Below are 111,694 nucleotides of genomic sequence, written 5' to 3' on the forward strand. Positions count from 1 at the left end.
GGTGGGAAGACGGCAATATGACCCTGTACTCTGCTGCTGACATTTGGCTCCTGCCTTCCCACTCATTCTTGGCTTTTTTTTTCTACCTCACTTTTTCTGGAAGTCATGAAACATGCTATTACTGCATGATTGAGCCCACATTTGGCCAACGTTTCATATATTTATTTATGTGGTCGTATTGTTAATTAATGCCTCCAAAATTGAATTTTATTCTAAATCATTTGTGCTTCTTTGCTTCAGCAAAAAGTTGCAACTGATGTTTGACGACACCAAGATCATCAAACAATAATTTATATAACTACTTATTTTATATGTCACTTTATCTGTTGTCAGACATGAATACTAAAATAATGTAATAATGCCTTGAGGACCAAAAGTAAGTAAGTAAAAAGTATAAAAAAATGAACTACAAATTGAAATAATGTTAAACAAATACAAACAATGTGTCTGTACTTACTACAAAGACTGCATTGAACGTGATAAAGACACGTTTGAGGCCTACATTAATTTTTCCCATCTTCAGTTTTCAGTTATCGGCTCTCGGGAGTGAGGTACCACAGTGTGTATAATGATGTCCCACCGTGTGTGATGTGATACTACAAGCAGAATGAATGACTGAGGTCGAACCCAGAGCTGTGACACACAGATCTAATCTGTAGCCAATCACCACAATCTACATACTGCACCACCTCACGGGACACCTGATGCAGTCAAGGAAACGTACAGTAAGTTTCATTTTTATTGAAACTGTAAAAGAACCAGTGTTCAAGTCTGTCTCCTTCTTCATTTTCTGACATATCTGTGGGCCTCAGCCCTTAGATGATCTTTTTGGCATCTCTTTGGCAATTAATAATTATTTAATTGGAGAATCGATTCATCACACAGACTCCAAGGGATACTAATATCACATGCACTAGCAATGACAGTACAATTACTATTCTCTATATTTCATATGAGGATGGTGTTTTGAAAGTCTGCTTTAGGAAATTTAGACTGTAGCCTGTCAAAGCTGCTCTGACAGGGCGGCAGAGCTGAGACAGGACAACTAGAGTTAGTTCATTTAGTTTTTTCTTTGCTTGCAAATAGAGTAAACGGGTCTTACTGATACTCTGAACCGTCTGCTTCTCTCCATGGTTTTCACAAAGTTTTGGTTTTTCTAAGTCAAATCAGCTTGTATGTCACTTGGCATATAAACATTATCCTGGTATGGTAACTTGTGGGTTGCAAAAATACTCAAAATGAAATGCATGTGAATTAACAATCAAAAGCAAGATAACTCCACAGACTGGTATTTGTCTTGAAGGCATTTAAAAGCTAATAAGTGAATTCCGATGGTTTGATCACTCTGTCATTTATTGAGCTCTTGCATACATTGTTACTATATGGTCTGCCACCGTTTTAGAGCAGATTTTATTTCTTCTATTCTTTAAAGATTTGGGTAAATAGTGTTTCATCCTCTAGGAAGTCCCAACAAATAATTTCACTGATCTTTCGTACATTTTGCTCGGCTGCACAATTTAAAATATAACAACAGTGGAAAATATAACACAAACTACTTTTTCTCTTAAAGGCTGCTGTACAAGAAAAGGTCCACGATTACTACTGACCATAGTGGTAGTGTAGCAAGCTGCCTGAAAGCAGTGCTGACGTGAAGTTGCTTTAGTGAACATCAGAGTTCACTGTGAAGTTTTTCACCACCAAGCCATAGCCACTAATCATATAACTTTAAGGTATCTTTAATAATTATTATTTTAATGTTTTGTTTTGTAGCCCTAACCTTCCTGTAACTTAGCTGAGTCTAATCTGAGAACAACGTACACATATTATACAGTAATCGCATGCCATGCTATGGCATACATGAAGAACACCCCCTCGACACTACAGTGCAGATTTTGATAGCAAAAAAGCGAGATGTTAGCTCCCCCAGCCACAGATTAGTGGCTCTAGAGAATGTCATGAGGATTAGGTTCTGACATTGTCAGGAGTCGGTGTACGTTGCTATAGACACTTGGTAAAAGTATCACTACGCCCCCACCAGAGCTTTGTCTAGAGCAAGAGCTGGCATGAATTGCGACAGAGGTGGCCACCTCAAAATTCTCTGTACGGAAAGAGCCCTGAGGTTGTCAATGTGTGTGTTCTGTGGTTTTGAAGGAGAAGCGTAAATAAAGTTTACCTCAACCGTTTGAGACACAATTGTTTGACAATCATCCTGGTACTTCTGCATTTCACTGACTGAATCCTCAATAGCCGCACAAATAAGAAATATAAGGTTTCCCTATTGTACAATTACAGAACAAACGTTAACTGCAATTGTAATTTTGCATACTTACACTTCACACATGCTTGTAACTTCTTTTTTTTTGAGCCGTTAATCTTTCCACAACAATGATATTTAGTTTCCTTCCATGTGCTTACAAATGCTTTTAGTGATGGAAATTCATTTTATTTTCTGCAAGTACACAATAGTAGTACTGTATATAAACGTTTTATGAATATACTTGTCATTTGTTGTGAATGATTTTCTATTGGACTAGTTGTATTTAAACATGTGAAATCAGATAAAAAAAACAATACATTTCATAAATATGTATTAAGTATGGCAATGAGGAAATCAAAGTGGGGATTATTATGGATGAGTGGCTGGCATGATGGCTTTTCATAGAGAATTTTTAAAACATTTTTTTTTTTTACGTAGAGAAGTTGATGTCATGCCCTGTAAAATTTGTAATTATGTGCCACGTTGGGAAAACCTGCTGCCTTCTAAGTGTTGAGTTGGAGGCTGTTTTTGATTGTCTGTTATCAGCAGAGACACAGCATGCACAACTAGAGAATGACCTTTTACATCTTCCATCTGTTTTGAAGGATTTAAACAATCTTTTACCTAAACACAATGAACCTGGGTGTTTTCTTTGCTGACAGGAGGTAATGGAGAAGTAACAAGAAACTTTTTACATTTATTTGGTTTACGGCACAATGGAAAACACTAATTCCAATTAGAAAGTGAGAAAATATGCATCCTTACTTATAGAATTAACTAGCAAAACACATGCTGATTATTATTCTAATAAGAATATTAATATTTTCTAGTGTGTGTACAACAAAACATCTCAGGAAGGTTATTAGAGATTCTCATTATAAACTAATGAGAACATTACCAAAGAGTTGTATGCGTTTTTGTGAAATGTAGTCTTCCACCTGAAACCATGAGTAATGTTGAGCGTGGGAACGTGTGAGTACCTGGTTTGAGCAGTGATTACTGAAATGAGGTCGTGAGGTGTCGCCTCGTACTTTGTCTCTGCTGAGTGATAGACCCGTGTCTTTGGCAGACATGGACAGCTGTAAATATACTTAGGTGGTCTACCCAAGTCTGTTTTGTGGCTGGGAAACATTGTAATAAGGTGTTGTCAATCAACAGCCAACAATTGACAGAACTACATTTTTGGCCCCTTGAAAGCAGAAAAGCTTTGCTTGTTTCTATTCACCTGTGTCTCAAAATAGAAAGCGAAACGATAAACGTTACTTGCACAGAACGGTGGCATTATTTGCACACGACACATCCAGACTTGCAGCAAAATAAGTCTCCTTTTACAGCATGAGGTCTTGCCCTTGTTTGTAAACATACAAAAACATATGTCTGCCTCACTTTCTTAATTTCACATAGATTCATCGGAAGTTACCATTTCTGCACTTTTTGTGTTTTGTGTATTTTTGAACAAGGGAAGTTTTACTAATCAGTTTTCTCTGTCTCAAGGTTGTGTTACACTTACTTAACTTTGTCTTGTAGGAGCTTTTTAAGTCTTTAATATTTTATAACTAAACAACTCTATCTCCTAAATATTACATTTGTATCCAAGTGACCAGTTGTTGAGTTGTTGTCCCCCACATTCTGACATTGGACATCCTTTCTCTGTTATCATTAGATTGTAAACCTCATTCCCTTCTGGACAGTCATGTTTATCTGCTAAGTGTCACAAATGTTTATTTGATATCAGTTTTATTGTGCAGTTTACTATTACCAAAATAATTATGTTCCTAATTTTTATTATAACTGCGCTATCATAACTTTTAATGTGGTTCTTTCCTTCCCTTTTCTTCTGGAGCAGAGGGCAGCTGTTACAAAGCAAAGCAATCTGACCCGTGATGAATGTGTGGTTTGTTTGTTTGTTTTTTTTAATATTGAGTCTCTCAAACAACTGATTATATTTTTCTGTACCTTTCAAACTGTTGTTGGTAGTTGGGATGAATTTTTTTCTCTAGTTTTGTCCTAAGTGGACCCATCATTAGCCTTTTTTTCACAAGTTTTACATTAGGAATGTAATGTGTGAATGACCTTTCTGTAGCTGACGCTCTAGTCAAGGTGCCTACGCGACAGTATGTGTAGGAATGTCGGTTTTGTAAATGATGAACAATATTTTACGTTAGAAAAATCAATGAATGTCAACATTAAAAACCTGAACACATTCCCAACAGACAAATATTCAAATAGTTTCATATTTGGGTCCAGCCTTAGTTGTTATCAACTGTAAATTGAAATATTTGTTCCCAGAATTGTAGCTGTCAAAAATGCGCCATTGTATTTACCAGCGACAGGGTGGTGATATTTTGCATGTAATCTACATAAAGTCCTGCATCTTTGTACAGCGATGATACATTGAAATATGGAGGATTCAAAGATACTCCAGGATAGAAAATCTGTAACATGGCGATGATAAAATTATACAGACGGTGATATTTAGTGTATGTTTGAATTTCTCTACTGAATGTTATTAAAATTAGGGTTAAGACACATACAGCTTTAACAAACAAAGTGGAACTTGAGTAAGAAAAACAATTAATGAGCAAATCACTGCTGGTAATGTGCTGGTTTACTATCAACATGACAGAATTTAGCTGCCACCTTTCAATATATAAATTAACTGCTCCGCTATGCCTGAAAGCTACTTTGTTGTACCTGTGAGATCAACAAAAGATAAGAGAGCTCATTGAAGGCAGCCCGGCCTGTTATCTAAATCAAACTGACAGATTGTTATGACCTGCAGATTTACTGCAAAAGTCATTTGAGAAGCAGATGGCTAGAAAGGTTTGACACATAACAGGGTAAAACAAATAGACCTGAATTGGAGGCTGTTGGTTGGGCCTTTCTAATCCAGGGGAAACAGCAGCTAATAATCACCAGACCTGTTTGGAATTACTGGGGGAAAAAAATCAAACCAACTGTGGGTGTGAGTCAGAGGTTTGGCACCACACCAGAAGTGGTAAATGAAAAAGGAAATAAAGTATTCATGGTCCAAATAAATAGTGGAATAAGATGCTTACACAAACACAAACAAAGAGACTAGTTACTTCAATAAAAGTCACACTTTGTTACTTTTATTAGGAAAAGCCCTGAGTAGGTTGTCTCGTTGTTGATTCATTAAACTGCCTTTTGTGGTTGTGTTCACACATTAATGTCGTGGACATATCTGGACTTGGAGTAATCATGCAGCACTGTCACATCAAAGTACCTGGAATTTTGAATGTAATTGGTATTAGAAGGACCTACGTGTACTCATCTGTGAAACTAGAACCTGATTTTAGCTTTACTCATTTTATGCCACAAATCTTCATTTATCTCCTTTGGTCATCTCCATTAGCACGTGGAGGTGTTTGTACTTAAGTACATTGCTGCTATTTTTCATATTACCCAGCCGAACTAAATCAGATTCATTATTGACAAAGGTTACAGTTAGAATGGGTGGTTGATGCAACTCGCTGTATTACTTCTTCACATAATTTGATTTTGAGTGCGTATGAGTTTGGCCTTAAATAATGCATCCACAGTCCAGTGGCTTCTTGTGCCAGTCCCTCGTCTGGATAAATGCAGAGGGGTTTTTAAGTAAGAACATAAAACACATGCCCATTCATATATGCAAATCATGACTTCCACACCGAGTCTGACTTCATACGGGTCTGTCGTAGCCCAGATTAACAACCGGGGGCCCAATGACCTATAGAGGACTGAAGAGAGTAGACAGGAGTACAGGGAGATGCAGTGTAAGGTGAAGGTAGAGGACATGAGCTTTCCCTCTGATGTCCTCATTCCTGACTGTCTTTTTCTCATCAAACTAGAATGTGTCCCCTTTCCAGTGACACCAAGCTCATTAGTGTTGCCCTAACTATTAAGGAATTATTATTATTATTATTATTATTATTATTATTATTATTTCAACCTTGTGCTTTACTGTGCACAAAAAGTAGGTTGCTAACTTAAGCAGCTGTAAAAGAGGTGGTTTATTTTACCAAAGGTGAAAAAAATGTACCAGTTAAGTAGAAACTTTTCAAGTGGTTGTGAAAAAGGGGGAGGAAAAACTGCTTCTCAGAAAAGTTGGTGATCTCATTTTCACTTACTGTTCATGGGGACCTGAACAAACAATTCAAACCACTGAAAGATCTACTGCTAAAATCCCATCACCCTGACACATGTACTGCCACAAATTCCTTTAGCAACAGATAAAAACCTTTCTTCGGGTCATTCTCAAAGGTTCCTATATGACATATGGTCATATAGTGACCGGTATCAACAACAGTTTCACTTTTAAATATTCATTAAGTTAAGGGTTTATTTCCACCAGGTATGTACATATGGCCTGTTTCTGGGTGACCTACTTTGTGTTGGTTTTACTGGCAGTTTGAGGCAGCAACACAGAACCTTCCATTTATCACAGTCGCCTACATTTTTTTTTTTTTTTTTTTGCTTGTTCAGTGTTATCACCTAATAAACCTGCTTGCGATCCAATCACAAGCCACCACCATATGTGGTCTAGTGTTTTTAATGCCAGTCTACTTTTTTTGCATTATTCTTTTATACATACTGGCATCATCATGCCATCTTCCTAATGCAGATGCCTCCTAGAAATTAAATATATTTACCACTACTTTGCAACAACAAATCAATTTTAAATATGAGTAAAAATATTAATTCATATGGATTGGAAAATCTAGAAATATACCTTGTAAATGTCATAGATTCAAACTAACTTGGTCAAAATTGGTCTAAATCAAGAGCACTGTGGCCTGTTACTGTTTTTTTTTTTTTTTTTTTTTTTTTTCTTCAAATAAAACTCTCGCTAGTGCACAATGGCACTTCTGCCTATTCTCTATACCCCTCATTCCACTATAAACCCCCTCAGCCCCCACTTAGCCCTTTGATAGCCCCACCTTCTCTTCAGGCTCTCAAGGGGCTTCCTTTAGGACCTAAAACTGCTTGGTTTAATTTAACGGGCAGATCATATCCAAATAAAAAGAAGGTAAGAATTTATGGAAAAGTTTATTATGAAATGAATACATAGTACAAAATAGACCCAGAGTAACATAAAACACTCGTGTGAGAGGAGGTTTTCTTGTAAAGTAACACTGGTATATCTATTCAGTATTTGATTACATTTTTGGTCAGTGCTTTATCTGCTTCCAACTAAATAAAAACTTACATTGATTTTGAAATTGCCAGGTCCTGTTTGGTATTGAATCATATAGAACAGTGCCTTTTTGATGAATGGGATGATAGAAGACCCGTGAATCATTCTACTTTTACATGACTGTTGCTTGTGCTGTTGTATACATACACAGAGTTTGGAAAATCAGATCATTTGCACTTCTGGCCATTTTAACCCAAGTAGGTTTAAATTTTTCTTTTTTAGGAATTTGTCCATAATATTGACCATGTAAACAAAAATAATCAGTGCTTTCACTTTTGACAGAAATATAATGTTTTAACTTTTTAAAAATATGACACTAGATATGAATAGAATCATAGTATGTTACTGCTTCTTGCTATTACCATGAAGGCTAAAAGTAATTGAGTTTTTGTGAGTGCAGGTTAGATTGGGTTACATCATTACTAATCTTGTACAATATAAAAATTATTCTAAACTTATCTATTTTTACAGTCAGAGTAGAAAACTGGGTTAACAGAGCTTCAGTCAGATATGGAAAAGCTTTTGCTCAGAAATGATATGACAAGGATAAGGATATGACAATATTGCATATCATGAAACTACAAAAGATATATAATTCACAAAAAATAAAGGCTATTTATCAAATACTGAGTTCAATAGAAAGACAAAAATGACAAGTGGCAGGACTTTTTCCTAGATAAAATCTTGTAACATCGCTGTCTTCAGCCTTCCCTTTTGCTCTTTAAAAAAAAAATGTATCATGGTCATGTATCGACCACTAAATCCTCCTTTTACAGTGCAGAGGTTATAGGTTAGAGGCCAGTGGTGGAGCGTTCCCTTTAGTAGCCCTTCATAGCCATGGATGCTCCTGCCATGTCAGCATTTTTGACCTGATGGATCATCAGGAGGGAGATCAGCAGGCCCAGCAGCTAGATACAAGAAGACAGACAGATGGTGGTAGTGAAATAAATCTGTGAATGAATTTATAAAACTAGTGGACATGACAGAAGTTTGAACTTTGTCTTTTAAGAGCCATAAACATTGGTTAAAATTAGCTATTATCTATTGAGCTTCATTATGTGTCGTGGATGTGTGAACAACAGTTGTTTGCATGTGTTGCATCATGATTTTTAACCCTTAAAATTGCACTGGTCAACACTTAGCCAAGTTTCAAGTTATGTCTAAAAATGCCAAATGAAGATTTGAAAGAAGAGTTTAGGATTTTTTTAATCTGACTACACTAAAGAAGTGAGCGATACCAGTTTACAGCCCTTGTTCTGTCTAAAAAATGCACATCAAAGTTCACCTGAGAGTCTTTAAACTGCAGCATTAGCACTGGGCTCAATTCTGAGTGTATTCAAATAGCAGCAAGTTCACCATTTTATGATCTGCCAGCCTTTTGCTAGTGGTTACAGAGTGAATCATAAACGCACTACTAGTTGTATTGGTCTTTGAAATTTAGGTGCATTTGACAACGTGACAAAGCACAAATTTATGTAGTACATGGATGAAAACAGCAGAATAAGGGCAAATTAATACAGACACAATTGCTTAACCAGTATGCCAAGAGAACATTTGTTACTGCAAAGCTATGAGAGGGTCAAAGCTGACTAATCGGTGACCGATCAACTGGTCAACACCTGACTTCACGTTACTCCCACTCCCAAGTAACTCAGTTCATTATGCAGAGAGATTCTCGGTCATCAGGTCGTTGTTATGCTATAGGTGCAATTCAGTGGCATTTGAACTTGTTTGAGATTCCTTAAGGGAGACAATGTTCATCAAACTAGAATTACCTGGGATTGAACCTAACACAGTCGGTGCAGTCTGACTTTGACTCATCCTAAAGACATGCGATGGTTGGCTAAGATACGATCCACATGTCGCCTCAACAGGCCTTAAAGCTTGAACTGTCTTTAAAGAAAAAGTGTAGTTACTGATCATGGTAAGTAACAACAAAGGAGAACTTACTGCAGTGACAGCAAATCCAAAGCACATGCCCATGGCAATGCTAAAAATGGTGTCAAACAGCCCGTAGATAAACTCACTGCAGGTCTGCGGAAGAAGAAACGGAGACGGGGTAATTAGCTTACGACCTTGCCCTTTGGAAAATTGGCTAGTAAATGAATTGGTTGCTTAGTAATTGAATACCTGGGCATATATTTGCTCTGGACCACTGGCTCCCTGCAAGAAAACAAAGGCAACATATAGTTACCACAATTAACAAGGAAAAGCAGTTCAATGGTCACCTTGTGGAAAATACTAGAAAATACAATACTACACAAAGGAGTATTACTAGATGGAAATTATAAAAAAAAAAAAAGATTATAAAAAAAACCCCATCAAATTGAAACTCAATTTTTGGTACATTTAGTGATGAAGTGGTATTTATTTATAGTTGTATATGATTGGGATCAGTTAATTTATTACTTAATCACATTGTAGTTTGACAATTCAAAAAAAATAAAAACCGACCTGAGGTTTGGGTTTACATCCACTTGTAAAACTTCCACGGGTTGACCTGCATTCACAGGACTCAGGGATGCTGTTACCCCAGTCCTCAGCACTGCTAATTCCACAGCATTGGAGCTACAACAACAACAAAGAGCAAGTTTTTACCAATGAAAATTGTTCTTTCATGATGTGGTATGAATAATAAGAAGTAACAAGAGAACTGAAGAAAATGTAAGAAATAATTGCAGCCAAGTATTGATATCACATCATAATCTTTCTAAAATGTTTGCATTACTAAGTAACTACATAGCAAGTTTCATATTTTAAAACAGTGAGATGATTTGGTAAAGGTTTTATTTTCTATTATGCCTTAAAAAAATAAAAACAGAATCTTTGTGATTACTTTAATCTTCTCTATGTAATAAACAGACAGCCCCATATCCCCCGGTAAACATTCAGCCTAGAAAAGCCTGCAAGGAGTATGTGTTTAGCTAGACTACATTTAAAGGCTCTAATTGTACAGAGAACAACATACACTGCTCTGTAGCCCATCAAGCAGAAGCCTTGTTTCGTCATCTTTCATGAAGTTCTGTGCTACTTCACTGGTGGAGTCCTGAAATCCATCTCTGACCTGCAATTAAAGAGGGTCATGTTGGCATCAAGGAAGAGAGAAACAGAGGAAGCGTAAACACTGAGACAGAAATCAATACGGATGATAAATGGTAGTTAAACAAGGAACATCAACATTAGCATGAAGACAGTCTGAGAAGAAGAATATTAGAATTAAATGAGTAAAAAATGGCATTGAGATAAGGACCCTTGTTTTCCATCAAGTTAGACAAATAATGAACATATCTAGAGAGAAGAAAGTTAACATTCGCTTAAGGTACTAACTGGCTCGAGCAAACATTATTATTTTCATATATTATAAGCAAATGTAGAGGTCGACAGAAAAGAATACCCACATTAAGATTAGTATTAGATTATAAAAACTAAAGAACATCAGCATGAGAGCACTTTATTACGCTGAGATATACAGAGTGTAAGAGAAGGAGTTTAAAATCAAGAGATGAAAGTTTGCGAACAGATTGGTTGGTATGAAGATGGATGGACAATAGATGACCTTATTTCTTGAGACAGCGACAACGATGCCAAAGATCAGCATGATGATCATTCCAAACCCCATAAAACCTGCAAACTGTAAATGAAACAGTATAAATAATTACGAATCATCATCATCATAATCAAGATCTCATGTCTTAGTGCTTTGTTGCTGTTTAAGTGGCTTGGCTGCCCAACACAATACAGACAGTTCAGAATTTGATTATTTTTACTTCTGCCCATTGTTTGGCATTGTACGTACAATTTTAATGATGACAGGTTTTTCGGAGCAGACTGCGTAGATTCCCAGAGTGGACACCCCTAGTATGCCAATGGCAAACACCCAACTCCAGCCCAGGTTCACGCCCCCAACTGTAGACATCTGCACAACACAACACAGACAGGGACTTAATGCAGTCCTCCAAACAGGTGGGTAAATAATATGGCTGACATTATTCTGCATCTGTAGAGTTGTCACCACAACCCTCGAAAAAGCAAAAATGCTTGACTTTACACCTCTTGATACTTTGACCTACTCAAAGCTGTAGATCCTGTAGAGTCAGTGACATGTTGAAAATACAGTCAAAATGCATTAAATAGCAATAATCTATATGTATTAAACCATATTTATTTCACTTTCAATAGACACAAGTTACTTTAGTGTAATGTTTACTGCTACAGAAGAGAAATTGATCTCTTGTTCCTCTTTGCATCTCTCTGCCAACATTGAGAACAGCTGGTTAGCCAGGGTAAACTTAATTTAAAATTAAAAAAAAAAAAAAAAAAAAAGTGGTAGCAGCTGGAGCTCAATTGGCAGTGAACCACATGGTTGATGGTTTGAATCTAGCTTCTTCAAAACCTTACTACATGTCAAAGTGTTGCCAGACAGTAAACCACAAGCGGCCCTTGGTGTTTGATATCTGCTCGTAAGCCACTTTGGAAACATCTAAATGGTAAAGTAGGTCTCCGTCCACAAGTCAGAGCCACAGTTAAAAAAATAAATAAATAATAATAATACCATCAAAACTAAAAATGATGGGCTGTAAATGTGTATTAAAATAATTAATTATTTGTGCCCATTATCATCTTGGCTAATGCCAAACAAGCCTATATGCATATCGATTATAAGCTCATTAACAAGTTGAAGTCCGACGTCTTTGAAAATGAATCTCAACATGCAGGAAATCTAAAACCTATTTGTCTTCTGAAAACTGTTGAACAGAAATGGAGTAAATAAAAGTACATTTGATTTGGTTAAAATGCTGTGTTCCAGGAAGACAGATCTTGTTTAGCCCTCAGGATTTCTGATCTAATACTATTGTCAGACCCTTGCTGTTTTTCTGAGACTGACAAAGCTGACTGGAATGGAAACCTTTGAGCTGCATCTGTTCGGCATTAAAGAAATCAGAGCCTCTACTACATCTGTGTAGCTACTCGCCCCTTTATAAACACACAGTCCCTCACCCCATATTTTTAACATTTCAAAACATACAATATGCATTTTCAGATGTACACTCTATGCAGGATTACATTGAATTTTAACAAACACACAACCAGCTTTTTGTTTTAATTCTGACCATTACAGTAGATCACATTCTCGGGTTAATCATTTTCTGCTATAACCATAACTCAAATCCTTCTACTCTGGTGGTGGTTATAGTATATACATTTTTAAATGTAAGCATGAAATAGAACCTCTGCATGATTGTTTTTTTTTTTTTCCTTTTTTATTGATATGCTTCCTGGAAAAGGTTCAAACACCTGTTTTATTTTTTGTCTATGTCTGACTCTTTCACTGTTGCATGAGTCAATGCAGTAAATCGGCTGCTCATTCTGACAAGTCACATTCTTTTTAGAGAGGCTGTGTTGCCACTGATCTGACAAAGTAAGACAAAGAAAAAAAACACTGTAAAACATTGAACTTTGCAGTTGTATTTGTTTACCTGGGTGCTGTAGGCTGTGCTTCTCACCGCTCCGAGTATCATCAGGCATCCTAAGAGCTAAGGACACATCACAACAGTTGTGACACAGAAGAACTGCTTTTCTCAAAAGGAAAAGTCTAAATTAAAGGGTGTAAAGCCAGGACACACAATTAACAAAACATTGCAACTAAATTAATAATTAATCGTTCACTTGTAAACCCTGTAAGATGATGTAATGTAACATTACATACTTACATGTTGTTTGGAAAAGCAATGACCAGATTAACTCAGTTTTATTTAAATTCTAGTGAAGATTCTAATATTTCTGAATATGCCATGAATCAGGATTATTTGTGAAACTAGTATGAAATGGTGCACAAGGGTTTCGGAAATTTTCTATTTGACTACATAATGCTGGCAAAAAACCCGATGTGCTAGTTGTATATTTCAGTTAAATGTAATGCAGCCGTATCGAACAAAGTGATTCATAATATAAATAAAACTGAGTGGCACCAAATAGTAGGGCATTGCAAAGGGATCACTGCTTAAAGTTTAAAGTAAAAATCTGGCCATTAATTCAGGCAATAAATTTAAATCGGATTGAAATTTTGTTTTTCTCTCAACCCATTTGTCCAGTAGTAGAGCTTCTATCATTTCTGTACTCGGATACTAGATGGAGACAAAGACCAAAGAATTGACCACTGCTTATTTCTTAAACCTGATAATTTCATCTGTTGACTAGTGCAAACGATTGCATAGAAAATTAATGCCTTAACCTGGACACATTTCAATCTTCCTAAATGTTAGAATCTTCAAACTTTATCTAACAAGAGTTAAAAAGATTCTCAAACACACGAGCCTCTTCAAATTTCAGTTTTCCTGTCAATGTTCAAAGGGTAAAAACTCCAGCTAAAAGAGAAGTAATAACCATAAGTGACAGGAAAAGGGAGTTGGTGGGCAAACTGAAATATGATCCCTTTCTCTGCTGCCGAGATTTGTATCTGGGTACCCTCTCCCCCCGCCTTTTTGTTGTTTTCTTTTTTTCTTTTTTTTTTTTTCTTTTTAGGGTAGGAGGTCTTTTACTGGAAGCCAGAAGTTTACAGGATATGCCCTATGGATTAAAACATTTAAAACTGCTTTGTTGTCCTAGTTCAAAATTAGAACATGATCCTTTGCACATTTAGTTTCATGATTTTTGCTCTTACTCTACATATTGGTATATGCAGGTATAATAGCAGTTAATGGGTTATTGGTAATAAACTAAACTTTTTTTTTTTTTTTTAAAGTTTTGTGATTAAATGCATGTGTTTTGTGTTATTTTCAAAAAATGTCCTCTAGTCTAAAGTCTAAAAGCCTTTGGTATTTGTTAAACATGAAAGTGTAATGAATACATTTAAGAAAGAAGGTTGCTTCAAACACAAATGCTAAACTAATTAAATGATGTACAGAGGACTAAACAAAATACGTAAATATAAACTTAAAAACAAAGTCTGGAATAAAAAAAGGTTTGTACTTACTGCAAACAGCACATTGAAGAAAATAAAGATACATTTGAGGCATCCATTAATTTTTCCCATGTTCACTTTTTAGTTATTTGCTCTCTAGAGATGAAGAAGTGAAGAGTTTGGGCTGTACTACTACAGTGTGTTCAGCTTGCTGTGTAGGATGTGATAAAATATGATGTTGTGAATGAGTGGGGGTGGGGTGGGGTGGGGTGGGGTGGGGAGGGGGAAACCCAGAGCTGTGGAAGGTGGATCTAATCTGCAGCCAAACACATGCAATCAAGAAAATGAAATTTATCATAACCAACTGCATTGAGTGTTCTGGCTGAATTACAAAAACATTCTCTGTAAATTGAAATCTATATTAAGAGATCTGCCCGTAAATGTAGGTATATGAACACGTACGTTAAGCTTTCACTTTTACGGCAATAAAATTTGACTATACAGGCCTTAAAGACAGAATGAGGATTATTTAAAATATGCATTGTTAAACATGTTTTTGGTTTTTAATGTAGTTGACATGAGCTGCAGTAAAAGTAGAAAAATGTGTATAATAAAGCACTGCAACGAAGTCTGTTTGAATGTACAGGTTACCAAAAAGTGTTTGATTAAACACATTTACTATACAAGTTGTAGGACACAGTTGTCTTCCGCAACAAGGTGGAGCTGTTTATACTCGAAATTATTTGCTATATTGATTTGTAATTTTGGCCTACAACAGCTTTTAAATTTGCATTGTGGGCATTGCATTTCTGTGCTTTCTAACTGCTCTAGATCTATGAAGTGTTTACACGAGGACTGAAGTAGGAAGCCACGCCCCTTCTGTAGGTCCCCATGTAATAGATCCATCCTGCCTGCTTACCTCACAGAGCAAAAATGCACAGGAGCAGTGCCCATTGTCACAAATACGGAGTTTTGTGGGCTGTTTTTAGGCTGTAAAACATTGTCCAAATCAAAGCATGAGATCCAGAGTAATGGGGAAATAAAGAGAAGAATGGCTTCTCCACCAAACCGCTGAGTGACGTGAAGTAGACACAGGACATCTGTTTTTGATTTTCTACCTGCTTTTTCTCTTAAAGGAAAAAAAAACACATCTTGTTCTGTGTCCCTGTGATCATATAGATTCATAAATTATCTCTGTGACTTTAGCAACTGTCCATCAAACACAAGACATGTCATCCTGATGGGTGGCTGTCAATTAATTACATCGTCCCCAAGCATCTGCTAAACAAGTTTTTGCAATGCGTCCTGCACCATTGGCACTTGTCTTAAATTAGCAGCTTTTCAGTAAATGCCTGCATGAGAACACATAAAACCAGAGGTTTAACGGCTGAGTCCCAGGGGTATGTCCAGAGAGAATTAACATCCGCACTGATAGTCTTGCAAGCTTTTAATGCTGTCCTAACCCTCCAGTCAGCTCAAGCTGTTTGTGAAAGGTCAGTTTGTCATTATCATTTACAAGAGAGAGTTTGATTTGTGTTTTCTGTTTTGGAAGTGAAAACATTTTCATAACTAAAAAAGTAGTATTTTACCATGGTCCTATTATCACTGATACTTGTTTATGTTGCAGGCAGGACAGTAAGACACAGAATTGCCATTTCATGCTACCAAAAACTTGGAGCGAATGAAATGGAATAATTCAGCTTTTTGATTTAACTTCATTCTGTAAAGTGCCTTGAGATGACTTTGTAGTGAATTGGTGCTATAGAAATAAAGTCAAGACTGAAAAGTTGTATAGAGAAAACCCAACAAATCCCCCTGGAGAAAGCCAGAGGCAACAGTGGAGAGGACAAACTCCCTTTAACGGAAGAAACCCCCAGCTGAACCAGGCTCAGGGTGGACGTCCATCTGCTTTGACCGGTTGAACATGTATGTTTCAATGCCATTTGTAAGGAGCAGGTCTAATGTGTGACTAAAACAGTGAGTGGGTTTATTCACGAGTGAATTAAACAAAGTGCTGAGACAGTTACTGTCAGCATCTACATGAATGTTAAAGTCTCCCACTATAATGACTTTATCTGTACTAAGCACTAAATTGGATAAAAATTTAGAAAATTCAATCAAAAACTCTGAATAAGGGACTGGAGGACGGTGCACGATAACAAATAATAGTGGAAGATTGCTGCTACTCCTCCACCTCAGCCTGTGCTTCTAGGAACATGATCATTAATATGACTCATTTAAACTGACATATTCTTCCTGCTGCAACCAGGTTTCAGTGAGACAAAATAAATCGAATTGATGATCATTTATCAAGTCATTTACTAACCGAGATTAAGAAGAGAGAGATTTGATATTTAATATTCCACATTTGTTTTGGGGTTGTCATTGTTATCCTGACTAACTCCTTGTGGTCCTTTTTGGTTTATCTAATTTAGTTGGTTGCGAAACAAACACCGTCAATATGTATGTGGGAGTTGTGGGGGGGTGATGATTGTAAGGACACTGCAGAGGCGTGTAGGACTGGATCTCTGCGGGGTCTTAGTGACTTAACCCTTCACCCAAACTCAGCCAACTCCACCGAGCTCTTCCTTGTTCAACTCATTTATTGAAAGCAGCAACAGAGCAGACACAAGTGGGCCTTCATATGGTTGGACACTTTATGCATAATCATCACTTTACAATACTTCTCGTTTAGATAAAAATAAGTTGTTGTTAAGCAGATAGAGAGCTCTGAACAGATACACAACACCAGATACAGTTAAGTCAGTTAAGGATGTATGCAAAGAAGAACGTGTTACAACATTCTGTCCTAGCTATGACATAAACACACTTTTCACAACGTTGGTAAAATGAGTACAGGACAATGTGAAATGCAATTCATCACATAATGATAATATAATGCAAAAATATAACAAACCCTAACAACCAGCAAAAAGTTTGTTTGCATCAAGCTTGCGAACAAGTGAAACCCAAGTGTCTAACAGTCGAAAACTTAATTTAAGAAACAGCTCAGCTTTGACTAGAAAGCCACTGTAACGACTGCTTATCAACACAAGTAAAGCTTGTACATAATTCTCTAAACGGAAGTCAAGAATGGTGGAGCTCTTAGAGAGCTCTTTCTGTGCACGCTGTGTTTGGCACGACGCTGCTAAAGCTTCTGATTCGAAATGTGAGGAAATGTGTGATTGTACACATACAGAATATACAAAACAGATGAAAAGATGTGGAGTGAGGGAGTCAGCTGTCTGCTGTCAGGAGAGGTCAGGATGCACATAATCTTGTGATGGTGTGTGTGAGAGTGGAAATGTGATTAACCGAATTTTATTGGAATGTTGTGCATTAACTAATGTGCGACTGTGAAATATTGTAATAGTGAAAACATGAAAATGATTGATTTCTAAAATGGTTTCATCTCTTCAGTGGAACGTTCAGTAAACACAAGTTACCGCTTCATGTACAGAAAGTAATGAGTAATTAGCAAGTATGTTCGTCATATAACAACTTCATTGTTAAATGGTCATATTAAAAAGTTGTTTACACAACCTGCAAGTGTTGCTGATGGCCTGTTCTTTTCACTGTCCCCACGTCTGCGCAGCTTGACGGCAGGTGGAATTGTGCAAGAGGTAGTTTCTGCTCAAAGGAAAGTGGAAAGCACCTCTGCATCCAACCTCATGTGCGTGAGAACATGAGAGTAAGTCAAACATCACAGTTTTACACTTTAACGAGCATAATTGTGCACAATTTCAAGCAGACTGAAATGCTGTGACGCGCTCCTCTACTTTATGTCCTACTGTTTTTGTCAAAACTTTTTCTTTTCTATTTCTGTAACAAACAATGCATTAGAAACTTGCGTAGCTTTGAGATTAGTCTTTCTTTGTGTACACTTTGTGGCTCTGGGACCGCAAGGTTTGTTATGTTAGAGAGTAGCTGCTGGCCATCTGTTTAATGTGTTATGTGTTATCTCTTAGGCTGACTGTAGATGACCAATATCTAAAAATTACATTAGTAGTTATTTACTGTGGCTTCTCCTTTGCTTTACAGCTGCATCTGTATCCACCTAAACAGTTGTGTGGAGAATACCTGATGCTTAAGCCTTTACAGTTGCCAGCTGTTTGAACATGTACACGAGATTTTGAAGTGGCTTTTTTAAACGAGCTCTTCTGCACCGTCAGGCTCACACACTCCCGTTCTTTTTCTTTTTTTCTTTTTCTGTACCTGTTTTACTGTGTGAAGCCAATTAACTGGGCAGTAAACAAACAAAAGTTTAAAGTATCAATAAGTTTTGACTTATTACAGCTGCCACTGTCGCCGATTATGTTGCTTGTTTATGATCTTGTGACTCGTTCATCTTCTGTGGTTGGTGGTTGGTTAAATGTGTGCGTTGGTTGGCTGTGAGTAGCTACTGAATTTATTCAGTGATGTGTGTGGGTGAGGATTTGGTGAAAGTAAGAAAACTTGCTAAAAACTAAAAATCCAACCTTGCAATAAAAAACCTATCCACAGGATGAGTTTTCAGTGTGAAATGTTAACACTCCTCTGAGCCTTCAATGATTTACTCATCTTCTTTTGCCTTTCTTTTTATACAAATACAATATTTTGTCCTCCATTTCTGAGCCCAATCCCCTGTAAAATCACGCAATATTAGCACTTTTTTTGGTCAATAATGAAAAGATGATCATTTCTGCGGTGGCATCGTGTGCATATGCCAAAATGGGTTCTTGTTATTGACCTTAATATCTGCCCAAGCATGTTTGTGTTGCCCTATCACTGAAGTTAAGTTTTATTTCAATAGAATACGAGTTTCATGCAAAACTGAAACCAAATTACTTTTGTTTCAGAAGAAGTGACAGTGATGTTTTGGCTCTGGATTTATCTACAGATTATTTTAAAGTTCAATAGTCCACACGGTAGAGCTATTTACTTTTTTTTTTACCCTGTGGAACTGGTAAAAACTGATGGAAAACCAGGCGAGACATTCAAGATTCAAAGATTCAAAGTGTTTGTCATATGCGCAGACAGAAAGCATGTTTCCCTGCACAATGAAATTCTTACTTTGCCGTCCACACTAAATGTCACACAGTAAAGTAAAATAAAAGTTAAAATAAAATAAAAAAATAAGAGCAATAAAGGCAAGAAAGGTGAGGTAGTGCAGTTCTTAATAAAGGCAATAAAAGGTGAGTTTGTGGAGGACGACCGTGTTGAAGGCGGAGCTGTAGTCTATGAAGAGTATCCTTAGGTATGAGCCTTATTTTCCAGATGAGAGAGGGAGTAGTGGATGGTGATCTGAGGTGGACCTGTTGGGCCGGTCGGCATACTGCAGGGGGTCTGAACGTGGGCCAGCACCGCTCTCTCGAAACACTTCATAATGTTTGTTTCAGTCTTTGCCTGTAAGCAGGGTACAGGAACAAAGAGATGGGGGCTGCAGCCCTGTATGCACCGCGTATGTTGCTGTAAACATGATCCAGAGTGTTGGTATCACGGGGGGGGGAATGTCCACATGCTGGTGGTATTTGGGGAATACAGTCCGTAAACTACACTGGTTGAAGTGGCCAGCAACAATAAAAACAGCGTCAGGATGAACCGTTTCTAACGCGCTGATGACGTCATGGAGTTTGCTGAGTGCTGCCGTGGACGTAGCTCGCGGGGGGATGTAAACATCAGCCAAAGACACAGCAGTAAATTCCCTCGGTAGATAATAAGGACGGAACTTCAGCAGTAGAAACTCCACTTCATTTACAGTAGATCGCACTGACTGAATACATATTTCAGTGTTGCAGTCACATCAATAGTTTACACATGTGTAACATCTTACAATACTAAATTTGTTTTTATAGTCTACAACTTAAAATATTTAAGACCTCGTAAATGAAACACATCAGGGATCAGTGCTTTTTAGGAAATGCAGTATGTACACTCCCCTTTCAAAGTATTGGAACAGTGAGGCAGACTCTTATTTTTGCTGTAGACTAAAAACATTTGGCTTTGACCATAAAAGATAAATATGAGAAAAGAAACCAACATTTCAGCTTTGATTTCCAGCTATTTACAAATTGTCCTGATACACAATTTAGAAGATGGCACCTTTAGTTTGAACCCACCCATTTTTCATGTGAGCAAAAGTATTGGAAGTACTCACTCATAAAAACCAAGTATGTTGGTTGTGTGTGTAGTGTTTTGTTGCCCAGGTGTCATATGACATTAATTATTCAAATATTAAATAGCACTCAGTTAGCCCTGTTCAGGGTGCATTTATAGTTAAGAGGTGTAACCAACGTGAAAACCAGAGAGCTGTCTATGGCTATGGGGCTTAAAATACGTACAAACAAATCTACTAAATTAAAAGAAAAACTGTCATATATGTTTTTACATTTGTCTTTTAGAAAGTTTAGGCTGTGCCACTTGCTGGTGGGTTGGGATTCCTGCCCTTTTCTTTGTTGCAAGTTTTCGAAAGTGTCCATTGTGGCTTTCAGTTCATGTTTTGCTTGGTTGCAACTCACACATCTTTCCCTCTTTGTCCTTCCTTGAGCTGGATTGTGATATTTTTTACACAGAAATGAAAAATAAATCTTACTATTGCCAGATCTGTGTTGTGAGATAGTTTATAAGCAATAGTCTGCGAGGTTACAATATCTGCTGTTCAAAATAAGTGAACCTGAAATAGGCAGAGAGTGAAAGCTAAAACATGCATCAGGTGGTTGGACAATTCCGTAGTTTCAAAAAGAACCATGACTAATGTTTACATGTAAAGCATCAGGTTAGTGCTTCATTCCCCCCCTGGTATTAACATGTGATCTGTTACTGGATAATGACATCTCTACATATCTCTGTTAGACACAGCCATCTTACAGCTGAGACTTGCAAACTCAAACAACCATTTTCAAAGCATTTTTTATTATGATGCAAGTTATGCCTCTGCTTTTTAGCTGTGATTGTAATTTTCTGTATTAAATTGATCACAGTCAGACATGCATCAACATTAATATTTGTAAATCATGAGCCATTTTGTTAGATCCACCTAGACCTTACAATGCTGGAACACAAACTTGTAGTGTAGTGGAGGTTACATCCAGACATTTGAATAAATGTCACTGTAGGGCCGAAAGGTGTTACACCCACCCACCAACTTTTATTTTGGGTTGGTGTTTTTTCCAGCGTGGCAAAGCCTCCGTGAATAGCAATGTTTAACATAACAGTAATGTGCCAGCAGTTTGGGGATGGCCCTTTCATCTTTAATTATGACATGTTTGTAAGAAGGCATCGCAGGTTTGTTTTGACGTGTTTGGCAGAAGCTGAGTATAGGCCCAGTCGATTGAAGAGTTTTACTGTTCTGGTGGCGCTTCACAAGAACATGCCATCAGAATGCTAAGTTTGGTAAATAGCAAGCCCATTATGAATAAGAGCGAAACGTGGCATTTTTAACTTGTCTAATGTCGGGGCATCATTCACATCTTATTGTGACTAATTGGAACAACAGCAATAACAATTGTTTCACATTGGACTCCAACTACGTTTCTGTTTGTAGTGTGAAAGTTAAAAACAAAATTTAGTAATAGTTTTACAGTTACACCCTCCAAAAACAACTTGTGGACGATCAAAGTTTCTACATTCAGCAGCTGGAAATATTGGAAAATGGTAAATTGTTCTCTTTTAAAGTGCTTTTTAGTGTCTTGGCCAAAGACACTTCGACACATAGCCACGAGGGACTGGGAATCTAACCACTGACTCTGTGGTTTGAGATGAATGCCTTAACAACTGGTCTACAGCCACCCAATATTCCCATTACATTGATTTTGTCAGAACATAAGATGTTAAGAACAAGCTAATCGGTTAAAACTATCGTTGATAGCAACCAACAAAGAGCTAATGAAGCTTGTGGCTGCATATGTGATGGAGGATATGTTGCACAAAGGGTCAAAAAACTTATTGAAAAATAATTAAAGTTATACCTTTGCAAAAGTTTGCATAACCCTTAAATTAAATTTAAATAAATTATTCAAAATGTAAGAAATTAACTATAGAGATCCGACAGCATTACATAAACATTAGTACCTTAGAATCTATTCTGAGATGATATAATATAAAGCTATGATGTGATCTATAGTCAGTGACGGGCACCAAGAATCAGTGTAACATGTTAACTTCAGCGTCTTGGACTAATTTGACTCTTGATGGCAGTGAGTGGGAGGGCTTAGAGTAAAATGTGCGAATTGACAGAAATCAGTCGCATCTTGCAGAACTATGAGCCAGATTTTATCGGCTTTTTTATCAGGGCTTTTTCCTTTTTATGGATCAAATTTGTTATTTTTCTCAAACAATGTGAAAGAAATTGAGCTCTGGTGCATCTTGTGTCCACTGATCATCCTTGAGATGTTTCTACAACTTCAAGTCAAGTCAAGTGGCTTTTATTGTCATTTCTACTATACACAGTGGTTCACAGTAGAAATGACCTGTAGACTTGATGTGAGTCCACCTGTGGACATGATTTGGAAAAGCATACACCTGTGTACATCAGGTCCCACAGGTAACAGTGCATGTCAGAGCACAGACAAAGACATAAGGTCCAAGGAATTGTGTGTAGACCTCTGATCTGGGGAAGGATCCAGAAACATTTCTGCAGCATTGAAGGTCCCAACGAGCACAGTGGCCTCCATCATCTGTAAAAGGAAGAAGTTTCACTAGGACTCAGCATCAAGAAGGGGCTTAGTCAGGGAGGTGACCAAGAACCTGATGGTCACTCTGAAAAAGCCCCAGCATTTCTATGTGGACAGAGGAGAACCTTCTAGAAGAACAACCACCAATCAGGCCTGTACTGTAGAGTGGTCAGACAGAATCCACTCCTCAGTAAAAGACACATGAAAGCCCACCTGAAGGACCCTGAGACCATGAGAAACTGAAGAAACAAAGACTCTTTGACCTGAAGCCCAAGTGTCACGTCTGGAGGAAACCAGGCCCCGCTCACCACCTGACAAACAACATCCCTACAGTAAAGCATGGTGGTGGCAGCATCAGGCTGTGGGGATGTTTTTCAGAGGCAGGAACTGGGAGACTAGTCAGGATGGAGGGAAAGATGAATGCAGCAATGTACAGAGGCGTCCTTGATGAAAACCTGTTCCAGAGCGACGGTTCATCTTTTAACAGGACAATGACCCGAAGCACACAGCCATGCTTCTCTAAACGTGTGTGTGTGTGTGTGTGTGTGTGTGTTGGTGGTTTTATTTAAATAATTGCTCAAAGTCAAAAGAGGTAGAAAAAACCCCAAAGATTATGAATAAGTCAATGTGTTTTAGCCTAGAAATGGCCTGTGCTCTTCGTCACATTACAGCCATCTGGTGGCTGCTAGAGGAAGCTACAAGATTACACACCTTACAAATCCAAGCTTTTGAGTAAAGGGGAGTAAACGGTCAAAGATGAGGTCAGAAACAGCAGCTTTTGCAACTAGTTTTGTCTCGTCAGTCTGTTTGGCACTGAAATCACATAAATATGACAACTGCATGAAGCTTTAATACATCTGTTCAAAAGCAGATATTACAAGTCTCTGAAGCTGAGCCTGAAAGTCAGGAGGTGTGTTACACATCATCTTAAATATCTTCTCATTTTGAAGTATTTTTTTCAAGTTCCTGAAAACCTGGGCGATTAAGTTTTTGTGAATTCATCTGATCATCAGAGCACTATGGATCAATGATAATGAGGGGTCAGAGGTCAGGTTAGGCTGGGTTTGGGTTCATATGTCACTCTGTTGAAGTCATCAACTGTAGTTTCTACTGGAGGCGTCCGCCAATATGCCTCCAGGCCCAACACCAGACACAGAGCAATGGCCGCCATCTGCAAAAAACACACCATTTTCAGTCCGTTCTCTAAATCCATCAACTTCTGGAAACTTCTTTGATAATTATCTAAGTGAGAATCCCGCCTGAAACTTTTAACACTTCTGCAAACTCCTGCTTTTCAATAACCTTGTAACAACCCAAACTTACACAAAGTCTACATTTACCTGCAAAACATACACATACTTGTAGGCAAGTTAAACTAATGGAGCAATTTTTCCATGTATGGCATGTGAGCGTGCTGTATGGATGGGCTCATGCATATAAAACGCTGTTCTCTCGAAATGTCCGGGCGTGTTGATGAGGTTTTTCTTTTTTTTGTGTTGTAAAGAAAACGGTTTCCCACAGCTTAACTATTCTGTCCTGTCTATCATGGACGCTTCTCACTGGGACGATCTCCCGCTGTGTGTTACGTGTGTGAAACACTACTGTAGACCACGTCCGAGTTTGGATGTGAAACAGGCTTAGATCATAGTATGTCATCCTGAAAACTTACCTAAAGTCCCACCTAGAAGCAACTAAGTTCTTTCTTATAAACTTTCTATTTCCTGAACTCAAGGTGCTCTTGTTACTCTTGTACTATAAAAGTTACATCTTCTCAATCTTTAACATTGTCCTAAGAATTCACATCAGCCCTGAGCAACAACCAGTTAATCTGAGATTGTAATAATTCAATAAAGCTGCAGTAAAGAGAAAACGTCACACGAAAGAGAAAACAGGAAGGAAGACAGTGTGTTCACCGTAATAGTGGCGAAGGCTGAAATGATTCCTATCCTGAGTTTAATGGGGAAGCTCAGGTAGCTCTTCAGGATGGGGCCGCAGGGCTGCAGCACAGAGGCATCACAGGTTTGTGCACATTTAAAAAGAGGATGAGTATCTCTTGACAGGTAGAAGGACTCGTCAGAACAAATAAAACAAAAAACAATAAGAATAAGACTGGGAAGTTACCTTGGTGTGAACCCATAATTTATCTGTAACCTGGGGCTTTGCAGAGGTGAGGACATTGTCCACCGACACACAGGAACCCTCTGAGTTAGAGTTACTAGACTGAGAGCTGTGAGACAGAAAAAAGGATTCATCTGTCAAAGGAAAATGTAACCTCTTCAAAAAGTTAAAGAGAAAAATATTCAAGAATTGTGTTAAATGCAGCTCCATTCATGTAAAACAAAAACCGAAAAAATTCTGATAATCCAGAAACACTGTTTCACCAAGAGGTGAACTTTAAGGCTGAACAAGGTCAAAATGTCAGTATTGTCTAACTGGGTGAGGACTTGATTGGTGCAGCTATAAAAAGGTGATGACGGTTCCTTTTTTAAAAACGGGATGTTCATACTTTCAACGTAATCTGATCCAGCATGTAATGTCTGAGTACAGTGTTTTTAAACTGTCTGGGGCTTCTGTCTACACTCTGACAGCACTGATTCGAGGTTAGAGAAAGACTGGGGTCTTACTTGGGGGTCTTTTAACTTTCTTCTCTAAACTTTGGAATGAAACTCTCAACTCCTACCATCCCATCTCTTTTAAATTGTGAATGTCTTACATCAGCTGCAGGTCAGAGGCATTATTACAGAGACAAGAGACAGGAAGTTGATTCTCCCAGTCCTCAAATCTCCTCAAACCACAACATGAGTCCTGAAATACAGGAAGACGGTTGATGTTATCTTTGATGTACTGTGGACCTCTCAAGACTTATCAATAATTCAGCAAATATTATTTTGACGTATTAAACTTAAGTCAGTCTTAACCTTTTAAAAGTGGACATTGACTTAAACAATTTAATTTCATTAACACAGAGCTATACCGTATAATTGGGGTTAAATTTTTTTCTAGCTTCTTAAATTTGCAGCTTAGTGTGTTCATGATATTTTCCCACTTGTTAATGAAACTGTTGTAGAAATTAGTAAAAATGTCTGGACAAATGTTATCTGCGTATTCAATAGAGCTAATTTGAATGATATTTTTGATTCCTTATTTGTCAGTGTTACTTACTGAGGCCTGGAGTTTCTTTAGTTCACTTTGGATGTACGGCTCAGCTCTGTGGAGGGGAGTCACGTTCAGAAACACCTCATCCACTTCACTGTCCATCTGTAGAACACAAAACATTTATAAACTATACATTTACAGTTTTATTAACGTTTATACAGACATAACTCCTGCAGGTTACTAATGATTTTCATGTTGTGTTTACCATTGCAGCATCTAGGGGGAGTGATGGCTCATGGAAGGAGCATTTTACAGTCCTGTGGAGGACAGACTCATGGACAGTTGGACTTACCTGAGCTTGAACCTGAACCAGCGGGGAGGCAACAACCATCACAGCCACAAACTCCACGAATATCAAAACCGAAAACTGGAAAAGATGGTCACAGGTTAGTTGTGTGTGTGTGTGTGTGTGTGTGTGTGTGTGTCCATCCTCCCCATCATTACACACCCAAGAACCGTTGGTCATGTGTTAAAACATGTTCTACTTACGTCCAGACTGAATACTAAAGGAACCAGTTCCTGTTTTTTTTATTTTTATTTTTTTCAACAAATGATTTAAATGCACAACTTTAGTGATAAATAAATCTAATCTCATAAATAATTCTGGGATCAACCAAGAAGTCCTCCAAGTCTTATGCCGCCCACCTGGTTTGTGGACATAGAGAGGGAGGTGTCTGTTAAAACTGTACCCTTTGGCAGTTTTCACACTTGTTTTTGCTCTAAATACTCAGAAACGTGCAAAAACGTCAGGGTTAGTTTGGTCTGTGCTTTGAAGTCACGTGAAGAGTGTGTTGTAGTGAAGAATGTTTGAGTAACACTAGACCAACGTTACACGAACATGTTAATGTGTTTATGCTAATCACTAGCTGGCAAATTCACGGGCTAAATGATTGAGAGGCGCCGTGTGTGTTTTTCTCATGTCTTGGTTCAGTTAGTCCTTCATTTTAAATACCACGGCCGAAACATTAGAACTATGGCTTAATATAATTCACCCCAGTTTGACTCCACTACCAGCTACGTACCAGCTCAGTAATAAACGCATAGTAAAATTAATATCTGACATTTTCAACATAAAAGAACAATCAATTCTGCTGGTCATGATGTTATGCCTGATTGGTGTATAATGCTATTTTATTTCTCAAATCAAGTTTTGCTTTGATTTGCAAAATACAAAAATACATCCTCTTCATTTTTACATTGTTCAATAATGAATTTATTGAAAGTTATTTGTCAAGTGAATCTTATTTTTCCTTGGACCACATTATTTATCCACTTGTGCAAATGGCTAATTTACAGTCCCACGTCTGTGCTGGAAACGCTTGGAAATGTACCTTGAGGTGTGTAAACCCTGAGTTGTGTCTTTTAGCCACTTTGCTACTAGCAATACTAATAAAGGCAACAGCAATTGTTTTTAGAATGTGTTGAAGCATTTGAAATTTAAAAACAATAAGTTTAACGATAACAATATTATCCAAGTTTTGAACACATGAAATGAGTATTTTTTTCTTCTCTTTTTTCAAAAGTCCCCTGCTAAAGAGTTTCTGTGTGTGTTGTAGCTCACCACCAGCAGCAGAGGCTTGAGATCTAAAGATGCCGCACAGATGCCGACAACAGACAAAACCACTGTGATGGGACCAAACACCTGCAGGACCAGTAAACCATCGCTACTGGACAACTGGTCAAACAGCTGAGACAGAGAGAGACACAGGTAAATTCCTCTGAACTTTAATTTTGGCACCTAGTTTGAATTTAATTTTACTCTTTTAACAAATCAACAATTTAATCTTTAAAAAAAAATTTCCCACAAATACAAGTACATTTTTCCCGCCTTTCTATCCTAAATGTGTAGTATTCATATCTAAACAATGTGAGTGCACAGCTGTATTTGGAGCATGGTGGCTAAGAACATACTTTTATAGGAGGCAGGTTTGGCTCGATAGGAGAAGATGTAACATATTTAGCTACATATTTATATGTATTGTTGATGATGACACTTTACAGTACGAGGAATATGTCTTGGTGACAGGATCATACACAGAATCTAAAATATAAAGTTAAAATACAAACGTGTGACAAAACATATATGAAATATGTAAACAACAGAAGAAGTAAGTGTGCGTCCGGAAACTAATGTGTAATTCTGATAGCAATGCACAGATGTCTGACTGAAGGTAACGTTACCACTACACCCATTTTACATTTTAGAAGTCTTGCTGTTCTGCTGCATTTTGACTGTCTCAGCTGTTTTTACCCCCTTGTTCAATTGTCATTGTGCGGTGGCTTTCATTGGACATTACTGTAAGACCATCCTGATTATGAGACATAATGAAATCTGAAACCAAGAGCAATATACTCATGTTTCAACATGTCCATAACACAGCTGTTCCACGTGCTGTTTGTTTTGATGTCTCTCACCCGTTTCATCATTGTGAATTGTGTCAACCGTACTGCATGAGAGCCTCAGTCAGCTCATTCCCCTTCACGGTGAAGGTCAGTAAATGACCGTACGAGAACAAAGACAACATTGTGTACTTTTCCCGCGAAGCCTTACGTAAAAGTAGCCATTACACAACACTTGGGACTAAGTGTTTCAGTCAAAAACGAGATTGTAAAAAGTGTATACAAATTTCAAGCTGTTCTGTGAAGTTGTGTGGTTTAAGCCTCAGACTGCACAGTGTGTGTTCTCCATCATGTTGTTGTAGCACAAACAGCAATGGTTTTATCGGCTTTGAACTGGTTTGGCTTTTGTTAACAGGCACCGTCTTTTGTTTAAAATGCATAGAGGCCGAACGTTCGACAAAGAACATAATAATGTAATGATCTCAGCTTGGTAGCTGTAACTCCTGAGTAAGTTGGATCATTGTTGTAGCAGCTGTAGATGGAGAGTGTGGAGCCGCCTTTACCATCAGCCCTGCCTGATGCAACTTTGGACAGTAAAGTCAAATGTGAATGTTATTTTTGCCTATAAACAGCGGGAATTAGATTTATTTATTTTTTTTCATTGCAGAGTGATTCTTTTGATAAAAAATTAGCAATTAAACAGCATAAACTAGTTTAACGAGACTTTAATTTTATCTTGTGAATTACTATGCAACAGGTGCAGCAGCTCCTCAGAAAATATAAATCCACCAATTCACTCAGTAATTTCTGCCTCTGTTGTTGTACAGCAGAAATGTCCTTGTGAAAGGATGATGGAAGCATGTTGACCCTCAGCGAAACAGTTTCTTTCTTCTAATATAAGACAACGCTCATATTTAGAAAAATTTTTTTTATCCAGTTTTCAAAAAATACAGTATTTCTGTTCACAGAGTGGTGCTATGTCATTTAGTGTGGGTTCAGAATCAACTGATGTTTGAAAATAATTTTTAAAACAGTATAAAGTAAATATTACTAATTTTGTGTAAATGTCCACACTGCATCCCAGGATATATTACTTTAAATCAGTTTATTAATATGGCCCCTTTAAAATCAAGTGTTAAGAAATAAATACAAATGAATTAATAAGTACTGCGATATGATTTCATAAGGTTATAAAGGACATAGATCTTAGTTTATTGCTTATTCAGCTTTTTTATTGTCAGTTTTTTTGTGGAGAGATTAAAATGGTCCATTGATATTTTATCAATATCAGGTTCCTGTCAGGTAATGTAATTGTCACATAGATTGTCGTCTTTTAAAAGAAACATTCTCAGATTAACTAACTAGCAGCAGGGGACAATAAAAGACCCTTAGATGGACACAGTCACCTCAGCAACTAGTATGTTGCCATCAATGGTAGAAAATCCAACACCGATCATCACAACGCCAGACACCTGAGGAGACATGATGATGGGAAACATTAGAAGGAAGCTTGTGGGGTTTCACAGAGAAGGAAGTCTTTAGCAGCAGCAACATTCCTCTGAAAGTGTCGTTCCCTCGAGAGATGGTCATCAGACATCAGCTAAACTCTGAAGGCTGCTTAAAATCTTCTGCTGCACAGAAAAAGCCCCTCTTTAATTCTGCCATTTGAATATTTCCTGCAGTTTTAGCAAACGTGTACAAACTTGGAAGCTTTGTCTTAATCTGACATATCGAGCTTTTAGCTGCTGTACTGATGTGACCTTCCTTTACTATATGCTTTCAAACAAGTTGCTTATAAAGCAAATGATGAGGATAAAATATGGTGAAAACAAGGACTGATTGCATTATTGATATTGGAAATTTTGAAATAATGTTTTCTAGTATGATAACACACATTATGATGAGGAATTAAACCTTTCTGTTGAATGAGTTAATTATGCCTGCACCTCAGGTCTGTGCACGTTCTCAGCAGGATATCACAAAAATGCCTTGAAGGAAGCTCTTCAGATTTGATATAAAACTCCCCTTAAACCAAAACGTAAACCTGGCTGGTAGGGACGCAACCACGAGGCAGCTTTTATAAATTCTAAGATTATAAAATAGATTATAAAAACAATAAAGAAAAGGTAGAAGCCCAAGCGAGTCATTTGAGGATTTGATATGAATCTACTTTTTGTTTGTTTTAATCTGGTCCTTAAGCCCAAAACTGCAAAGGTTCAGCTAATAAATTAATATCATAATGTTATGATTTTAGATGAGAACATGCAGGTTAGGAAGAAATAATTGCTTTATTAATTCATAATTTTATTTATCTATCTTTAATATAAATAATTATTCATTTGATGGTTTATTCCCTGTACTTTAGCGTAGGACACGATAAAATAGGAAATCGAATAAATGCACAAAAAAAGGAAAAACCAGACAATGTGAACTAAAAGATTTTAAAAGACCAATGGAAACAACACTTCAGACAAAGTCAAGGACTAAGGGGTTTAATTTAGTAAAGGATATAAGGTGTTAGGATTTATTTCTATTCCACTTTGAACCGATATTAGGAGACTGAGGTTGGACTTGTTTTTGAAATTGGGCTGAAAAGCTCTGTGGCACTGGTATGTTTTGTTTTGGACTGAAGAGAGAAAGTGAGGAGAGGAAACGGTGGGAGGAGACAGGAGATGAGAAAATGAAGAGGAAAAGAACCACAAACGAAGCACATTATGTAACACTGGCACTATAAAAATAAACTTGTCATTACTCTATGTAATAGCACCACAATTTCTAAAGAACAACAAACATATTTTTAACCCTTTGTACTGCAGTTTTTTACTAGTTGGCATATGTGTCAATACAGATCCCAAATAGTCAAACTTAATTTTTCAATAACACAGAGCTTTGATGGATAATGACAAAACAGTTGGGATTAATCAACATGAAGCAGAAATAAATGAAACATTTTAAAAACATTAAAAATAAGATTGATGAAGCAAAAAAAAAACAAAAACATAGATAATAATGCAGTGGTATGAATTTACAGTAAACATTTAGACAGAACTGCATTGTTTCTTGTTTAGCTGTATCTTTGATAAGGTGAATAATAAGTAAAAGCAAACTACATTTTAAAACTGATCAATTTTTATTGCATTTAAATCTACAGTATAGTTACTTGTTGCTGTGCAAATACATAAAATGTAATACATTAAGATTAAAGGCAATAAAAACATTTTAACCAAAAAGAAAAACAAATAATGATGAGCAGTTAACTATTTAATCAAAAGCCACGTTAAAGTGGCTGCTTTATACAGTGTTTTTTAAGCTTTCAACATGTTCTGCACCACAACTACATAAAGCCTTGTGTCATCAGCATAGAAATGGAAACAGATGCCATAATGCCAACAATGTATTGTGTATATACTAATATAGGCCCTAAAATTATTCCTTAAGGAGCCTCAAGGCTTATCCTAGAATATTGTCACTTGAGATGGAGAGACAGAGGACATCTAAACTCAGAAGTCTTTTAAAAAGTTAAAATTTGTTCAAATATTAACAATATTCAAATGTCAAAACTAAATTAATGAAAATTGTCAATTGTTTTAAAACCACTTTTTTCTAAAAGTTTGTATTAGAATATTTACAAATAACACAAACTCAAAAGTGGTCATAAAGAAACCACATTCATCTTTATAATAATTAGATTGAGTTGATGTAACTGATTTCTATCAGCATATAATTTGTTCATTTATTTAAAAATGCCACAGAATGTTATTCAAGCTACATGGAAAGTAAAAGTTAGGGTTTAAACTGAAATTTTCAGGACTTGCAAAAATCTCATTACCAAACTGTTATCATCACATCCATCATAACTGAACACAAACAAGCTGTTAGAAGTTAGCATTTAGCAGTTAGCTCACCAGTAGCAGCACAGTGACACAGAGCGCGAGTCCTTGTAAATAACTCCTGCAGCGAGCCATGACCAGTGTCTGAGAGAGACGAGCTAAAATAGAAACGGAGTAAAGAGAGGAGCTGACGCTGTGTGTGTGTGTGTGTGAGAGAGAGAGAGAGAGAGAGAGATGGATGGATGTTGTTTAAAGCTCAAGTGTTTGGCTGCAGAACGAAGAACATGACCAAGTTAGGAAGATCAGCTGGAGAGGAGAAAACTAGAGGAGGGAAGAAACAGGATAGGAGAGGAAACAAGGAGAGGAATAAATGAACAGTGTGGAGGAACCAAGGAGAGGAGGGGAGAACACATAGGATGAGAGGAAGGAAAAAGAGGAGATGAGGAACTAAGAGGAAAGGTCGCAACCAAAGGAGGAAGTGCAGAGAAAAGAAGAAGAAACTGAGGAGGAGCAGAGAGAAAATGAGGAAAGGAGATAAGGAGATGAGATAAGGAAACAAGGGGGGTGGGTAGGAAACAGGAAAGAAAAGCAAGGAGGAAACAAGCGCAGGAATAAGACAATAGCAGAGGAACCAGGTGCAGAGGAACCAAGCAGTGAGGAGCAAAGGAAACCAGAGGAGAAGAGCACATTTAATTAAGAGGAAAGGAAGAAGGAGAGAGTGATGGAGGAGGAGATGTGAGGAGAAGCCAGGAAAACAGGAAGGGACCTGAATAAAAAGGGTGAAGGTTAATGAAGATGAACTAAGAAAGGACAGGAAAGCAGAGAACCTGTGTGTGTGTGTGGGGGGGGGCTTTAATAGTACAAGTAGTGTATTTATACACGACTGGGTCTGCAGATGCTCAACACAAAGTAACACAGTGCCCTTTGTCCCAAAGTACTTCCCCTGCTTTTCCTGGTCCCCCTCCCAGTTCCTGGAAAACTCTGAACAGGTTCCCAGCAGTCAGGCCTATGCTGAGCAGCTTCTGCTGTCTGAGCGTCCTCACCTTGTCCTCGGACGTCAGCACAGACACTCGAAAGAAGCGCAGAGCTTCCAGTAAAACTCCCACATCACTGCTCATGACGTTTTGTTTAGAAAGAAATCCTGCTCCCGCACAGTCCAGGCTGCAGAATGTGGTTCGATGTGGCTGAAATCAGAAAAGTCTTGGGTGGGTGGCAGCACATGTTGTTGCAAACCCTGCCGGTGTGGACGTCACCCTGCTGTGAGCATTATTGCCCAAATAATGGAATTGCAGTGTGTCAGATGCTCCCTCTCATGTTTGGCTCACACTTTTCACTAGTCCTGTGCCCATGCAGTGATTTCCACCCCAGAATCATGTCTGTTTTGACGGCAGTGGCCCCTGAGGCCCCAGAGATCATGGTCACTCAGTAGTAGCTCCCAGCCTTTTGCAGCCTTCTCTTGTGAAAGCGGTGGATGCTGCTTGGGAGCTGAAGTCATTTCTCTCTCCTGGTACGTTGCCACGGCAGCGCAGCCTGATTTACACTAAACTAAACAAAAGGCAGCAGTGATCATTTAACACAGCTGCTGGGATCCCAGTGGTGGAGGCGTGAAATTCACATGACAACCAGTGTGATGTGAAGCACATGCGTTGGTGTTGATGAGCTTTTAACGGTGGAAGCAAGCTGAAAATATAAGGAAATAAAATAATTATGTTTATAGTAGATTTTAGCAAAAGCACAGGGACAAGATGTTGGATTCTAACAGAAGCGAGAAGCAAGCAGTTGTTAGTTTTGTTGTTGTTGCCGTTCTACACACTGCTCATATCAACAGATGACATGTGACGCGTGTGAAGCCTGTTAAACAGAATAAAGCAGAATGGAATTCAGTGCAGTTATTGGGCCCAGTGCTGTGTTGACTTTAGGCTAAAAATAACTGAAGGGGACGACTATCAGGGGGTGTGTGTGTGTTTGAGAGAGTGAGAGTGATGCTCTCTCACTGAGGAAACACACTGTTAGTGGTGATAAACAATGACACACACACGCTCAGAAACACGTGGTGGAAGCTGAGTGGAACATTTCCATCTATCACAGTCTGGTGTGCGCAGTGGAAACATCCATTACAGCCATTAGGTACTTGATGTGACTCTAACTGTTCTGTGGGGGCTTTGGGTTCATGCAACACGGTTTGTTCTGGTGTTTCAGTAACGCTGCCACCAGAGGGCGCTGTGCTAGGAGTCCTGCAGCCTAGTGCAGCCCGACGGCCGCCAGGCCGCTAACAACGTGTGTACTGGTGTAAAATGAGACTAATGCAGTACCAGTACGTTTACTTTTGGTACTTTTTTTATGTTGATACATCCACGTTTCCATAACACTTCGAACGTTTCTAAACTTTGGTACTAATATTTTTAGGCAATGATCTGAGTATTTTTTCGCCCAATGTAATGTAAAATGTAATGTTCTTAGTTTTGCTTGATTTAGATTTTAGTTTACTGAACAAGTCAGTTACTCATTTAAATTTAAAAATCTGTTCATTGCAGCAAGTTTCCACCATTTAAAACACTTTTAATCTCAAAAGATTCATGCTAATACAGTTTCGCAGTTCAACAGTCTTATTTGTAATTAGTGAAGTGAGTGTAGTTGATTGTTATATGTAAAAACTTAAATGTCCGGATCCTGTCCAGACCCTGTCCAGACCCACATATCACTGAGATTTTATCTAGTTTTGGCAGAGATTAGATTTTGACTAGTTACTCTTTTCTGACATTGTTTCTGCATCGCTATTCAACAAGAGGGACATCCTGCCTGTCTCTGATTGGCCAGTGCTTGTTGCCATTGGTTTAGGTTTGAGGGCTGAGATTCTTCTAGAGGTTCATTCTAAGAATGTCAGCCAATCACGGGCAGAGTACGGTGGGCCTTCAGAAAACCTGCATTCTGAGTGAAAACAGCGGCAGTGACAGGGAGACAAAAATATAAAGTGAGGAATAAGAAGTGAATGAAAGGCGGCGAAACTGTAAGTCACTTGTACTAAAAGGCAGAAGGTCATCACAGAAAACCGGGCTTTAAATCATAATGGACTGAGGCGTATGTGTTCATCCTTCCTGCAGGAAGCTCGCAGCCGCTGTCTCATCTGCTCTGAGATGGTGGAAAGCCACTACGAACAGCACAATTATTGGCTTAGAGAAACTAAATGTTGTTGTGGCGTTTGTTTGATTTGAGTCATTAACTTCACACAGTCCAGATGTTGATACAATGTAACTTAAACATGAGGAAAGTCTCTATACGCATCCTCCTTAAATTATAATTGACTCTCTTTTAGAGCTTTGTAGACAGTGAATGGGAGCTTGAAGAGCTTTGACCCCGAGAGAAAAGGTATTTCACCTGTGACACAGAAGCAGACAGCTGCAGTCAGAGTTTCCCATCATCATTTATTGTATTTTAACAGCTGCAACAGTTATAAAAAACTAACATTTAAAAAGCAGGCTGCACAAAGAACACGTCAGCAACAGCAAACTAATGACTTCTGTTATATTTTATCACAGCATGCAGATGAATGCCCTTCAGAGTCCAGTCATGAGGGAGGGTCCACAGAAAATGTCTATTCAAGGTAGGTTTTATTTCACCCCCAATTTATTATATAGATTTTACCCCCAAAGTTATAATGTAGCAACTTTATATATTAACCTAGTTTGTACAGCAAAGGAAAAAAAAAGCAAACCGAAAACTTTACAGTATGACACTTGATACTTCCCAAACTAAACTCAGATGTGGACAAAATTGTTGGTACCCTTCCATCATAAAACTGCCAATAGATATTAAGAGTTTAATTTTTGACATTCAGACTATTTTAATTGAAGAATAGTGGTCACTGCTTGTCCCGTGTGGAATTATGATAAGATAATGTCAGTAACAGCTTTGTATAAGCAGTTGAAAATCACACGAGTAATAATGTGCAAACACTCACAGCTCCTTCTTTAATTTTAATGGTAATATCTGTAGAGTTAAAGATGGATGAAGTTGCAGTCCAGGTCATAAATCCTGCCCCCCTCCCTCCATGTTTGACCTTTTTAGGAAATGTGATCCACACAGCTTCACCTCTGGGGAGATGTCATGGCGTCCACTTTTACCACTACAGATATTACCGTGAAGTTAAGTAGCAGCAGGGAGTGGTGCACTTTGCAGCTCCTGTTACCTAGATCTCTTTTGTCATGTATTGAGATTAAACCGCCGGCAACACTTGCAGGTTGAACAGCTTTATTGGATGAGCAGGGTGTTTCGGCCTGTAGCCTTCATCAGTAAGTCAGAGTAAAAAAAGACCCTAAAATGGGAAAAACTAAAAATAGCCAATGGTTATTTTTAGCTTTTCCTATTTTACTGATGAAGACTACAGGCCGAAACACCCTGCTCATCCAATAAAGTTGTTCCACCTGCAAGTTTTGCCGGCGGTTTGACCTTTTCAGTTTTGTGGGCAGCTCATCTATTACAGAGCCGCTCAGATGCCAAAACTTTGACTATTTTCTCAATTTCAAGTTACTTCAGAGAAATTTGTAGGTTTTTTTCATGGAAGGGTACAATTTAGTCCACGTCTGCAAGATGATGGGGAAAAACAAAAACATAGAACTGATTTTATTTATAAATCCAACAGCATTAAGATACAATCTAAAGTTTTTACCAAACTTCTATAATTAAAAAAAAAAAAGTAGTAACATTTAATATAAGAAACACTTGCCACTTTACTGGATTGCATTAGATTGTCCAGGTGTACCTAATAAATTGGCTAGTGCGAGTAGTCTAATATTAAATCTGAAGCAGTGCTAAACTTGAGGTTTTTTTATATGACAGTAAAAGGTCGTAACTTCAACTTCCTGAGAATTTTTTAATATTTCCACATATGGCAGCACACAACAGTTAAAGCAATATGTCCATAGGCCAGTGCTGCTTTAAAAAAATGGTAGAAATACCAGTGTCAAAGTAGGATTTTAGTGTGGAATTATGAAAACAGATTTGTTTGAGCATTTCTCATAAAATACTGATTTATTGATACATTTTTGCCTGACAGACAAGATAAAGCTTTAGTGTTAATTTTGTTCCTTGAGGCCTGATGTGAACAAAGACTAGTGCTTTTGTACATGGTGCCAATGTTACTTTGATAAAAATGGAAACACACTGATTTATTGTGAAATCTTTTATCGTAGCTGTAACAGGATGATTATCAATTTGCTTTAACTGGAGAACTGTCACCACTCACAGGCTGTAGTGCTAACATCAGTGTGTTCATTTACATTTAAAGCCCAAGTTACAGGGAGGGAAGAGAGGAGAGGGGAGGAGGGAGAGGGGAAGGAGGGGAGGGGAGAGAGGATCAGGCGTTGGCAGGGCGGGTGGCTCCTTCCTTCTTGCCGATCTGACAGTAGAGGACCATGGAGAAAACCATCCCGAAAATCTGCAGAGGGAGAAACAAGTTAATGTCAGTGCTCCAGGTCCTGATGCTGCTCCTAAACAAAGTACAAACAAGCTTCACTCTGTCTAACTTTCTTACACTCCTCCTGCAGTGTGTGTGTGTGTGTGTGTGTGTGTGTGCACTGACCAGCAGGACGGCGATGGCGAAGGCAATTCCCAGCACAATCTGCATGTTCTGTTTGATCATACTGATGAGTTGGGTGGTGCAGGTCTGCAGAACGAGGCCACAACATAAATGGTTTAATCATTGTTTTCACAAGAATATAATGGTGCAGAACATTCCAGTCTCACACTCACCGTGCTGTAGAAACCGTTGGATCCACAGTTTGGAACGGTGCTGTTGCAGCGACAGGACTCGGGGACCTGGTCCCAGTCTGCCGATCCTTTCAGGATCCCACAACACTTCAGCTGCAGACAAACATTTTCAGACAAGTGTTAAATATTCTCTGCTGTGTCTCAATAAATAATGCAAATATTACAGTGTTAAGTCAATTTAAATCTCAATTAGTGGTTTGTAGAAACAAACATTAATGGCAACCAAGCTTCAAGCAAAAAGGGGGCGTGGCCAAACTAAGCTCTGTCCTCCCATTTCTAACATTTTTTGAAATGGGAGGACAGAGAGAAGGAACATAGTCTGGGATGTATTTTTGGGATAAAGTTTGTTCTCTGGACTTAAATAAATTTAAAGATTCAGACTTTTATTGTCACGTCGAGCGTTTTTCTGACAAGTGCATAGGATGAACAATATTAATAGTCTCTACACCTCTATAATAACTGCTGTGGAACATGAACTTGTTATGCAAACTTTGGCCCCCAGATGTGTAACGTTAGCTCTGCATGACATGAGGCTTCATTTTGCCATCACCGCTGAATTCACTTGTTCTGATGCTCATGAATTTGAGACAATCTATCCAGGCCCCCACGTGTCATTGTGTCCATTACCTCCTTCTGCAATGCATTCAGGTTGTCCTTCACTTCAGCTGGTTGATTTGACAGCGGGAGCAGTTTCTCCATATTCTGGTTCACCCACTCGTCCACCTAAAAACACAGACAAACCCCCAGAAGAAAAATGAAGTTTGAACCTCATGTTAAACCGAACAGGCTGCAGGTGATATGGAGACTTCCAGCTTTACCTTACTCGAACCCACGGCTCCCAGGACGCCTGCCGCCAGCAGGAGGATGAAGATGATGAGGAGGCTGATGAAGAACTGAGGAAACACAGAAGGAGGCACATTAATCTTTCACAAATCACCCATTTAATCTGCATGTTTCTCCCAATGTGTTCTCCCAGTTGACTGCTGTGGGAAAATCAGGCTACAACCGAAAAGCTCATTTCAAACTAACCGGACAAGCTGTCAATGAGCCAATAAGCAAAAACCTGCTGTTGTGGACCACATCCAGTCAGGGGGTCTCAGTGCAGAATATTGTCCCCCCCCCCCCCCCCCCCCCCAACAAACCAAACAAAAGTGCACCAAAGGGGAAAATGATTTAGATCCACTGAACCGGATTAAACGAGGCAGGTTGTAGGGTCTAAGGGAGAGAAAAATAATCAGGCGGATTTGTAAAAAGGGTTGTGTTTTCTAACTCTAGGGGGCCTGGTGACTCAGTGGTAGGGCATTGGGTTGGGAGACAGAAGGCCACAGGTTCGAATCTCGCCCAGAGTAAATGGGAGGGTTGCCACAGGAAGAGTGTCTGGCACAAATTCTGTGGTGACCCTGGAAGGGACAAGCTGAAAGCTGAAAAACTCCAAAAAAACACATGTAACAATAATTTGTACTTTGTGGGTCTTAGTATTAGTTCTATGACAAATCCCTTCTGAGGTCAAGGTGATACCTGAAAACTACCCTTGATTAAGGTCGTTTAAAACCCCTCCAGATGTGAGGAGCTGGTTTAGGTAATAACAGATATTAATGTGAAGATTCCTACCAGCAGCAGCAAACAGCGGTTCTCTCTGATGGCTCCACAGCAGCCCAGGAATCCGAGCACCATGATGATCACACCAATGGCGATGATCAGATCCACCCCACCAGAATAGTCACTGGTTAGCTGGAGACAGGAGCAGTAAAACACTAGAGTAAATGTTGTGTAACTGACAAAGGGCTGTTAGCAGCAGAGAGAAAAGGCTTTAATTCATAAATAAGTCATGAGAGGGTCTCACCGGGTTTTTGCTCTGGCTGACTTTGATGTAAATGCCCAAAGCCAGGATAACGCAGCCACTCAGCTGTAAACACAGGAGATTCATGTTAATGTGCATGTGGCGACATCTGGTGGATGAAATCTGCAGCAGCTCAAACTGCAGTTACAAAAGTCACTAAACACACATTTCTTGTAAACAGCAGGGATAAACCTCAGTGTAGTTTAGAAGCTGTCCGTCTAATATTAACAAGTCAGAAATCAGGTTTGTGAAGAGTTTCTCTCCTTGAATCTGCACATGAACACGTTACATTTCTGCAGAACCACAGACGTGGACCCGTCCGGTTTCACGACTCCCATGTATTATTCAACAGCAGTACAATTAGGAGCCACAAACCGCTACAGCGAGTAATTATCTGCATTAATATTTCATCCTCAGAGCTTTGGACACGCATCAGATGGGGAGATGGAAAAGTGGACACCAATCATGGACAGTGTTTCCATGGAGACAAACGCACAGCTTCAAATTTTGGGATAATGTGGACGAGAACGATCCATCCTGAGCTTATGGATTTTTTTTTTTGGTCAAAATCAGAGCTGTACTTTGGTCACTGTGATTTTTTATTATTAAACTAAATATATCATTTTAAAAAATGTTTGTTTTCTATGGAAATTGTCCTTTAGCCTGATAAACAGTGGGTTTTGAACGTGAATTTAAGTTATTTGTTTATTTTAACATGAGTAAAATATTGGCCGGAGCCTTTATACACAATATCTGAATAAGCTCAAGTTTAACCTTTGACTTCATTTTTCCATTTAATGTAATTTGAACTAGTTTACACCATGATGTAATAATTTATCTCTGTATACAGTTCTTGGTAATATTAATAAACGGATTATCAACTGCAATAAATAGTTATTGTTTAATAGTTTATTATTGATCCGGCATAATAAAAAGAGCCTGTCAAAACATAAGAAACCCAAACGTTCTCACGAATGGCTTATAACAAAGTACTAATAAACCATTTAATGAACTTTACTGAAGCCGTTAATAACGTTTTCCAGTTCGAGTGACGTTTAGAGCTGAAACGACGACTGTGATAACTGATTAGGTAAATTCTCTTTCTAGGCAACGTTTAATTTTTATTTTCTGGAAAAATAAGATTTAGAACAATTTGTAGGTCAGGTTTTAAAAGAGATGTATTGGAAATTTCATTTTTAATCATTTACTAGTTAAAGCACTAATGATTATGAATGATATTGGATTAATAACAAAACAATGATTTGCATCTTTATGTATTTTTTTCCCTTTGCTGACTATATTATCCGTTTACCCAAGAGTTTGGGATTTTGCAATTGCAACAATTCAATTTCCAGTGAATTCGGTGCAACTACAGAGACTCACAGCAAAAATAACTACAGAACTGACAAAACAAGGAGAAAACATCAAAGAGCCACAGAAGAGGCAGAACACTGCTAAAAGAAGCAAAATACCATAGACAACACTATTTAAAATGTCCTAAAGAATTTGTAAAGACGATGAAGACAACAGTTTCTTCTCTTTTCTTTAAATTAATCTTAACAAAAAAAAAACAAAACTCATTTTGGGACTTAAGTTTGCTCCCATCACAAACAAAACACCTGCTGGTGGTGACGCAGCCAGAGGATAAACTGGGTCTTGCCCTCATGTTCTAGAGTGTGAGCATAACAGAAACTAAAGCTGCCCCCACTGTTCCACTCCCCCATCTCTGTTTTGTCTACACATTTTTCCATTTTTTCCTCCCGTTTACCTCTGAGTGGTCACGTTACTTTACAGTATCGACAACCAACAACAGGAATAGATCTTTGTCGCAAGGTTTAATCTGAGATTCAAGCCTGCGTCACAGCACAGGTTAGTAACAAGAACACAAAGAAACCTGCAGAGCGACTTTACCATCACAGGTCTGAGAAAGAGGAAATAAAAAAAAACACACCTTCTGCTCACAGCTGCTGGCTTGAGCCACTTACTGCAGTTAGTATCAGTGATTACATGACAGTGAAGAGGACCTACGTTTGATCTGGATTACAGCAGTGATTAGTTAGCAGCTGTGGGTAACAATTACTTTTCTGGATTACTTTTGATTATCCGCACTCATCAAGGATTCGTATGGATGCTGGAAATCGGTGCAAATGCTTGGAACAGTGACCAAGTCTTTCACAACAGTGTGACTCAGTTCTTTAGTGGGTGGAGAAATAAATAAGTGTTACCCCCTGGGCCTCGCTTGCACCTCTTCCTGTGACCAGTCAGTCTGGTTCTGTGTGTGACCCTGACCCGCTCCCAAAGACACTGAGGGACACGAAAATTACAAAGCACAGATTTAAAGAGGATCCAATCCATGCACAGCCTTCTGCAGAGGAGGCCTGCAGCTTTAACCATGGGAAGGTGGAATGGAAACGTTACACACCTGAAAAGTTCAGCAAACATTTATCCTGTGTAACCGGCTAACTGAGCAGGCTGTGCAGTAGCAAAGTGGGGAAAAAGGTCCACATCATTTGCAATCAGCAGTTTTTTCCCCCTCAAGCCATAATTTGGTTTCTCATTTTAAGTAGGGCCAAAACATTAGAACCATGTCTAATATAAAGCACGAGTATGACAGCACCACCAGCTATGACCTTAATAATAAACACAGAATTATCGCCTTTGACAACGAACAAATAGTTCATTCATTTCCACTTCTTTCATCAACAAATCTGTCGTGTGGCACAACATCATCAGTTTCAGTATGTTTGCTGCACTGTCCCTGTTGGCTTTCATGTCAAACTACAACACTGAGGCCAGCATTCACTCTTCCTACTTCAAATTAAAGAAAACATCCAAATAAGACTAATTACAGGGTCAATCCATCCACGTGTTGCTCATTCTCTCCATTAAACCTAAGACGGGGCAGTGACTCACTACGAGTCACTGTAACTGTAGAAACTCTTCTGCGGGTTTTAACGTTCAAGTTCATCGGACGAAACGCTGTCGTTAATCTTTTAGCACACACACAATAATACAGCAGTGATGAGACTGACAGCTCAGGTCTGTGCAGTCAGAGCCTGAGAAACTCCTCAGGGTTCACATTTCTCCTGTGTACTAACAAGTGCATTTCAACCAGGCTGATGATTAACACACGTGCTCCAATATTAACCTGAGCTGATTCTTAATGAAGACAGCGTTTGAACTGCTCATTTTACCTACATGTACAGGACACTGATGACTGGGTCAACTCGTAGTTCAGTGTCTTGGCACAGGACACAGATTCTGAGTCATAGCCACACAGCATCACTGGAATCAAATGTCAAATGTCTCCACCTGTGGACAAGTCCTGTGTTTAAAGACCCGTTCACAAATAATCCACAAACCTTAGTTTAACAAAGGCCTGAGCAGAGAACATGAACGCAGGTACTTTGAGATATAATGTGTTAGCAAATACTGAGCACCTACGAATGGCAGGAAGTCTGACACAAGAAGGAGAAATACTGGAAATTCTGACCCGTTTCTAGGTATGAAATTAAACTGAGGCTAATGAGTCATTGACTGTCTCACATTCAAATAATTCCTCAGAGGCTTGTTCCAGTACATTAACCTGTAGCCGTTAGCACTACAGTGGGAAACATGGTGTCAGATGGTGGACTTAAGTTTAAGGAACAAATTAAAAGTCCAACACACACACACACACACACACACAGCTCCTGAACGTCCACTTCATTTTCCAGCGGTGGTTTGAGCTAAACACACCTCTTTCCTATGCAGCAATGGTCCCTAAAGACAGGATCAATCATGCACTCTGCTAACAGGAAGGTTAATGTACAGAAAGAGAGCTGCACATAATCAGTTCCATCTCTGCTCTAACAGGCCATTAAACCAGGACGCGCTCGACAACACGTGCACGTTTGAAGCAGTTCATCCCCAGAAACCACTGCAGTGACACAGGACAAAACACGCCAAAGCAAACAAAGACTGAAGGAGCTGAATGAGCTGAATGCCAAGAATGACGCTGATTGTGATGAATCGCTCCTCATCTGAATCACTGCTCACTACAGGAGTTTCACAACTGGCAACTTCACAATGACTTCCTGAAGCAAAGACATGCAACAAACGTCTTTCTACAGCATCAATTAGCAACTGAAAAACCACTGAAGAGTAAAGCTTTAAAGGTTAAATAGCCAAGTAAATAACAAGCCTTCCCCACCCTAACGAAAAGACATCATGTCCACCATGTCCACCGAGAGACGAGAATCAGGTTAGAATCGATTGGGAAACATTGGGAGCATAAGAGGACAGAAATAACTCGAGCAGGCAGCAGGGCCGACGTTTAAACAGCAAAAGGTTTGTTTTTGAGAATACAAAGCTACAGAGGGGCCAATGTTTTAAAGGTCGGAGTTCAGAAGCACCTGGAAGTCCTACATTTTAAGGCAAAGACGGTAGAAGAAAGCTTGTCTTAGTGGAATTAGTGCAATCAGTTGATGCAAGTTTGAGGAAACAGAGCTGGAGAACTACTGTACATTATTAGCTGCATCATTTTTTTCAAATTAATTGAATTTCCCAGCATTATCCCAAGACGCTCTTTAGTTCTTCTAATGAGGCCGAGGCAGGAAGCAACAAATGTGTCCTCTGCTGAGCTGCTGTATCTATTTGCTTCCAGTGAACAAACCATAAGCTCATAGATGTGAAATGTTGTTGTAAATCTGAGGCTAACAACAACTGTCATTTCGTCAAAAGTTACACAACCTTTGCTTCATAGTAAGTAATTGTCCGCATTAGACACAGAAATCAACCTGATCAATCAGCTCATCTGAGTCTGAATAAGACTGCAAAGACCTGGGAAGTGCTGCGCTGGCGTCAAACAAACCAGTTTGCGTCAAAGGTGGTTTGGAAACTGCTGTTATCAGGCTGCGTCACACAAATGGAGATACTGGCAAAATCCCTCAGCCTCTGAAGTCGTTAGTGTGTCAGTTATAATAAGGAAAGTCTTTTTTTTTTTTTTATACATGCCAGCTGTGATTCAGTATTTTCACAGAAAGGTCTTTGAAGCATATGGACAAATTATTTTACTGTCTGTGAAGTTACATTCTCAGTACTTTGCCGCTGTATCTACTGGTGTTCTTGGTTCCAGGTGGATCAGATTGTGGATCGGAGCTTACTCGGGTAAAAACCCAACACGTTCTCATCCCACAGAGTCATAACTTTGGGGTATCAAACTATTGGATCAATCAAACTTCACATACACACAAAAACTGCATTAGGGTTAACGACAACAACTTCAAGGTTACGTGAAGAGACAACACGGGTTAGTGTTCGGGACAAAGACCAAACTCTACAGTGACTTTCCACAGCATCATTAAAACGCACAACCTCTCGCACTAGAGTCAAACCCTGGTCTCCTGTGGAGAGTCCTGAAAACCTCTTCACTTCCTATACTGCGTCAGTGTTTCCACTGTACTACACTGGAAGCTCAGAGTTCATCGCAGATGCAAACAGGGAAGCGTCACCATGTAACAAAGTAGCTGACGAACCTGCTTTTTGATGCCTGGGGAATGCAGGTCCCACAAATCAAAGCCGGTGCTCTTAGGCCGGGCTTAGACTGGGTCCCTCTTTTTGCACTTCATTTGTGGGTTTTCTAACGGCCCCTTTGGTATCGGGCCTTCAGTCACAGCAACTCCAAACCAAACGACGACCGGTGATAAAACCACCACGTCCTAATGATACGTCACGTGACCCATTGTTCTACATTTTAAAATTCGTACAACAACCCAAGTTTCATAAAGTACTTTGCTTCTTTCCATCTTGCAACAGACATAACATACATTTGTAAAGCGGAGCTCAAACGAACCTTAACGCAGCTTTGTGTTGAGCAACAACTTAATCCAAATTGTGTGAGTGGAGCTTTAGATTAACCCAGAGTGAACAGGTGGATTTAATGGGGAGCCTCCCTGAGCGAATCAGGAAACACAGGGATGTACAGTGAACTTTCCACCGAGCCAAAGAAGCCGACACACACTCCAAACTCTGACATCGTGTTCATTTTGTCTAATGTGCTCCTGGACGTTGTTGGCTGCATTCTGCATGGATTAAATAAAAGGCTGATTAAAAATTCAGAAAAAGGTGGCTGACAAGATGCCAAGCAGTGGGCCACACCCTGAAACTGGGAAATGTTTGCTTGTAGTGGGAGCGGCGGCACAGAGAGATAATGGAGCCACCACAACCTGTTCTACATCGCTGACATGACTGAAATGACAGCAGCCCAACCACAAAGAGCTCAGTGTGTACTGCACACACACACACACACTGTATAAAGGTCAACACACACAGACAATGTAATTACCCAGGAGGAGAAAGGTCTGTTTAAAAAGGTGAAAAATGAGTAAGAAAAGAATGAGAGTCCACCAGCGGGTCTCAGCTCTGAAGACAAGTCCAACACAAGATGCCACACAGCTCAAGACTTCAATTAGCAATTAGGTTTCAAGTGTCGCTAAAACACAAAACATTCTGTTGTGCAGACTCACCCAGAAGAGAAGATTGAAGAAGAAGAGCAAGTACTTGATGCAGCGATTCACAGCCATTTTTCTTCCTTTTTTTTTTCCCCCTTCAGCTACTTCTCGTTCACGAGCCTCCTGCACAATGAAGCCGACACAGAGAAACTCACTCCCTCAGGCTCCTAAAGCAGAGCAGCCTGCTCCACCTGTTTCTTATCACTGAGGGTGCATCCCCCTTTTCTGTCCGGCCTCCTTTGCTCCGCCCTGCGTCCTCCTTTGCTTTCCTGTCAACTGGGTTTCGGCACAATTTATTTTCTCATTGCTGCTTCATTTCATCTTGTGTCAACAATCTCTAACCTGCACACATTTGTTGTAAATCCTCTGCTCACCTGATGATTATCGCCCATTAAGGAGCAGGTGTGTATTCAGCCATTATTCACACTCTCTTTTTCTGCACAGATGATGTTAAAATGTTTGAAAAGAAACATTTCAGTGAAGACTTTTACAGGTCATGTCTGTTCAGCCAAGTTCCATGAAACTTTTGTCATAATTTTCTGTTTAGCTGCGAGTTAAAACCTTATTTCCCAGCAAGGTCTGTGTCACTTGGTACTAATTATAAAGTAGAGGTTAAAAAAACAATCATGCTCAACCAACCTTGGGTCCAGGGTGTGTGAAGCCAAAGTCAACATCCATGCACAAAAACTGTTAGAGGGAACCTGGTCCCAGCATCCGTCTGTATCCTGAGTTAAACAAAAGGACATTTTCTATGTGTTAACATCTGTAAACCTTCAAACTTTTTGGTATTAAAATTTCCCTCAGGTATAGGTTTGTTGATGGACAACCATTAAACTGGCTTTCACACAGTGGAATCTGTGTTTTCATCTGGTGTCAGCATCATCACGTAAACGGTTTTATAGCAAAGTATCATGAATGGATTCAGAGAGCTGGACCTGGCTCAGCCCTCAAACCACAAACAGGGAGGGGCTTTACTCTCAACCTGAGGTTTTATACCTTTAAAGCCGTTGCAGAGGCCGTAGAAACACTTGTACATGTGCAGTGGCTCAAACAGCTCATAATACCTTCGTGCACAATCACATCCCCAGCATCCTCAGCAACACTTGGTCTATGGTGCTAAATATCCAGTGACAGAATCCTGACATGCTGGAAAGCTGCTTAATGCTTCGATGCAACAGACAACATCCACCTGGAGGACTGTGCTTCACTGCCAGGAATTATGACACAAATCTGATAAAAAATAAAGGACTTATATTATATTATATTATATTATATGTCTTTATGTCAGTGACGTGACATTTAGTGAAGCATGTTTCTCCTGTTAAACTTTAACAGTCCTGGGGTGTTTGTAAATGTCATTTCTATCCAAACTAAGTTACAGGAAATAATGTGACAAATCCTGTACAAAAGACTTTGTGTGTTTTATTCCCTTATGACTTTATCACACACTCCTGATATTTGTAATTAAGGTGGAGCAGATTTACAGCTAATGCACCTGCAGATAATGGAAAGCGGCACAACACATTTTTTCACCTTCTGTAGATTCGGCTGCTTTTAGTATCACACAAACACAAAACTCACTTGTTGTTGGCGGCTTTTTATTAAAAAAAAAAAAGTGTCTCAGGGCAGTTTAGGACAAACACACTCAAAAACACAACATGATATCAGGCCTAAAAAAAGTTAGGGCTTTTTAACCAATGTAGAAGTGAGAAACTCTCCACATTAAAAGCCCAGCGACTGTGTGAATGTTGGCCACAACCGAGTTCAACAAAGACTCCAGTTTATTAATATCGCCAACGTTTTGACCAGAACTGGCCTTCAGCTGTGAGCGTGACTGTACTCGTGACTGGCTTGTGAATCAGAAGATTTAAAGTCGATGGGAAAATGTTCATGCATTAATTCATTTGTCTGAACAGGATCAAAGCGCTTTCCTTTCTCCAGGTACTGTCCCTCCATCACATTTGGGCACGTTTAGAAAAAACATAAGATATACTAGTATCCCATTCTTACCACTCTAGACCTCACAAGATGGCGCCTGCATTCCCCAACAATCACCACGACATAGAAAGAGTATGGAATTAGGTCAATATTAACATGTTAACGTGCCGCTGATGGTGTCATGTTTATGTACATGAGAGTACATTAAATCAGTGAACTACTCCACTTCACCCACCGCCCACTTTCATTCACTCAAGAGCAACTTACAACTGGTTTGTCGTCTCTTCACTTTACTTTAATCATTTTCTTTAATTGCCTTCTCTGTTTATACTATTCAGTAGTTTTTTCCGAGTTCGTCCCAGATAAATAATCATGTTTATTTTTTCCGAGTTACAGAAAATAAAACAACAAAATAGGAAGAAATAATCACAAAATGATGGAATGGAGGTTCTTCAGCAGGAAATTGATTTAATGTGACTAAGTACTTCCATGTACAAATACTAAATTAAACTAATCGTGGCCTGGTACCTTTTTTAAAAAGGTTTAAATCATTTTAATCAGATTTCCTAGTAAAGCTGAAGTTATAGAAGAGCTTCAACACGTCTGGATGGTAATGAAGAGTAAAACCTTTAAACTTTGAGTTTTTATCACCATCTAGTGACGTCTGTTGGTCATTACAACGCACTGAGCAAACACTTCCTTTGCATTGACTCGGAAATGTTTCTTCTCACCACATGCTAACTGACTGGTACAGGACTCCAGAGACAAGACCCACAGGTAAGTCTGCAGACTTTATGGCAATCAGCACAAAACCCACTGGCATTTAAATCTAACTCAGCTCAGTTTTTGCAGCTGATTATCATCCAACCCCAGATGGCCTCACAGCTGGAGTTTGATCTGCACACAATTTACTGTTGCTTAGTTGAAATAAGGTAGCAGGCGCCATGTTTGATGCTCTCTGTTAAAAGAATCAATCATTTTATGGTTAGAGGATGATTTTGGCGTCTTCCATCTCATGGTTTTAACTCCTGATTAGTGCCCACCTCCACATAGGGTAGCAGAAGCCTCTCAGATCAAGAATTTCAAGCAAGTCCAGTTGTCCCCCAACAAGCACCATCTCAGAGCCGACACCCTAACAAGCAGCCGTTTCTTTGTCTGACAGATGACAACAAAAAGAATGGATTCTGGTAATTGTATACATTGGTAAATGAATACTATTATGAGACAAACCTGAAAAACTCGCCAGCCACTCTCCCTTAGTCCCATGGCAGTTGGTAATGTACAGATCCCACTTTGTTTGAGTAATCCTGCTTTTCCTGTTCCTCCTATAAATGCATTTGTACTGAGCTGAGCTTGATGAATGACCAGTTTCCACCAAAATACCATTTCTATGTCAGCAATGTGATTTGATCTGAATTCAGACTGCTTCATAAATCCTTCAGTGTATCACTGTAACCCTAACACAACCGATTGCTCTGGCTGGTCTTGTGTCACAATGGCATGTTTTTTAGGTGGAGAAGGTGAGTTTGATTTGATTTGGCAGACCTCTGTGACGTCACCTGGACAAGTTTAATAGGTAAGACTAAAGCTTGACACAGTTCTACAGAATACACTGCGTTTATACAAGCATCACTTATAAAGGAATACGGCAAACTGTGATAAAATTTGAAGATATTTCAGAGGTTTTGGGGCCTTATTTGCATTTGTATCTACATTTAGTTGCTCTGCCTTATGCAATGCTCCTATTGTGAAGGAGGCACTTTCAGAGCCAGAACAATCAAGGTTCAGTGTGCTGAAGCAAAAACCTAAAACTGTGGCAGAACTTACTTACAGCTTCACATACAAACCCTGGGGGACAATGTACAACCAGTTCCCAGTTTCTTTTTTTATTTTGTGCATCTCATATCAGTTGTGTCCAAAAAACAATATGCTGCATGTGAGTAATCTGTAAATAAAAACGGGGGGGGGGGGGGGGGAGATGTAGCTTCGTGACGGGAAATGTAACTTCAACCAGACTTCATTTTCTATTGATATAATGAGAACATGTTGACATTTAACATAAACATATTGTAAATACATTATACAGACACTGGACATATAAATAACAGAAAACATACTGTTGGTCCATAAAACATCCAATGTGACAGTTTTAACATTTTCTATTCCACCCAAATATGAACTCTTGCAGTAAAACATCAAACTTGTCTGGTTACAGCCTTTGAAAATTTCTATGATTGTGTTTAGGCCCTCATAGTTGCTGGGCTTAGAGAAATATTGGGATATGGCTTCATAGGGATATGAAGGGAGTGACTGACCACGAAAATCTAATCAGTTCATCCTTGATTCCTGGTGGATCCTTATGCCAAAGTTGAATTTCATCAAGCTGATCCTGTGATATTGCTTTCCTAACAATGGATAGACCTTAGCTCACAATTAGCTTAATCTTTGACGTTTGACTTTCATTCGTTTTTCCTTGGGTCCAAGGGGACGTTTGTGGACATTTTCCTTCAAAGCATTACTGTGTTCACATTCACTAAATTCAGATGGACGTGCATATGGGTGGACAGGCAGACAACACAAAAACAATGACTTTGGCTATGACAGTGGCCCAGAAGAGACTAAAAAAATTTCACAAATGTGTAAATACTGACCCTTGGCAGAAGTGGCCACTCATTTCTTTGGACTGATAAGTCAAACGTTACATGTGGCACAAAACAAACTCCACAAAAAAATAAGAAACATCCCAGTAGTGAGGCATAGAGGTGGAATATGAAGATACTTTTCTGCATTAGGGTCAAAAATAGATTTCTGGATTCTTTGTTATCTTGCAGAGTAATTCAACACAAACAGTTTGATCATCCAATTTTTAAAAACAACTTGCTTTATTTTCCCAGGGTACTACCATGACAAATCTTAAGGAAGAGCTTTGGAAAACTCTGGAAAACTTGAGAGATGAACAGTTTAAGCAATTCCAGTGGTTCCTGAAGCAAAATGATACCCTGGAAGGCTTCTTGGCCATTGTAGAGGCCCAGCTGGAGAGAGCAGACAGGCAAGACACAGTGGATCTAATGGTACAAAAGTATGGCCAACCTAGAGCGCTGGAGAGAACCATAAAGGTTTTGGAGAAGATCAGCAGAAATGATCTGGTAATGAATTTGTTGAGCATTCGCACAAGGCTAAAAGGTAAATTGAAGGAAGGCAAAAACAAGTGTCACATCCATCTGACACCTTACAAACAACAGGCATCTGTCCTGACAAAATGTCTGATGAAATGTGTGTCCTCTGCCTCATTTTAGACCTGCACAACCATGAAACGAAGACTTTTCCTCTCAGAAGTGAATTTGAAAAAAAGAAGGCTAAGCTTGGGGAAACAAAGGCAGAGATAACACTCATGATACAGGAGAGACAGAGGAAGGTCTGGGAAATAAAATGCTCCGCAGAGATCAGCAGGAAATCTGCACACAGGCAGACTGAACACAGCAAGCAGGTCTTCACTGTGTTGTTGCAGTCTGTTGAGAAAAGTCTGGCAAATCTTACTGAAGCGATTGAAGAAAGGCAGAAAACAACACAAAGACAAGCTGAAGAATTAATTCAAGAGCTGGAAAAGGAAATCTCTGAGCTGACAAAGGGAAGCACTGAGGTGGAGCAGCTCTTGGGCATTGAGGACCACCGTGAATTCCTTCAAAGCTATGCATCCCGGAATCCTCCTCCACCTACCAGGGACTGCACAGAAGTCAGCCTCCAGCCGCCATCATATGAGCCGAGTGTTTGGAGTGCTGTGAGTCGGCTGAAGGAAGAATTCAGCAAGGAGACTGACAAACTGCTCGCTAAGGCCAAGCTGAACAGGGCCCAGCAGTTTGCAGTGGACGTGACTCTAGATCCTGACACAGCAAATCCCTGGCTCATCCTGTCTGATGATGGGAAACAAGTTCACTGTGGTGATAAAAAACAAAATCTGCCCGATAACCCACAAAGATTTAACCCTGCAATCAATGTCTTAGGAAAGCAGAGCATCTCTTCTAGAAGATTTTACTACGAGGTTCAGGTGGACGGGAAAACGTCTTGGGATTTAGGTGTTGTTCAAGAGTCTATCAACAGGAAGGGATCCGTCAATGCAAAGCCTGAGAACGGCTACTGGACCATTTGTTTAAGGAATTCAAATCAGTACAAGGTTTCTGCTGCAAATCTCAGTGTCAAATGTCCACCAAAGAAGGTGGGCGTGTTTGTGGATTATACGGCTGGTTCCATTTCTTTTTATGATGTAGATTCTGCACAACTTCTCCATTGCTTTTCTGGCTGCTCCTTCACAGAGAAACTCTACCCAATGTTCAGTCCAGGTCTTCATCGTGGGGAAAATTGCACTCCTCTTATAATCTCCTCAGTTAATTACATTGATTAGATTTAACCAATTATCCGGTCAATAGATTCTGTCAATCTTCAGAAACCAACCGCAATTAAAGTCTTCACCCAATGTGGTGTCGGTGCTTAATCAAGAAGTCATTGTTAATAGTTTGCACAGCCCCTGAAGCTAGAGATTTACTCAAACATGACTGTTTACATCCAATTAGACCTTTGTCAACATATTCACTGTCCACGCGGTTCTGTAGCAGATATTAACTACTAATGGGCTACAAAACTCAACATGGTCAATTAATCAGCCTGAGTGCAACACATCACGTAGCACGAGCTGATTTCCTACTGAATTAGTGTGTGTGTCAGGGTTGACCCTCCTCATGCTGCCTCCAGAGGTCGTCTCACAGAGGGCATTTCATCCTGCTTCTCATCACATGCAGAGCAGCCAGAAAGTGAATCTGTGAACATACCCATCTATGACCAGGTTGGACTCTACACACCTCAATTTGGTCCGAGTCTGAATCGAGTTGTAAGCTCTGGGTAAAACTAGTTGTTAAATGTTAGATAAAGAAGTGCACGCTGAACACTAACACTTTGGGTTTTCTATATTTAAAACATTTTTTTTTTAAAAAAAAAGGGCATCAACCACTGCGTCGCCTTGAAGGAACCAACCGGTATTCTTCTAAAACAGTCTCTGCTCGTATCACACAGCAGCAAACCAAGGAAATTCCTTCAATATCCTCGGATGTTCCAGGACGTTCCACTGACAACTACACCACAGCTGTTTCATGAAGCCTCACAATGGCAACTGGCCACATTGAGGAGGTACTAGTACATGGTACAAAAAGCAAGTACAAACAAGTAGGGCTGAGACGCGCAAGTACCATGAGGTGGAAAAACACTACACCAGAATCATGAGCTTTAATAAACCAAGTGGTCACTGTTAACTAAACGATCCAAAGAACCAACCAACACACCAGCTACTAACAAATCTATACTAATACTACTACTACTAACTATACACCACAACCAGATTTGTTTTTTTCTCCACACCAGCAACTTGGCAAAAAAGTTGTGGACGTAAATAGATGTCTACAGGTTAATGTCCTGCATCTAAATGTTTGTAGAATGGGAACAATGGTCTTTTTATCCTGCCTTACACATCTAGTGTAATTAACACACTGACTGCTGCCAAATAAACATTCGCTGTACTACCAGTGGTTTGTACTGGTCTTTACTGGTAAAATGTAAATGATTTCTTTAAAATTACAGAATCTGTCAATTTGAATGTAAATCAGATTTTTGGCAGAAAGGCAAAATGGCATAAAAGCTTAGAAGAACACTAAAAAACACAGAATTCAAAGATTAGGACTTAGATTTTTGAATAATCACAACAAAAATCTTGTGACTAAATAATTGTATTTATTGTGAATTGAGTATGTTCAACTTTTAGTTTATTATTCACATGAAATTCTGCCATGTGTTTGTGATGAAAATAAAATAATTGAAATTTTATTTCTTAACTGATTCATATTACATTTTGTATTATTCTCATTCCACAAGACTAACAACTGAAAACAGCAGTTTCCTGCACTCTGAATTTCTGTGATTTAATCTTTCCGCTAAAGAAGCAGCCCATAAACACGAAGCTCTAACATTCTCCTCTCCTGCCCCAGAACCATTCTTTAAGCATCACAAACATTCCATAACAAATTAGAGAAAACCTCTGTAAATAACATAACCGTTAGAAAAAGTCAAACTCACAGCATTGGAACTGTAGAAATCATGAACCAAAACTTGGTGGGCTCCAGTTCAGGATCAGTACGCTCTGCTGAAATGTCTGTTGACTTTGAGAACAGAAACGTAGACCGTGAGGCTGATGAGGAAGAACTGCTTCTGCTCGTTCAACCACACCAGCTTCATCTTCACCTGACCGTCAGGGTTGTGGTAGTTCATAGCAAAGTGCTCACCATCGTAGTCGAAGGAGACTGGCTGCTTCGACATCTTGATGGTAATGGGTGAGCTGACGCACCAGAACGGTTTCCAGAAGTTGTCCAGCAGAGTCAGCGTCATGATGCAGCAGTTCTACGCAATATAGAAAAGAGGCTCAGAGCTTAAAAGAAAAGGAATATGATCCCGTTCCCCTCAACAGCTGAGCCTAAATTAAAATAACGTCAGATGTTTACGAGCACAATGGCCAAACTGTGACAAGTTCAATATAAAGTCGTTTTCGGCTGATTGAGGTTGAACCACTCTGAAGTTTTCGTAGTAGTTTTGTGTTTTGGCCACGATGACGATGGCTGATGACCAGAGATGACAGATGCACTTATTTTTAACATTAGAACAACAGTGAATTAAAAGATTTAATTTCAGAACTAGACTATAATGTGACTGCAGATCCGCTAATCAAGGCTTAGCGACTTAGGGAGAACGAGGGGAAAGAGTTTAGCAAGTCTGTCAGATTTCAAGACCAACTGAAAAGTGAGAATTCTCCCCTATGTTGTTAGAGAGGTAAAGGCTGAGCTGCCTTAAGCTGCAATGTCATTCAATATGGCATAAGAAACGAAACCAGCCAGAGTATAGCTTTTCCCGACAGCTTACCACAAAGCCATGGACACATTCATAATGACATCATAGTAATAATAATAAGGGTGATAAATAATGTTATTAATGTCTGATGATAATGGAGGATTACACTGACACTTATTTTTATGCCGAGAAATTTCAGTTCTTATTTTACAACGCTACAAATGTATTTCATTTGTTATTTTACTGATTTATGGATTTAAAATAATAAATCCAAGGCAAAGGCATAATTTTTAATTAAATGCAAATGTTAAAGCTTTCACTTGGTTTTTATTTCATGTTTCGTTCTGCTACAGAAGCTTAAGTCTTAAAGGGTTAATATATACAAGTCTGACAAAGCCTGTAACAGATTACACAGACTTTAAATAGCAACACAGTCACTGAATATTTGAACCATTTACTTCAGGACACTTTATATTCCAGTATCAACATATGATCTGTTGTTTTTCATCCACCCTGTGTATCTGAATGTACGAAAGGAGCTTTAAACTAAGCCAATGCTTTTCACATTCCCAGCTCACTGCTCTGCATTTTGAAAATGCTGTGAGCATCAAATTCTGCAGAAAAAAATCACACCACTACTAGCGGTGGGATTCTTCACTGTGTTACATTGTGGATGTGATGTGTAATGTCCTGAGTGTTTCATTTTTGAACAGATCTACCTCAACTGTGCCCTCCAGCACCTCGCTCTTCCACGGCAGCTTGATGTTTCCAGACAGCAATCTATGCTGAGAGAAGTTGGTCCTTTCGATGACCCTGAGTTCCATCAGTCCTCGTTGGATCTGAGCTGAACACAGACAAAATACAACAAACTTTACAATTGCACATCAAAACCAGACTTATCAAATTTTAAGACTAATAAAAAAAATGAAAATTCTGCAGTACAACGCAAAAAATAAATACATCTTTAGTCAAAAGTCTGACTTTTGACTGGTTAATGTTAGAATAAAGAGGCCTTTTTCAAAGATCTAGTATAAATTTGGAGATTACAATCATTTATGTCCCTACTTCTTTCTATTGTGATCTGAATTGGAAACATAAGATCACTGTAAAATAAAAATTTTAAAAATGTAATATTGTAATCAATTTACCACACTGGTATGTGTTCTATACTTAGACAGTGAATGGGAGCACTGGGAGATCTGGTATGTACAGAAGTAGTACAGAAGGCTAAAGCGATGCAAAAATATTCATAGAGGAGCAGTTTTAGCCAAAACAGGAGAACTATATTCACAACAAACAGTGATAAGTCTATTATTTCTGCATTGGTTTTGTTAGAGTGTGTTTTCTGCTTTTTCTTGCAAAATATTCTCAAAATGTAAAAAAAAAAAAAAAAGTGATTGTATAAGAATGAGTCATCAAAACTTATTGAACTGAATTTAGTAATCTGATTACCTGGATGCCATGACAGATTACAGAAGCCTCCAGACATGATCTCAGTGCCGGTGGTGTGCAAGACAAAATGCAGAGTGTAACCATGCAGACCGAACTCAGGGTCCGAGTTATCCACAGGTGGTCTGTCCACAGGCTCAAAGTACGGGCTGCAGTGAGGGCAAAACAGGATGAAAATCAGAGGAAAAAAAAAAAAAAAATCAGAAATCTATCAGATTAAATCAACACCTTTAACTGAATGTAACTGCACAGAAAAAATGTGTCCTAAAGTTAACATTGATGTAATAATGAAAAAAAATATCTAGGCTCAGTGCAGTAGTGTGGGTCCATTTGCAGAAGGGTTTGTAGAATTCACAGGGACTTTTTGAATTTGGAATTTCAACTTTACAGATTCCTGTATGGACTCAGACATAGTCATAAAAACTTTAATAATTATCATTTATATTCTTCTGTGGCACATTTACAGTTCACAGATCTAATCTGAACCAACTGATCTAATACATATACTAAAATTTGAAGTGATATGAATTTAAGACTAAACTTGCTCTGAAATCAGAATAAATGCACTAATAACACTTTTCTGCCTTATCAAGACCCAAAGCACTGATAAGTAGAAAGTACAATCAAGTACAAGTACAGCTGCTCTGTATAGTAGCTACTATGCAGCGGGAATCAACTCAAAACAGGTTTTCAAGGGATGGAATTTGTGTGGATCCTCTTCTAAGGCCAGTCTCACGTGATTATGGACACACTGACTTTTCTGTTACTAAACAATTTAGATCATTTACATTAAAAAGTAATGAATCATAATGAATCCACTAAACTTACAGCCTGAGCATTATGGAACTTTTGAGTGTTTTATTGTTGTTGTGAACATACTGAAAGTTCTTTAGCCTCACAGTTAAAGCAGCAGAATTCACGAGGAACTTACCAGCTTGAAGATCCCAGTAGACTCTTCTCCACCAGCTTGTGGAAGTGCAGACTGACCACGATGAAGGCCACGCGATTCTGACCCTATACGCACACGAATACACGTTCATTTTAATTCCTGTTTGTGTTTACAGAATAAAATTAAAAATGGCCAACTAGAAATATTTTCAGGACAAAAGGTAAATTAGTGAACGTACAGAAAGTGTCCAGTGACACAACAACTATGCATAGTTTCCTTTCGGAAATGCACCTTGTTACATAAATGTTATAGTGTATAGTAAATGTTATAGTCTTTTTCAGAGCAGACATTCTGACATGTCCCTTTCTAAACGGTTGTAAGTAACAGTGCATGTTGCAGTTTTAATGAACACCCCCATTAATCTTTCTAATGAGGCAAAACAACCTCCCTGTATAAATCTTAAAACATTGGCTTGAGCGACTTTGTCACGAGATAAAGGACATTTTCACTCCTCAGCACACACACACGCCTCATTGACTGTCTATGTTCAGTGTGTGTGAAGGAGGCTGCAGCTTGCTCAGCTGGCCAAAGAAACTGAAATGAGGTTCAGTTGCTGTTCTTTGTACATGACTTAAGAGATCCAAGATCAAATGAGCAATTCTGGATATTCTAATCCTGGATCAGGTTATCCAGTTATGTCCGTTCTTTAAACCCACTTGATGTATCATCTGGGTTAACTGTGCACACTCATTTTTGTTGATTAGACAACAGTTAGAACCAACAGCACTGGGATCGTGTTAAATCATCAAATATCCAGCTAATTTTTGCCAATAGTTATATTAAGACAAAAGCTTTAACCTAAATTCTAATAAAGATGCCAAACTTTTCTAAACACAGAAGAAATGTTTCAGGGGCACTATGAACGTTTACCCTCCAGATGCCTATCATGACACCCGATGGCAGAAGCATGAGTTTGATCAGTCTGTCTCTGCCGATAAACCGTCCAGGCTGAGCCTTCGCATCCAGGTTTAAAATCAGGGAGCGCCAGCCAGGCCTGATGGACAAGAAAAGGCAGCTGTGATAAACGAGCAGTGAAGTGTATTAAAGACATGTGGAACAGCTGGAGAAAATGGCATCTTACTTCTTGGCTTTGGGGCTCTTCGGGGTCTCCTTTCTGACTCCGTGCAGCTGGATGCTGTTGATGTCATGGTAGTTGGGGAAGCTGCTTCCGCTCCAACAGACAATTACAGAGGATTCAAAGAAATAAGCCCGGCTCTGCTGCAGCATAGTCTCCTGCCCCCAACAATCACACACTGTCAGATGCCAGCATACATTCAGGTTCCTGAAACAAAAATCAAGCGATGTTGGAAGTATAATAAATCACTATTTATGAAATTTACTAGCTTCCTTTTTATTCTTTGTTCTGTAAAATCTTCACAGTTTATCTTCTGGTGCTGGACCTAACCTGATCTGTGTTTTACAGACTAATATAAAGTCTCTCCACAATATAATTAATGCAAGAGCTTGTTCCAATCAAGTTGAAGAAATGTGGTGGAATATACATTTCCTCAGTAAACAGTTCAGTTTGTCTTTTTTTTTTTTTTTTTTTTTTTAAGGCACATAACTCAAAAATAGCACATACGGGGTATTAACTGGTGACTTATGTTGTAGAATAATATTCAAACATTTCTTGACCTTGTCTTAACTACAGACCTACTTTCAGAGTTTTAACCAAAAATTCAAAAAACGTAGAGACTTCAGGACTTAAGAAGTAGATGAGGAATTTCTTTAAAGTATGGTAATAAATCTTTGAATTGCTTTCAACTGAAAGACAGTGGTACAGCTAAGCTAAACCTTGTATTCAAACTGAGCATTTAAAATGTGATCATACCTGAGGACCCACTCTGTCTGTATAGGTAGCCCAGTGTAGAGGCTGATGTGTCTCAGCTCTCTCTTCCACTTGATCACTTCTGGTCCAGCCACAGCTCTAAAGTACATCTTCTTCCAGTGGCCCACCGTCTCATCCTCTACCTCCCTCGGGTCCTCCTCTACTGCACCATCATTCAACTTCGGCTTCCAAATTTGACTCCCAAAGTCTGACATGTAAATCTTTTGCCACATTACACTACAGTGAAAAAAAATTCACAAAGCTAGACGCTGGCTGCAGGCAAGTACCACTTATTGTGTGTACTGAAGCCGTCTTGTCCTTTTCAGTTTTTGCTATGGGTATCTCAATAAAATCTTCTTCTTATTTGCAGATATAAAACTTAAATTTTCAATCAAATAGTTAACATCCCATGCTGCCCTTAGGCTTTTTCATAATAAAATCCCTCCACTCTACAAACCTGCCTCATACTAAACCCACTGCTACTGCATAACATTAGAAATTCTCTAGCTACTGCAACAAGCTTCACAAAGAAAAACTATTTTGCAGCAGCGTTTACTGTGTCACAGTAACTTCAGCCTAGTTGATGGTTAAAGCTGACATAAATCTGACAAAAGAATGAAACAAGGAGGTATCTGGAAGGCTTTCACTGTGAACAAGCTGCAGGCACAAGAGGTTTGCACTATAGTTTAACTTTAACAGCGAATGTAACTTAACATTCTTCGTCCTTTAGAAGTTACGGCAGAAAAAGGTAAGAGCACATGGTTTGCATAACTAGAACTTTCAGCATTTCAGCATTTTTAAGGAATCCCTGGTTTTAGTAGAAATTTATGACATTTATTGAGATACTTTCCTAGCTAATGAGGACCTGTTTCAACTTCGTCTAACTTACTCATCATTGGCAAGCTGGTAGAAGTGTTTGCTGACATGGCTGATGGAGACCAGTGAGGAGGCATCGAGGTATGAGAGAATCTTTGCCTTAATCTCAGAAGGAAGCCTGAAAGAAATAAAAAAGCATCCAAATTTAATATGAACCGCCAACATTTTTCAGTATTTGATTTATTATGGACATACCTACAATAAATCGGGATTTTAGGGCTGCAGCTAACAGTCCTTTAATATTAGTTGTTCAGGTTATAGAGTCTAACAATTGTGGTGAAAATTCCCAAATCCCAAGTAAACATAATCAAATGTTTTTGTTTTTGTCTGACAAAAATCACTAGTCAACAGTTAACATAAAAAAAACAAGCAGCCCACAACCATTGAAGCATCTGATCAAAGTGGGTGAATTAGGGCAGCAGCGCAGTTGGCAGAGTTGCTCCCAACCGAACATAGGGTCTGAGGTTAGGATCATAGGATAAGCCAAAAGGACAAATAAATAAAGTGGGTGATTAAAAATCAGAAGCATATTCCCAATAATGAAAGTATTGTTTGAGTAAAATTAAATGAAAACATGTTTAAACTTGCCTGCTTTCTTTGGTTGGGTAACTTTGGGTTTTTAACACTATCCTGTTTGTTGAAGTTTAAACCTTAAAAGAAAAGTTCAAAGTTCACTATTCTGATTTTTAACTTTTCCTTTGTGGGAGTAAGAGTTTTACACTTTCCTCTCTTTCCCTACATGAAAATATAGTATGTGATCTATAAGTCTACATGCTATTTTAGTGTAAAGGGCTGAAAAGTTAGTCCTAAACGCAACATAACCGCTTGTACAGATGTTTTTTCAACTTCGGAAGACCTTCAAGTAGTGTATGTTAGGGGTGGGGCGACGCGTCGACGTAATCTATTACAAAAATACATCGATTTACGGTTAGTGCATCGATGTGTAGCAGGCAGGGGTCCAAATTAATGGCGCCCTGCTGTCCTGGGGACAGTCAAGTATATTGTGTATGGATTCTTCAAGACACCACTGAGATTAGTGAATAAGAAAATATACTTGCAGCAGCTTCTTCTCTCTCAGTCTGAGTGAGGTCGGGGCTCAGCAAAGTTCCCCTGTCTGCAGCAGAGACGCAGCAGACAGCTCAGGTAAAGTAGAAGCTAAGTTTGGTTAAGTCAGGAGAGGACATTATCAAATCTCGTTAAGAAAAGTGATCATTTCAGCTGTGATCGCAGTTTCTGATTTCATGTTCATTCTTCTTTAACTTTAACCCAGTTTCAATTTGATTAAGGAGATTGAGACTATATGGTGGGGGGCGGCTGTAGATCAGTTGGTAAGGGTCCACAGGGTCAGTAGTTCGATCCCCGGTCCCAGCTACATGTCGAAGTGTCTCTGGGCAAGACACTGAAGGCAGAACAGCCCATCCCATCCCCAGCTGTTTTGAATGGAACAAGCTTTTGCTTTAGTTATGTTGTGCAGAGACCTAATATTAGTCTGTAAAACACAGGTGAATAAAGTCCTTAAATGCAGACTTTATAATATTTGTTTAAAGAGAAGATGTTGAATTAAATAATAAAATATACATAATTGATAAACGGAATCTTTACTTTTTTGAACATTTTATACAAATTGAAATTGGAAAAAACAAATCCCTGTGACGTCAGATTAAAAACGTTTGACTAACCTTTCTACAAAGTTCTTCTCACAAACGGAAGGTTTCACTTTGAGGTGACCTGCTTTCTTCTTCCCTGTGACTGGGTCTTGAGAGCTGACATACAAAAAAATAAACGGTAAACTCGAATCATTTAAAACGTGTAAATATGATTTAACAGGACAGAAGTTCTCAATCAAACACACCTGCGCTCGTTCATGCTAATAGAGCTCGGTGCCGCCTTTGGTCCTCTTTTCTTTCTTCGCCTGCAAGCTTGTGCCCCATTGGGGTTCGGAGGTCCCCGGCCAGCACCTGGCAGTCCTCGACCATGCCCGGGTTTTCCTCCACCATGACCCTGCTGTCGCCCTGTCTGGGGAGAAACAGTGGGCTTCCTTTCCAAACCCGCTAACAGACTTTGAAAAAATTCACCACGTCCCGCCGCCATTTGAAATTGTTCATTTTTACCGGCAGTCACCGCGAGAACACGACTTCCGGTTGTCGTTTTCTTCTTCTTTTTGGGGTTTAACGGCAGCTTGCATTCTGGTGTTACAGGCAAAGTCTCTTCATCGCAGCTATTACAAATTAGAGATTTTATTTTATATGTCGTTTTTTACTGTTCCATCCAGTCTTATATGTGATAAAACAAAAAGGTTAGATAAAAAAACAACAACACGCTCTTCTTCTTCTTCTTCTTCTTCTTCTTCTTCAGATGTACCGGCAGCTGGCCTCCTTGCGTGCCGTTGCTGCCATCTTGTGTCTGCTAAAGTCTTCACTGTTCCCTCACTGTCCCTCAGATAATGCAGACATTTACACTGCTTCTCTATTCTACTGTCCTTTGAAAACTCAACCTAATATAACATTTCCCCTCTTTTCCTGGTAGTCACTTTCCAGTGCCTTTCTTATTTCACTGATGCTCAGTGGTAACTTTTCCTCATCCTCCACATGTTCATTCCTGCCCTCCATGTTTCTAGGCTTTGTTTTTTCTGCCGACCTCTCCTTCCTTCATCAAACAGATTATTAGAGCTTTGCAAACCATTAATTCGGCTTTTTCATCATTTGTGACTACAGTATTGACATCAGCGTCAGGGTCCCTTATCACAATAAAAGTCAGACTGGCTGGTCGATAGCAGTCAAACCACTAGATGTCAGGCGACTGACGTCTAAATCACGACTATTAACATGTCTAAACAAACACCACTTCTCTAACGCAGTGAGCTCTTGTTATTTTGGATGAGGTCAATACATAAAGTTCCCTGTGATCGAGTTGTTTATGTCCTTTGCTCATGGTTTAAATTTAAGTGGCTTCTATTTAGGCATTGAGATATTGAATGTATTTCTATTAGGCCAATAAGGTAAAAAAAATCCAACTTACTTGTTAAAACAGAGCTTCTTGTTTTATTCATTTGAAATCACTGGTTCGATAAATCTGTAAAGATCAGTTGATGCCTTCGTGAGCATGTGAGGTAGTTCCCCCCCATTTAACCACTTCTCATCAATTTCTCTTGAAATTGACAAGAAATTAATACATGCATCCATAATTCCCAATAATAGTATTAAATAGTATTTGTATAAGTGATTACATTCATTTTAATTTTACAATTTTAATTACTCAATTCAGTGCCAATAAAAAACACTACAAATTATTTTTTTTTCCTCTTTATTATTCATGAAAACTTTAGGCTGCTACAAAAAAAGCTTCATTGCTGCAATTATTTTGTATTAATTAATAAATAATTGTACTCTTTGATTCCCTGAGTCACTGCCCCAGAGGGACACTGATGTGGTACTGTACTCTCTGTATTTTGTTCTAAGAAACAAGTGCACACCTGCAGTTACCTGCAAGCACAGATTATCTTTTCTTATATTGGCATCATTTTGCAGATTGACATTAACTCCAAACTGTCACTAGTGACTGAAACTGCACCTGAACTTAAATATTTTGCTTGCACGGCTCATGATAAGTCAGTTACTTAAGTCTTACTTATGTCTTAAGTCAGAGAAGTCAGACTTTCTAATGACAAGTGTTAATGACAATCGATCCTGGACCAAGTTGCTTTTTTTTTGGTGATTCATCTTTGATGAATTCACAAATTTGGAAAAATGTGAATGATCCAAAACCCCAGTCAAAGCTTTTTGAACCAGACCACTGTGTTTCTCCTAAAAATGGCAGTTATGGAAAAAGGTGCGTTTGTGTATATATGAGGGATGAAATCCTCGTGTATAATAATAACATATAATATAATAATGTTAATAATACTTCGTTACTAAGGTATAAGTTATTCAAAAATCGAAGAGGTCTGAAAACCTTCCAAAGACTCTATAATAACATTCAAAGGTGAATCTTCTCACATGTTACGAAGAATATGTAACTTTGTTATTATGGGTGGGATTGTGTAGATGAGGGAGGGGGGCGGCAGTGGCATAGTGACCATAGGGTCGCAGCTCCGCACCCAGCTCCTCCCCAGCACATGTTGAAGTGTCCCTGGGCCAGACACCGAACCCCCCCACAGCCCATCCCCAGCCGCGCAGTGCCGGTCCCAAGCCCGGTGGAAATTGGGGAGGGTTGCGTCAGGAAGGGCGTCCGGAGTAAAACACAAGCCAAATGATCCGCTATGGCGACTCTGACCTCACAGGATAAACCGAACGGACAGAAAGAAAACTGTGTACATCAGATCAGTAATCTTGTGGGCTTGATGCTGCCAGGTTCACAAATAAACGAAGAAGAAGAAAAATGTGTTTTCCACGGAGATTTAAAATCCAAGAACCGGTGTTTTGGATCCTGGAGGTGTGAAGAGGGGGATTAGGAAAAGGGGGAGGAGGAAAAGGAGGAGCTGCAGATGAAGGAACAGGAGGGGTCCGCTGCCTCTGTGTCTAGAGGAGAGGAGCGGCCGCCATGTTAACCAAGAAGCCCGGAGCCTCGGTTCTTCCGACGGGTGAGCATTGCTTCTGTAGCCGGCCGGAGGGCCCCTGAGCCCGGCCCGTGTGGTGCAGACACATCGCTGATTGTCGCCTCTGTCTAACGTGTAAACAGTGTAAAGTTAGGGGAGGAACCACAGCAGCGAAGCTCAAGGCTCCGCCAGCAGACTAAATGCAAGACATTGGGGTTTTTTTCTGCCTCCATTCAATTAACTGTCATGTCCCCAAAAACGGGGGACAGGGGCCCAGATGTGGTCTGAATGGAGAAAGTAGTGAACCCGATGGAGAACAGTTCGAATACAAGCGGCTTTTCCCCGTTTTCTTTACCTGTGTGTCTGGTTATTTTTAGCTAACGTTAGCTAACCGAGCGAGGAGGAGTGACAGCAGCAGGAGGAACAGGATTGTCGGTGTGTTCCTCTTCTTTCTGTCCCGGTTCATTTGTCATGTCTCAGCGTGTGAAGCCTCTCTAACGGCCCTACAGTTGTGGTTGCTGCCCAGAAGCTGTTTATCGGTGTTTCGCAGCTGAACGTGAGTGTGTGTGTGTGTGTGTGTGTGTGTGTGTAATGCTAACTAGATAAGGTATCCGGTGGTGTTTGGTGTGTGTGTTTGTGGTTGCTGGGTATTTTGTGGCCTCCAGCTCCACGGACAGAAATACAGCTTCAGTTCAGCCAGAGGTCACACGCTTCCTTTTTAGCATTTTATTTTCAGTATGAGGAGTCTTTCTATCATCTGTCGCTGGATGACATTTGAATAACCTGGCAATGCGCATCCAGGACTGTTAAAGGTGGCATTAAAGTAGCTTGGTGTTAGCCTGGCTTGGTTATTTACAGCTTTCTAAACTGCTAATGTCTATTTAAACCGTTAGCAGACGGCTTCTTCGAGGTTTCTAGGATGGTGACACGTACTTCCACGATGTAAATGTGTAACGTTTTTCTGGTTAGCAACTGACCCCGAACTTGGCTGGCAGAGCCTTTTAGAGCAGCAGCTTTCGGCTTGGCCCTTCAGGGGTCGCCACAGCGGAACGTGTTCCACATGTGGATTTGGCATGATGCCCTTCCTGCCCCAATGTGGCCCTTGGTGGCTGGGCGGGGCCACACCTGGTGGGATGGGATCCCTAACCCACTGCTCCACCACTGAGCCATCAGTCCCCCGCCACTGGCCTGTTAGAAGTGTGAAAGGAATAGTTTAGTTTGGGAATAGTTGCACCATCAGACAGCGTGGGGTCAATTCATAGGTTGGATTGTTTTACTGTAAAATGTGTACATACTAAAACTATGTCCCGCTATAAATCCTCTTTTTGATTGTATTGATTCAACTGAAGTCTCTGATGCTGTTTTGCATTACACCATTGTTTTGCTGGTCAGTTTCTGCTCTGTTCCTGTGCATGTATCAGTGAGGCTTATTCGCAAAAACCCCTCACTGTATAATGCAGTACAGCTGAGAAGCAGCAGACACTAACAGCCTCCAAACTAAAAAGTGGGTGTTGTCTGATCACCAGATTCAAGGAATGCTTATAAAACATTTGTTATTATCTGATTAGTGTGTAATTAGTGTGTACCACCATAGTTTTAAAATGAACCAAAAGTATTTTTCAAACTCTCCTGAAAACCTAAAAGACCTCTAATGCTGTTTCACAGTGTTTCAGCAAAGCATCTCTCCCAATCAGTCAGTCAGCCTATGCAAACGTCATATATCTCCATAATAAACGCATAATTAACATGGATCTTTGCAAGTAAGTGGAGAAACGGGCTCAAGAACATCACCTTTGTCCGTCAAACAAAGATCATCATCATATGAGGAGAGATGCATCAGTCAATGCAGACAGTGTCTGATCTCACATCAGCTGCCAGTTTTGCTCCTAAAGAGCAACAGATTGATGCATGTAACATGAAACTGTTCTCTGAGTTCTTTGTTACATTTAGAGCTACAAGCTACTATTTATGTAGTTTGGACTCTTAATACATGCAGGTCTGTGGCAGTAGGAGGTCTACCCACAATTACAATGATATACTTATTTTGTTGGTGCTGCATTGACCATGTGTTATCTGACCAGTCCTGTCAAACGTTTAATTGAAATGAGCTGCAGAGCTTAGTTTTAACACTGTAAAGCCACATAACAGGGCTCCGTGCTTTGCAACACATTGAAATTTCTATAAAAATCTTGCTGATAAAAGTATTTAACACATTTTAGCTTAACAAATTTGGCCTCTTAAACAGGTTTGTAAAAGTAACAGATTATTTGATAAGATCACTTGACACCGGTTAAATGTTCCTTCAACACGTTTAGTGCAGTAACTGTAGTTAGGAAACGGACTCACGTTATGTAGCCGGATGGCTACATTTCGCACAGCAGCGTTAACATGTAAACACAAATTTAGTTACATATAAACTCCGTGCCTGTAATGTTCTCACGAATGGTTGTGAAAAAGACCGGTTGTGACTGAAGTGTGCGTCATATTAATAAATGGTGGAAGCTTTGTGGAGGGTTAGTGTGCAGTTATGTGTTACATGTCACCAAGACCATCTGAGATCACAGTCTCCACTTTGAGGTGTGTGTTGATCACTTTAGATCATAGCTTCCATTAGTACTTTTGCCTTATTCGAGCCAAACATGGATATTTCTAACTATCTGTGTGTGTTGTAACTTTTAGACCACAGTAGGCCTCGTCTGTCTGCAGCCTCTTTTTTTTGCCGTCTGTATTCACCATGTTGGTGGTTTTATAAGCAGTTCATTAGTGGTTAGAATTTAGTTTGTGCTGCTCCAGGCTGCGTTTTCAGCTCTATTCCATTGTGTGTCCTACGTTCATGCTATAAACCAAACACCGTGAAGTACACACTCCATACACCATTGTTGACAACACAGTACAACAACACAGTTGTTTGCTGTTGTACAGTTTTTAGTTACTGTTTGTTTTCTGAGTTGGTTGCAGATCTCATGTTTGCTTCAAATCATCTCAGTCCAGTTTCTGGATTTCTCTGTTTATTGTTTACTCCCGAGAAGAAGGAATCTACAAATGTTTGTCCTGTTTTCACAGTCTTTGCTTCAAAAACCACTAACAGAATTATTCATAAGAAAATGATGCTGGATTCAGAAACAATCAAATGCTATAAAATCCCAATTAGTTTGATCTCACACATAGCTGCAACTCTTTCGGTGCCAGTTAGTTTCTAGGTTTATCAATTGAATTGTTTTGTTTCGTTAATTGTTACAGTTTTATTGATCATCTAATCATTTACTATTTGCTGCTGCTCTACACACAAACTGACTGAACAGGCTTTGATAGTATCCCAGCTGTGGCAGCTCCTACATTCCCCTTGAGCTTTGCACGTTTTCAATCGAAACCAGCTCAAAATTTCAAAAAGACCAAATACTTTTTCAGAGAGGAGAAGCTACACTGTCGTAGCAGATATTTGATTCCTAGTTTTAAACTAAGTGCTGGGCAGATGAAGACGAGAATCTTTTGCCGTTGGATTTCTACTATCTCTGAACTTTACCGAGTGGTTTGTTCACCTATCATCTCTATTGGTTTGTGCGCTGCCGAGTGTCCCACTACTGCATGTACTCAGGCCTGTTGCAGATTTTCCTACTCGCCCTGTCGAGCAGCATGCCGAACATGCTCGCTGTAGCTCTTGTATTTCCAGCTCAGTGTCAAGTTCAGTTTGAGCACCCCGCTGTTCCTCCCCGCTCACACGCATCTGTCAGCCTTGCGGCAACGAATACCGTCGCTGCTTCCAGCCATACATCATTATCAGTAGCAGTGTTTACTTTGGAGCAGTGTCTACAGCAGGAAACTCCAGGGCCAGTGAGGAAAACTGGATATTTGGGGCGGATGTTATTAGCCTTTAACCAAAATAACATTATAGCAATCTGAAATTGGCTGATTTTTCTTTCCAAAACGCAACATATTGAAACATTTCTCTTAAGATTTGTTCAAGCTTGTACATTAGAATTGCGATAATACTTTGTAATTAAAAAATGTTCGACAGAATGTGTAAAAGACGCGGTAAAGAAGATGAAAGCAATGTTTGAACAGTATATCAGTAATTCTGAACATAAGCTGCTGTAATTGAATAGATGTTAGAAGAATAAAGACAATTAAAAATGCACATTCATCAGAGACATGTTGAACTTGAATGTTAAATAGACCTTAAGACTAGAGTTAGAGCTGAAATTATTAATAACTAAATATAATTTGATCTGGTTAAAACTTAGAGAGGCAGAAAATCTGAGAAGCTTGAAACACAGAGTTGTGACTGTTGCTTTAATGAAACAATTAATCAAACATGTCAGTCACCTTTTATTCTAATCAACATTCCAGAACTAAAAATAAGGGGAATATCATCAGATCGTGTGCTTAGAAACCTGTGTATTGATATTTATCAGAATATATAGAAATATTGATTTTCCCGGTCAACAGCAGGATTACAGTGAAGCAGTACATTACACGCCTCTTTCACAGGGTCTGCGGGTTTGGATTGAGTTTGTTGTGCAATATTAAGGCAACGGTGGATGTTAGAGGCTGTATATTATGTGCCAGTGTTAGTACAACAGGTTCGGGGGGTTTGTGTGTGTGTGTGTGTCTGAGTTGTCCTCATTAGTAGGATTAGAGTGCAGGTTCAGATTAGAGGCAGAGAGCAGGAACGGAGACCATCTGTCTGCCTTAACCTGCTGGATGGTGGCCTGTGAGGGTCTGCTCTGTGTCTGTCCATATTCATTCACGCCACTGCTTTGATATCTGTATTCTTTTCATAAAAGCATTAAAGCTGCATCCAATGATTATTCTGCAGAGCAATTTCTCCATTCAGTGGATAAATGTTTCTCAGAGCCACAGATCTGTTTCATGTTTTCATGCTTATTTGTATGATGTGTGAAAATCTGATAAGGTTTAAGGTCATATTTCTGCACAAACAGAGAAAATTCGAACTGGTTCACAAATGTTCAAGAGCCACTGTCACTGCTTTAGCTGTGCTACTTTCAAAGAGGGTAAATCTGCTGAGGGAGTTTCTCAAGAAAATACTGTATGATTCCAGCTTTTTAAATGTTTCAGATGCTGGGAAATTATTCAGAAGCATTCACAGTAATTATATCCTAATCTTAATAATAATAATTATGTTTTTATAAGGTACCTAACTAGTTTGCCCATACTTTCAGCTAGAAACACACGTTCAGCTTATAAAGGACATTATTGCTTAAATATGGCTTTTTGACTGCTTTTATACTTTTTAAGATTTGTATACTTTTTTAAATTTGATGACATCATTGATTGCATCATCAATGACGCCACGTAATTGCCTTTGAATATTTGCCTAAGTCTGACTGGCTTTGAAGTTTGCCTAACCAATGTACATAAGGAGGCAACATTTCACTTCAGCATAAACAAATGCTTTTTCTATTTTAATGTATGTCGTTTCTAAATCACTGATTCTTTATATCAGCAAAACCTGAGAGCGATGTTACCTCTTGAAGCTCCTTGGTGCATATAGGTATTGGTCCAGCGTGACCTCTGACCTCTTTATGTTGTCATGTGGTTATTAAAAGAGAAGACGATGAGAAACAGACCAGATGAGAGAGAGAGACGCAGAAAGAGAGGTAAGCAGTGCCTTGAGGATTATCAGGCTATATTTAAATCTTCATCCTCTTCATCCTGAATCAACCTTCTAGACCTAGACTGGACTGGATCGTTTTAGCCTGGGTCAGACCGGTTGAAGCCAGTCTAACGCTGTTAATTAACAAATCCTGGATACTTTTTTATTCCTGTTGCTGATTATCACATTTTAAACAGAGTTCTTGTCTGAGAAGGCTTTTCAGCTGCTGGCCTAGCAGTGACAAATGCCTTCATGCGCAGACCGTAGTTATGATCGGCCGTTCAGGAGATTTCTGACAGCAATAAGAAAATGCTAACTAAATGCTTCCATTGCTGCATATATTTTGGTTTTAGTCATTATTTTAGGGTAAAGATCTACGACGGCTCCTTCTCCTTGATGGAGCACTGATCCACTTTATCATAGCTGGTTTTATATCTTTTATATTTTGTCACTTTTATCACAGTGCAGCATTTGTATATGAGAGTGAAAAAGAAAATGTGATTTCATGCCACCTGGGTTTCAATATTTGGAAATCTCTGATGAGAGCAAATTTCTTATCACTCAGCAAAGAGTGGTACAAAACATTCAGGCAGCCGCGGCTTCTCTTGATGTGCAGTTGATAAATGTATCCCTCACTCCTACTAACTTCTATTTTCATAATTGACTAGTTGTTTCGTCCATAAAATGTCAGAACTAATGTAACTCTATTTTCCTGCAGTACTTTGTTCCCATGTCTGGGATCTCTGGTGCTTAAAGGCACTGCACATCTGAAGCACTACATCTGTAATAAAGTTGCAGTGGTGGGTATACCACAAGAAAACAATGTCAATGTCTCAATAACATGTCCCATGATGTCAAAATGTGATGAAGGACTGTTTAAAAAACAAATTGTCATTGAACCAGAACATTTAGTGGTGATCCATGAATTACGTTGTGATTTTTGTGGTTAATCACCTTGTTGGAGAACAGCATGTTACGCAATAAGTACTGAAACACTGAACAGTTGGACATGTGCATTCAAAAGTTTAGAGAACCTCGAATTAAGTTCACTTGTGAAGGTTATAGTACAAGATTTCACGATTATCCCAAACTTTTTGTGAGTAGTGTAAGTTAATTCAGTTATTTTAAATGTAGGTTTTTATCAATGTGTAAAGTGCTTAAATCCAATTTGGTTAGTTCATCCTCTGCTGTCACACAAACAGCAGCTGTCAGCTGTTGACGTTTCCTTGGAAACGCCTGCACGTGTGTTGGCTTAGCCAGTCAACGAACTGGAGTAATGGCACCCTGAGCAGGTGAAGACAACAAAATGAAACCAAAAAAGGGTAGTGTTAGCACAGTCCTATGGACACGTCTCTTTTTAGACACGGCGTGACGTTAAAAGATAGTAAAGCACTGTGTTTGCGTAGAGGCCTTAGAGTTAGCTATGTGTTAGCTAACACTACTGTGTAATGGATGATGTGGTGTTGATAACGCTCAGAACGTGGATTATCTGTTTTGTTCAGAGCCCAGTATGAATTACTGTGGGTTGGTCTTTGCTGTTTTTGCTGCTTCTGCTATTCTTTATAATCTAATATATAAAAGACAAACAGCCTTGCTAGAGATGGTTTCTCTATATTGCACACATAGCGCTAGTTACTAGGGAACAGCAGAAAAATGATAAATCTGTTCTGTCTTGTGTTTATGCAGGAAAAGACATCAAGCAGTCGTGAACTATTCAGAACGCCTAAAGATTAAATAATTATTTTTTTGCTTGGCCCTTATCAAAGTTTTAGTCTGTCCTTGCTTAAAAAAAGGTATTTATCTACTCATGATAATAGCTGCTGCTGATAATGAAACTCCTTATGGGTTGAAATTTGGCACAGAGCTTTTAAACAAAAGCAGGATAAAAACATTGGTCTGAACAATTATTAATCTGAATCTATGTCACAATTTAACACAACTCGGTTTTCAGATGGTAAAGCTGCACTTTGAGCTGAAAAAGAAACTGCAGCTCCTTTTGCCTGATGTGGGCTGATGTCATGTGATATTTGATATGTCGAAGCGAGACAGCAATACATGGGGTCCTCTGAAAGGTTGTTACTATGTCAAGAAGTGTGATATCACTCATTAGCGTGAGCTGAAACCATGAGAACAGGTCTGCAAAGCATTTCATGGTTCCAGTTTCTTATTGTGCTGAGCTAGGCTAAACATGTCACTGGGTGTAACTGAACACTCAGAGATGATGATTCCATCTCTGATTTCTTCTAAATCAGAAGAAGACAAATGATGAAACCTTCTTTCTCTCTTTGTCGTACCATGTCTTTCAAGGCAAAGCGGGCGAGCCAGTCTACTCTCCTGGTCACAGCGGCTCTCAAACAACATCACCCGTCACCCTGCCGCCTCTTCGAAACAGCCACAACTCCCTGACGGTACACACATTCTCTTGTTACTAAAATAGCTATTTTACAAAAATGTATTTCTTCAAATGCATATCAAGCTTCAAAAATGAGCCATGATGAAATAACTTAAGGACTTTGTTGAATAGTGTTTGAAGAAAATGTAGACAATACTGTGCCAGTGTCCTGGATCAGCTGCTTTTATTTTGGACGTTATCAGTAGGCAAATAAAGTCAAAATCGTCTGATAAACATCATAAAACCACTCATCTGTCATATGGTAATTTAAATGTTAACAAGACAGATTCTGTGTTTAATTCTCAATCATTGTTCTTGAATTTAATTCATTCATTATTTTCTGGACATGTTTTCTTCTTTTTTGGACCCGATCAGTTTGGCGAAGCATCGCGTTTTGTTTTATGACATAGTTTATAAATGAAACCCAACACTGTCACTGTTTTAGAGGGAAAACTCCGTAAATGTGTTTTGGAAAATTAAAAGGGCAGACAAATCCGAGTGCTGACCCTGGGGTTACGCGGTCATCCAGGGTGACAAACCTGAGGTAGTATAAGTACAATTGGACTGCAGTTTTCATTCACTTACGCGAAACCCGTCTGAATGCGCTCTCGTTTCGCGTAAGTGAATTTCGCACGAATAAAGACATAAATGAAACCTTGCTGTAGGTGGCTGGAGTTTGTCTAGCATTCTGCAGTTAGCTGTGTAGCCTGGACAGCAGATCGGTGGAACAGTCAGCAGCTAATAATAGCCTTCTGCTACAGGATGCTTTGAACAGCTGATTGGTTTATAGGCTGGTGTGAAGGACAAACATACAGGACTAATAGTATAGAGCACAGATGCAGTATTTATTCACTTGATTACCTTCAGAGGAGTATCATTGTATCATTATTCAACCTTTTTAATCATTTTAACTATTAGCATTGTCATCATAAAGTATAAAACGAACTTCCAGGGAAACTGATCAAAGTCCTATTATCAATTAGTAAAAGCCATATGAGTCAGGCAAGTATTTATTGGGTCAGACTTTACAGCTTCGGGAACATCAGTAGTATTAGCAGTACAAGTAATAGTTGCAGTGTCAGTTGTACTAATATTAACAGTAGTGAGAGCTACAGCATTTTCACATCAGGTTTCCCCTCAGGTAACTGGTGGTAAATGGTTGTAAAAACCGATAAGAATTTGATTTTCCCGTCATTGTCACACGCTGATTAGATTATTTACAGCAAAGATAGGATACCGACCAATCACCAGCTGAATCAGAAACGTGTCTTATTATCAATGTTAGAACATAACGCTGTTCAATCAACTCACTTATCTGAGATGTGACCTGCTCATTTTTCTCTGCAGCATGATAAGATAAATGTATTTAATACAAGTGTGCTAGTTTCTTCAGACGCCACCATGAAAACAAAATTTGCAGCCGTGTTGGTTCTGATGAGACGCTGATAGTGTGTTCATTAAAAATATTTAGAAAACCCCACTATTATATTAGTATTACTTGTACCATAAAACCTGGACCACTCCTTCTTGCCTAAGACAAAATTCTAAAGATGAGAAAAATCATAAACTTAAATTGCTCCTGCATGCTACTTATTGTATCTGTTTTTTTGACTCGTGCCTCATGAGGCCCAGTGTTTTGTTGCTTCTATATTTTGTCAGTTTTAATACCCCACTCCTGAAGGAATTATTATAATAGGACTTATTCAGCAAATTATGCTTGAACTATTACAGTGAAGCTTCAAATGTATGTCTAATTTTACACTGTAGACTAATTCAAAGTTGTTTATCTCTGCACTCACGTTGCTAATTGTTATGGCACTGAATACATGTATCTGACACCAGTGATGCCCATCTGAGCTAATGCTAGTAGCTGCTGTCTAGCTGTTGACTGTCACATGATTAACAGTCCAGTGCATTTAACTGCAATTGCTCAGCAGTTAAATGCCTCCTTCTTTTGCAAACCTCTGCTTGCAAAACTGCAACACTTGAACTGTGGTAAATATGTCAAAACCCATTTGTCGGCCTGAACGTGGATTTATAAATCTGCCAATTATGCACAATCCTAAAAGTATCAGTCTACAAAACAGTTTTAAAGTACGCCTTTACCAAAATTACCCAAATATTTTAATATGTCGTATAAATCGCTTGTACTGCCACCTTAGAATGAAGCTTGGCCTGTTCTCCATGTGCTCAAATGTTTTATTGGGTGTGTCAAGGTGTTGCCAGGTAAAGGAGGTGTCAACAGAATCAAACGCTTTGTTCTCATATGTCACTGTTGCTACTGACAACACACACACACAAGCCTGACTGTGTTGTTCCAGTTTCATGTCTCAATTACTTTCTGTTTTGTTTTTTTTTTAAACACCACAATGTCCTCAGCGGCTAAATTGCAGGAACACACACAGATACACATTACTAATTAATGTAGTGTTGTGTTTAAAAGCAGGTCTTTGAACTTTGACAGTGGACTGAAACCAAATGCTCCTCTGTTATCTGAAAGAACCCAGGTGCACTGGTCACTACAGCAACAAGGAGTGAGTCGATGAGCGAGAGATGGCCACAAAATGGAGAGAGCGAGTGAGGCACTGTCCAGTAATCTGTTATTGTAATCTATTAGACTGTATATAGACTGTATGGGTCCTTCAGTTGAGTAAGTAAGAAAGCTTTATTTCTATAGCACTTTTCACAGATGAAATCACAAAGTGCTTTACATGCTGCAGTGATATAGAAAGAAATAACACAGAGACAAAGAAAAGCTAAAAGCTCAGTCAACTAGCCTGTCTAAAGAGTGTCTTCAGCTGTTTTTTGAAACCATCAACAGATTCAGCCACATGCTGTGACAGGGGCAGGGGATTCCAGAGTTTGGGGGCTACAGCCTGAAAAGACAGGTCCCCTAAGTTTTCAAACGGGTTTTGGGGACCATCAGGATGGTCTGACTTGAGGAATGGAGAGCACGAGTGGCAGAGTACAGGGTCAAGAGGTCTGCGATGTACTGAGGAGCCTGTCCGTGTAGTGCTCTAAATGTTAGCACTAAAACATTTTTAGCAATTCTGGACTTGACAGGCAGCCAGTGAAAACAAAACCTGTTCTAGAGGTTTCTGTTTAAAGCCTCGCTGCAACATTTTGAACAATTGGGAGTCGATTTAAAGTCTCTGATTAGAACAAAAGTTTGTTGTGTCAAAACAAAATAGTTTCCACATTGTGAAACCAACTTGTATAATTTTTACAAGCAATCTTTCTTGTTGTAACAACATACCAGTTTTATCTTGTGATTAAACCTCCTTTTATTCCTACTAGTGTTGAAACCACCAGGCTGTGGTTGTTCACATTTTAGCACCATTAAAGGTCAAAGATCAAAGGCTTTCAGCTTGTCCCTTCAGGGGTCACCACAGCGGAACGTGTTGATTTGGCATATGTTTCTAAACCCTTCCTGTTGCAACCTTCCCTTTTTTCTTATTGTTTGGGCCTGCGACTGGCACCAGGGAGGCCCTAGGTGGATACGTGGGGCCACACCTGGCGGCCTTCTGCATCCCAACCCAATGCTCTACCAATGAGCCACCAGGCCCCTTTGGCGCCATTAAAAGTCAGTTATTTTTGCAGTGGACCCAGTAAGACAACAGTTAAACAAAACTACTTAAAAATTCAATGAGTCTCATGCAAATTCTGCAGTTAACAGTTTTTTTTCTATGATTATGGTTATTTATTAGCAATAGACGTAAGACATGATGATATCTTCCAGGTGTGTCAGTCACATTGACTCTAAAAAATTTTCAGATTTGATTGAATTATGACTTGAGAAGCAGGCAGATTTGGGTTCAAATACCTGCCATGTGGTTCTATAGGTTTTAAAGTAAATTTATTGACTGATGCTGCAACTGCTGACTGCATTGGTGGCAAACCAGTGGGCAATAGTTAACTTCCATTTATTTTTAGAAGACCTGAATTCATCTGTCATGCAGTACATGTACCTCCCTGTATGTTATGAACTCATTTTAAATAGTTAACAACAGATACAATCGAGACTATACTAAGGCTGATCTGTGCCTCTTTGTAGGGAGGCTCTAAAGCCACCATGATGGACGCCGTCCAGCTGTCATCACAGTCACAGGTCAGCGTCACCCAGCTGTACGAGGAGAACACCAACAAGCGTCCAGTCCTGACCTCCCAGCCCAACGGCCTGGCTCCGCTCAGCTCCTCGCGACCGGGCCTGCCGCTGCCGGATCGCCAGAGCTCAGCGTCGGATTCCACCCCACACTGCCGTCAGGGCAGCGCCACCTCCAACAAGTCGACAGACAGCAAGCCAAAGGTCACCCACATGTCCCCGGAGCAGGCCATGAAGCAGTTTATGTCCAAAATGTCGTCGTTCGAGCACCACGAAATTTTTAGCTTCTCCGAGAGTGAGTGGGTCGTCTGATCAGTTCATGATAATTATATTAAACAAATGATCTTTGGTTTTTGAGGTCAATTGAGATTGACCCAAATTTTTAATAAATGACTGGGTTAATAACCATGATCAATAGCAGTAATATGAAAGATGAAGTTCAATTTTGTACCTTGCTGTTTCTCACTTCGTCTCTCTTCAGTTTTTTTTGTTGGTCCGAATGCTAAGAAGAGGTCGGGAGTTATGGGTGGAGCAAACAACGGCAGCTATGACGACGATCAGGGATCCTACATTCACGTCCCACATGACCACATCGCCTACCGCTATGAGGTCCTGAAGGTCATCGGCAAGGGTAGCTTCGGACAGGTATGACTGGAAATGCTTTTGCTGTCACTTTATGCTACATTAACGCTGTACTACAAGTACTAATGATTGGTGGTACTAGTATTACTAAGTTCTGGGCTGCAATGCATATCTGAAAACAGCTTTTGTCTCCTGTCAGCTCCAACTTCCAATCAGCATTATTGGCCATGTGAGCAACAAGTAAATTGAAATACGAACAAGGGTCTTTAGACACTTAGTTTTACTGAAGAAATCTCTACAATTCAGGGCCCAAACATTAGCTAATAATATATTGGAACGACTTCATTTTATTTTGTGCCAATATAATTAACAGTGGCTACAGTTAAAATTGTAGCCAACGTTTTAACCCCACGCAACTGGCCAGTCACTCTGGAAGTTTTCTATTTACAATCCTGTGATTAACAGATAAACTATAGAGCTGGAACTAATAACTTACATCAAAATTATTACTCCATGTTAGAAGCTCTTTACTGTTGTGTTCTTTTCTAATGATAGGATGTGCTTTGAAGTCAGGTGGATAGTAAGACAATCAGAGCATCGTGTTTGTCCTCCTGCAGGTGGTGAAAGCCTTCGACCACAAGACACAGAACCATGTGGCTCTGAAGATGGTCCGAAATGAAAAGCGCTTTCACCGGCAGGCGGCAGAGGAGATCCGCATCCTGGAGCACCTGAGGAAGCAGGACAAGGACTCCAGCATGAACGTCATTCACATGCTAGAGAACTTCACCTTCCGGAACCATATCTGTATGACTTTCGAACTGCTCAGTATGAACCTGTACGAGCTTATCAAGAAGAACAAATTCCAGGGCTTCAGCCTCCCGCTGGTCAGGAAGTTTGCCCACTCCATCCTACAGTGTCTGGACTTGCTGCACAAGAACCGCATTATTCATTGTGACCTCAAACCCGAGAACATTTTACTTAAGCAGCAAGGACGAAGTGGCATTAAGGTAAGACAACAAAACTTGTAATCTTCTGTTTCAAGTAGCAAGGGCTTGTTAACCTACTTTTTGTGTCTCGCTTCTTGACTGCAGGTCATAGATTTTGGCTCTAGCTGTTATGAACATCAGAGAGTTTACACCTACATCCAGTCCAGGTTCTATCGAGCACCAGAGGTCATTCTGGGTAAGGTCAAAAACATGGATGGAAACGTAAAGAAACTGTTTGTCACTTAGTTACCATGAGCTACCGTGTATCCACAATGTGTTCACAGCACTTAACTTTTATCACATTTTGTTATGTTACAGACTGATATCAAAATGGAATAAATTCATCATTTTCCTCAAAGTTCTAATACCCCTTAATGACAACATGAAAGAAGTTTGTTTTAAATCTTTGCAAATTTATTAAAAATAAAAAACAAAACAAAAAATCACATGTACGTAAATATTCACCGGCTTTGCTTCATCGTTTGTTGAAGCACCTTTAGCACCAATTACAGACTCAAGTCTTTTTGAGTATGATGCTTCAAGCTTGGAACCTATTTTGGGGCAGTACATCTCATTCTTTCCAGCACCTCTCAAGCTCCAGCAGGTTGGATGGGGAGCGTCGGTGCACAGCCATTTTTAGATCCTTCCAGACATGTTCAGTCAGGTTCAAGTCTGGGCTCTCGGCCATTCAAGGACATTTACTTAGTTTGATGATGAACCAGTGTGCGCCAGTGTATGGCCCAGAGCGCTCTGCAACAGGTTTTTATCAGGGGCGTCTCTGTACATTGCTGCATTCATCTTTCCCTCGATCCCGCCTAGTCTCCCAGTTCCTGCCTCTGAAAAACATCCCCACAGCCTGATGCTGCCACCACCATGCTTTACTGTAGGGATGCTGTTGGTCAGGTGGTGAGCGGTGCCTGGTTTCCTCCAGACGTGACACTTGGCTTTCAGGCCAAAGAGTTCAATCTTTGTTTCATCAGACCAGAGAATTTTGTTTCTCATGTTTTTTTTTTTGTTTGTTTGTTTTGGTGTTTTATACATTTGCAAAGATTTCTAACAAACTTTTTCTTTGTCATTATGAGGTCCCAGTGCAATAAAAAGTAACATGAACATGAACCCTGGGTTAGCTAAGGACAAGGAAAGAGATGTTTTCTAGCTAATTTGAAAAAAGCAGTAAACATTCCAAACACAACATTGAAGCCTTAAAAAAATGCAGTTAATGATAGGAGAGCCCACACAAAGTCACCACACTGTCCAGCTTGCCAGGAATATAGCAGCCACAGCAAGTCACGGAAAGATTCATTAGAAATGTCGTGCCCCAAAAATGAGAGAGAGGTGACAGCAAAAGCTCATCTTGGCAAGATTAAAGTCTAGAAATTATATTTCTTAGAGAAACGCATTTTGAATGAACAATCTCTCTTTCAGGCTCCAGGTATGGAATGCCTATCGACATGTGGTCTCTGGGTTGCATTCTGGCGGAGCTGCTGACCGGTTATCCACTGCTGCCGGGGGAAGATGAAGCCGACCAGCTGGCCTGCATCATTGAACTGCTGGGCATGCCCAGCCAGAAGCTCCTTGACGCTTCCAAGAGAGCCAAGAACTTTGTTTCATCCAAAGGCTACCCTCGGTACTGCACCGTCACCACGCTGCCTGACGGCACCACTGTGCTGAACGGCGGCCGCTCTCGACGGGGGAAGGTACGTGGCCCACCGGGCAGTAAGGACTGGAGCGCAGCCCTAAAAGGCTGTGATGACCCGCTGTTTCTGGACTTTCTCAAACAGTGTCTAGAGTGGGACCCAGCGCTCAGGATGACTCCTAGCCTGGCGTTACGCCACCCATGGCTGAGACGGAGGCTTCCCAAGCCTCCGATAGGAAGCGTCACGGGGGAGAAAACCTCCTCATCCAAACGGGGCACTACCAATGACAGCGCCATCACCTCCATCTCCAAGCTCGCCCCCTCCTCAAGCACGACATCCTCCTCCTCAAAAACCAGGACTAATTTAGCAGCAATCACTGATGCGAACGGGAACATCCAGCCCAGGACAGTTCTGCCCAAACTGGTCAGCTGAGAGTAAATGCACCCCGCTCGCTGTGGTGGGAGATTAAACCTGCACTCACAAGCAGCCATGAGCAACCAGCTGGAACTGAATAAAACTGGTCTGTCCAGTTTTAAGAGCGTTTGCTTCTTTCATGCTTGTTTTCACAGCGATGTTGGGGTGCACTCAAGTCAGACTGCCATGGAAATCCAGTGTTGCAGGTGTTAAATGTGTAGAAGGGCCAGACTGAGACGTCAGCAGAAAGAAGCTGGATTGATTAATTGAAGCGCGTGCAGACTCCTCAAATTCTCAGTCCTTTCTGAAGAGACCGCATGAGAAGAAGATGGGAAGTGAGCACATATATTTAAATGATGGTGGGAGCAGCTCAGACAATCCTAACACACCACACTATTCTGTAGCTCCAGACACACAACACAACAAAAACATGGTGCTATGGAGGGAACAAGGCTTTTTTGTTATTAGCACAGAATCTGTTGAGCTGAGCTGATACTCGATCAATTTACAGACCAAAAAATACGTTTTCTTCTCCGAGTCTTACAAGTTTATATCTGCAGTGACTTGGCATGTTGGAAGCTGCAAATGCAACAAATTAGCTCGTTGATCTTTATTTCATATCATTATGAAAAAACTCATTTATGCCTCAGTTTGGGGAACATTGGTAATTATTTGTGACGTGAACTCCTACACAATTGTCATGGCCCTAGCTGAATTATGAAGCAGTTTCTGTCTTTCTTAGCTTGATGTTTTTACAGTGAGCTACCATGCTAGCACTGTGCCCGTCAGCTAGCTAAGGATTAACTGTGACAGTGCTGCCTAAGGCCACTTTTCCACTAGCTAGACGTTAGACTAGCAAACTTTCATTCAGCCAGCTGCCTGAAGCTGCCTCACTATTTGCCTTTTTCTGGCAGACCGGTAGCTACCCTAAGCATTTATAGCCATAGCCTGTTAGCTCTCCGCTGCCCAGCCTTACAAAGTACAGACAGAATGACTAAATCTTTTTAACTTGTTAGATTCATAGTTTTAAGAAGTTTTATGTTTCTGAACATTAGCAGAGAAAGTACAGCGGTAAAGAAGAAGAAAAGTTCCAAAAGGTGCGTGTGTTAGCTAGCGCTATTTGGTTTCCTTTTAATCTGAGTATTAGGAAACAAAATGGCTGCTGGAAGAAGCTGTGAAGAGAGGTGAAGGTGAAAGTAGATGGGGGTGGATTTATGGGCAAGTTATGAATCATTTTCCACTCAAAGGGCTTTGAGTTTTTAAAAAAAAAAAGGGGGATTGTAGGAGCCAAGGTCCTGTCTATGATATGGGAAAACTAAATTGTGTCTTTAGAAATAACTGAGGGAGCTGCATTAACTGTATTTGGCCAACGTGAAAAGCTACGACGTCCTTACCAAAGGTCATTATCACATTCTGATTCATAGCAGCATTTTAAGAATAATATTTTAGAAAAAAGTTTTTTAAAATAATTGGGAACAAAAAGATCATTTATTTAAGTTTTATTTATTTAAGAGGTTCAAAAATTCCAGGAAATAATAACTTTCAGACATTTGACACTACAATATTTTTCAATACCTTGCAACATAGAGTAGTATTTGCAAAGAAGTCTCTTTTCCTGCTAGTTGCTTAGAAACAGTGGCTATGGGAATTTCCCGCTTGAAATCATCGTTTGCCTGCAACCCGTCTGAGTTCAACGTGTAAGTGCAAGTGTAATATCAAAGTAGTTGAACGTTTAATCCCTGCACTGATTATGTGCTTTGTGAAGACGTAACTCCAACTAAGGGTAAAAATGTGAGTGCAAGAAATTGCACTGAATTTAGAAGAAAAGCCAAATTGTGGTACTTGCAAAATAACGTCAGCTCTGACACATGATAGTTTAAGGAAAATTAAAGTCTGTTATTCAGAGTTTACTGACACAGAAGGGGCCCAGTCACTCCAGTATGTTCTTGGTGTAAACTTGCTGCAGCATGCGTTGCAATCACCAGTGATTTTGTCATAATTAAATATGTTTCACAGAATGAGAACAAAATTTAATTCTAGATTGAGCTCCAGTAAAGAACATCTTGGCTTGAATATTACACTAAACCAAGATGTAAAACATGAACTATGTTGGACTCTTTTTTTTATTTGCCAAAATTATATTTCATCCACGGAAGGAAAAACAATTACTTATTTAATCTCTATCTATATTTTTGGATGAAAACTAATATTGTATGTCCTTGTAAGTCTAATACCTAGCTTTATTGCTAACTTCTGGTACCATGTTTGATCATAACATCGTACGAAGGAAATACTTCGCCAGCATTATCTGGTGTAACTGGGCCCAAATGCTATCAGATAATATGATGGCGGTTGCACAATACACTATAGAATTGAAACAAAATATCAGATGAGAAGAAATAATGGGTAGCTGAGCAGTAATTCAGTCAAACTGGCTGGTAATTTACTCATCAAAGGTCAGTATTGTGCGACTGGGGAGGGCTGTTAGAAGATGCGTTTTATTTATTTACCACACTTAAATATTTATTAATCTACATATACATTATAATGTGCAGTTCATATCGTATACTTGAATATGTGTGTCAGGTGTAGAAAGTGTATATGTGCAATGTCGACATTACAAGAGGTTTTTTTTTTTTATTTTAACTTTAAGCTTGTTCCCTCACGCAAACACATATATAAACATACAACTGCATCTGAACTCACTCTGAAAATGGAGTCATACCGAGATGAGAATAAAGAGGAGGAGGACGAGGAAGATCGCAGGATACATTGGTTGTGTGCACAGCCAGTCTGGCAAATGTGTTGTAATGTAGCGCACGAGAATTGGACAACAAAGAAGAAACTCCCCATGTAAAAACACACAGACACTACCTGCTCCGCCCGTCTCAGGGGAAGCTCTGCCCCCCCCCTCCCAACTGAAGTAAGGAGGCAGAAAAAGAAGTGGGGGGGGTGGTCCTCTTTGATGTTTTTGTTTTGTTGTTTTCTAAAGATATGATTGCTTGATTGGTTGATGGTTTTTAATTTTTTAATGTTTTTTTTGTGAGATGGAGTGCTGAGAGTTGTAACTTTGTGCCTTCAGTATCTCACCGCCATGTCTCACCCAACACACACACACACACACACACACACACACACACGTTAGTGATGTCAGAGCAACAATCACTAGTTGTGGTGCAACTTGTGTTGTCATAGTGCCGTGATGACATTTGGCAGCCAGTATTTTTGTTGCCCTGGATAGAGTCTGTCAGACATGGGCCTGTTTCAGACATGTACTCAAGACGTTGTAAGGAGACTTCTGCCTCGGACAATGTCCAGAGTGGCCTTTTATGCATGTCAATCCCAAGTCATAAGCGTCCTCAGGGGTGAAAATCCGCTCTGGGCCGTGCTACTAATATAAAAAAAAAAAAAAAAAAAAGACTCATTCACTCAACTACCACGGCAGTGGAGTGATACAAACGTCATTAACACGGCCACTCGATCGCTTTTAAAACATTCGGGACAGAGCAGCATAACATTGCACTAGGGGGCTCCTGGGATATAATCCAGATAAGTCTGCAGCGTTTTTGTTCACACATACACCAACTAAAAACGTCAGGATAATGTCAGAATTCCACTGCATGTCTGAAAGGGGCTATAACTGCCCCTGAAGCTGCCATCGATCAAAAGCATTAAATCCAGTCATTGATAAAAGTACGTTTTTAAATTAGGACTGAATAAAATACTTGATTGCAAGGCTGGAACTAATCATTTTCATTATTTATTGCATATTTTCACAATTATTTAATTTTTTTATGTCACAAAGTGGCAAAAATATTTGTTTAGCCACAGCCCAAAGTACCACCTTTAGTTTAGAAACAAGAATGAAGGAATATAATTATGATTATGAAATGGTTTCAGATTCTTTATTCGACACATTTAGTGATAAAACTGCAAATTTAATGAATGAAGGATTTGGAAGCAGATAAATTGTTTACAATAATTTATTATACTGAAAACAATATTAAGTCTTGTTTATTTGAAGGATACAATACAAATGTCCCAAGTCCGATTTAGTTCATAATCCACACTATATGCAAAAGTAGAGGCTAAAATAACATTTTGGGTTCTCTGTGATACAGTGTATTTGCAGGATGTTGGACATTTTTTCCTTTTGCTCAGAAATGGGCTGCCATAGCGCCATACAGAGCTAGCTAAATTGGCTAAAGCACCAACCATAAATTGTAGCTTTAAACTGATTAGCACTGATGCCTACACACATTGTGTGCGTGTGTTGATGTGAGGTGGATTGTATAACATGGCTGCACAATGTACAGACACATATCAGCCAAATGTTGTCACTCGTCGCCTTAAGAATAACGGGCGATTCTTGCTGGCAACAGGGCTAAGCTAACACTAGCCGATTACCTGCTAGCATCCAGCTGCTAGCTGCTGCACTGATGTTTGTTTTACCTACAGTGATGCTAACACTAGCCTACTACCAAGTGACTGCTAGTAGCACATAGCCAGTTTTTAATTGCTAGCTACAGTTGTGTTGAGTTCCTCAGAGAGGAGCTTTAACAAGATGTTAGCATTAACATTAACGTGGTTTTAATGCATTCTTTTTTTTTCACGTTGGTACCTCAGATTGCGCAGTTTTGATTATTACCGTTGTCATTTGTTGTGACTAACACCCAGGGCATTTGGTTGAAACTACCAAAGTGCATTCCTTTTTGAAGCTAGCTGAGAACTAGCTGATCAAGCAGACGGATCAGCAGTACGATGGAGAACAGAAAGGAAGTTGCTATAGGGGCAATTAGAAAAGCAGCAGCTGCCTTTCAGACAATAAGAGAAACAGTGTTTTGTTTTAAAAGGAGAGTCATATTAATAGGCTGTAGTAACACGGCAACAAGAAGTCTGGTTTAAATGACCCTCTGGTAGCATTCAGAATAAAAAAGGATGAAAGCAGCTGGAGCCTAGCTAACCTGCTAGCTCATTGCCCTGCTAGTCAGTTAGCATACTAGCGCCGAAGCCATTTAGCTTTTATTTGAAGGATTCTGCAGCTGGAGGTTAGCCGCCGTAAGCGTGAAGCTGCATTTCTGTGATGTTTGCCACCTGGGTTTTTTGTGGATTTATTTTGTAAATAATGTGGAAATATGTCTGATTAATACATTTTAGGGGTTGAATGTGCTGCTGTGCCACACTGCAGCTAGTTTTACAACGTACTGTATCTACTGTACAGAACACAGAAGTTGACACTTTTCTAGTGAGCCTTTGTTAAATTTTATTGTGGTGGAAAAATATTAATAAAAGTTTTATTGTTCATCTTTATGTGTTTCTTTATGTGTTCCTTCAATAAGTCGTCGTCTTCTTTTCCTTTGGGCTGTTCCCTTTCAGGAGTCGCCACAGTGAATCATGTGACTCCATCTAACTCTGTCCTCTGCATCCTCTTCTCTCTCACTACATCCATAAATCTCCTCTTTATTCTTCCTCTAGACCTCCTGCCTGGCAGCTCCAACCTCCTACCTGTCTCCCTGATCACATTAGCTGTAGTGGTCCAGTCTTCCAGAAGCACCTCCAAACCACCCAGAGTCTGTCTCAGCTCCTCCCTGGAAACTACACAACATTCTTCCTTTTTCATCTTCCACCACTTTATCCTCTGCTTTGCTTTCGTCCTCTTCATCTTCCTCACCACCATCCTGTGTTGTCTGGCTACATTTTACTCATCTAACTCACTCCAGAATTTCTCCTTCTCTTCTAACTCACATCCTACCTGTGGATCATAACCACTAACAACAATTTCCAGCTTCAGACTCATCAACCTGTCTGATTCTTTTTTCACCTCTAGAACATTCCTCACAAACTCCATTTCTCCTCCTATCTGACCCATGGTAGAACAACTTGAACCCTGCTCCTAAGCTTCTAGCCTTGCTACCTTTCCACCTGGTCTGGACACACAGTAAGTCCACCTTCCTTCTCTGCATCATGTCACCAACTCACTAACCTTCCCTGTCATAGTCCCAACATTCAGTCCTACATTCTTAGCTTTCCTCTTCTGTCTCTGCCCATGAACACACCTTCCTCCTCTTCTTATTTGACCAACAGTGGCACGATTTTCAACGGTTGTAGGTCAACAGCACCAGTGCCAAGCTAATCGGACTATTATGTTAGCTTTTCACGTTACATCAAAATGCTGTAGCTCAGTCGGTAAGGCAGACATCCACGGACCACAGACTCAGTGGTTTGATCCCCAGTCCCTGCTGCACGTTGAAGTGTCCCTGGGACACTAAACCCCAGCACTTTTGCATTGGGTCCAAGCCCGGTAGAAATTGGGGAGGGTTGCGTCAGGAAGGGCATCCGGCGTGAAAACTGTGCCAAATCAACATGCGGACAATGATCTGCTGTGGCGACCCTGAACTCACGGGATAAGAAAAAAAAATAATACATTTTTTTTTTTTTAAAGGGTTTTATTTAAGATGTTATGAATCTTTCAAATCCAGTATCATGAGTTCCTCTTTAAATATTTGTTCAGATAATAAGATGTTTGATTTTCAGAAAAAGTTAAACTGGTAAACTGTGCAAATATTTGGCACCTAGTTATCAAAAATACTGTATATCTAACTTTCTAAATGATTTTCAAAAAGTTTTTAAATTGATATTTAACAATATTTAAAGCTATAGGAATATCATCAAAAAATGAATTTTATTTTTGTGGAGAAACCAGGGTTGGAGGTTTTATTTAAGTTACACTAAGCCCCTGATGATGCCCAAAGATGACACTGGAGTTACCATGACAACACACAGGTGTTAATGAATGCAGTGTTATTAAGGAGGAGGATGTGACATCACATCAAGGCATCAGCACACACACTGCAAATAGCATCGTTTAGATGGGCTCACACAACAGGAGGTGCTGCATCCAATATTAATAAAAACACACCGGACGTAAAAGTGACGTTCCTCAAAAATAACATCTATGTAAAAAGAATTTTAGGCAGAAAAAGAAGCTGAGCATTATGCACAGCCTGATTGAAAGGTTGACATAAAGGAAAGCTGTTCAAGGTAAAACATGCTTTTCAGAATCATGACAGGAAGTCAGATCCGACTCCAACCCACCAACAGAAAAGCCAGGGATCCTCACACGATCGTGTAACATAAGCTTTACGTTCGCCAAACAGAAAACATGCTGCAAATATAAAAAACACAACCAAACACAGAAAACATATGAACATCCATTTTTGTGTCCAGGAAGCTGAATGGAGGAAACATACTAAATGTGCCATAAAACATAGAAGGTTGTGAAATAATCTGGTAGTTTTGATAAAGCCAGAAAAATGTGTATTAGTCTCGATTTTATAGTTAACGGTAAGAAGAGTAGAAACATGGGGGAGTTTAGTTCATTACATCCACTAAGTGAAAAGCTAAAGGACACCTCTCATTATAATTTAAAACTTTTGGATTTTGCCAACATGAAGTAAATCGTTTGTTTCAGCTTAACGACTTTACCGCAGGGGCTGCAGCCAAAACATCCGCATGAACAAAAACTTCAGTTTCTTTCCAAGTACATTTGTTAGTTTATCGGAAATTTCTAAAGAGCTCGGAATGTTACAGAGGTGTAAACACACACACACACACACACACACACACACACACACACACACCTCGAGCTGCTCTCAGTTCCCACTGTTTTCTTCACACGGACTTGTCAGTCTGTCGGTTTGTCACCCAATCACATCTGCTCTTCAGACATGCACACTTTTTCTTTCACACATTGTTTCCTTCTTTCCCGTCATTGACAAGATAATTCGTTTGTCATGGTAACGACAGCCAGCCATGTGATTGGAACAGCTGTGTTCCTTATTAGGAAGTGAGGAGATTAGCAGGAAGGACACGGCTGCTAATTATGGAGGATAACGTGAAGCTAACAAGCTTCAGGCTCAGGCAAGTGCTGGTTCTGGTGAAGTTTGTCGGCTGATGGAGACTGTGGGATTTCTTTAAATCCCCCAGATCAGCTGCTCAGTCCAAGGCTTGGATTTAACACTCGACTCTGCAGAGAGGAGGAGGTGATCAGACGACTTTTCAGCTCTCAGCAGCAGATTCATCACCAAAATAAATATGATATTGTTTACCCTGCTCCGCCCTCTCAGGCAGACTGGCTGATCAGAGTGAGGGCGACACAGTCAACAGGTGAATTAACCACAAAAACACCCACAACATCTTGACACCGAATGACCACAAAGGGATATTTAACTACTACAAACTGACATGAACCACAGACTAAAATCTACTAAATCAGTCTCAAGCGTCCACTCAAAATGACTCAAAGCAACCCGAGAGATTCAAAGTGGATCCAGACAGATGCATAAACTAAGAGGGATATAAAACTATATCCCACAAAAGCCATAGTAAAGTACTTGGATCATCAAGAGACTTAAAATGACTCCAAAGACAAGACGCCTCATACAGGGAAGACGTAGCACGGCCCTGGCAAACATTCACACCCATGATCTCCTCACTACACACCTTTACAGGAACAAATACCCCGACACGTTACACAGCATGGAGCTTTAAACAGATTTATTTTAACTGTGTACTTTACGGGCCTGGACATGTCAGCCAACCCTTTATTATAATGGATGAGATTAACGCCATCTGAGTCACTGCTGAGTCAGTCAACATCTCGGAGCAGATCGACACTCAGCAGTGACGTCTGATGTAGGTTAATCTGGACTCTACGGTTCAGGGACGCGTTGTGCTGCAGCTGCGGCTCTGATTTCAAACAAATGGGACTCACCCCAGACACATGGACCTGAATGTGTCCGCGTGCCTCAATTTAAAAATGGCTACACACACACACACTGATAACTTGATATGCAGCGACTTGTTGGACGGAATTATGGGTCTTAATTAATATCAACTTACTATACACTTTAGCCACCGTCCATCTGTGGTTTCTGTGCACTGCAGTAAAGCAGCTGCTCATACAACAGAATCTGTGCCACAGGAAACTACTAGGTACCACACATTTTGTTACTACTGGCAAACACTAATACAGTATGAATCTTTGGGGATTCTGGCTAAACAATGTCAGCAGAGCTCCAACAAATGCTTAAAAACATGTTTCAAATGCCTGAGAGCCCTGACTGAGGGCAAAGAGTCCCGCTGTGAAGAAAGCCAGCAGACAGACAGTCGGATATTTGACAGGAAGCCAACTCTGTCCTCCAGCATGCACTGGGCTGTCACCTGAACAGGTGGAAGGTGGGGGTCCACAATGAAGATAAAGGAGAAAGAAGGGGGCATAATCAGGTGGGTCCATTGTCCTTCTGCCAGGACGTTGCCAAGGTGACATCTTGACCAAACAATAACACCGTTCACATCTTTCTTTATTCTGCAAGTACACAGTTGATTGTCAGTCCGTCAGGATCTTTTTGTCCACCATCAACTTCCTAACCCACCTCTCCCATTTTGTCTTTTCCTGTTTCTTAAATCCCAACCACTTTTCAAAGCATTTGGAAACACATTCTGCGCTATCAATGTTTTTAAACCCTAGTCCACATTTGTTCCACATGAGCCTCATAAATAAGGTTTCTAAGATGTTCACATCTTGCCAGATTATAGGATAGAACCACTTCACAAACCTGATTTCTGACTAGTTACTGTGAAAAATCAGCAGGATCCATGATGTTTTTTTAGTTAGTAGCTATAAAAACAAATGTTGGAGGCTGCACACCAGAGAATTGAGACTCACTCACTATGAAATAAATGTACAGTATAAAGTGAACTCACTTCTCACCCCTTCTTTTCCACCTCCACCTACTTTGTCTCTGAATCTCAGTCAAACATTTCAGCTTCTGCAGACAGAACCCTAAATATAAAACCAGACATGGAAACTGTCTCTCTACCTGCCTCCCTCTCGCTCACACTGTATAATTGAATATGGACCACAGCAGGCGCTCACTGATCTTCTCAGAGGGTCTCTGAGTTCAGGACAAGTGGAAAACTGTGTGAGTGTGTGTGTGTGTTCAAATGGTGTCAGATTTGTCAGGCCAGAGGTCAGTTTATTTCCAGCTTCTCTCTTCTTCATGTAACTCTCTCTCACACTCACACACACACTCTGACCTGCCATTCATTCGCTACATGACGTGAACATTATTCCCTGAGCTGTAAATAATCAGAGGTAAGAATTACTGTAATGACAGGTGTTATGATTAATCAAGGTCTGTTGTGCTGCAGTCGTCCTAATAAATCTAATTTAATTGTCAATAGTATCTGCTGCAGAAACATTTCAGACAGGAGTTCAAGTCTGAAAGTGCAGCGCTTCAATTTCTGATTCATTGTCTGCTGCCATCTTGTGGTCCTATGTTTTCATTGTATAAACTGCCCCTAACAGCTGCAGTATCTGGGATGTGAACCCTCTTCTTTGGACAGCATGGTGATAAACTGTGTCTGAAACCAGCTGCTTTAGTTCTCGCTTGATACAAGATTTCATCTTCTCAGCAGGTCAAGGTCTCCTTTGTCCCTCTATAACAGGTCTGGACTGTAGGTCAGTTTATAACCTGGGCTCTTTGACTATTGAGCCAGTCTGCTCTCACACCTGCAGCCTGTGGTTTGATAGCATGTTGCTGAAATAAGAAATGTCTTGGATGGATGGCAGCACATGTTGCTCCACAACCTGTAGATATGGGTCAGGATTAATGGAGCCTTCACAGGTGTGTAGGTGACCCATGAATCTTCACTTCTGACTCAGCTACATCCGGACGCTCTTTCTAAGCCCAGTCATGGTAATGACCCATTACTTTTGAGATGTTCCACCAGCTGTTTTTCGTTTGTGCAGTAGTATTTTAGTATTATCATCAAATTACAGCTCTGTGAATTAGGGAGAAAACTTATCTTTGAGGTTTCTTTCCCAACTCTGTCGGTTCTGCTCCTGTGTTCTGGTTGTAGTTGGAGATGTTGTCCATTAGATGTCAGCAGAGACTTTGGATTCTTGCATGAACTCAGAACATCAGCAGCTGTATAAAAGCAAAGAAAGGTCAGTATTATCATCTTAATACGTGTTTGTTGAAGGGATTTCACACTGCAGAATAGAAATGTTTCCACATATACAAGATCAACTTTCTGCTCCTGAGAGGATGTGTTTTGTTTTAAAGAGCTTCTCGCTAACCAGTTACTAATGCACGGAGGATTTGTAACACCTTATTTTACCGTTTAAATCCTTCAGACATTTGTTCAAATCCCAAATTTGCTCTGATTGACTATTGGTCTGATGCTTTCTGTTGTGTTTTTGTGCTGGAAGAAGTACTTTGATGTTACAGCATAGAAATACACTGTCACAAATCCTGCATTCAAACGCTTAAGGAAAAATTCAAGCGTTAACTTAAAATTGTACTTAAAAAAGTACCAAAAGTAACAGTACTCATTATGCAAAAAGATGGTTTGGATGGATAAGTTTTGATTTAATGTGTATTTTGCAGTTTGCTGCTGCAAACTGTTTGAAATTGTAATATTACTTGAAATTTCCAATAACTTAATGTATTTTATGTAATGTTGTGCAGCAAAATCCAAAAAACTGTTCCTCATACAGTATCATTTTTCTGTTTGCTCCAGAAGTGTTTTCAAAGTTATTTTAAGACACTGAAACACTGTCTGACCTGTAGTGGGGTAAAAATTAGGCTGCATTAAGTTTAAACAATCTAGGCTCAAACATGCTGGAAAATATGGATTTTTACAGAAGAATGGAGCTTTTCCTCTTCACCTAAATACAACCGAGTTCTGTTGGAGCATCTAGTGGCTAATGCAAGAAACTGCAGTATGACCCCAAACGTGCTACATTGTTCTACTTAAACTTCACTGCTAAAACTTTTATATTTTTCATGAATGAATTTTGAAATGCATAAGTGTAATTTGTAACATGGTATTTCTACACTGCAGTATTGAGACCTTTACTTCAGTAAAAGTACTTCTACTTCTTCCCTCACTGTCCAAATGAAAGCAGAAGCAGGTTCAGCAGCTGATTTTAGAGAAAAGGAGATGCCAGATGCCGTTCTGCATGGGCTTCTTCCTGTGTAGGCTTTCCAAAATAAAAGCAGCAATTAACCTTGAAGTTCATCCACTGAAATGTTTTTAGTTTGCAGATTCAATGTCCATCATGGCCTTTAGCTGAACTTTGAAAATGTGTTTAGGCAGCAAAATTGAACTAGTGAAAGAAAATATTAAAATATTTAAGAGATTACTTGGAATTACGCTTATTAATCTGAAAGGAGAAAATCTTCAATCAATAATAAAAACGTATCTCAAAATGTGAACTTCAGATAAGGATGATTGCTACTCTACCTTAACACAAGCAGCACATCACAATAGTCAATAGTTTCAATAGTGAAAGAAAAAATGGAGGTGACCCACTGCCGCCATTGTAGACATCACAGCTGAACAGGCCACAAAAATCACAAGATGGCACCCACGTGCCCCAAGTTTTAACAGGGCGTGACGTCATTTCACATTTCCATTAAAGCTTTTATTTGGAGCGTCTCTTTCTTTATTTTTGTCATGAATGTCATATGCTCTCTTATTGCTGCTTTTTACTTTTGCTTACTATAGGTGTGATGTGAAACAACTGTGTCTGTGTGTGTGTGTGTGTGTGTGTGTGTGTGTGTGTGTGTGGGGGGTTGCTGTGAACCCACTTCCTCTGCAACAGGAAGCAAGACATAATTTCATGGAAATGCCACAGTGCATTTCTGTCTGATATGTTAATGAGTTTAGTGTGTGTGAGCTTTTTCTCAGTATGAGTTTTGATTGAAACTATACAGCACTTATATTAAAAACAACTTCGAAACTTGGCTGAATCACCTTTTTATACACACAAACACACACATTTCCCCCCAGAAACTCCCAGCATCATTTTTTACTGTTTTCCCAGGAAACCCTGCAGTGTGTGACCATCCAAAAATAGAACGTAGGCATCATTACTTGTACCCGATGACTTTAAAAGTTGTGAATTAAACAGTTCAGTCTGACTAATGCACAGGCCTCACTGTGAACCGTTTACATTCGTGCAAATCCAACAAAGACATCATACCTGGAATGGTTTTATTTTGAGGCAAGCTGCAGAAATCCTCCCTATACCTTGCAAACGAATTCACCCGTAGCGTATGCGTGCATGCATGTGATTGGTTCACGCAGCACCTTGCAGAATGACATGTTGCAGAACAAGTTGGAGCAGATGAGACTTGCTTTCCCCAGATGAGGCGGCATCACTGTGGAGGTCCCGGGGCTGGAATCTGTAATTCTCTGGGTGGGTTCGGTTTATTTAGCTTATTGCTCTGACTGCTCGCTTGTTTCTGACGCCAAATTGTTTTTACAAATCAAATCAAACTTTACAGATGATTTAAGTTGATGAAAATACGTATCGAACAAGTAGACCACAGATAAAAATAATACAGTGATAATAAGACACTAAATAACTGTTACATGTGCTGAAAACACATCCTACGTAACAGAGACTGTGGCTGCAGGTTTTGCTCTAATTTCTTCAGAATTCTTAGTCTGTTCTTCAGTGTCAGGTGGAGTTAAGATTAGCCCAGTCGGCTCTCGCCCGACTGTAGGTGGACTGTGTCAGAGGACATCTTGAGGACACTTCCCCCTGCCGAGACGCGTCTGTCTGTGTTCTACAGAGGCTACACAACTGGAAAGCCAACTGTTCGCTGATGACCGCGGTCACTGAAACATCTAAAACATCAGCAGTAGTCGGACGGTGGTGGGACCACCGCTTGGCTGTTCGGCTTACTGAATCAGTGCCCTCACTAACCACCCTTCCAGTTTAATCTGTAACTTCTTCTCATATAAACACACTTATTTAGAAAACGCTGTGGAGAGCGAGAGTACTACTGCATAGTTTACAGATTGTATATATTCCGTCTTCTGTCTTTCTCTTCTTTCCATGCTACAGCAGAAAGTACATGCTATGTGACTATTAGTCGTCTTTGGAGTGTGTTTAAATACCACATCTCCGCACAAACAAAAACCTTTGTTGTCCATGTCGGTCCATCCGTCTATAAGTTGGACTGGTCTTTGCTGTGTGTCCTGCACCATCGTCATTAGTTGGACTGTTTTTTGGCTGATTTGACATGTGTCAGCATCATTGAATCAGAGCACGGGAAGAGACCGTGGTATTAACAACATCAGGACAATCTGTACTGTTGCTGTGACTTGTTCAGAGAAACACTGGACACACCACTGATGAGGATCAGCTTCGCTTCTGTTTTATTTAACATGAATTCATGTTGTGTAGTAAAGTCACTCTCTGCTTCAGCTTCGGCTGGAATATAATCAGTCCAGATAATAAAGTCTGGGCGCTGAGGTAATTTAGTCTCAGTCTTTCACAGAGCAACTCAGTCAGGATTTATCTGTGGACGCCCGCTGTAAGGCCTGATCACACCTGAAGATGTCTCTGCTCAACGTTTGGATCAGGAGACTCGGTAGTGTGCTTGCAGGAAAAACGAGTTTCCAACATGCTTTGGAAGCTGAAACATGGAAGTACTTCATCGTGCAATGTCTGTCTGGAGTTGCTCTTGGACCCGCCCTTACACTCCATTTAGCACACCAACCTTCCTGCACTGTAGAGGACAAAGGTCTCAGACAGACAGAGACAGACAGACAGACAGCAGCTCAAAGTGTAAATTTAACTCCAGTCTTTCTATGTAACTTAAGGGCAATTTCTCAGGTAATGTTGTTTCTCGCTTTATCACCTCCTATCTTTTTATCTTGTTTCAGTGGTTACATATCTGTGTGTGTCACTTCCTGCTGATGAACAATGAGACAACACTTGCTCAAGTGAATCAATTTGGAGTCGGTATTTCTTCAATCTTCTGTCTGTGCTCGGACTTATCACAACTTCAAATCTGGAAAAAAAAATCCTGCTCACTTTGTTTAAAGTTCAGTCAAATCAATAAAGATAAAAAGCATCATCAAGCGCGATAAATAGCACTGATTTGAGAAAACAGCTGGATGGTGGTTTTCAGGCTTTTAAAGGAAATCCCACTGACTTCCGGACAAGGGAATCAGAAGTGATGGCTGGGGTTTAGGACTCATTTCTACAGAAGTCCATATGCAGCACAAAACAAGAGAAAGTGATCTAAAGCTAAGTACAGTTTATACTTATGTCCACGATACTTTGCATCCTGTTCACAGTAGCAACAGTGTGAGGCTGTGAGTAAATTCTGCCACAGAATGATATGTCATATATAGACGTGCAGAAATGAATTTCCTTTCTTTTTGCAGCATGTTGCAGTACCATCTGCAACATGCTGACTCACACTGAAACAAACACACACACACTCTCTCTCTCTCTCTCTCACTGAAACCACTGAAACAGACGTGGGGGTTAAAGTTGACTCCAAGTGTGTCGCTCTGTGTGTTGTCATGGTTTCCATTGCTATCCTGCTGCAGCAGTCCACCCCCTCAATAACTCCCCAGTCCACAACAGATACACAGTCAACATCCAGACACACAGACGCGCATCATCTGGTTGCACCTTGAATTATAGTGGAAGCTGCTTTTCTGTGGAGAAGGTTTAAATTTAACATTTTAAAAGCTGTCTGCAGGGGAAATACTTGCTTCCATTTTAAAGAATACGTTTACTATAGACAAGTTAAAATAACATTGATTGATTCTAAACAGATCAATCTTGATGTTCTGGCTTTTTTCATTTAATGTATTAATTGCATACGTGTACTCTGCAGACCCAATTTAACTTTATTACTTTATTTATACATTAGATAAATATAAGAACAATTCTATCAAGCAGGAAACTCTAAATAGAGGTTCTTTATCTCTTCATCTTAGTGCTTATTTGTATGTGTCATGCTCATTTATAACTGCCAGCTCATAGTGGAGATAAACATCAGAGAGGCTTTGCTACAAGCAGCAACTGCAGGACCTAATGCAGACATGGAATACAGACATTTGTACTCAGTGAGGGAAAGACAGACTCATCCATGCTCTCATCTAAACTTACATGCCACCTCATTTACCACCTCCAGTCTAATATTTATTCTCATGCTACACACATGAACAATAACCTCCCCCATTCGCACAACTTTTGCATTGCATATTGAAACGCTTTACTGCCAGCATCTTATCTTTGACATTACTTGTCACTCGCCTCTGCACAAAAACATTGCATGTGCATATGAAATCTGAAAGTTTATCTGTCAGTGGCTTTGTTTAGGACCCTTTACAGTATTTTTTATCTTTTCACATTTGCACGGGTTTCGCACCATATCGGCCCAAGGAAAATGTCAACGTATGATCTGATTGTGATATGAACTGTAAATCCCACGATGATGGAACGAGCTACCAAACTCTGCACACTCAGCAGACTCTCTCCCAATATTCAAAACACTGCTGAAAACAGAGCTGTCCCGCATCTTCCTATGCACTTACATCTATTTATTAAAAAAAAACCAAAAACTTTCTGATAGGACTTTGCTTTGATGATTTCTCCTTGACTCAGATTTTTGCTGCCTTGTTCCTCACTTGGATAAAAGCGTCTGCTAAATGACTAAATGTAAATGTAAATCAACTGACTAAAAGTGTTACTTAAACATATATTTGGTGCAATAATGTAGTGAACTCCCTTTAAGACGGTTTATTCACACACAAACACAGCACCACATCTCCAGCTGCTGTGGGGAAGCACAGACTCGAATTCTTAGAAGTCACAACCTCACACACAAACACACAAACACACAGAGCATTCAGGATGCATTGTGGGTAAGGGTAGCAGTTACAGTAAAAGAAAGCTAACTCCTATTTATCAGAAGTGATGTCACAGGAAATGACATCAGGACTGTGGGTTGAAGGCAGGGTGGGGGGTCTGAGCTGCAGAAATACAACGACCCACCAGTCTGTCTGCAGAAGAAGACGGCCTCGGAACTTCAACACCACGGAGAAAAGCAGTAATTTGTCCGCGGCAGTGTCTTGTTCTCCACGTTAAAATATTCAAACCAGTGAATTACAAGACCACAGCTAACTTCATACATTGTAATACAAATCCACAGTCTGCCCACCGCTTCTGTTAACACAGGTCAGTGGCTGAGTATTTGGAATCAGTTTGGGAGTCGACATGGTTTTATCTTGTACATGCTGGGACGTTTTAAACAATAGAGGGAATTAACCAATTTGAGCTGCCCACTGTTTTATATATACATATATTTTGTAAAATCACAATATCATAGAGGGGGCCACAATATTTTGGCCCCCTCTTTAAATTGAAGGAGGGGCCCAAAACATTAGAACCACTTGTCATAATGCACTCCAGTATGACCCCCACCACCCACTTTGACCTCAATAATAAACAAATTATCACCTTTGACAGATTCAACTTAAGAACTGACAAATTATAACGTGGTAAAAGTAGAATTCATGACAGAGCACATTAGATTGAACAGGTGGTCATAATGTTGTGCCTCATCATAATGCCTATCTATATCTATATCTATATCTATATATATATATATATATATATATATCTATATCTATATCTATATCTATATCTATATATATATATATATATATATATATATATATATGTAGACAGATAGGTAGATATAGATATGTATTCTCCCCTCCCCTTTCTAACTCACTGTATGCTACTTTCGACAGCCTTAGTTACCTGAGTCTACATAACAAGCATGTGATGAGTGAGAAATAGAACACGTGGGCTAAGAATAAACCGGCGTTTTCAGTCTTTGTGGTTTGTGACCTCTAATGGCATAGTTGTGTCTCATCAGGCTTCGAATTAAATGCTGCTCATGTAAAGATCCATAGCATCTAATTAAAGCACAAATAAAGTATCTTTACTTTACAAATTGCGGCTTTACTGAGGCAGGACTTTACATCACTACAGGTCTGCACTGTTGTGTCAGAGGTTGCCATCTTGTTTTGGAACAAGTCACTGTACAAATGCATGAATAAAAATGCAAACAACGTACAGACAAAGAGAAACCTTTTATTTTAAAGCTCTGCATTTAAATCATGGATGTATTAGATATAACACTACATATCTCCCAACGTGCCTCCATGTTTGGTTTTGTGTGTTTTGGTTCTTGTTGGCTCCCTGCACACAAATGGGGGTTGGAATAAAATATTCATACAGCTCCCATATATTCACAAATGAGATCGGACCAGACAGAATTTAGACGACGGGGTTTGTTTTTAGTTTTACGGCTGCTCCTCTTCCACTGAAGAAGTTTGGGAAAAACCCTTTTCTAGGCCACTGTATGTCACAGGATGAACACGCTTTGACCAATTCAACAGAATTGTTTTACAATCAAGTGTGAAATTAATCTGTGTAACATATTCTGTGGAATTCATTGGTTATCGTCAACATTTTCTGTGGAAATATTTTATCAGCTCAATTGTGGAGAGTGGAATTCAATAAATGTTCAGCGTTCTGTCACACAATGATCTCTAGAGTGGATCATTGTTGGGCCACCAGACATGAGGAAGCCTGCCTTGGAATTACATTTTGCAAAAAAAAAAAAAAAAAAAGTTTGGCCTATTGTTGTAGAAATGTAAGTGTTCACATTTCTATGCATTTGGTATTAAACTTGAGGTCGTCCATACTGACCTTAAAGACCACGCGTCCTACGTAAAAAGCTTTTTTATGGAAATCTCAACTACAACAACCCAGTAAACTCAATCTACTAATGATGATCATGAGACACAATAAAGGCTCGAGAAAAGCTACTAAATAAACCCAGAGCGCCACTGTTTACCTCAATTACTACTTTATTCTGTTGCAATTTTTTTAAATCAATAAATACAAAATAAATAACCAAAAGATACAATTCAATTCAGTATTAAATAAACAGCTTAAATACAAAAATAAATAGAGAAAATTACAACATGTCAGTAAAAAAAGAAATCAAGAGCAACTGTATTGCAGTTCAGTACTTGTGCTGGACATGAATGTTTAGAGGACATTAGGTATATTTAGGTACATCAGTAATAAAATGTAATTCGTACTGTAAACATCATTTCTCTCTAGGAAACATAGTGGAAAAGTTAGTAACGGTTCCAAAAAATACAAATAAATAAGAAATTACAACACTTTGAAAGAAATGTGCTATATATCCCTGGTAACTCTGCAGCACAAAACCAACCAGTCCGAGAGCTTCAGACTGAGCTGCCTTTTTGCTAAGGCAGGCTGAATGTTGAAGGAAAGCTCTGCAAAACAGGACATCATCTAGATTTGGAGGATTTTACCTTCGCTGTCACTGACCACTTTAGGAAATATCACATGTGCCATTTGTGCATTTTCTGAAAAATGCAAATTGTGTCTGAAATTGTAAGTTTGAGATATTTCAAATGAGAAATGTAACGACATGAGAAAACAAATTCACATGTAATAAGTTGCAAAAGCCACACGTGGATTCTACATATGAAGTGTATTACAGAAATTGTATATTTAGTATTGCACGTGTAACACTTAGCATTTGATAAATTCACATTTTTTTTTTTGACTTTTCCAGTGAAAACATTTACGTCATAGTAGCACATGGATTTAAACATTTCTCTTGTGAAATATTGAAAACAAATGTCATGTTATAACCAGGACAATGTCAGTAAGGCACAATTAACCTCTCCACCACTGTCTAATCAAAGTACATCAAGAAAGAATAAAAATAAATGACACTACTACTTATAATTTACTATAAAAATAACTTAATAGATTGATCTTAAACCTGAGCTTCATTATATTCGTTATACGAGCAATAAATCATCTGCAGTTTGCTTAAATACATAAAATCAAGTATTTCCAGGTGATATGTTGTATACGATTAGCTGTCAGCTCTCTAAACTCTGCAAGACTCACCCCCCCGGACACTTCCTATAGTTTTGGGTTTCTATAAATTGTCATTCTATATCCTGCACTAATTCTGTACTGTCACTGTTCTAATTTTCTAATTCTTCTAATTTTGTTGCTGTCTTTCACACACTTCAGGCTCTCTGATGGGCTTTGGACCCCCTAGCTTGCCGCCTTCTCCGTTTCCTCTGCATCTGCTTTTCAGACAATGTGCTCGCCTCCGTATACACCCGTGTCAGCTCCCACAATGCTTTGCTTTGCACGACAGTGTTATCCAACTGCAAAGGCAGAGAGAAGAAGTTATAAAGTCATGTAAAAACATTCACATTGCAATACAGTAATGTTACATACAGTGGTCCTCAAGGCCCAAAGCCCTCCAGCGTACCCACTGCTAACTACCGGGATCCAGTTTCTGATCATATGAACACACCTGATCCAGGTAATCAGCACTGGGTCAAAGGGGACTCAAAGACTAGGACTGATAACTAATACAATAAAACCCAAATGGGTTCACGATAAGTCAAATATACCCTATAAATGTTCCCTAGCCAACCATAAACCTAAGCTCAAGTCCTTTATAAGTCTTCCATAAACCTTCCGAACCTTGAATGACTAAAAAGCCGTCGATCCATACGTTCTTCCTAAAGCACTGTTCAGCATGCGACTCTTACCTGGATATGTCTGAGGGAATGCAGGCCCTCCAGAAGTTTCTCCACATCCTGGTAACTGTATTTCCTCAGGTTCCGAATCATGTCCAGGAGTTCGACCAGTCCCTTCCTGACATCTCCACCGGGGCCCGACCCAGCCAGACCCTGTGGCACATTGACGTCAGAGGCAGGACGGTCTTCATTGCCGGCTGTCTGGGGACTTGGGGTGGGCAGCTGCCTCAACATCTTGCTAAACAGGTTGTCATAGGTCTCCAAAACACCGGCCATAAACACCCTCTGTACCTGAGACGAAGAAAAACACAGGTTATCGAATTTGTCGGCGCGGAGGGAAATTCAGAGCCTGTTTTAGCTCATTAGTTGAATCAGTCTTTGCTGCAGCCAGTTTTAAGTCTCAACTAGAGAATATAAAAATAGATGTGTAAAATGCCCTAAAATGTAGGCACTGAAGCCAAAACCTCATGGTAATTCAAACATGCAGACATATGTACTGTAGAGGCATTTAACAGAAAAGATGAAGTGTGCAAGCCTCGAGGTGCTAAAGACCTTTCATACAATGGAAAAACCTCTGTGGTTACCCACGCAGGAGTTAAAGTCAGTGTAGTGCAGGCCTTCAAAAGGGTAGGCTGTACGTTTACTGACAAACATCCACACAGGGTCCAGCTTTGCGACAGATATGAAACTTACTGGACACAGGAACTTAAAGGTCACAAGTCAATGTCAGACATTTTGGTTTTGAAGACCAAGTATTTATATGGGTAACAAGTGGATTTGGGAGTTTTGGAGAAGAATGTAATGCTGTGAGTGGGAAGGTTTTTACCGAGTGTAGCAGACTCTCGCTTTACATGACTCACAGGAGGTCTTTTAAGAGGAAAGAATCACAAACACCTATGTTGCTGAGGTGAGGGGAAAGCAAAATGGGAAATCCCGGAGGGGGTGTGGATGGCCATTGAATGTTAAATACCACTTTCTATACAAACACTTTACTCATGATATAAATAAATAAAAAATCTCAGCTTTTGATAAACTAATTTTTAAAAGATTTTCTGCTGTTAAACTAATGATTCTCATTCTTTAAAATAAAATAAGGAAAAGCCCAAAATCAATCAAACACCTAATACACCAAATGTGGGCCAAAGGAGACCTAACATTACATGTGATACCAGTGCTGACAACGAGCCAGAGCCAAAAGGTCCATGTGCACATGCAGTGGCTTCACCTGGACAGAGGGGCCTTTGGTCTCCGAACACATCCAAAACTGGCCCAACTCAACTGGACAACTGACTGACTTTCTTAAAGCTTGGAGAGAGTTTTTCATCATCAGCACTTCCCCAAAAGCAGCAAACTACCAAGCTAAATAGGCTGTAATGCAAAGAGATTCATAGGTTGGGCTTTAGGTTGGTCACGTTGCAGGTCAATCAGAAAGCAAAAAAAAATAATGTAGAATCTCAAAATAGCTGCACAATGCAGAGCCAGCAGGAACCCCCCCCCCAAAAAACCTCAACACAAGCTCCAGTGCAATATAGAAACTGATCAGTGATAGACCTGAGGAAAACACCAGGCAGCTGCTGCCTCAGTCATTAGACATTAAGACTACAGGAAGGAAAGGAAAGCACAATAACTATAGCACGTTCTAATGCACTTTGGATTAACAATAAACTACTCTGCAAAACCTGCCCTAATGCACCTCCATATGTCAGAACCTGTGCGAAAACTGATCTTTTTACCCTGAACTGTGCCTCACAGGTTGTGGCCCAACTACAAATCCCACCAAACGTTGGAGAGTCAGCATATTCACTTACTTTTTTGTTACCTGAATGAAGCAGTGGATCCTAGAGTTGTGTCTTTGTACCACGTATTAAGTTCGAATTAACAAACCGAAGGAAAAGCCTAGTCCAGCACAAAGACTGGCAATAGTGAGAGCCCAGTCCTGCCCAGGAACAAATCCACTACCAGTGAGACACTATTCAGGATGAAACAAACCCTATGCAGCCCAACTGCATCTTCTAACCTGTGTCAGACAGAAGTGCTACTTGTCACGAGCACGTAATAGCCATCGCATTCATTAGTGAGCAGTTAACATTCTCTAAACAGGTTTGCTAAAACACAGATTTTTCTTTTAGTGCTGGGATGGATTTAGGATTATGAGATTATGGCCTTGCTCTGTGCAAACTTGATGTGTAGAAGCTTAATTGGTTAAACAATTAACTCTGATTTACCTCCAGGCTGCCGGGCAGTCGTTCTTTGGAGAAAACGGGCTTCCCATTAAACATCTGATGAGGCGGAACATTCTGCAAAAGAGACACGAGAAAAAGGTTCAGTTCAAAACATTCGAAGCCAATTATGTTTTATTCCTGAACTAAAGCACCTAAGTGGTTTATGTAGATATTAGCCAATAAACATATACTTCATGACTGCACTGGCCACAACCAGACATGCAGGATGTCAGAGCTACATGTGAAATGGTTTTACTGTTGGTCAACTACAAAGATAAAAAAAAATTCATCGGAAAACCATGATAAGAATACATTTCTAGTTTCCTAGGCTTGGTCTGCAGTTGTTGCTGGTGCATTCAAGTCGGGCATCTTTAATTTAGGGCATTGTTCAAGAACCTCTCATCAAGAAAGTGAACAAGACAAACATATAATAAAGACAATGTGGGTTTATGAATTCAAAGTGTGTGTATTTCAAGATACTGAAAATATCTTTCAGTGGACTTCGTTTCATAGAACCAAACACTGTCTTTTGTCTTGAAGGATGACATCAGAGTCACTAGTTGAAAATAAAATTTAAATTAAAATACTTGTTATAAATAGTAACACTTAAACCCTGAAAGACTTGGATACATGGTTGAAGTTTCACGTGTTGAAAAAAAAAAAAAAAAAAAAAAAAACCCGAAAAAACAAAAAGCATTAAGTCAAAACAGAAGCTAACTGTGAGGAGGAGTCTGGCTGTCCTTGAATGCACCATGACCCTGCCACCCTTCAAATAACCTTATGACTAACAATGTACATAAACTTTACTCAGTAATGATTATGATTTGCAGTATGTGATGTATACTAGTACACAAAACCAACAGTGAATTGGCCTTTAAACAAACACCAAGTGTTACATTTAAAAGAATAAAGTCCTTTCTGCGCATGTGCATTTGTGGTGAGAGCATCAGAGTCAAAAAGAAACTGGAGGAGTAAACAGAAAGCTAGTGCTACAAAGACTGACTACACAAGTGTCACCAGTACTAACAGGTAGTACTAGCAGTACTCACATAGTGCTGCAGCAGGTTCTGGATGGTTTTGTTCATCTTGAGGGGGATGTGGAAGCCACTGACCCGATACACAGCCAGCCAGAGGGACAGGCAAACCACTGCTCTTGCTACCTTCATGTTTCCACTTGTTAAAGTCGAACCCCTGTCCACTTGAGTCGCCGGTCCGATTCCCGAGCTTGTCTGGTCGCAGTGCGAGCGCCGGTGTTCAAACGGTGTTCAAACGGTGTTCGAGCAATAGCGAATACGACAGGCTAATTGAACAAAGTGGTGTGAACGGTGATCTGGTGGAGGGATGAAGTGTCTGAAAGTCGAATGTCTCTTGCCCTTGACTTGCCTTAAACTGTTTGACTTGTCATGAAGGCTTTTATTTATAACTGAGAGTGAGCGAGGCAAAGGTGCAGAGAGACATAGACACACACTGGGGAGAGAGAGCGCGATGATCTAGGTGTGAAAACTGTGGTTGTGCAGTTTCCTTTAAATCACCAAACTTCATAGAAGTGGGTGAGGGGTCTCCCACACATGCATGTCAAACACCAATTATCAGTTTACTGCTCAAACTCAAACCAAAGGTTTTATTGGAATTGGGGCTTTACTGGTCATAGTGGAATTCTGATGGCTTATGAGAAAGGCCCGAGCATGGATGCAACCAGGTAGAGTTTAATGCGGTTCTGGTAGGAGCCACTGGAAAGCGCGCTAGCTGAAACACTCAGGCTGCAGCCTGCGTCGGAAAGCGTTTGATCCAATAGAACTGTAATGGAAACCATTACAAACGCTGAGCGAGCTACTGCACCTACTGTTTCTCTAGGAAATCTCAAGATTTCCAATGGTAGTCGGAGCGCGATAAAGCGTTTAGGAACCAGTGAAACGTCAGTTCATCGATTTCTTCTACAGATGTGAATCGTTTATACACAATTCCTGTGAGGCAGGGGGAGCAGCAAATACAGGATCATGAAATCCGGAATATTCTGTAGTTTAATTGGGAGTAAATAAAACTATAAATGCAGCTTCCTGCTTGTGGTTTGCACGTGCAAAAATACATACCACCGATATTAAAGCAATTTAACATGGCAGCGCTTAGGATTTAAACCTCCAAGTTCAACTTTATTAAGACGTTCACTGGAATCACCTGTAGTCTTTTATCAAACAGGAGAATTACTGACTAATTCCAGCAGCAACACTGTGTAATACTAAAAGGAAATATATTAAATCGACATTTGGTGGAAAAATAAGAAAACCCGAACCACAGGATGCATCGCTATCAAGAACTGATCGTGTGACCGTGCAAAATGTCTGACGTTTGCTGATTCCGATGTTACTGCATGTTTAACCTTTAGAGCTGCACTAATCAGCATTTTACGTTCACACTGGTCTGAATGACTAGAAGATGCCAAGTGTGCCTGTAGAGATAAACCTACCGAGGCTAAGGAGACATAACACTTTCATTTTAAAATGCATATTAATGTGTTAATGAGCAGGTTCAGGTGGCATATTGAGTACTTTTATACGTCCAGTGTGTTTTCCTGTCTCTTTTTAGCCAATTGTAGTTTAAATGCAGGATCTGTTCAGTGCTTCTTTCACATTAGAGAAATTAGCTTTGCATCTTTTGAATCTACACAGTAATTTGACAGAAACTGCAACTGAGGAGCTGCTGCAGCTGCTGCATGCATTGATGTGCACAGCTCTATACTGTTTGGTGCCTTTACCTGCACACAAGTGTTGGAATCTGCATCGTTTTATGCATCGGGGCTAATGAGTTCATGTGGTTTTTGGATCTATACACAGACCGACCACCAGCCTCGAGCCAACACTGCACCTTCGCATGCTTTCATACACTACAATTATTAAACTGGAAACCATACAATGGACATTTCATTTTGCTGTGTAGTAAAAGGCCGTGATAGTTTGTTAAAGCGAAAGCTGACAGCTTGGGTTGGTGTGTGCTGGTTAATATGGTTAGCCATCTAACATGCTGACATGACTCTGCAGAGTTTAATGTGGTCTTTGCTGAAGTGTTTGAAGCAGAAAACGAGCAGACTTGAAGGCTTTCGAGTTAGCTGCTACATCAGCTGAAAAGTCTTGATATTCCATTTTCGAAATGATGCATCCACAAGTGCAAACCAACAAATTAGGTATGAAAATCCACAACACCCAGCTACTCATAAACCTGAATCACTAGAACATAGCAAGCCTGCAAACAGTTGGGAGTAGATTAAATTAATCACTGAACTGATCTAAATGTACCAGGTACAATTTAGGGGATGATGGCAGCTCTTAGCAGGGTTTGCATGGAGTTTCCTTCAATATCCACAGACATGTAGTTGGGTTTACTGGTGACTGGTGTCCACAGCTGTGCATGTGAGCATGAATAGCTACTTTTCTCCTTGTCACAACCTGTCCAAGGTGTACCCCACCTCTCATCTCCAGCCCCAAGGAAAACCCATTGCTGATAACCAGGAAAACCCATTGCTGATTACCTGGATCAGGTATGACACCAATTCACTTTGTCTTCCCCGACTCTGCTCATCAAAGATGGGGTCTTCCAGCTTTAGACTGACAGCACACAACTGATGCAGGTAATAAGCAGTGGGCAGGAAGAGTTGAAAACAAGCAGGGCAGTGGGCCTGAGGGTCAGGATGCACAGCCACTGGAATCATGGATGGAGAGATGCTAAAAAGCTGCTTAACAAATCAAGCCAACTAAAACAAGCTAAAATAAGTCATGGATAAATGAAAGTATTCCAATATTAAATCTTTTGTTTCAAGAGGCCTGTACACCCAGGTTAGTAATGTTTCCATCAAGCTGATAAAAATGAATGGTAATGTTAGACCAAAAAAAAAAAAACTGCACAGAATCTGCATAACCACACAATGATATGCTATATTTAGCTAATATTGTAAGTGGGGGGTGAAAAAAAATGACAAGGCGACAGCAGGAAATTATGTAATTAAGCAGAATCCCTCGCTGGGTGTGGGGTGTTTCTAGTAAGTATGGCACAGAGTGAGCTGTCTCTCGTTTAGTTTAAAGGAAATTGCTAAAGTATTGGGCTTTTCTCGTCATACACACACACACACGAGCGGCCTTCTAAGTACAATCACCGACATAATGCATTCCCAAGCCCCTTCCCCTAACTCAAACCTAAAACTAAGTCTTAACCCTAAGTCTAAGGTGCAAAAATATAATTATATCATCCTCACTATGTCAAAATGTCTTCACTTCAATTGGTAGAAATTTCAAACCGTCAAACTTTGCTGTTCATACAAACCCACCATATGTTTGTGGGTGGACACAGTTGGACCACAGGGTCAGTGTTTTAACTTCCCGTCCCTGCCGCTATGTGTGGAAGTGCCTTTGGGTAAGATACAGAACCCCAGTGGTCAGGTGACCACGGTTATTGGACTGTGAATGTGTTTAAATGGGTGAATGCCGAACTAAACGTGTCAGTGCAGCAGATGGGAGGTGGGAAAAACCTTTTGCAGCCTGAAAAGGAAACAGAAAAAAAAAAAAAAAAACCTACTAAGGGTCTGTGCTTCAGAGAAGACTTCTTATTGTAAATGACAGGAAACTGCAGTGATGCTCAGGAGCTTAATGGGAATGACCAGTTTACACAGTTTACATATTTAACCATTACACATTTTAAAAAGTTTTTAAAATCAAATTATTTTGAGGCTGAAGTTTAAACCAAACAAAGTATACAATGACCTGAGATCAGTGGATTTCATCCGAAAGCCTATCTGCCACATATGTGTGAGAGTTTAATGCTGTTGGTAGGTAAGAAGCAAACTTACAGCTGGAACCTTTAGGACCATAAAAGAGTAAAATATCAGAGCTCTCAGCCTCAAACATAATCATGTGACAACTCAATTCAATATAAACTTTGTTTATTTAATAAAGTCTATAAAGTTGTATGGAGAAAACCCAACAATTCCCCCCTGAGCAAGCCCTAGGCAATAGTGGAGAGGAAAAAACCTTGACTGGTTGGGTGAGTGGAAAGTGGACAGAAAAGAAGACAGCAACAAAAAGCCAGAACACATTGAGCAGGTTGGTGGGACCAGTACCTCCTCTCTGCAGACAGTGAGAAGGAGACAGAAGGAGAAAGTGGTGACAAATGTGGGGTGAGAATAGAGGAGAGAGGGTCAAGAGGAGGAAAGGAGCTCAGTGCATTGGGGGGGGGGGGGGGGGGGGGGTCATTTTTACAAGTCTAAGGAAACTTGACAAACACATGAGAATATGAAAGCACTGTAGGAAGTTCAAAGGTCTAAAACCACATCATACATTTGTGGTATTTTCATACAAATCTGGAAATAATCATAGTTTGAGACAGTTCTGACATGTAAAATGAAGAAATCTTTGAGATTCTGAACAACTCATGAATCAAACTAAAACCCATCAGTGTCAGCAACCACTTTAAAGTCTTTGTGAAAAGCTTTGATCGCCTTTACATCCAGGTGACTCAGGTGACCAGGTCTCTTTTATCCAAAGATCATTACATTAAAAAAAAAAACCACTTTGTTTACTCAAAGATACAAAGTCTACTTCAAAAAGATGCAGGATTTCACATTTAGCAAGGGTTCTGTCAGAAGAAGGTGTAGGTTCGTAGCAGTCGTATCAGGGGATGAGTTTCGTCTCCAAGATTCTGTTATCATTTTGGTTCTTTTGCTACGGTCGAAATTATTGGACTAGTTTGTTCGGTTTCCTTGCGCACCAAGTGAACCAAATGAATCAAGACAAGTCCGATGACAATTGTCATGTCTGCTCATTGGTTAAAGTGACATCAGGCAAAAACAGCAGAAGTTAACACAAGCAGCATATCCCGTTCTGTATCTGAATACTACTATGAAATGTGCACAACTGCATAATTGACAGTTGTTTATAACCAGTGATTATCAGGGCAATAATTCACATTGCAAAATGTTACAGCAGTTTAAGGACACAAGTTGTGACAACAACAACAGAGCTTCATGGACCTGTCTGCGTTCCCCAGTACAGGAGGGACAAATACAAGCTGGAAAGAAAATGACCTTCTGACCTCCACAACACCACTTGCTCATGTTATGGCCAAGCTCAGATTTGAAATCGATTAACCCGATTGTTTGGCTCAGCATGGAGGTGAAAGAACTGCAGGAAACAGGAAGGCAGACAGGTAGATTTTGGGTTGTTGTTGTTCAGGTGTTTGTACAGTACACGGGTATCCCCTCTTCACACATAGACACAAACACAGGAAGAGGTTTCAAATGTGAAGCCTGCTTTTGTTTTAAGGAATCCACAGCAGTTTCTTTTCAAAGAGCAGCTTGAATTTTAATGAGCTTTTGTTGTATTTCTGCTGAACTTGTACTATGAAATTTAACAGAGCAACAGGGCTTTTCCTTCCTAATGTACTGACTCTTAAAAGTCCAATTCCACTCACTGAAAATGTTATTTTTTGATCTAGTAGAGCTATTTACATTTATGAAAAATACATTAAAACACTATAACAAATAAGGCAAAATCCTGCACCAATTTGTTCTCATGGTGCCAGTTCTGGCTGCGTGGTCCCAAGCTCATCAGATGAATCCGGGCTTACTGAAGCAGTTTAAAACACATTATCCTGGACGAGTGTGAAGTTGGAAGAATAACGTTCAGGAAACAAGCAAGTTCAGCGAGAGCGAAAAGTAAAGTTGCCAAACAATTTACACTAACGTCACAAAGCAAAACAGTGTGATGGTCATCAGGACCTAAACTGGATGTTGGGAAAATGAAGTGGGGACATGTGCTGAACGTGTCGGGCTAAAGTACTTGACCACACAGGCAACATCACAAATCACTTCCAATATTAAAAACTAATGTAAAGTTATGACCAGCAGCATCGCTGGTCAAGCTGTTGTTGACTAGGACTATGTCCCAAAGCCAATACCAGTACCATCAGGGCCAATCCTGCCTTTGTGGACTTTCACTTGTAAAATGTCTCCAATACTGTGACCAACACCACATTCACATTGCAGGTAGGCTGAGGTGGAAAAGATGTCTGTGGTTTAGAGCCCTTAGATAACTAATAAGGACAAATATAAAGTTAAATATAAACTCTGATGTGCTAAAGTCTAAAGATTTATTTACCAACATTCAGTACTCGGTATCGGCGAGTACTAAAAACTGAGTACTTGTACTTCTGGGAAATAGTGGTATCAGGACACAGGTATCATTGACTATCAGTACACAGAAGGCCATGGTGGGTCTGAACAGAGAACAACGACAGAATCATTAGTTGAGAAACTTGAGAAATTGTAATTGCAAATTTGGATTCAAAGTAGTTGTCAATGGTAACAATAAAATCATCCAGAAACAGAAGCAGAGGAGATTATTCCTCCTGAAACTGCCTACGCAACAGACACTCAGAAAATGTTTAGGCCTTTAGATTTGGTCGTTGCATTTACAAAAAAAAAATAAAAAATTCTGTTCGAGGACCAATGCTGCTTCTGATGGAAGAACCAAATCTCCCCCCAAAAGAAAAAAAACTTACTGAGTTTTTCAGTTTTTCACTTTAGACATTATACCAACACAACCAGAAGTTAGCTTCACCCGTCAACAGGTACAAATGATACAGACTAATATCTGGTCACAAACGGCAGCAGCTTACCTGCAGCAGGAGAGACTTCGCTGAGCCCAGGGACGCTGAAAGCCGGTGACAAGGACGAGAACAGAGAGGACACAGTCCGACAAGAACACGGCAAAACTCGAATCCCGCCGGACTGGACTCCTGAACGCACTAATGATCATCTTCAATGAAAAGTAACGGAGCTACATTAGCAAACAGCAGCGGGAGCGATTTCAGCGTCATAAAGTCCGCACACCTGGGCTATGATTGGACGATGCTGCACAGCTATGAGCCTATCACTGTAAACGGCTCGAGCCAATCAGCCAATAAAAGGACAATAGACAAAACGACTTAATCGACGCATGATCGTACAGCGACATGGCGCCATATTGGACGGAGCAAGCGTTCTGCCTCTCAATTATCTTTAACAAACAACTGTTGAGACAAACATAGCAAATAAAATATATATACATTGAAAATAAGAAACCAAAGATGTCATTCATAAAATAAATATTTGATAAGTGTTTTGAGCTTCTTTTGATTTGAAATATTTCAAAGTTTTCTTCAGTTTTTTAATTCCTTTCCAAAGACAGAAAACACAACTGATTCAACTCTTTCCAACTTGACATCTGTGAATATACTGTTTGGCCAAAATAATTAAAAAATTACAAAACATTTCTACCTTTCTTTCCTGTATGAAGGCTCCGTCAAGGCATTTTAAAATGGGTGACTTTATTG

At 39.7% G+C, this 111,694-nt stretch overlaps 7 protein-coding genes across 17 annotated transcripts; 2 read left to right on the forward strand and 5 right to left on the reverse strand.

The window, feature by feature from the left end:
- Positions 1-7,287: 7,287 nt before the first annotated feature.
- On the reverse strand, positions 7,288-14,588 carry LOC137106886 (tetraspanin-8-like). The gene is made up of 9 exons (XM_067490902.1): positions 14,428-14,588; positions 12,932-12,988; positions 11,251-11,370; positions 11,011-11,085; positions 10,423-10,518; positions 9,909-10,022; positions 9,585-9,617; positions 9,405-9,488; positions 7,288-8,362 (listed from the first exon to the last, which is right to left on the reverse strand). The coding sequence occupies exons 1-9, from the start codon at positions 14,485-14,487 to the stop codon at positions 8,273-8,275; spliced, it is 729 nt and encodes a 242-aa protein (XP_067347003.1). The 5' UTR covers positions 14,488-14,588; the 3' UTR covers positions 7,288-8,272.
- Positions 14,589-23,834: 9,246 nt separating this feature from the next.
- On the reverse strand, positions 23,835-32,832 carry LOC137106834 (23 kDa integral membrane protein-like). Its single transcript, XM_067490801.1, has 9 exons — positions 32,408-32,832; positions 29,909-29,974; positions 27,724-27,849; positions 26,455-26,529; positions 26,169-26,264; positions 25,720-25,811; positions 25,128-25,233; positions 24,920-25,003; positions 23,835-24,177 (listed from the first exon to the last, which is right to left on the reverse strand). The coding sequence occupies exons 1-9, from the start codon at positions 32,465-32,467 to the stop codon at positions 24,055-24,057; spliced, it is 828 nt and encodes a 275-aa protein (XP_067346902.1). The 5' UTR covers positions 32,468-32,832; the 3' UTR covers positions 23,835-24,054.
- A 2,902-nt stretch (positions 32,833-35,734) lies between these two features.
- LOC137106386 (tetraspanin-8-like) lies at positions 35,735-46,579 on the reverse strand. The gene is made up of 8 exons (XM_067489575.1): positions 46,445-46,579; positions 39,942-40,004; positions 39,710-39,829; positions 38,917-38,991; positions 38,726-38,821; positions 38,081-38,191; positions 37,911-37,994; positions 35,735-37,766 (listed from the first exon to the last, which is right to left on the reverse strand). Exons 1-8 carry the CDS (start codon positions 46,499-46,501, stop codon positions 37,686-37,688), a joined length of 687 nt encoding a protein of 228 aa, XP_067345676.1. The 5' UTR covers positions 46,502-46,579; the 3' UTR covers positions 35,735-37,685.
- LOC137106384 (F-box only protein 15-like) lies at positions 46,567-63,309 on the reverse strand. 6 transcript variants are annotated; one of them, XM_067489572.1, is made up of 12 exons: positions 62,204-63,307; positions 62,031-62,114; positions 60,365-60,469; positions 59,479-59,712; positions 58,729-58,929; positions 58,518-58,641; positions 57,630-57,712; positions 56,702-56,847; positions 55,969-56,093; positions 47,069-47,154; positions 46,804-46,865; positions 46,567-46,705 (listed from the first exon to the last, which is right to left on the reverse strand). In XM_067489572.1, exons 1-11 carry the CDS (start codon positions 62,440-62,442, stop codon positions 46,847-46,849), a joined length of 1,446 nt encoding a protein of 481 aa, XP_067345673.1. In that variant the 5' UTR covers positions 62,443-63,307; the 3' UTR covers positions 46,567-46,705; positions 46,804-46,846. The 6 variants fall into 6 exon arrangements, 4 of the variants coding, with proteins under 4 accessions (XP_067345673.1, XP_067345671.1, XP_067345670.1 ...); XR_010911933.1 differs by lacking the exons at positions 46,567-46,705; positions 46,804-46,865 and adding exons at positions 54,485-54,567; positions 54,691-54,805 and having other exon boundaries at positions 62,204-63,305; XR_010911932.1 differs by lacking the exons at positions 46,567-46,705; positions 46,804-46,865 and adding an exon at positions 54,485-54,805 and having other exon boundaries at positions 62,204-63,305.
- On the forward strand, positions 48,903-53,937 carry LOC137106385 (pyrin-like). 2 transcript variants are annotated; one of them, XM_067489573.1, is made up of 4 exons: positions 48,904-49,144; positions 49,879-49,943; positions 51,262-51,550; positions 51,664-53,937. In XM_067489573.1, the coding sequence occupies exons 3-4, from the start codon at positions 51,271-51,273 to the stop codon at positions 52,764-52,766; spliced, it is 1,383 nt and encodes a 460-aa protein (XP_067345674.1). In that variant the 5' UTR covers positions 48,904-49,144; positions 49,879-49,943; positions 51,262-51,270; the 3' UTR covers positions 52,767-53,937. The 2 variants fall into 2 exon arrangements, with proteins under 2 accessions (XP_067345675.1, XP_067345674.1); XM_067489574.1 differs by lacking the exon at positions 49,879-49,943 and having other exon boundaries at positions 48,903-49,144.
- Positions 63,310-64,806: 1,497 nt separating the features above from the next.
- Positions 64,807-85,922, forward strand: dyrk2 (dual-specificity tyrosine-(Y)-phosphorylation regulated kinase 2). 4 transcript variants are annotated; one of them, XM_067489564.1, is made up of 7 exons: positions 64,807-64,930; positions 72,807-72,907; positions 76,946-77,288; positions 77,475-77,638; positions 78,193-78,582; positions 78,667-78,757; positions 79,987-85,922. In XM_067489564.1, exons 1-7 carry the CDS (start codon positions 64,891-64,893, stop codon positions 80,628-80,630), a joined length of 1,773 nt encoding a protein of 590 aa, XP_067345665.1. In that variant the 5' UTR covers positions 64,807-64,890; the 3' UTR covers positions 80,631-85,922. The 4 variants fall into 4 exon arrangements, with proteins under 4 accessions (XP_067345665.1, XP_067345668.1, XP_067345666.1 ...); XM_067489565.1 differs by lacking the exon at positions 64,807-64,930 and adding an exon at positions 64,955-65,320; XM_067489566.1 differs by lacking the exon at positions 64,807-64,930 and adding an exon at positions 65,332-65,441.
- Positions 85,923-99,372: 13,450 nt separating this feature from the next.
- LOC137106977 (interferon gamma-like) lies at positions 99,373-104,751 on the reverse strand. 2 transcript variants are annotated; one of them, XM_067491067.1, is made up of 4 exons: positions 104,389-104,751; positions 103,343-103,414; positions 101,130-101,402; positions 99,373-100,736 (listed from the first exon to the last, which is right to left on the reverse strand). In XM_067491067.1, the coding sequence occupies exons 1-4, from the start codon at positions 104,503-104,505 to the stop codon at positions 100,593-100,595; spliced, it is 606 nt and encodes a 201-aa protein (XP_067347168.1). In that variant the 5' UTR covers positions 104,506-104,751; the 3' UTR covers positions 99,373-100,592. The 2 variants fall into 2 exon arrangements, with proteins under 2 accessions (XP_067347168.1, XP_067347166.1); XM_067491065.1 differs by having other exon boundaries at positions 101,130-101,408; positions 104,389-104,749.
- Between the last annotated feature and the right edge of the window lie 6,943 nt (positions 104,752-111,694).

The sequence above is a fragment of the Channa argus genome, chromosome 21 (genome assembly GCF_033026475.1).
Source record: "Channa argus isolate prfri chromosome 21, Channa argus male v1.0, whole genome shotgun sequence".
Lineage (NCBI taxonomy): Eukaryota > Metazoa > Chordata > Actinopteri > Anabantiformes > Channidae > Channa > Channa argus.

Excerpts from the sequence above, each read along its gene's own strand:
- LOC137106386 (XM_067489575.1), bottom strand. The coding sequence starts at position 46,501 with ATGGCTGTGAATCGCTGCATCAAGTACTTGCTCTTCTTCTTCAATCTT. Across the intron at positions 38,192-38,725 it reads TGAATGCATTGCAGAAGGAG|CTGAAGTGTTGTGGGATCCT; the intron begins GTAATGGACACA and ends GTTTGTCTGCAG. Across the intron at positions 37,995-38,080 it reads CCAACGGTTTCTACAGCACG|ACCTGCACCACCCAACTCAT; the intron begins GTGAGTGTGAGA and ends CTCGTTCTGCAG.
- LOC137106384 (XM_067489568.1), bottom strand. The coding sequence starts at position 62,442 with ATGGCGGCGGGACGTGGTGAATTTTTTCAAAGTCTGTTAGCGGGTTTG. Across the intron at positions 58,930-59,478 it reads CAGACAGAGTGGGTCCTCAG|GAACCTGAATGTATGCTGGC; the intron begins GTATGATCACAT and ends TTTTTGTTTCAG. Across the intron at positions 58,642-58,728 it reads AAGAGCCCCAAAGCCAAGAA|GCCTGGCTGGCGCTCCCTGA; the intron begins GTAAGATGCCAT and ends CTTGTCCATCAG.
- LOC137106385 (XM_067489574.1), top strand. The coding sequence starts at position 51,271 with ATGACAAATCTTAAGGAAGAGCTTTGGAAAACTCTGGAAAACTTGAGA. Across the intron at positions 51,551-51,663 it reads CATTCGCACAAGGCTAAAAG|ACCTGCACAACCATGAAACG; the intron begins GTAAATTGAAGG and ends GCCTCATTTTAG.
- LOC137106977 (XM_067491065.1), bottom strand. The coding sequence starts at position 104,505 with ATGAAGGTAGCAAGAGCAGTGGTTTGCCTGTCCCTCTGGCTGGCTGTG. Across the intron at positions 103,415-104,388 it reads AGAACCTGCTGCAGCACTAT|AATGTTCCGCCTCATCAGAT; the intron begins GTGAGTACTGCT and ends TCTCTTTTGCAG. Across the intron at positions 101,409-103,342 it reads GACTGCCCGGCAGCCTGGAG|GTACAGAGGGTGTTTATGGC; the intron begins GTAAATCAGAGT and ends TCTTCGTCTCAG.
- LOC137106886 (XM_067490902.1), bottom strand. The coding sequence starts at position 14,487 with ATGGGAAAAATTAATGGATGCCTCAAATGTATCTTTATTTTCTTCAAT. Across the intron at positions 11,371-12,931 it reads GCACAGCCTACAGCACCCAG|ATGTCTACAGTTGGGGGCGT; the intron begins GTAAACAAATAC and ends TGTGTTGTGCAG. Across the intron at positions 8,363-9,404 it reads TTGGATTTGCTGTCACTGCA|CTGCTGGGCCTGCTGATCTC; the intron begins GTAAGTTCTCCT and ends TCTTGTATCTAG.
- dyrk2 (XM_067489564.1), top strand. The coding sequence starts at position 64,891 with ATGTTAACCAAGAAGCCCGGAGCCTCGGTTCTTCCGACGG. Across the intron at positions 77,639-78,192 it reads GCAAGGGTAGCTTCGGACAG|GTGGTGAAAGCCTTCGACCA; the intron begins GTATGACTGGAA and ends GTCCTCCTGCAG. Across the intron at positions 78,583-78,666 it reads AAGGACGAAGTGGCATTAAG|GTCATAGATTTTGGCTCTAG; the intron begins GTAAGACAACAA and ends TCTTGACTGCAG.
- LOC137106834 (XM_067490801.1), bottom strand. The coding sequence starts at position 32,467 with ATGGCTCGCTGCAGGAGTTATTTACAAGGACTCGCGCTCTGTGTCACT. Across the intron at positions 27,850-29,908 it reads GCAACATACTAGTTGCTGAG|CTGTTTGACCAGTTGTCCAG; the intron begins GTGACTGTGTCC and ends TCTCTGTCTCAG. Across the intron at positions 25,812-26,168 it reads TAAAGAAACTCCAGGCCTCA|GACTCATGTTGTGGTTTGAG; the intron begins GTAAGTAACACT and ends CCTGTATTTCAG.